General features: G+C 40.8%; 4 protein-coding genes and 1 long non-coding RNA gene across 9 annotated transcripts in view; 3 read left to right on the top strand and 2 right to left on the bottom strand.

Annotated features, from left to right (window-relative positions):
- The window catches only part of ZDHHC6 (zinc finger DHHC-type palmitoyltransferase 6), a 10,569-nt gene extending 10,545 nt beyond the window's left edge, over positions 1 to 24 (top strand). The window contains exon 10 of the mRNA XM_036386014.2: positions 1 to 24. This exon is cut by the window's left edge and continues 506 nt beyond it. The gene's annotated coding sequence lies outside the window, so the exon portion shown is untranslated.
- Positions 25 to 2,323: 2,299 nt separating this feature from the next.
- ACSL5 (acyl-CoA synthetase long chain family member 5) lies at positions 2,324 to 18,358 on the bottom strand. 3 transcript variants are annotated; one of them, XM_036385705.1, is made up of 21 exons: positions 18,348 to 18,358; positions 13,006 to 13,165; positions 12,354 to 12,462; positions 11,637 to 11,701; positions 11,456 to 11,557; positions 11,044 to 11,143; positions 9,725 to 9,903; positions 9,052 to 9,084; positions 8,804 to 8,855; positions 8,189 to 8,262; positions 7,669 to 7,746; positions 7,321 to 7,455; positions 6,713 to 6,847; positions 6,545 to 6,640; positions 5,955 to 6,027; positions 5,101 to 5,189; positions 4,904 to 5,020; positions 4,319 to 4,462; positions 3,296 to 3,401; positions 2,857 to 2,924; positions 2,324 to 2,464 (listed from the first exon to the last, which is right to left on the bottom strand). In XM_036385705.1, the coding sequence occupies exons 2-21, from the start codon at positions 13,159 to 13,161 to the stop codon at positions 2,324 to 2,326; spliced, it is 2,052 nt and encodes a 683-aa protein (XP_036241598.1). In that variant the 5' UTR covers positions 13,162 to 13,165; positions 18,348 to 18,358. The 3 variants fall into 3 exon arrangements, with proteins under 3 accessions (XP_036241598.1, XP_036241599.1, XP_036241597.1); XM_036385706.1 differs by lacking the exon at positions 2,857 to 2,924 and having other exon boundaries at positions 3,300 to 3,401; XM_036385704.1 differs by lacking the exon at positions 18,348 to 18,358 and having other exon boundaries at positions 2,857 to 2,928; positions 3,300 to 3,401; positions 13,006 to 13,161.
- A 20,983-nt stretch (positions 18,359 to 39,341) lies between these two features.
- Positions 39,342 to 47,270, bottom strand: TECTB (tectorin beta). The gene is made up of 10 exons (XM_036385908.2): positions 47,195 to 47,270; positions 45,369 to 45,559; positions 44,827 to 44,969; positions 44,674 to 44,746; positions 43,258 to 43,361; positions 43,095 to 43,178; positions 42,734 to 42,896; positions 40,919 to 40,988; positions 40,015 to 40,047; positions 39,342 to 39,526 (listed from the first exon to the last, which is right to left on the bottom strand). Exons 1-10 carry the CDS (start codon positions 47,268 to 47,270, stop codon positions 39,474 to 39,476), a joined length of 990 nt encoding a protein of 329 aa, XP_036241801.1. The 3' UTR covers positions 39,342 to 39,473.
- A 4,979-nt stretch (positions 47,271 to 52,249) lies between these two features.
- Positions 52,250 to 67,626, top strand: LOC118688388 (uncharacterized). Its single transcript, XR_004980464.1, has 3 exons — positions 52,250 to 52,326; positions 63,180 to 63,263; positions 67,375 to 67,626. It is a non-coding gene; the product is annotated as an uncharacterized LOC118688388 (long non-coding RNA).
- Positions 67,627 to 79,278: 11,652 nt separating this feature from the next.
- On the top strand, positions 79,279 to 109,185 carry GPAM (glycerol-3-phosphate acyltransferase, mitochondrial). 3 transcript variants are annotated; one of them, XM_036385607.2, is made up of 22 exons: positions 79,279 to 79,299; positions 79,525 to 79,685; positions 81,135 to 81,242; positions 83,220 to 83,342; positions 86,287 to 86,360; positions 89,240 to 89,353; positions 90,603 to 90,752; positions 91,315 to 91,411; positions 92,437 to 92,573; positions 93,839 to 93,938; positions 94,696 to 94,908; positions 95,288 to 95,401; positions 97,339 to 97,424; positions 98,311 to 98,426; positions 99,205 to 99,275; positions 100,380 to 100,644; positions 101,144 to 101,286; positions 102,629 to 102,706; positions 103,468 to 103,608; positions 104,330 to 104,519; positions 104,629 to 104,687; positions 105,878 to 109,185. In XM_036385607.2, the coding sequence occupies exons 3-22, from the start codon at positions 81,198 to 81,200 to the stop codon at positions 105,992 to 105,994; spliced, it is 2,433 nt and encodes an 810-aa protein (XP_036241500.1). In that variant the 5' UTR covers positions 79,279 to 79,299; positions 79,525 to 79,685; positions 81,135 to 81,197; the 3' UTR covers positions 105,995 to 109,185. The 3 variants fall into 3 exon arrangements, with proteins under 3 accessions (XP_036241500.1, XP_036241498.1, XP_036241499.1); XM_036385605.2 differs by having other exon boundaries at positions 81,135 to 81,265; XM_036385606.2 differs by having other exon boundaries at positions 79,280 to 79,299; positions 81,135 to 81,265; positions 103,471 to 103,608.
- Positions 109,186 to 143,148: the final 33,963 nt, after the last annotated feature.

Here is a 143,148-nt window from a genome sequence, read left to right as displayed (position 1 = left end):
AAATAAATGATACATTCATATTCACTTGTGGGTTCAATTGTTCTTAGACCTAGAAGAACTTAGTCCATAGGCATGGGAGTGTATACTGACTGGGAAGTAAACATTTAACCTTGTAAGTTGGCTTTTCAAAGTTAAAAAGGCTTCAGGTGTTGCAATAGGAATATTTTGTGCTTTTAATGGCAAAAATTACATCCACCACTGTCTGTTCCCTCTGAAATCTGAGCCAGTACCCAAGAGATCTTGATCCATTTTAGAGTAAAAGGAAGCAGTATCCAAGAACAAAAATTTTTGTGAATTTTGCTACTAATGGTTAACAGCCTTCTCAAAGTATTTTCATTTAGCATCTAGTATGGATTATTAGAAGAAAGACCTTAAATTGGAGTAACTTATACCAGCTCAAGGCTTTTTAAATGTCTCCAAAATACAGCAGGTGCTTTTGTTCTCTCATAGGGTAGAGTTACATGTCAGCCAGGTTGAAAGGTTTTGAAAATCAGTTCATGTGGCCAAAGTGGCACACAAGAGACCAGTATAAGACTAGTTTACACTTGAATTGCCATATATGTTTTATTGTTGAGGCAGTGCCATTCGCCTGTCCAGGCATATCTGTTCAGGGAACCATCACTTCATTGTATCAATAGGAGTACTTCCCTGGCACTGCAGCAGGTGGCATCACAGGATTCAGCCTCAATTTCCACAGATCTCAGTTGCACTGGATTTACTCTCGCCAAATAACTTGCTCATTTTTGTGTCCACAACCAGTTGTGGGATACATTTCTTCTTCCCCGTTTCTTTTTTTCTATTTTCCTCCCCAGTCTCCCCTGGGGAGAAAGATTAGGCCACCTCTGATTTCATGTCACATTACTTTAAGGAAAGGATAAGAAAGATAAGCAGCATCGTTACATGCAGTTTCAAAGATGCCTTTATAGCCTCACATTTCTGATAAGCACAGTAAGTGACACAATGGTTACCCTAAGATGTCAAGGTCTTTGGGCCCAGACTAGAAACAGAATTAGGTCAGTTGTTTTTACTAGTCAAAGCTAGAGCTGCCTAACAGCAAGTGGGGATCTTTTGATAAATCTTACTTTCATTTTGGGATAGCTGAGCAAGAGCATTAAAGAGGGAGAGGAAAAGCCACTAGCTGTCTGAACAAGACAAGGAAGACAATTTTTGTCTGCAGTCGAATTGGCCTAGGAAAGCTACAGATACACCTTCCCCATGTTGCATCCTTGTTAGCACTGCCTTATGAACTAGAGCTGACTACTGCAGGGACAGGGAGGAGCTCTCAGCAGAGACAGCACAGACTGATGGAAGACGTAAGACAGTTTTCATCTTGCTTAAATCATTTTCTGAAGCAGCAGCTTAACACAAGAAAATCTCACATCTTATTTCATGTGGTAAATTCATTCTTTCACCTCAGCCTAAGCTGAAGACAAAGGAAAGAAAGTTGGTAGAGGAGCAACTAGACTACAGGAGCAAACCTGGACTACACTACATTATTGCCTCATGTCTGGAGCTGTGGCTGACCAGTGACAGCATAGGGAACAAGTTCACGTTCTGCAGCAGTTGTGTTTTAGCTGCAGCCATACAGAGCCAGGCAGCTGACAATGTGGTTGCAGCAGAGCCACAAGTAGTTCACACAGGCTTTAATTTGATTGTGCAGTCTCAATTTATTGCATCCTATAACCTTAGGATTGACAGCTAAAGGTTTACACTTATTAGGCTCAAATTCATAAGTGTATAGGCTTTAACACTGCCATTTCATTTGAAAATGTGCAAAAACTAATCCAGTGCCTCCTAAACAATGAACATTTGCTGTAGACAAATGTATTTTGCAAATGATTACTCATTTTCATTATTAACAACTTGTACCATGTGGTCCAGGACTAGGAACAGGAAATTCACTTCTGTATTTGCTAAACAGATGTTAGCATGAATTCATACTGTGTTCAGTCTGATTGCAGATCAGTCCACAATGGGTCACAGTGGAGTTTGTAGTTTCAGCAGGAAAACCAGATTTGCTTTTGACAATGAGAGGTGCAAACAGCTGTCTTTTAAAGGCTGAGGTTCTTGCATGTTACTGCATTTCAGGCACAGTCCAAGAAAGATGAAAGTTCTGGCTTAGCCTAGACAGTTGATGCTCAGTCCCACAGGATGTTAACACTGCTAGTTGTCAGTTATACTACAGCCATCTTCATCCACAAGTCATTTTTCAAACTTAAATTTATTTAAGTTCCTGTTCCCCTCCACTCAAGCCTGTCTTCACCATAGGCCATGTAGTGTCACTGATTGAACTACTCCGTGCAGTTTGAGTTAAACTGGTTATTTACTCCTGAGTAGATGAATAGAGGGCCTCAATCTCCTTCTGGAAGAATTTAACAACGTCTCCTCGCTTTGCCTTCAGTGTTGGCGTCAAGAGTCCATTTTCTACAGAAAACAACTCTGTGTGGATGTACAGGTCTTTAACCTATTAAAAGAAAACCATTTAGTGCATGACACATTAGAAGACAAATAACAGTTCTTCCCAGCTTCCTTGGGCAGGAATTCAGTCCCAGGAGATCCAGTAACTGAACTGGTTTTTTGGCTGACACAGCAAGAGAGTGGAATTCCAGAACAGCCCCTACAGCCTGTTGTGAGCCTCCACTCCATCTCTTGGCAATTACTACAGTTGCTTTTCACAGCTCCTGGTCTCCTGGTATAGGGACAGGCAGCCAATGTTTCACTGACTGCATCAATCAGGTGTGTGGGGCAGCTGCCTCAGGGCCCCTCCTGGAACAGGCAGTAGCAGGAATGGAGACTTCCCAGCCACTGTGTTAGCAATACAGGTGCTAGTGACAAGCAGGATTTGAAAATACTCACTTGTTCAAAGGATTTAAGGCCAGCCTCTCTCCCCAGTTGGATCATATCATCTAAAATAGCTCTCTTCACTGCCTAGAAGAAACACAGCAGAAGCAGAGTGGGCAAAGCTGTCATTCTGTAATTGCAGCTCAAAACCATAACCATTTGCCCAGTCAGGGACAACTGAGGATGGCAAGAATACATATTTCAACATTAAAGATTTCTCATATTAAGGCCACTACAGAGTCATGTCTCTCTTCTCACTGGAAAAGGAGCAGTGATAGCCCTTGAAACAAGAGACACACTCAGTTCCAGTTTTTGCTGTAAGGGTACTTTCATGACTCACCCAGCATTAAACCAGTTCAAATTACTGAAAAGGGGTGGATAGAACAAATTCAGAGCAATGTAGGATTGGACTTAGAATTAAATGCTGTCTCTAACCCACTAAACACAATGCCACTCACAGGGTTTTTGCAGAGCTCTTCAAAGGAACCTTTGACTCCCAGTTTTGCTGCAAATTCTGGAAGCATCTCAGCATCAGGAACCACTATACCTATTAGAAAAGACTGAAAACAAGTGGAAATAGTCAGGCTGAGACCAAGCTAAGGAATACTAAATGTCTTTGTGAGCTTGATTGTGGGCAGTATTTCTATGACAAGTCAAATTTACAGTTCCATTCATTTTCAGAGTTTCAAAGGTAGCTATGAAGATTTCCAAGTCACTGAGAGTTGTGACAGCAGTAATTGAAGTACTGACACCGTTTGTTATGTGTGCTGAATGGTCCAGCAATTACTTTTAGCTGTTTACAGACTGAAGACTGGCCTCTGCTAGCATAGGTAACACCTCTGGCAAAGGAATGGAGAAACACTTCTGCTGTTCAGAAAGTCTGAGAGAAGTGGGGTTGTTCAGCCTGAAGAAGAGAAGGCTCCAGGAAGACTTATTTGTGGCCTTTCAAAACTAAAAGGGAGCTTGCAAGAAGTATGAGGACAAATTTTTAGTAGGGCTTGTGGCAATAAAACAAGAGGTAATGGTTTAAAACTATAAGATAGTAAATTTATATTAAATACAAGGAATTTCTTTTAAGTGTGAGGGTAGTGAAACAATGGCAGAGGTTGCCCAGAGAGGTGGCAAATGCCCCTTCCCTAGAAACATTCAAGGTCAGGCTGAATGGGGTTCTGAACAATCTAATCTAGTTGAAGGTGTCCCTGCTTATTGCAGGGGGGACTGTTCTGTGAATCTAAACTGCACAGAAGTGACCTGACATACAAATCCCACACAAGTATGTAATTAGCCTTTACCCAGCTTGCAGCAATGCCAGTTTTCACTCGGCAAGTCTGTAGGTCTGAGAACATCTTCCTATAAACTCAGCTCTCTTAGGAACAGATTTTGTTCAAAGACTCTTGTACATGCATACATTTGTGCCCTGATCATCCAGAACTTGTAGTGGAAGGAAATCTTGCAGGATACTCCTAACATCACTTACCCTCAGACTTTCCCCATGCACAAAGACCTGGGCTACAGGAGCACTTCTGATATAGACATTTTCTATCTTCTCTGGAGCAATGTATTCTCCTTGTGCAAGTTTAAATATATTCTTCTTCCTATCAATGATCTTCAGCGTTCCATTCTAGAAGTTAAAAGTGGAGGTCATTAGTTCCAAGTCACTGTCTTATATAAGAGAAGATAAATAGGCTTTGTTTAGTTGTATGAAAGGCACATCTTGAACTAGTCTAGAAACCACATACTGGTCTTTGCTTTCTACAGAGAGAAGGGTTTGTGTAATTTCTCCAGTTAGCTCAGGGCATGATTAGACATCTCCTTTATTCTCCTCTGACAGAAACCAAGACACCTTGTTATATCACTTCTACAGTGAAGAATAGTCGTAACTATGGGCCTAGGAGGTGTTATTTGATACCCTGTAACCTAATTGGTCTCTGGAGCTTTGACTGGAGTTACCTAGTGAATCTACTGTGTAGGACTTTTGTCCTAGAATTCCATCTTTAGAGAATACTGTGAAGTAACAGGAATTAACATGCCAAGAGATGGTTTGTGTTAAGCAACTACTCACTGGCAACCACTTCCCTATGTCTCCAGTGTGGAGCCAGCCATCTTTATCAATTGCTTCTGCTGTCTTCTCAGGATCTTTCAGATAACCCTTGAACACATTTGGTCCTTTAATGCAGACCTATAGCGAGTAGAGAACAGTGTTAGTCACCAAGTCTTATGTTTCAGTATTTCTTGACATGCACAGGAGATGGTGCCTACCTCGCCTTCATTGTTAGAGGAGAAGTAGCTCATTTCTTCCACATCATCTAGTTTTATGATATTACAAGCCAGAGGAGCTCCAACATGGCCTAAGAGAAAAAAAAACCAAAAACAAAACAACAAAAAAGGCTGCAGTGATAGTAGATACTTACTGGGTTTGTTCACTGCTTTAACATGAACCAGTATTATTTAAAGGAGTATGGCATCAAATGTTCAAGCAAGTTGTTGCAATGCCATTTTCAGACAGTTAATGTAGGACAAATAGCAGCTAAGTCTAGATGCTTAGAGCACTACTGGTGTCATCTACCTCACCAGCCACGAAGCACTGAACCGCTCGTGCCTCCTCAGGACCCCCTCTCATAGATCCTGGTATTCATTTGCATTTCATCCTCATTATGCTCTGCAGTTACTGTGTTCACAAAGATGGTGACTTGAGTCTGAATTTAGAATATCCAGTATTGCTAAAAAAAAAGCTAAATCTTCAAGGTCCTTCAGGAAAGTAGTCAAGTATCATGTCTAATATTTTTGAGTAAAACATATCATTTAGGAGACAAAGCTGGTTTCTTAAGGCCATTTGGGACGTCTCTATCCAGTTTGCTCAGCTCTCTCTATTCCTTTCCTATATTCTGGGACAAAGTCTAGACTGACCTATGACACTTTACACCGGGGTTCCTCATCTGGTTGAGTCAAGAATTTTAGTACCTATTAAACAGACAGGTGACTGCTGCTACCAAGAATCACTTTGAGTACCTATGATTTAATTTTCATTAAACTAAAAGCATTACAGCACTTAGGCTTGAGTGCCCCTTTATGTGGACAGCTCTGGGAGACTTCACAAGTCTCAGCTCCCATACCTGTTGTCCAGTCTCCAGGCATTGAGAAAGTGGATCCAGCTGAGCATTCAGTCTGGCCATAAGCTTCAAAGATCTGTGTGAGAAAGGATGAGTATTCCTTGAACATCAAGTCCTTGGTGTGAAAGGCCTCAGTTTCGACTGTGCCCATGCTCAAGTTTTCTTAGGAAGGAAGCCAAAACAACCTTTGCCTTTAAGATATCTTGATCTTATTGGTGTAACCAGATGTTAAGGTTCACCTATTCAAACTTTGCTTTGGTCACTACATTTTCTGTTCTCAAATGTGCTACATTGGGAGCTCATTAACTGTCAGAATAAGCCACAAAACTCAGAGGCAGCTGCCTGACTATGAGTGCTGCATGTTCCTATTTCTGCTGCTCCATTCTTCTTCTCAAAGCCTACAGCTTAGTTTTTTTGGTAGTGTAGTTTAAAGTGGGCCCTGCAGAATTTTTTTTCCTGTTACAGTTAACTCAGATGAAGCAGTCTGTAAATGCCTGAGACTTGACAGCATTGAGCTGGACCCCAGCTATATCACTGGTCACTCATTTGTGCATAGTCAAACAAGGCTTACTTTTAAAGAAAACTCAGCTTACCTGACAGCCTAATGCTGCTCTAAGAAATGTCAGGACAGAGGGAGATATAGGGGCTGCACCTGTCACCATGATACGCACTCTTCCACCCATGGTTTCCTACAAGTAAAAAGAAGTCATCAGCTCCTCCAATATTACCTTGCTAGCTCCCTTACACTTGGAATAACTTACCTGAATTTTTTTGAAGATTAGCTTGTCCCAAATGCTGTCATTTCGAATGATGCCCTGTTTTATTTCAGCTGTCTTCATAAACACAGCAAATTTTAACAGGAAATTCTTTACTGGGGTGTTTGCACCACTCTGGATCTGCAAGGAAAAGTAGTAGTGACTCTTGGGTTTAACTCACATCTGTACATCTCAGTCTTGCCTTATTAAGAGGCACCAAATCTTACTTCAGTGTTCTAGGGCCTGTCTTCACCACTGCAGTATCTAGGAGGTGACTCAAAAGGCAATACTAATTCATGTTACTGCTGAAACACTACAGCCATAGCTTTGAGGAACAGGGATCCTGTTAGCTGTGCACTTGATTCATTTGCATTACAAAAGTAAACAAAGTTTTTGTCTCTTAACAGCAACAAACATAGCCCGGTCATGACTGGATATGCTGTTCTTATACTCCCAGAACGCTTTCCATCTCCTCAGAAAGGATTCTAACACATTCTTTTTGCTAGGGGGTAATTAGCTAGTGGTGATGTTATGACTTATTCAATACTATTTTGTATTTGTATGCTTGTTTGGATATATGAACACAAAGAACACAGCTAAAATTGCTCACATACCTTGTCATAGACTCTGTTGAGCAGTCTTGGTACAACTGGAAATAGCGTTGGCTTCAAGGTTTTCATGTCATCTGTTAGCAGCTTGATATCTCCTTGGAAGAAGCCTACTTTTGCTCCACAGCTGTATACCACAGTCTAAAAATTGACCAGACTAACCTTAGTCAAGCAGAATTCCTAGCCTCACTAGCTATAATTATTAGTCTATGAAAAGCAGCATGATTTCCAGTGCCCATTTATTACAAAATAGGGAAAGTTATTGTGTGAATAGGTTTTGAGGACATACACATTGCTAATGTCTTTTGCCATAATTTGGTTCATAAAAGCTCAGATACATATATCTGTACATACCTGCACAACTCTCTCAAACATGTGAGCCAGAGGAAGATAGGAAATGGCAACATCTGAACTTGTACACTCAATTGTGTTCTAGAGGGAAAGGAAGTAGAAGTAGGTTAGCATTTTCTATGCCTACCTGAGTTACTTTTACGTAGAAAGTAAATAAAATTGGGATCAGTATGAGTACTTTGAGACAGACACTTTCAATGACTGAAGCAACTCAGGCTCATCCATCACCTCTTTAAGATTTGCAGCTGTCACTCAGCCACACTAAATCAAAATTAGTTTAATGTTTAGGCAAATCTTGAAATAGATGGTTTAGTACTCTTGGTATTTAGGACTGACTCATTCTAGAATAACTTCTATGTACAAGTTCTTGTTCAATTCAGACCAAGTTTCTTGCAGTAGTATTGTCTCATTGAAAAAGGGGCACTTAGGAAAGCATCAGTTTCTGGGAGTGAATGGTTTACAGAAAATGCCCACAATAAAGCTGGTTTCATGACTGAGGGACATATCCTGGAAAGCAGCTTACCTCTGTGCATCTAAGGAAGGCAGCAGCATTTGAAACAACATTCTGATGTGTCAGCATGGCTCCTTTAGGGTTACCTTTGGAGAGATCAAGCGAGGTGAGCTGTGGCTCTGACTGCTTCTGCTGGCAGTTCCCATGTCTAGTTCGGCTCAGTTTGAACTATCTCAGTACTAGGCTCAGTCCCAGCAATTATTCTTACGAGAGATCACAAATATGCCTCATCTTGAGTGCTTTCAGCTATGGATGTTACATAAAGAAGATGGATAGTGAAACAGCAGAGCAATTGGGAGTAGCATAGAGAATGCTGAAACAAGATTTTTGCTTTAGCCCCTGAGGACCAAAATACACAGTTGAACAACCAATCTCTTGAACATTAAGGCTGCATTTTTCATAGGGTAAGATAGCATGAATTTGGCTTTTCTTGCCCCCAGTTTTAAGAAGCTTTATCACAGTGCACTTCACTTGTAATAACAATATCCCAAGTAAAACTGCAAGAGCAGTTTGACATTGCTCTAATTTACTGGTTTACTTCCATGTTCATAGGATTTCTTTACTTTTGTGCAGGGAAGCTGCATGGGGAGGCTCTTTCAGTGGGGAAGCCTCACTATAAATTCTTACCTGTGGTTCCACTTGTAAAACACACAACAGAAAGATCTTCGGGCCTAGGAGGCTAGAGAGAAAAAGCCACATAAAGTCAGCATGAGGATTATGATGGTTATCTGTAACTACATACAATTCTTAACTGTCATGAATCAGGAATTCTGGGTCACAAAAAAATCTGCCAGCCTCCTCTACTAGCAGCATAGCCAGAGTTCTTTCCAGAGACTAGTTTCACAAGTCTTTAGCTGTTTCATAAAGATACTTACAACTGGTTCTCTGATGTTGTTTTTTCCCAGCTCCTGTTTTAGAAAAAAAACCACAGCTTAAGAGATGTGCACAATAGGTGAATAGGTAATTGCATTTCAAATGCAACACTTGTTTTACTACTTTGCCTCTTGATACTCGATCTTACTCAAACAGAAACCTCTTCCTGAATCCAATACACAGAACTCCGAAAAACTGTCTGCTGCAAGTGTGGAAAGGACACATTTGAATGTGTGGAAAGTGATCAGAACTACTTTAGGAATGTGGAAGTCCTGAGTGGAGAGGTTTCCTTTTATTTGACGTAGGCCACATCTCTTTACATGAATGCAAGCTTAAGCCTAGTATTGGGATGTCTAAGCAGCCAGTAATTTGCACTTACAGTTCCAATTAGATTCAACTGCCAGCTTAGAAGCCAAATAAATCCTGTTACAACAGGATCACAAATTAAGCTAAGCAAGTCTTGGCTGTTCACAGCACATGGGCACAACTTTAGTCAACTGTTTCAACTCTGCAACTCTGTTTAACTAAAGATATCAAGTTTCAAAATGACTGCTCATTAAGATGTCAGGTACAGGCATGACAACTGGGTAATGCTTACATTAAAGTGTCATTGCTGCCACAGAAGATCAAGATGTTTAAGCTGGCAAAGTATTACAGAAGCCTTTATCCACCTACCTCAACCTCCTGCAGTGACAGAATTTCAATTCCCACTTTAGCTCCTCTGTCCTTGAGCTCTTTATCAAAGAGATCCATGAGAACAATAATCTTCAGACATGGGGTCTTTTTGTCCTCACAGTTCTTAAGCAAGATCTCTGCCTTTGCAGGCGTGTCACAGATCACCACGCTTATGTCAGCTACAGAAAAGAAATTATCAGAAGTCTGTTTAGAAGACATGAGGCCAGTGACAGCTCAGCAGCACATACTTTAAGAACATATCATTGGTTTGGTGCCATTTGCATTTGTTTATATGGATTCAGTGGCTGGCCTACAGTGCTGAGAAGGTTCCTCCTACCATACTCAACTGATTGGGCAAACCTGATGTTCTGGCAGTATAAAGTGAGGGCAAATGCTGAAGAGCTGAAAAGAAATATCATTGCTCATAGTCAAGATGGGCATTGAAACTTTTGGTATTGCCATGATATTGTTTAGGTTTAGCCATCTTCCTTAAATCAAAAGAAATTTAAGCCAAATTGAAAGAGGTAGCTAAAAATAATGAGTTAATACTTCAGCTTCCCTGTAGATGCAGTTACAAAAGCCTTTTCCTTTAAGTCAGCAAAGGACCTGGATTTGCTTGAGCCTGCCAGTTCCCAGTTAGATTGGTAAATTACAGCTGTGTAATCAATCCCAAAACAACACCTGTTTCCAAGATTCACCACCATAACTGTTGAAGTGGTTTTGCTTGGCAAATCCTATTTTTGGGATGGATACCAGATCACTGTAACAACAGTGGATATTTATTCCCCCCATATCTCTCCTAAGACTGGGGGAAGAAAGTCTGAAGATTTATTTAACTTCCTTGCCTGTTTATTCCATGTTCGCCTGCTGGGTGTTGTTTCAGTAGATTTAACAGATTTAGGCAAATCTTTACCCTTTCCTCCTCCACTCTTTTCATCCTACAGACATATACAGACAGACATATAAATCTAGTCTTAATTTACATGCAAGTCTGGCTGCATTCTCTGTTTGTTTGGCAGTGTGGGAGTTCAAGATTGCAAAATCTCAAATAGCAAATAGTTGAGCACTGATTGCAGAATGATCCACAGGACCTAGCAGATCCTTCAGTGGTCTTGCAATCAAGACACTAGGAGACATAGAAAGCCCCCTGGATTCTTGTTGGCATTGAACCATGTGCCCTGCAAAGCATCTTCACTAAGTGTCTATAAGAGCAGTAAGGTTAAAGCTACTCTGATTTTTGCAAATTCCCTTGAACGTAGCCCTCCCAAAACAAAGTTTCCTAGAAAAATCCTTATGAAAGAGTGGAAGTCAATATTTACCTTTGTTAACAATATATACAATGGCCTCTGGTCCCAGAGTGTCGTAGAGTGGAACAGCAACCATTGAGTAGGTGTAGCAGGCATATTCTGAAATGATCCACTGAAAAGAGAAAACAGCACAACTAAGGAAAACTAGGAGCCTTCAAGACAGGATTGCCTACAGACTTCATACAGCTTGACAAGCCCATGCACTTGGTACTGGGGGGTATGGAAGGAGCACACCCATGAGAATAAGAGTTGTGAGAGGTCATTGCATTACATGCTTGGAATGGCATGTGCTCAGTCAGTAAAAAGGGAATTGGAAAGGAAAAGTGATTGTTCCTGATGTGGCCTGAAGCTATTTAAATACAGACTCTCCTCTCGGCCCAAGGTGTCAAAATAGTGCAGGAAAGAATACACAATTTTTGCTTACCTCTGGCCTATTCTGAGCAAAAATGCCAATATACTGGCTTGATGATGGTTGGCATCCTTTTTGCAGAAGTCCTGATCCCAGGTATTTAGTTCTGTCTGAAACCTGCAAGATAGTTTTTCCCCCACTTTAGTGTTACAAGGCAGAATCCCAAATTAATTCATCTGTCATGTACAATACTCACCTGTTTATATGTCAGCCACTGATAAGGTTGCTTGGGTTTCCTGTAGCCTAGACAGTCACCATTTCCTAATGAAAGAGTTCAGAAAAGCAATTTCAAAGCTCAGTACTGAAGTTGCATAACACTAAACACTTGAAGTGGGAAATGTTTTCTGTCAGGCATTCAGGGAACTGCATGGAGAGCAGGTCAGTGTCCATAGTTAAGCACTTTGCCCAAACCAAGGCTGTAAGACTGTTAGCTTTATCCTTACAAGCAATACTTCTAAGATCTGGTGATATTTGTTCGATTGCACAACCCATGTGAGGTTGAAATAGCTCGCAAACCATCACACATTTCCATGCATAGGACTTGTGAAGTGACATGCACAAATTCATATCTGTTGTAAACAGGCAGTAATTTCACAGGAAAACTCACATCATAAGACAAAGGAGAGGTGTTTCCCCCCCAGTTCCTCTGATGCTTCGTATCTGCTGACTCTTGACTGAACTCTACCATCTTCAGCTTCTGGTATTTGTTCCTGCCCAGTCTCCCAAATAAGACTAGTACTAAATTGGGACAGGGAGAAATATGGTCACTTGTCTCTCTCTCCACCCCACAGAAGGTTAGAAGAGCTGTTGCTAGCCTGCATTATTACCACAGCCAAGACACAAGGAAAAGGATCTTGGAAAAATTTTGTTTATTTGTCATAGACAAGTACTAACTACCAGATGCAAAGCTTACCAGAAATACTCACTCCTCTCTGGAAAACTTCATACAGGGTTTTAGCATCTTCAAAGTAATAAGAAAGCAGGTTATTATCTGTCAAGAGTGCAGCTCTTCTGGCTCCTCCCTAGGAACAGAGCATGGTTATGAAACAGTGCAGACCAGATAAAATATCATTTGTTCCTCAGCCATTCTCTCATCAATCCCATTTAAAGCATTTCAATAGCATTGTATTGTTAGGGAAATCTTTTCCCTTCCTGATTTTGATCTACTCAGTCACATGCAGAGAGATTTTCTAGATGGCCCACCTTTATGTTGAGTTACAGGTTATTGAGAGGCCTTGACTGAGTGCTACCACTTCCCTTGTTACATGAAGTCTAGCACCAGTTTCAAAGCTGATGCAGTGCATTCAAAATACAAAAGGAAAGTCAGTGACAGCCAAAGCCATCTGGTAAAAATTCCACCTAACCCTGGTTGGAACAAGCTGCTGTTTCTCATCTCAGCATCTTAAGATCTCCCATCTCCCCACTGTGCTTTTGAGTTGTACACCTGGGAGAGAAGGCTGTGCACATCGGACAGGAGAGCTTCCACTGACACCCAGAGTCAGAATGGATCAGTATTCAGATGAAGCTCCAAAACAGACCATGCCCACAAGCAGAGAAAGCATTACCTCAATTCCTATCGACTGCTTGTTCAAGTCAACAGGAGGTAAAAGGGGTTTTGGCCTGCTTATCACCCACAGGAAGATGACAGCTCCAAATGCAATGAGACTGATCAATGCTGGTGTTGGGAGCGGTGAGAACAACACTTGAAGTATCCAGATCATTGTACTGGATCAGTGGAGCCAGAGCTGAACCTGAAACAAATAGGAGGTTTAGTAGACTTGAGTTAGAAGCTTTAATTACCTATGAGCCATGGTTACTTAAGTAGCTTGTTAAATAATACTGCAAATCATTTCAGCAGTTTGCCCCTGGAGAGTCCTGGTACAATAGTGAAGCACATTTATGCAATGCTTTAGGCCTCTTAAGAGATCTTAAGTCACCTGTCCCCATAAATCTTAATCTATGCTGCATCCACCTCCACAGAAAGCCAAAGCCTGATGAAGTCAGACAAGGAACAAATTCTTTCCATCCTTAAGTAAAAAAATCTGCCTGAAGAAAACCAGTATATAATTTCCCAAATATATCTCCCCATGTATAACTAAAAAATGCCTATGGTTCAGTGATGTGAATTGTGGAAGTAAGAAAATTCCTCAATATTGTTAGTGTTCAATAGGAAATGGTTTTGCTGAAATAGGAAGATAAATTATATGTTGGGTACATCTACATATATGTCTGCAGGACAAACAGTATATTCACTGTCAGCTGCTTTTCCTGGTCATGCCAGACAAATATTTCAGAGAGTGACAGTGTGGTCAGCCAAAAAAAAACCAGCACAAATCAAAACTGTGAAAGCCACTTTCCACTAGGAAGTGGTCACCTGGAAGTCAATGTGTGCAATGGAAGTCTAACTGGGAAATACAGAAACAATTCTGCTGCTTGCATTCCCCGGGGTATCTTCCATCAAGGACAGGGAAGCAAAATCTGAGAATGCAGACTTTCTTACAAGACACAGAGACCTGAGCTTTTTTCCTTAGAAACAAGCATTTTATCTCCAAAATGTTCTGACGTGTTTTAAGATTGAATTGCCAAAAGGAAGGACTGCTTTCTGTCTGAATCAGCTTAGATCTCAGCAAATGTATTTGCTAGTGTCTAAATATCTATGCAGGACACACCACCGCACACTTTGCAAGATGAACAACACTCTCAAACGCCTTCATACAGAATCAAAGGAACCCCATCAGTAGATAATATGTCATCTATCAACTAAATCCCTGTACAAGAAGAATACCAGGAGTCCTGATGCAATGAGTTCCAGTTACCTTTTAACTATAATTCTAATGAAGTTGAAGGTATTTTACAAACCAAGAGTAAGTTCAGACAGGACCTGAAGTCAGAATTTGAGTGTCTGAGCCCAGACTGCTCATTTAGATTACCCATATCTATTTTACAGTTTTGTAGTTTCCAGTGGCAGGGTTAATCAGCAATCCTGGTGTGTTCTCTGGTAAAAAAGGCATGCTCTGCCTGCTCTGCATCTGAATAAGAAAGGGTATCTCAGAGGCTTTTCAGCTAGTCCAAGCTGCCAGATGCACATCACCTACATATCTGAGAAATACCAACTCCCTAGTCCTCTTTCCTACTCTAAACCTTAGTTGCCACATGCCCTTCAAACTCCTGACCTTGGCTTCAGAGTCCAAAAAGATTGTGCTACAGCCTGAAAGGCAGGAACTGCCCTTGGGACTCTCTACTGATAGGCAATTCCAGTCACTGGGCATATTGATCCTGTGGGAGCACAAACCTGTTTGTACACAGCATATCACTCATCTCCCTTTGGACCTTTATCAATTGAGCCTGGATTTAAAAAAAAAAAAAAAAAAAAAAAAAAAAAGCAGAACCTAAATCCAGGTCTGCTGATCAAATTTACATTCAGGACAAAGCTACTTAGCAGTTTAGGTTTAGCACTGCTTGGTTTGGAAAACTGAAGATTATTAATTAAGTGAATTTGGTAATCAGCTGTTCTTGACACTATATATATCTGGACCATTAATGGAGCAGTTAGCAAGCAGCTTTCTGCAGTGATTAAACTGCATATGGTTTGTGGTTTATATTTCTTCTTTCACTACCATGAGCAAGACACTTTTTTACAGCATGAGCACTGAGCAGCTAGGTAGAGGCATTTCCATTCTCCATCATGAAAGGTGGAATATACAAACTCTATTCCTTTAGCTCAGAGCCCACTACTAAATCCAAGTGACAGAGCAAATCACATTTGCACCATTTGTATGTTGGAAGCTTTCTAGACTGACAAAGGAGTTCACATTCACTGCATTTCACAGGCTCTTCCCTGGTCATTTTTCAATCAGCAGTGAGAGAACAGAGCTATATGCAGGTAACCAGAGACACCACAGGCCTGTACAGCTGCACCAGTTTTATTGGCTGAAGTGTGCTCTCTGCTTATTTTAACAGTACTTTTAAGATGATTTCACAGAAACCACGAATGATAGGTTGTTTTTAAAGTATCATGCTAGAGGTAAGAAACAAAACTATCTTATTTATGGCACCAAGTCCTCTTCTTTAACTTATTGATATGGCTTACCATTAACACTGTCTGACTAGGTCAGACAGATCAGAGCAGTTGTCACAAATAGCTACTGTCTGTTACATGGACTTATTGGACAGAAAATTTACTGAAGACATTTGTCTGACCTTTTTGTGACAAGGATCAGAGAACCCAGTAACCCCAAATGCTCCATGCAGCAGTAGACAAGTCACTGAAAATTTTTCCATCAGGGTATTTCCCTGTTCTCACTGACTAACATGCAAAGTACTTTGTACCAGGACATGTAAGAGGACTGAACATCAAACCCTGAAGGATATGATTTTTTTGCTTGCAGCAAAGAACTCAAAGTCCAGAGAGAACACCTAATCAAGAAATGATCATTTAATACAGCAAAACTTTTGCCTTCAGTTTCTGCCTTTCTGAAAAAGGCTTTCACAAGCCTTTTGCATAAAGAGTAAAGGAAAGATCAGGCAGTAGTTTAATCCCATTGCAGCCTACCCAGCATACCTGTAGGGAGTCAAGGATGATTTTCAATTATATTTGAATGAATTTTTCATTTAAAGAAAGACCTGTTGACAAGTTTCTTTAAAGTCTGGGAAGTATTATATGCTCATTAGCTTCTAGGGTTTGGTGGGTGTTTGCAGTAACTTTGAGTCTTCATTAGCCCTCTTACAGCCTTGACTGAAACTACATATGCAGGACTTTGCATATATACCCTTTAAAGATAGAGAGCTTAGTGTTGCATATAAAAAAGTACAGATGCACAAAAACACAGATCTAGGTAATACAAAAAATGTTTTTCATATCTGAAAAACTATTTTCAACACTCTTACTTTACTAATAGAATAGTGACCGTGTTTTCTTTTACTTTCCAACAATGTTTCCACAAAAGGGCTTTAGTTTCTTCAGTCAAAGCACATAGGGTGTGTTACTTAAGCTGTGGCAAGAGATTGTCAGCAAATTTGTCTCAATTCCCAGAATTAGGACAGTTGTTTCCTATGCCTAGAGCTTTTACTGTAACTATTTGTCAATCCAAGTAGCTGCTAATTTATCACCTCTGGCATCATCCAAATGCCATTTAGTCCTGCTGCCATCAAAACAGAAAAGCCAGAGAGAGAACAGGAATCTGTACTTGATAGACCTTCCTGTCCATAGTGAGAGAACAGCTGCAGCCTAAATCTGTGCTATGGAACAGCTACAACCAGAGTTCATCCCACAAATCCAAGTGCCCCTGCATACATAATACCTGATCTACATCAATTTAGTGAAAACTCAGTGCAGAACAAGAAAAAAAAACAAAGCATTTTGGACAGACACCCACTTCCACTGCAGGGTAAGTCTGAGCACCAGTTGCCTTTCTAAACTTCGGAGGGGTCAGAGGTGGAGTGTCTGACACTCCTGAGTTCTGAGGGCTCAACTCCCAGGGACACAAAATGCACAGGATGTCTCAAGCCACCTGTTAAGCTTCTTGTGCAATTAGATGCTGGACAGTTGAAAGTGTACTTAGGTTGTCTGCCCTGATCAATGGTCAATGGGATAAGATTGACCCACTAAAGCCCCAGAGTCAAAGGCTTCATTTTTATCAGAAGAGATTACAGGGATACCATTTACAGCCTTGAGTTCAGGAGTACACATTCTCATTTCTACTGTACCTCCCCCTTTACAGCTATTCCTTCATTACCTAAAAGGAATTAAAGTTATTCTCTATCTTCTCCATGTGAGATTCTCTCCACTGGAAAGTGGCTGATCTTTGTACTTTTGATTACATAAATATGAAGAAAAATCAGTGTCATCTCCATTGCAAGAGTTCATTATGGACAACAATGCAACCTCTGATACTTGCACAATTTTGGAAGCAACAGTCTGCACTGCCTGGGAGAATGTCTTCTGCAGTTATGTACTTTGCATCAAGTTTGCCTAAGCTTTTGGCATGATCATGACATCTTTTTTCTCATCATTAGTAAGGCAACACTGACTGTTTACAAGCAGGAAAAGTGGAGTACAGCCACCTACACTAATTAGTTACTTAACCATCAGTAACTCACTCTTTCCACCTGCTTACACAGTGCAGCTCTTGCCTGGTGTCGTCCTGCAGACGTGAGCTGCTTTGCCAGTTCTTACTCCTTGGAAACTTTGTATTGCATACTCCTCCTTGATGCAGCTGAAGTCTTGTGTTCCACAGGGTTTAGGAACATCAAGCTTTGAGCATCCAGAGGGAAGTTAAAGCACAGAAGCTCAGCAGTGATTGCTGAGCAGTGCCATGCAAAATACAAAGCAAAATGCTCAGTAACCTGCATTAAGCCCAGGATATGCTTCAGTGAGGCTTTGCTTTTAGAGTACCTCTTCAAAGAGTCAGAGACAAACAGTTCAAGCACCTTTTGATCTTAGCTGAGAAACACCATGCTGGAGGGTGGGAAAGGACAAGGCCTTAGTAACTTTCAGGAAGCAGAGTGCTGTGGTTTCTGAGCCTTGCTGATGAAACCAATTGAATTCAAGCTTTCAGTATGTTTAAATAGAAAGACCATTTTTTTTTTTTTACATAAGGAATTTTACTGTCCTGGATATTACTGTCTCTCCATCAGGAGGGCAACAACATCATGACACTACTTAGTACTAAAAGTTTTTTTCTCAGATAAATTGAAAAGCCAATGTTTCATATAGTCCTTATATCAGATTTTCTCTTTGAAACTACCTACTCAGAAACATGCACGACTGGCCCTTTGAAGCTTTTAAGAATTTAAAATACAGTCAGTATAGCAGGTTCTGTTACTGTTTATCCTATTGGATAATACAGGTTCACTCTTGCAAAAATGCAAGAAGTGCCTCAAAAAAAGTGCATTCATGCATCAAAACTATATTAATAGGAAGTTTTCTCTAGTGATAGGGCATGGTTTTAAGAGCAAGGACTTAAGCTTGACTTGAAAATTCACATAGAACTCCTAAGAAAATTAGAATATTATCACTAGGCACCTTAGCCACACAGAGAAAAGGTAGCACTTAAAGTTTCTAGATATTAATGTCCTTACTTCATATTATCACAGCACTTCAATTATGAAGAGCAAAGAACAAACACATATCTGAACTGAACTCAGCCCAAGGTCCACATTTAACTGATAGCACACTACCAGAGATTTCTTAGGAGGCTCCTGAAAAACTCATTATCTTGAACCCTGCATCTAATCACTGCACTTGCACATTGGATTTACTAAAGCCCATGTGAGTAACAACAAGCAAACTCATGAGCAATAAAACAAATACAGTAAAACTTCATTACTTACACAGAAAATCTGGCAGAGCATGTATAGAGATGAGAACTAGTGAGTAAAGGCACCTACCATTTTGAATATAGGGTAGGAAATCAACCTCTTCTTAAGTAAAAGGGAGCCTTAGTAGCACAGTACAAAACCAACACCACTTAGGTAACACTCATGTCCAAAACTACAGCCAGTTTCTTGTCCCCAGTTTAAATAAATCAGCAACTAGAAAAGCACATTAGTAATCAATTTGGACACTTTTGGGAGGGGAGCTTTAAGGGAGGAACTTGCATGGGGAAATGAGTGATTAAAAAAAATAAACCAAAAATAAAAACCCCCAACAATTCACCCACACAAGAGGAAGTAATTAAGCTTTTTTGTTCGTTAATGTAAACAGCTTGAAGTAGATCTAAATGAAAAGTAAACCAAAACATTTTGAAATTATATTTATAGTTTATTCTTTCTAAGCTGTTTTATTATTTATTTATTTAAGTTTATTTCTTTCTTTGCTATTATCTTTCCTATGTATAAAGCTTGTAGTCTCAACAATAGAAAATTTCTCTCTATAGCTGCATATATGTTATGGTGAGCAAAACTTTGTAGCCTGTAATACCAACAAAATGGTTTGACTACAGCATCTCTCATATACTGCTGCAATGGACTTGCTGGTGGGCTGGATTTCTGCTGATGGTTTTGTTTTATTTGGTTTTGATGTTAGTTTTCTAGTTGCTGTTGTTGGGTTTTTTCTTTTCTTTTTGTTTTTTTCCCCCAAAAAGCTACCTAGTTCTTTCTGTTCTGTTATAGACGTACATAGCTGCAATTATTTGTAACAGGTAACAGTGAATCATGTTTCAAGCTTCAGTTTTGTTTTCTGCTGTGACATGGACTTTTTAAAATGCTTTCACAGTTTTATTTCTTTGTTTATAAGTTTATAGCTGTTGCAGTTTCCCTTTTCCTCTTCAATCCTTGTCTAATATAACTGGAATTTTGCAGTAGGTTTGGAGGAATGGGAACACAGTAACTTCACCTCTCTTCTTAATTGCCTTAATCTCAGATTTTAGAATTGTTTTCTCCACGTAGAAGTTTCTCATTTGACAGTTTTCCTATGCTGCATGATTTCAGAATAATCTGCTTAGCTAGACAAACTGTAAAGCTGAGATGGAATTAACACAGCCTGTACTTGCATCCAAAATACAACCTGTACTGGACCTTGGCTTGCTAAAACACATAGCCCCTACTAATTGCAATTATATTTTTATTGCTGCTGTAATCTTTATACTATTAAAGTAGAACTAGCTTACATGTAGTTGTAGCATTATTTAGCCATGTAGGTATCTTTTAGGGAAACTGAGGGTTGATTCACTGTTTTTCCTGCAAGCTGAGCATAAAAAAGAAATAGCTTTTTCTTCATGAAACTTCTCTGCCTTTGGCTTTTCCTTCCCAGACTTCTTCCTGTGGCATTTCAGAGAAGCTATGAGCTTCAGCTTTATTAGTGCCTGTCGGGGGCATTTGTGAGGCTTATAGAGAGGAGACAAGGCCAGGCTCCCAGCCCAGCCAGGTCCATTAGCACCCATTCTGTGTGCCTCTCTTAGCATTTCCCCCCTTCAGAAATCTGGCCTCGGGCTGTTATTTTTCCAGGAGCAAGAGAACAAGCAGTGAGTTTGCCCTGTCACTGGTCAGCTGTTGGATAGCAGTCTGTGTATCTCAGGTGCATTCACTTTGCTGCAGGGTGGGAGAGCATGCCCACAGCACGGTCCTGCCTGGCCTGCCAGGAGCCCAGGATGTGACCCAGAGCTCTATAAAGCTACACTCTATTGCCTGGGCTCACTGGGTGTCACAGCTCCAACACAAATTGGATTAAAGGGTGCACATAGGAAAGCTTCTCCTGAATGATCATTTCTGTTCAATGCTCATAAATTAGAATACAGATGACACTCTTCCCCAGTTACACATAACAAGTGACATGCAAATATTGAGGCTTTTAATTTTTCATAAATGATTTGAATAAACTCCAGATTTTTGAAAGGCACGGATCTTTTTTTGCAAGTACTTTTCTGTCAAAATCAAAGCAGAGTTATGAATCTCAGCCTTTGCTTCCCTTTGTGCATGTATATAAAATTTACACCTACAACACCCATCATACCCATTAGTGACTTAAGATGAGCAGTAGGTAGCTCATGCATATGGGGAGTTCATGTTGTTTCCTTTCTGTTGTCACTGTCAAAAAAGTTTTGCAAAGAGGATGAATCAGGTGAGCTTTTGTAACAAACCTTAAGGTCATAGCACAACATGAGCTTTTGTTATCCAAAGATGCCAAAATAATCTTTCTATATATAGGAAATAGCAGAGAATGTAAATAAGTGAAAGGAAAGCATAAACTCCACTTAGTTAGCATTTATTTTGCTGTCCCTTCAAAACTTAGATTTAAATTTGTGAGTCTGTGGGAGGTGTGAGCTCACTTCATTTGAATGATTTTAAATTCCAGTTTGTTTTCATAATGCTGTAAACACAATAATTCTTTATTGCTCTGTTCTGCTTTTCAAGGGCCGTGTCCAGCTTTGTAAAGCAGAATAACTGCACTGGAACATAAATTATCTTCTCAGAGTACAAGTGAGTTCCTCAGGAAAGGAGGTAGGGATAGGAGATGGGCTTAGGACTTGCAAGAGCAGCATGATTTTTTCCAGTTCTCTTGCTGGTTTCAGGTTGATCTTTGTCTCCACCACCCTCTCTGTACACAAGCAAGAGCTTGGAGAAGGCTCCATCTCTATAGCTAGAACAAGCAGGTGCCATTGCCTAGTACCAAGGCAATGGCAACAGTCTGGTGTGCCATACCCTATGATATGGGCTTTTAAACCATTACAAAAGGCATTATAGCCACATCTTCTATCTTCCTAGTTAGGGATTAAGCTAGATTCTGTTGTATAAAATGTTGCCAATAAGCTTGTGCATGTAAATGACCTAGCATATTGCAGCCTTTTACTGCTTGTGATGCTGTGAAAACAAATATTCTTATATTTTTGGAACCTGGTTTAAACATTAGTGTGAGTGGGAGCCTGGCACTGCTACTTTGTACACTTTATCTTTAAACAGGCATAACTAACAAATTGATAAGAAAATGGCTTCAACCTGGACTGTAGACAGGTTTCTACTTGCAGCTAGCCTATAGCAACAGGGAGTGTTCAGGTGGCTGCTCTCATTCAAGCTGTGATTTCCCTGTATGCCCCCCCTGAGCCCAGACTTGCTTCTTTAATAACATCCAGCTGTTGCCTTTAACAGCACACAGGGTGATAAGAAGGGTGCATTGGATCCAGGTATTGCAACAAATTGGGGTTATTATCCCACTTGCAGTATTTCTCTGCAGGAACAGGAAGCCCAATACTTGGGAAACACAGGCTCTGACTAGGAGGGATTTTCTTACCTTCCTTCAGTGCTGGAGGAGGGTGGAGGGGCTGGTACAGCTTGCTTCCTTTGCTGCTTTACAACTCCCAAGGGGTGTTCTAGGGTTGGTTCTTCCCCAGCTCCAGTGGTGCTTCCCCAGCTCCCGTGGCAGGACTAAGCCCCGAATCATCAGAGTGTGGCTTTAATAAACAGGCGACACTGCACCCAGGTAACCTTTGAACCTGCCTTGCAACAGGTCCAAAGGTAAAAAAAAAATTATTCCTGATCAAATATAAAGAGCAATTTTGGCTGGTTAAAAATGTTAAACATACAAGTCTTGCACAAGAGCATTAGAAGAGAGCAGTGCATTGTGAAAACTAACCCCAGCCCTGTGAAAGCTGCAGCCCTGGTTTTTCATAGAGCTCTCATTTACTCCAGGTGTGCAGGGGCACTGAATAAGTCTTGCTTCACTGAGAAAAGGAGCCTCTTAGATTGCACTTTGAGCAAGCAAACATATTCCAGTATTTTTCACCAGATGCTTTGTGTAGAGTCCTGTCCTTAACATGTCCAGCCTTTGAGGCACGGGTTTCCCTTGCAGCTCCAGGGGTCTGTGAAGTAGGGACTCCTTTAGGGTCAGGGCTCCCAGCCCCTTTGGGAGGTACAGGGTGCTGGTAATCTCACCATTGTGCACCTTCCCTTTTGACACTGTGCAAAGGTTAGTGCACTTGCTCAACTGCCAAGTAGACCAAGCCTGTTTTGTGAGAGATTTTTCGTGTTGATTTAAACAACTGTGGTTTTGGTTTGGGTTTTTTTGCCTACCTCTATATCTGAAATGGGAATAAGAGAGCACCTGTGCTTAATGCTGCGTGAGAAAGACAAGTGCTTGTTGTGAGGTGAGGTATGAAAGCTGGGCTAGCAGCTGGAGCTTCCTAGCTTTGCTTCCAAAGGCTGTGGATATGATCTGTGGAAGACATTTTCTGCGCATGATCCAAGAGATAGGGCTAAATAGCAAAGTCCTTTCAGCACTCACTTATTAGAGAGCATCCAAAGGAGGGTAACAAAGATGGTGAAGGGCCTTGAGGGGAAGCCATATGAGGAGCTGCCGAGGGCTCTTGGTTTGTTCAGCCTGGAGGAGACAGGAGAACAGCTTCCTCGTGACTGGGAGAGGACAGGCAGGCAGTTCTTCTGTTTGGTGACCAGTGACAGGACCCAAGGGAATGGAGGCTGTGTCAGGAGAGGTTTAGTTTAGATGTTAGAAAAAGATTCTTCACCCAGGTGGTGTTTGGGCACTGGAACAGGCTCCCCAGGGAAGTGGTCACAGCACCAGTCCTCACAGAGCTCAAAGAGTATTTGGACAATGCTCTTAGGCACATGGGGTGATCCTTGGGAATGGTTCTGTTCAGGGTAAGGAGTTGGACTCGATGATCCTCGTGGATCCCTTCTAACTCAGAATATTCTGTGATTCTGTGACTGGTCAAGATAATAAGGCTTTTGTTGATCTGGGTCTGGTTTGTCTGAAGAATAAACTAATACTAACACTTCTCACTTAAGACCTTAGGTATTCTTAATTGGTGTAAGGGAACCTGGCTGTATCAGTGGGTATGAATAAAAGTGAAAGTACCTGTGCCAACACAGCATCCTAGACCTTGTGGTTCAAATTTCCTCTTAGGTTTTAGAAAATGCCAGTTTAAGGAGGATGAAAGAAAATTTATAGGGAGGTTTTCCATACTTGGTGCAAGGAGGTGACACCAATGTTGAAGTCTCTTGGCTTGTGTCTATGGTGCATCTTGCATGTGGGAAACAATGCAGTTGATTCAAGGTTTTTACAAGGTATGCAACAGATACTAATAATTAGTAGTTGGGCAGGTCCCTGTTCAGCCTAAGTGGATATTGCATCATCATCTCAAAAGATCTGGAGTGACTGACACCATCTGTGGTTTTGGCTCCTAGATGTGTTTTATAAACCAGTAGGGGTGGGGAGGAAGGCGAGGAAGCGTAGCAGAGTCACTTGACAAGGAAACAAAGCCAATTACCTGAGCCATCTGTGTGTATAAAGCTGTAACTGCTTTTCCTTCTCCACCCTTTCTCTCTGGTACATAAAGTACATGGCACTTTAGCTCATTTGAACAGCAAATTTGTCCAAGTTGTGGTGTTTTGTCACCTTTCACCTATACAGTTTATTCCTAATGAATTAAAACTATTGATTAGTTCACTGTTAAAAACTGTGATCTGAGCCACTTGGAACAGTGAGTGGGTCGTCCTTGAGTCTGGCAGGGGAGGCTCTTGGTCAGATGTCCTGCTGAACTGCTAATAGTGGGTAACCTTTTGTCAGCTTGTTTTGAAAGTAGGTGTGAGAAAACACACTCATAAGTCCTGGAAAACAATGGGCTATGTTCTGTACTGCAGGCTTGTCTCTGCACATCATCTGTGTTCCTTGTGGTTTCCAAATGAGTGATGCTGTAGTTTGTGATCTTAGTGACCAAAGCACACAACCAATGACATAAAATAACCTAAATCAGCTGTGCAAACATCACCTATGTCCCAGTTCTGAAAATGAGGAGCTGAAGGCAGACCCACAAACACTGGGTGTTTTTTTCATAAGATTGGAAAAAAAATTCTAGTAATGAAAATAATAATTTTCCCCCTCAAGACTTAATTATTAAGAAAATGGATAACAAGTGCCATGATGACTTCTCTGTAGAATAGCAGGGGTTCCATGAGTTTTAACAGGCTAGTCATTTTTGAAGTCTGAGCAGTTACGGCTCAATATTTATTCAAACTATTACTTTTTGACAGAAGTGTCTGCATGCATGGGGTTTTCAAGATGGTGACAATTTGATTTTTCCTTTGCTATTTGTTATAGGTGACAGAAAGCTCAATAGTTTCCCTTCTTTGTTTAAATCCACTTTCTGTGCTGATCTACAGTATCACTGGTTCAGATTAACACATCTTTCAAATGTAATCATTTGCCCCTTGTGCAATTCACTTGACTCTTGAATAATGAAGAAAGAGACCAAAAGGGAGCAAAAGAAATTAAAAAGAGTGTGTCTTCCAGCCTTTTTCGAGCTCCATTACTGAATGCAGGATTCAGAGGTGTATTTTAGATACCTACCAATGAGCATACAAATGTAGGATATCCCTGAATGCTGCTTAAAAGTTATTCGTACTGTGGTTGTGCAACCAGTCTGAGCCATGAAAGAGTGGAGCTAAAGGTCATTACTACACAAGCTGGAGTTTAATCACTTCTAGGTACCATATAAAAAGCCCTTTTTTTATTGGCCTTGTGAAATCTACTCAAATGCAATAGGTTGTTGAATTATAAACACAAAATAAACTCTAACCCTTCAGCCTAAATAGTTGCCCTTACATAGTAAAATTTGGGGCCAGGATATTATAAATAATTTTTTACTGTGTTAAAACATTTGTGTGAAAGGCATAGCTGTGTCATTGAACTGTTTTAACAATTAAGGAGGCTGCACGTGTATTTGCAGTTGCTCCCTAGTGCCCAAGAACAGCTGCACACTACTTTTGTTGCAGGATGTGGCTGCTGCATAAAATTGAAGAATCTGAGTGAATTTGCTGCTTCCATGTTACCATTGACAATCTTGCATTCACCTCTCTTCATGCAAAGTTGAGTGGTGTGTGTGCCTATGTCTATGGTTTTAAAAACAGACCAAACAGAATGCTGAGATAACTGTAGGTGTTAAATACATACCAGTATGAACTGGTACTCTCTACCTTGCATGGGAAAAAAGCATCTGATTTCTATCTTGACCTACTGACTCTAAGCGTAACAACTGACATAATTCTACTGATTTGACTGGAAACTTTTTAATATGTTATAGAGTGTATTTACATTGGTATATTTGGGATAAGAATTTGTCCTCAAAAGATTAATTTTTCTGAGCTCTGATACAAAAGAAATATTTGGCATTGATCTCTTCTCTTTAATCTGATAAGATGCATAGATGATCCAAAAACTGAAGCTACTGATTCATTTGCTCAGTAGTTTTCAAAGTCCAGTTCTCTTGTTCCACTTACACATTTACTTGAACATTTTGCTGTACTGCCAGGATAAAATGTGGACAGCATAAGCAGACATGAAAGTTTATGAACAGAGACTTTGACTATTGACCATTCAAACTGGAAGTAGGAAGATGGAGCAAATCTCTCCCAGTGACTTTAGACTTTGGATTTTCATACTAATAAAAGGAAAAAGATGATGTTCAAAGTGAGCAATATTTGACGTGTAATATTTCGATGAGGAAAGTTTAAAGACCACTTGGATTGCTTCTAAGTGTTATCAGTGCCGTAATTTCATTAGGTGGCTAAATTCTTGTTGAAACAACTAAATTCCAATTTTTGTTTTCAAGATAACAATCTTTTGATGTTGCAGTGGTAAATAAAATGGTTTGCTAAGATGTCTGTTACAAGTCCTCTATGTGTTGTGTCTTGGACCTCATCTGTCCACCTGTGCTTAACAGAAAGGATAAGCCTTGGAGTTTAGCACTTTTTCTGATATTCTGAGGAGCCTTGAGCTCCATCTCTAATTTAGAAACTGTCTAATACAGGGACTCTTTTTTTCCTTTCAGGCTGAGACAATGCCATTGATGTTGGTTACCAATAATTATAAACCAATAGAGGTTCAGCCTTTAAAAATGGCAGATCTTCAACTTACAGACTGTTATAGAAACAATGCAGAATGCCTGTAATTTCTGAAATCTTTTCCTTTGATCTGTGCTTCAGCTCAAGCCTTGACTGAGTCAGTTTTGCCCCAGCTAAAGACCAGGTTAAATATAAGAAGTTCAAGACATTGTGAGATTAGGTGTTCCAATGCTTTCATGATTTTATTCTCTGGTTTTCATTAGATACATAGATTTAAAGGACCAATAAATTATGCTGTTGGATTGGTACTGCCATGATCTTTAATTTCCATATGTATCTCTTTAGAAATCTGTGTAAACAGACCACTGGAGCTAAATTTTAGAAGTTTTTTGAGATCACTGTCATGCAAGATCACAAAGAGAAGCATTGCTTTGAACTGAGAATTTAGATTTTAATTAAGCCTCTCTTGTTGAAGTTGCTTAGGTAATGATTAAAGCACTTGTATTTTGGCACCTAAACATAGGTTCAGAAATGGAGAGACTGTGTTTGAGGTAGTTTCAATAGCCCATGTGGGTTTTCAGGGTTGTACAGATAAAGAATTTTCAAATTCAATTTTGTTCCACGTGAAGCTACTAACTTTGAAAAAGCTAATTGCTTGACTAAAAACCCATGGTTGTATATTGCACTTCAGGGGAATACATTGAGGAAAAAAAGTAGTGCTATTCAAATTCAGGCAATCAGTACTTCCTGTGGCTAAACTGTAACCCCTGGGTCATGTTTAGTAAGGGTTTGGAGCAAGGTGAGTACATGACTTTGCATACCTGATTCAGTACAGTGTGATTCAGAATCAGTGTGTGATATATGGGGTTGTAAATGCTCCGATACCCTTCAAAGGCATTTCCTCTGCAGTCACTGCAATAGATTTGCAAAAGAGATGGATCTGATGCTTTTAATTGAGCTACAGCAGATATGATTGTCAAAAGGTACTGTAGGAAGTCATGACAAATCACTAATCAGATGTGTCATGGTGAGCACTTAAGTACAGACACTTCTGTTGAATTTCTATTGTGTTCAGTGTGACTTCTTATGTGTTTTAAAACTAGCATGTTTCCCAGATTTGGACGGAAAGGATCTGCAATAAATATGTAACAAGAACAGGGATTTCTCTTGGATTAGGATGGCAGCAGAAGTGTTTGCTTTTCTGTCCAGGAAGAGAATTTCTACCTGTGCTGTATAATAGAGAATGTTACTTCTGGTTTAAATAGAGAGAGATGAACACCACTACCACTGAGGCAATCTTGCACTTCACTGTGGTATTTGCCTCATCCTCAATTACTCTTTTACTGTATCAAATATACCCAGTTGTTTTCCTTCCAGCTGAAGTGTGATAAACAATATATGATAACCTGTAAAATCTGAGCTGCCCTGGGTTGCAATATATATTGAGTCCAAACTCAGGATGCCATTGAAACAATTAAACCAAAATGCTCTGATTAATTATTATTTAATTAATATCTGGTGACACATAAAGAAGTCAGAGCCAGCAGAATATAAAATGAAATAAGAGGAAAGTATAGAGTCTGAGGTATGGCTGTACTGCCGCTTGCTGACAGCACATCTCACTGTGCCCTTCAGTGCCACTCCTGCCTGTCAGTGCTGCAATAGCTCTTGCTCTGGTGAACCTTGCCAATGCTTTGGTTAATGTGCCAGACACCTCTGAGCTTGTTTGGGCATTTCAGGCACCTTGGAATGCTTCCTACCCACGTGGCAGTGAGAAGCTGGGCTCAGCTCTCCAGATTGCTGTCAGCAGCCAGTCGTCCTTAGGTAACTTTAGCCCAGCTTTTGTTTAGGCTGATTGTGTTTGCAATGCCAGGGAGTCTTCTGATGCCTTCACCTGTCAGGTTCAGCAGGAGAACGTTTCATCCCTTTTCGACCAGGTTGCTCAAAGCCTGAAGTGGAGTTTCTGTTTCTGTGGTTTTCTTGCTTCACACTCCAAGTCCTGGGATTCTGGGGCTCGGGTATTTGAGAACAGCTTGGACCAATGTCTCTCCAGTTTCAGTGGGAAATGGGAGAATGCTGGCATGGGAGAAGGCTTTGTCTAATTTTTGACTCAGACTTGTACCTGTCTTTTTTGGTAAAACCCAGTTTGACTGCTACTTTCCCACAGATGCTGTGTTCTGTTTCCAGGCTTTTCTGGAGGAGTGCTTTGGAGGAAGACTATTGCTCTGAGGAGCCAGGAGGATTTTGTCAGGGGCTCTGTACCCTCTGGCATTGTTTCCTCTGTGTCTCAGCTCAAAGGTTACTGCAGTGCATGCACCTCACTTTCTCCCTTGGTATAAAGTTCTGAAATTCTTGTGATGACCCCGTGCACCTGCCAGTAGTTGCTAAAATGACATGAGACTTTGGACAACAAGCTGGGAAATAGGGCATGGGGAGGAAATTGAAAATTGCTGCCTCTCTGTAAGTCTTTTGTGTAAGTTAACATAGTGTTAACACGGTTTTCCTGTGGCTTCTCATCTGCTTGTGGTGAGAATTTCCTTTGATACAGATTGCTTTGTGCCTGTGCCAGATCTGGAAGCATAATTCCTTCTGCTGGGAAGCTGGTACTTGCTGTTAGGAAATGGGATGGAAGGGGGCTTGTTTGGTAATTATAACAAATGACAGAAGGGTAAGCATATAACAGCAAACCCAGGCAAGTAGTGCTCTTCAGCTGTACTGAACTTGAGTCAGCCTTTTTTGCAGTCAGCTCTATCATTTTCTCTGATGAGAAGCTGATTTCTGTTCAGGCTGTTTCCCACAAAATACTTTCTAGAAGACCTCAGACATATTTAGGAAGGAGTTTTATTTGGTCTTCAGCGGTTTCAGAAAGCTGAACCCTATTTTGCTGTGAGGATCTTTCAAACTGTAAAAAGCAAGAGAACAGTTTTAGCTGAACAGAATTGCATTTTTTTTTTTCTGAAATGCTGAAGCACAATGTCTTCACTTAATTTCCAGCTGAGTTCGGGTGTTTTGCAATATGATTGGCTGCAGTTGATACCAGCCTTGAGAAATACTCTAACTAGTCAGAAGCAGACTGCATTTTCATCCCCAGTCTTGTACATCCTGGGGTGGTACTTCAGGCACTGGCTCAGGCTGCCTTGAGTACCTTTTAAGCCTGAGGCAGCACTGCCAGGATTAATCTCTGTACCATGGGATGTTTCTGTACTTGAGGCTGCTTGGAGCTCCTGAGTGTTTCCTCTTCTTTGGCACACAGCCTGCTCATTTCTCAGCCTTTCAAACACAACACCCACCATGGTATAGTTTGCCCCAAAACTGTGCTTTGAGCTTCTCTGGCAGTCTGCCCATAGCTTTAGATGAATTTGCTATGACTGCAGTCACAGCATTTTGACTCACTCTGTAGCAATCCAAAGAAGGCTCTTCCTGGTAGAGGTATGCAATGCAAATGCTGGAAAATATTCCTGCAATACCATATCTCTGTTTATAACTGGTAACCTCCAACTTCAAACCTTCCTTGAGGAAATGATGGCATTTAAGCTGGGCTCATGTCCTATAGCACATATGGAAATCTGTCTCTGTTAGCAGGAGCATGCAATAAATGCTGTAAATACTATAAATGTCAAATCATCATCACTAGTGAGAAATGGATCATTAATTATATGAGCTTTAGGCAGCTGATTCTGAACAGCAGAGGAACACTTGAAGAGTGTTAAACTGTTCAGTCACTTTGTAAATACTAAAAACTGCTAGAATATAGTAAGCAGTATCTGCTCCATGTGCTGTGCATACACTCCACAACAGAGACTTCTTCTGTGCTAACACCCTCTGTTGTCCTCTTCTGGCTGCTGACATCCCCATCTTACTCATGTTTCAGTCCATGGTGTGGAGTGCAGATCATTGCAAGACTTCCTCCTGAGGTGCTGTCACGTGCCACACTTCATTTCATACACCCACATATTGTTGTAAAACCTTTGGTGTAACTAATATAATTAATTATTCCATATTAGAGTAATACATCCCGAACCCATCTTGTTGACCAAATGTAAGGAAAGGGTCCCATATTCCCACAGAGCAGGAGCTTCTATAGGAGGTGCTTGACTTCAGCCTCCCAACACAGCTGGAGGACAACCCAAGGCTCTGGAGATTCTGATGAGTGCTGGAAATGATGAGTCTTTCTTTCCTTTTCTTTCCTTCTCTTCTATTCCATTCAAAAGTGGTGCACTCTGGTGGTTTTCATTTTTTAATTAAGTTTTTGCAAGAAGACACATTAGGAAACACTTCTGTAACACCCAGATGGATTTCATCTCATTTGCATTCTCATCTCCAAATTTTGCAATCTGTGTTTGTTTAAAAAAAAAAAATTAATAAAAAAAAAGGAAAAAAACCACCCCAAAACTAAGGAGGTATATCCAGGCAGTAGAATTGATGGCTTCACTTAGCTCTGTGTAGTCACTAGGGTACTTAATATTCTGTAGTACTACTTCATCATTTGAAAAAAAAGCATCCATGCTGTTGCTGGGATCCTTCTTTTTATCTTCTGGGCTGAAGTGCTATTTGCTTTCTTCCAGTCTTGCAGTAATTCCATATGCTTTTCAAAAATTCATACCAGTATACATTGATTCATTATCTCACATATTTCCATGTATCAAATAGTTGTCATAGAATGTAAGAATGTAGAATTTTTATTTCTCCTATCTCCATCCCCTTTCTTTTTCTCATTTCCACTCCAAAAGTGCAAATGCAGCAAGCAAGTGGTCACACAGTAGCTGTTAGTCAAGACTGGTAAATGGAACTAGATACTCTAAAGAGGATACTCCTCACAAATAAAACCATAAAAATCCCCTAGCATCTTTTAATGAGCTTACTATGAAAGATCAAAACATGCATTATGACACACGAGAGAGCAGAAGAGATCAACAATATCATTGAAGTCTTAACTCTGAGGCAACAGGGAGTTGTTAACTTCAGCTAAGCACCTTTGCCCAAGAAATGGATAAAGCAAGCAAATTTTTTTACATTTTTTTTTCTTTAGGTTATTTTTGCCTTAAGTCACTTACCTCTTTCAGTAGAATATCAGTTGTTGTTTCTTTAATCTCCTTAGCACTGTTGTTAGCTTCCTGCTTTTTGCTATTCGATCTGCTTACTCAACCATCTTTTATACTGTGACAGCTACACCCTCACGTAATAACAACTTGTTTTTATGCACTGCATTCACCTCAGTGATTTACCCAGCCTACTCAAAACCTTACAAACCTGAAAACACTGTTTTAATGGGATGCTGTCTACCCTCTAGTTGTCTTATCTGTTAGTGGTATTTTTTCTGTGATTTTAAGATTACTTCCGTGTGGCTTCAAGGATCCATAGCAAATGGTATAGATTTACAATAGATCAATATGGTAAAGAATTTCAGTCTGAAATTGATTTTTCCCATTCAATTGAAATTATTCACAAAAGGACTTTCTCAATGAATCTACTTTGACAGGAGAATTTCCATACGCTTGTCGGACATCGAAACTTTTCTAATGGAAGTTCAGTGTCCAGACTTAACAGAGCTTAAAATTGAAGTAAATTACCTTTTCATCCAGAGCCCCTGTGATTGTTGTTCCTAGTCACCTTAAGACAAGGCATTTAAGTGACTGCCAGTTACATGGACTTTTATCAGAGTTGGGGGGAAGTCCCTCTTGGTAACTCCCCAGTTTGCATGGCCAGAAGCTCGAGCAGTTGCCTATTGGTGCAGAGATTGTTATTTTCTAAAAAAGTCTCTCAGAGAGGTCTTGCTGTTTGACACTCTTTCAATGAGGCCCAGCTAGAGGTTGTCCAAGAGCAGCTAATGCAGCTGTTCCTGCTCACATCTGCCTCGCTGGGCTCCTCTCAGGTGGCAGGGAGGGATTAGCAGTTCTCTGTGCTGCCGCAGGGCTGGCGCAAAGAGCACGATGAGCTTCTGTGGAAGAGTGGTTAGCTTTCATCTTACAACATTTTTGTTTGCTCTGTTACTTTTTTTTCATTCCTTACTGACCTTTTTCCAAGTCAAATGAATTTTAATTTTTTTTTTTTTTAATCAGAGGCTTGAGAGCAAAACTTGTCATCCCTGGATATAAATCTTGATACAGATATACATCATAGGGAAAAAAAATTATTTTTGCTGATTGCCTAATATTTACTTAGGTAACACATGATCCTGTGTAGTTAATTCTGTCTGCTGATTTGGATCACTGTCATCTGTTGCATCCTTTACCTCTCCTGCAAGCTCCTCAGTTTCAGTATTCCCTTTCAGTATGAATGTCAGGCCAAAAAACATAGAAATTTTTTGTTTGATCTAGGTATTCTGGTATTGTAAAGATCAGCCATGTTTTGGAAGAGGAATTTAGACAAATATATGTTAGTTAAATAATTGGGAAAAACACATACCTGTAGCTTTTTCTGGAGCTTAACAAGTGCTGTGTGAAAATCCTTCTGAAGCTATCATGGTAAGGAATGCATTACATAGTACTATAAAATATGCAAACACCTGAAATCTGTGGGAGGCCAATAAATCCAAACTGACATACAAGAAGAAAATAAGTCGGTAGCAATTGGAATTATTGAAGATGATTAAACAATTCAGAGTTTCTCTACAGAACAGCTTTTTCCTTTTTATTTTCTGGCACAAAATAAAAGGCGATCTTCTTGTTACTATCTTTAGAGCACTTTTTTTGGTCTTCTGACTGAAACATCCCAGTGTGTTGGCATGGTCAGACAGTAAGGCTGGACAATGTCTTTCTCTGACACTTCTGTCAAAATTGTGTCCCCTCTGCAATGAGTAGGACAAGTACTTTATAAACATTCTCTGACAGGACCTCTGCTGCATTAGCTGGAACCTCACCTGAGGTGCATATTTGGGTTTTAACAGTAAATAAATGCTTCCTAGTTAGTTATGGCTAACATACAAGTGTGAACACTTGGTCAAAAGCAGTCTGGTTTTAAGGTTTTATGTGGTTCCCAAAGACAATAGTGTTTCCAAATCTCTGTGGACTCTGTCCTTACTGTTAGTTGTTTAGAGGATGATTATGTTTCTTAGCAGAAAGCCTGTGAAACTTTGCAAAGAGGAAATGTTCCTCTTGTGCAGCCTCTTGTGCAGTAGGGATCCCAGCAGTGGGATCCCACTGCTGATCCCAGTGGGATCAGCAACACTGAGGAAATATCTGTTATGTCTCTGAAATTCCTGAGTGCTGTGATTCCTTTGGAGACAGGCCATGTATCCAGACAGAAGCTGAAGCTGCATTGTTGGCCTTCACACAAGCCAAGAGCCCAGGTCTGGCTGGCTGGGAGGGGGTGAGGGTCCAGGTACAGTGGAGAGTAAGGACTGCCACCCTCTGAGGCACAGTGGCACACCTAGCTCAAGTGTGGGGGAAAAAATGTTGATGTAAGCTTCCTCCCAGGTTATTAACCTTTGAGTTTTATTTTATGTTAGCTCTGGATAGTTGTGATTTGTTACTGTGTGTCACCAGGTACATAATAAATTGAGTATCAGAAGCCTTGAATTTATTGTATTGATTTTCTGTATATATGGATTTTCTCTTTCCAATATAGATAAAATAAATGCAAAATTTGCACGTTTTCTCAATTCACAACTTATTCTCAGAAGTATCAGATCTATCTACCTATTTTTCCTTGATTAATATTCTATTAGTCCAGTAACAGTCCCCTCTACTGGAATGAGTGCCAACTTGATATGTCCCTCTGCCATGACCTGCTCATGACATCCTTTACATGTCAGATTTTCTGTTTGTAAAGGGAAGATTAAATCTTCCAGATGAATCAGTTACTGGTCTTAGAGTACTTTGAAGTATTCACTATAAGGTGCTAGCACAGAAGTGTTGGGCATGGAGACAGTAAGAAGTGCTCAGAATGTTCTTATCAGCACTGATTAATCACCATGTAATTTTATAGTGCTGGGCAAACATTTTACAGTGATAAGATGTCTGTTTTAGCATTAGACCTTTGCTTTAGCATTAGGCCTCAGCTTTAGTGTTCTCCAAGCTGTAGGATCTACGTACCCCACTTCCTATCATGCCTTACTGCATCATTTGCACTCTGCAGAATGTGCTTATGGAAAAGCAGAATGAAATTTAAACCTTCAAGATCTTCTCAAAACACATTTCAGGGCCATGTTACTGACAAGTCTGTGCTACCTATTGTATATTGTCTTTTTATGATAAAGTTAATTTAATATACATCCTGATTTTGTCTGAGGTGTGTTGATGTGCTTGCTCTCAGAAGAAAAATGCTGATGTTATTTTTCTGTTAGGAGCAGGTGAGTGCAAGCAGAAGAGCAACAGGGTAGGATCCCCTCCAGTGGATGCTTTGTATCACAGTGTGTAAAATCTCAGAGAAAGGTGGTCTGTGGGAGGAGGGTATTAATGTGATGAGATCACATGCAGAGAAAATTTAGCAGGGGAGGAGGCACAGGCTGCCAGAAAGCAATCTGGGAAGGCTGGAGACTGGTTGCACTCCAGAGCAGCAGTTTGCATTGCAGGTGGGCTTCATACCATGGAATCTCACAATATTTCTCTTAGAACCTTATACATAACAGGTTTAATATGCCTATTAAGTTCTAATACCTATTAGAACCAGAGCATATCTAAGATAATTTTTAAAGAGGTATGTTCTAGGTTTTCCCTGTAACAACAAAGTTAAAAAAATATATTGGAAAGTAGGGCTGGTCTCTGCTTCTCAGTGCAATGTGGCTTCAGATAGAGCTCAGGACACCTTTCTTAGCCTTGTGTGCCTGACTGCAAGGCTGCAAGAATTACTATTTATTTCTCAGAAGCCACTGAACTTGACCTTTGAAGGGCTGCAGTGATATGCTACATGAAAGGGCCATGGGGTCCAATCCATCAATAGCTATTTTTTTCCTCTGCACCTGTGAGCTGCCCTTTGGATGGGAATAACTTGAAAAGACTTGATCTTCAGAGAGGTGAGAGGTTCACTCCTAATACAGACCATGTACATCTCTGATGTGTTTTGTAGGTAGTGAGTCATGATACTGTTCTGAGGTAGGGTTTTTCCTTGTCCCTGACTTGGGCATTTAAACAAAATCTCATGGGTTTAGAGAATAAAGAGATAAAGTTGGTATTTAAATAAGGATTAAGACTGGGGAGTTTCTATACATGGCATCTGGATCTGGGGCATTGCCTGTGTTTATATTGTGTAATGTATTGCCAATTCTGGCAGCACATGCACTGTTAACCTCGGTGTGTGTATCTCAGAGCTGAGATCCCCCTACAGAAAGGATTTTCAAGGAGGGATGTGCTTCCCCCTAGCAGGGGCTGCACAAGGTGGGCATGTCAGGTCAGACCCAGCCTGGCATCTGTGCAGCAGGATCGTGTGCATGTCCCCCAGCAAACACCTACTGAGGTTTAATTCTAAAGTTTGCATTTGAAATTGTGAGATCCCAGCACAGGACATGAGGCATTAATGACTGACCATAATTAATTCTGACTTGACAGTCTTGGTACTTGCTCCTTCTTCACTATTGAACATGGGGCGGCAGGACAGGAATCACAGTGCCAACAGCACTGCTTGTTTGGGAATACTAAGGATAGATTGTCCACAATAGAAGGTACTAGCTTGCATTGTGGCATTCTTGCTCATTTTGTGTAAGATTTGACTCATTCTTTCATTGGCAGTTTTTGTTGGATCTCTTCTGAATTGTTATTTGCATCTGCAGTGACTGTCAAATAAAGGCCACCCAGGTTAATGCTGTTTACCATTTGCAAGTGAGAAGTGAACCTCTATTTAATGAAGAAAATATTGTGTAAAGTGTGTCACTGTACTGGCAACATTGTGCTGCAACCTGTGTTGTTATCATCATGACGCCTGTGTGTGTTCATTTCTCTCCTACTTCTTGTCATGACCTCTGTGACCTTGTGCTTCAGCATTGCAGTGCCAAACTGTGGGAAGGAAAGCATGCAGAAATTCATGTCTCATTAGAGTTCATCCAAATGGAAGGAAGAACTGGGACAAAGCCCAACTGGAATCTTTGTGGAGACAAATGTTGGGTTCTAAACAGATTATCTGCATCCTCCCTAAATAATCTTCCTGTCCCTATGTTTCCATGGGGAGACTTGTGTTTGGCTTTCAGATGCAGAGATCAAGGCAAGCATCTTCATGCCCTGACTAGAAAAGATTGGATTTTACTCCATCTGAAATGATGAAGTCAATCAAACTTCATCTTGTGCTAAAATCTTTAGCAATCATTGCATTTTCTGATACATTTTCTGATGACCCATATGCAGCATTGGGAAAAAAGAAGGTGGATATCTTTTTATGCAAACTATTTAGGATGGACAACATTTGCTTTCTTATGGAGCAGTACTTCTTGAGCTGAAACCTGTTCATGTGTTGCTGTCTTCTCCAACAGATAGACCTTTCCACAGTCCTGGCAGCTCTTTTTCAGTTGTGTTGTGATAGTTTTTGGCAACAAGCCATTTCTAGACTGTTGGGAGACAGTGATACGGAGCAGAGCAGGCAGGAGGGCTGCCCGAGCTCTGCTCAGTGCAGGAGCATGGACAGATGTGTGTGCCACACGGACAGGAGATGTGTGTGCCACACAGAAGATGTGTGTGCCACAGGGACAGGAGATGTGTGTGCCACACAGATGTGCGTGCCGTGGGGACAGGAGATGTGTGAGCCACACGGAGAGGAGATGTGTGTGCCATGGGGACAGGAGATGTGTGTGCCACACGAACAGATGTGTGTGCCACGGGGATAGGAGATGTGTGTGCCACGGGCACAGGAGATGCGTGTGCCACAGGGACAGATGTATGTTCCACATGGACAGATGTGTGCGCCACAGGCTCCATCCCACGGCCAGCAGGAGCGGCATGGGAATCAACAGGCACATCCACAGCTCCTGCAATCCTGCACGGTTGGTTCCAAAGCCACACTTCTTGCATAACCAGAAAGGAATGAACCAACCTGCCAAGTCTTTCGGCACAAAACAGCCGCGACAGGAGTGCAGTGACTATTGTAAAAGCGAGGCACAAGAAACAAGCTTCGGAGAAGGACAAGAATTTGAAGAGGCAAACGCCGCTCGGAGGTGCTGAAACGCGGGGTGTCAGTGGGAGGAGAGCAGAGGAAGGAAAGGGAGGGAATGCAGCAAACGCGGCCCAGAGCCTGAGTGGCGATTATCCCGGTCAGAACGTCCTGCGGAGCAACGGGCAGAGAGGAGGAGAGCAGAGGAGAGGGAGGAAAGCAGAGGGAGGAGAGGGAGGAGAGGGAGGGAATGCGGCAAACGCGGCCCAGAGCCTGAGGGACGGCGATCCCGGATCAGAACGTCCTGCGGAGGAGCCGCGGGCCCGGCGGAGCTCGGCGCTGTCCCCGCAGCGCCCTCTGCTGTGCCCGGCGGGGAACGGCGCCCGCTCCCCGCGCCCTCCGCGCCCGGCAGCACCCACGGACCGAGCCTGCCCCGGGAGCAGCGAAAGGAGCCCCTGGAAATGCACTGAAATGTGCTTATTTTATCGCTGGGGTGTAATGGATGCGTGTTCTAGCTTTGCATTATCTTCATTACAATGAGCTTTTACCGAAAATGAGCTTTACCAGGGAGCTGAAAATGAGCTTTATAAGGGAGCTGAAAATCCTTCAGAGAGTTATTCAGGAGGCTCCCTCTCTACAAACAACAGTAAAAAAATCTGTAATGCGCTTTTGCTTCAGTGTATGCAAGCACAGGTACACCCACCGTGTTTGTTAATTGGAAGTGTAACAACTGTAGTCATTCTTCCCTCTTTCACATTTAGGATCCTGGAAGTTTCATGGAAAAGTTCTAAGGATGTTTCTGACACTTTCAAGGGTTTTTTTTCCAATATTGTTCAAGTAACTAATGGAAGTAAGGAACATACTGTTATGCTTTTTGGGGAATTGCTTCGTGTCTTGACATTTCCTGCTATTTATAAATCATGATTTCCCTTTCCACTGTTTTTGTCTTGTTGTGTTGCTCAGGTACAGACCTAACACCTGGACGCTGCTGTGTCTGCCACTGGCTATGCCTTCAAGGAAGTGCAAAGCTCATTATATTGTTTTCCAGTCTCAGATGTGCTCAATAGGCACCCACACTATGTAACCATCCAGCACTGAGCCTGTCCAGTCAGCAAGACATCCTACTCCTACAGTGTGCTCTACTTAATCCAACCAATCAATACTGACAACACTGAGAATCAGGAAAGAAATGTCAGGTAATTAACTCTGAGCACCTTCTAATTACTGCTACAAGAAAAGCGCCCTTTCCTCCCATCCTTGACATGTTAGGCTGTTTTTTGTTTTGTTGCAAGACTTCACAGAACAAACTGGGACTTTGGATGACCAGGCCTGGAGGGGAGTTTGGTACCACACTGAGACTGGCAGGGAAGGGGGACCCTGAAGGTAAATTTGGCACTGAAAAATGCTGAGTTTGCACAACTCTGTATTCTGTTCAGAAACAAGTCCTACTGCCATCACAGCTTTTTGCAAGGAGGCACTGGCAGAATACATAACCCAAGGGTTTTCACTAGTTCAAAATGCCAGCAGAGACTTGGGAGAAGCAAATCTGCTTTGGGATTTTCCAGAATTTGAGGCACAAAGCTCATAGAATGTTTTATTTATCTGGTAAAATGGTGCACAAGGATTTTTAGTGGCTTTCCTTTTTCCTCTGCAACATAAACATCTTTAGTAAAGAAGTCCAGGTCCAAACAGGATCGAGGAAAGTTACGAAGTACAGCTGGGCTGCATTTTATAATAAAATAGCAGAAAATCCAATCACAAAAAGTAGGTGGAAGATGACATCTGCAAGAGAAACACAGGCCATATGTGAGTACTTCCTGTCAGCTCCCTTTCACCTTCTCTTCCCACCCCATTCAATAAAACTGCATGCCCTAATGTGACTCTGTCAACATATCTAGTGTTAACAAATAGACTTTGAAAGGTGTGTTTCAAAGCCTTTCCAATCAGAAATGCTTTCAGACACCCCTGTTAACCCAGTAAAACATGATTGTTCCTTTTTGGGAAGAGGGTGTGACAATTAGAGAAAGAAGATTGTTCTGTATTGGAAGTAATTGCTGTGATTTTATTGAATGGTGTGAGGGATGTACCAAAAGAAGGAAAACAAAGTATATTACACTAGGAAATAAAAACTGATTTTGAAATGTTCATTCTTCTGTCAAATTTACTGATATTTCAGGTTTTTTTCTTTCAGCTATGGATTTTATGTTGACAAAGACACTCAAAATGCATATTTGGGATTGATACTTTCATTGTCATACTTTGCTGTTTACCTGAGAGTGTGTAAAATCTGGATAAACCTTTGCCTGTATAAAAGAGGAAGAAAAAGATTACATCAGGATGATGATTAAAATAGGAAAAGTGCACAGGTGTGCTTTGTAAAAGTACAGGAAACATTTGTCACATTTTGAAATTCTGAATATTTCTTCCTCTTGGATTTACTGTTTGAAGTTATAAAAGGATCCTCAGTTCTTTTACCTTCTAACATTGATAGGGGTTTACTGGTGCAACATAATGGCTTGTAATAATTCCACTGTGTCTGTATTTGTAATTTTAAATTGGCTTTCAGATTGGTGCAGATACAGTTGATAAACTAGTATAAAGGGCTCTAGTAAAAACATTGTTTGTTCCAAGGACTTGTTTCAAAAGATGAACCAGCTCAGAGAGAAATCCCTGGTGCCTGCAGGAGGTAGCAGTTGGAGGGAACGTTGCTCTGCTGTGAGGAAGGCCGATGGCAGTGCCATCAGCGTTTCAGGAGGGATAGGCACAAACCATCCCTGCAACATATGAAAGTGTTGTGGATATGCTAAAGTACGGACCCACAGCGTAAAGAAAAGCTTTCCTGCTGCTTCTGACCTCTCTCCCACTCCTGTGCAACCTGTCAGAGCATGTCTGAACTGCTGCTGAGGTCACAGGCAGGTGAGCAGAGCTTTCACTGCCAGCTCTGTGTGTCAGTGGTTTGGCCATTTATCATAAATGCCAAAGGGGTGCCCTGACTCACTTGGCAAGCGAAGAGAATGTCACTGAGCTCTTCTGCCAGAGTTGGAGGGGACCAAGACTCCTGCTGCCCCAGGGGAAAGGGGTCTGGCAGAGGGCTGTGGCTCCCTCTGCTTGCTCCTATCTGCCAGCTTCATTGCTTCCCAAAGGGAGAAGCACCCCAGGAGCCCAGGCACTTACTGCGCACGGTGATCTCTGCCACCAGAACACCTCCGGTTTGTTCTGCGCGCTGCTTGCGCTTGTCGCATGTCTCAAGAGAGCAGAGAGAAACCCATGTATACCAAAACAATTAAGAATTATTTAAAAAACCCCACAGGCACAATTCTTATGTTTCCAACCAAGGAAATTGCTGCATATTTTCTAGGGATTTTTTTTTCTGCATGTAATTATTGGGGATTTTAGTGCAGGAGAGATTTAAAGAGAGCCTTACCGTTCATTTTTTTGAAGATTTTGGCAGGCTGCCTTTCCCACCCTGCCTTAAACAAAACTCCTGTCAAGAAGAGGGAAATTGAGCTCCATCTGTTTAACCCCTGACCTCTGTGAAGGCTTCTGGGTTGTTTATTGCTGATGATAATTGTTGCCCATTGGGTAGAAACAGGAAGCACCAAATCCTTTCCAAATTGATCAGCTCATGTCCAGCACTAATGATGCCTGTCACAGCTGACAAGGTCTGTATTGGAGGCAGTGCTCTGCAGACTAAAGGTCCTTGTGCATCTCCTGACCTTTGCAGATCCCCAGCTGGGGGCATTTTTGTTACAAACTCAGCATGCAGTAATTCTGGTTATGAGTTGCTTGTAAGCACAGGCCACCGGCTTGGTTCAACCTTAATTGCAGGAGACCCCCAGCTGCATTTTTGAGTGGGAACTGGACTCGAGGGATGTTGCCTGATTGAGCAATTATCCTGCACTGGAGGGTGAGGTGGGAATTCCACACAGTGCCTGAAAGGATGATGTAGGTGTTTGACAGTACTGCCAGAGGGGCACATATGAAGTAATGGGTTTGTGGGTTTTTTTAACTCTGAACTGTGGCTGGATAAAAAGTTTAAGAAATCTTAAAAATCTACAAAATTGTAGACTTTTTTCTGTTGCTTTTGAATCTTATAATTTCTAACAATGTGCTTTTGTCAGACATGCAAATTTTTCACAAGTCAGTTCCTCCTGCTTAGCACTGAGGCTGTATATTGCAAAATGCTGCCTTAATTTGCTCCTGGACTGAGAAAGGGGTTAGAATGAAAAATTGGGCTCACCAGGAGGAGTAATGTTTTCTCTTCTCCAGCAAGAAACATTTGTTGTTGAAATGACAGCATGTTGGCCAAGGAGTATTTTGTGCTTTCATTTTAGGTTAAATAAAATTCTATTTCATTGCATGAGAGAAAGAATGGCAAAGCTCTGACTTGGTCAAGGGTGGAGAGAGAAGTCTTTAAAGAAAGACATTTTATGGGCACCTGCCCTTGCTAAATTATGTGCCTGTATAGCACCCTCACCATACTCCCATCTAAGGACACAAGAATCCACTCTTCTACCTCAGTTCCTGCTCCAGAGACAATTTATGTATTTTATGCAGAGTAGGATGTCTGCAAGAGCAATAACTTACTGCAGCATGGCAGGGAGGAATTTCCTCGGGAAGGGGGACTGGGTGCTTTGGGACTCCCATTGCCCCCAGGGTGCTGTTAGCACCAAGATACTTGGTAAAATGGAAAAAGCTCAACTTTCTCCTTTTTTCTAGGCTTGTGTTTAACTGTAGCTGTTTGTCAGACAGGACTGCAGTCTGGGATATCAACAGGAGCTGAGTTTTTAATGGCTACCTTATTTCTCAATACATTTAAACAAGTTTCCCAATGTTGCCTGTGACATGACAGGGGTCGGGCTGCACAGCTGGGCTCACCCAGTGCCTGCCGCCATCTGCTGAGAGCCCTGGCGCTGCCTCTGTGCCTGCATACCCTCGGGGAGGGCTGGCCATCCTCTGTCTGAAGGTGGCACCGTGTGTTTCTCTTACCACGGGGCAGGAGAACTTCTCGCTGTCGCAGACGTGCGTCTCGCAGTGCAGCCAGACCTTGGACAGCTTGGGGATGTTGCGGAAGCGGAAGGCGTTGAACTGGAACGTGGCCCGGTTCGTTTTCCCGTTCTCGTGCACTAGGATGGAGTAGTCCGTGGCACACCTGTGTTGTGTGTGGAGAAGCAGTGTCAGAGCCCCCGTGGCCTCAGTGAGACATCTCCTGAGGTGACATCTGATGAAAGCATTTGCCCTGCTGTGGGCCAGCTTTTCCTTTGCTCCCTTATACCCCACAACCAGCTTCGCAGTCATCCTCAGGGCTGGGCTGAGTAGAGGGGCTCCCCAAGGTCCCACCAGCACCTACCCCTTAGTGATCAAAGGCCAGTGGATCTGGTAGAAATACTCTGAGGAGGGAGTTGCCCAGCAGTTGTTGAGAACAACTTTAAACCTGGGGAGATACAAACCCCAGATTAGCAAGGAATGTCCCAGTTGCCAATTTATTACTCATTCCCCCTTCCTTTGCCTACCTGTCACTTAAGCCCTTGGCTTCCACTCCAGCAAATATGTCAGAACCAATTTCTGATGTTTCAACCACAAAGGGGGCTTCCTTTATACTTGAGAACTTGGCATTCTTTGAAAGACAAAGACAAAGGCATCATACATTACTTGTAACATGCAAAGCAAGGCATGATTCAACTTCAGACACCACTGCAGAGATGGGCCCCAGAAAATCTGGGTTCTTATAACCTGCAACCTCCAAACTCTACACTGCTAGTAGGACTATTGCAAACCCAAGATGATGTTTAAAAATATTTTTATTAATATTTGGTGTATAATGATGATCAGTGAGAAAACTTGATGCTGTTGGGGTTGTAGCATGTATTGCATGTATTCCCACAGAGCATGGGTGGGAAGCAAGCTTGCTGCTGCTGCTTCTGGTGGTGGGGGAAGCTGGTGGGAGTGAGAGTGAAGGTGAGTGTATAGAATGGGAATGGAGTTGGGACATGGCCACGTGTTGGAGAAAAGGAAGGAAGACAAGCAGAAATCACAAGAAAAAAGCCAGTCTGCTGAACATGGAGCAGTGTGGTGCTCAGGTGAAAAGTTTTTGTTACAAATACAGTGAAATGCCTACTTTAAATCCCAGTGCTTCTTGTTGGGTAAGATGGTAACAAAGCTAGCACCAGAATTGTAAAAAGAATATCTTACTAAAAAAGAATATCTATCTAACTTACCTAGTGGTAAATACTCCTTTTACCTGGCCTATAATTTTAACACAGTATGTTCCTAGTTGTGCTTTTTCTAGTTGTGCTAAAATAGAGAGGCTGTTCTGGAGCTTTTGACTGTGCTTTTGTGGAGAAAAGATTCCAGGATTAGGAGCTGGCTGTTCCAGCAGTGCAGTGGAGCTACAGAGAGGAGAGGGATGCTTCAAAAGACCTGCCTGATATCAAGGGACAATATTTTGGCAACAAAAGTCCAGCATGACCTAAAGATCTGTGGGGTATATGAAATATCTGTCAGGTGAGAGGATCAGGGAGAAAGCTGCAAGAGAAATGCAGGGAGCTTTGCTGTGTCTATAGAGGCCATGCAAGGCCAGGAGTATGTGCAGATTCATGCTGATCTTGCAGTGGGACTACTCACAAGTTTTGATTTTTCTTATAAAACCTGTCAGCAGGTTAGAAATGTACCTCTCAGCAGAAAAATCTGTCTGATTGTGAGGGATTAAAAGAACAGTTGGCATGAGTCTGCTCTGTTCACTTTAAGTATATCCCTGTTAATCAGCAGAAACAAGAACCCCTGCCAATCTCACTGCAATTATCTGTTCCAGGCTAGTAATGTGCTCCATGACACATAAAAGTCAGGAGCAGCAGCCCTGTTTTTTCCAGCCCTTTGGCTGAAGCCTTTGTAAGGTAAAGGTGAAGGTGTGAGTGGCAAAGAGCGCTTACAGAGTAGAAGTTGAGGGACAGCTGGCTTTCAAATGAGCCGGAGCTCCCGTTCTTCACATGGACAGTGGCCACCCTGGGGACAGGACAAAATTCTGCATGAGTGAGGCATGGTGATGAGGACAGGGTGAGACACACTCCCAGGAGAGGATATACCTTTGGTCGAAGGCAGCCTGGTTCACCAGGTAGTTGGCATTGTATGTGCAGGTGAATGAGTAATTCACAGGCTGGCTCTTCACAATCACTGAGGAGTCATTGGAGACGATGGAGTTATAGAAGTGATACACGGGATTCTTGAACTGTGGATGGTGAGACAGAGAAATGTGGGCAGTACTGAGTCCTTGAGGAATCAGGAATAAACTTTGAAACATGAAGACTCTGGCATCAAAACAGGCTCCCCAAGGAAACATGGTTTGGTAGCTCTTTATATGCTCTGCTGCCTATTCATATGCCTTACTAAACATAAGTTCTGTGTAACACAGGTGCAGGTGAACAGCAGACTAATATCCCTAAGCCAGTGAGCATTTTGCCTGGAACTGAAAAGCACAGCCTGTGTGATTCTTCCTTCTGCTTCACTCTGCAGTTTGCCTCCTTCTTCCATTGGTACCTAAAGCTTACTTCAAGCTGAAGAGGATAGAACTCTCTCAAGTGAGTGCAGCCATTTCCTGAGTCAGAAATGCTGACCTTCATAGTCTTACCTCTGATTGGGTGCCACAGTATGATTTGTTTTTAGGTGACAGGTCTGGGATTGTGAATTGGTAATATCCTGAATCGTGGATCCCATTGTAGCAAATGCCTCCAAGTGCCAGCTGATTAACCTCCCATCCATAAGGACACTCTGGAATTCTGGTAATGATGGTTTTAGGATAGCAGTACACCAGAATTACATCTGGAAGGAAAATGATACACCTGGAGTTATTCAGGAGTAACTTCCTTTCAAAGAGGTAGGTCCACCCACTTACTTTCCATTGGGCTTAACCTTCTGTGAACAGGGGTGTGTGCTGGAAGGTCTCCTAATGAGAGCAGCTTTTGCTACACAAAACAGACCTTTAGGTTGTTAAATTCTGTCCTCTTGGAGGAGTTTAGCCTTTGCCTTCTAATCAATGCAGAACTTAGTGAAAATTTTTTATCTTTCTGGAATAGCTGATTGAAAAGCAGAGACACTGCCGAGGAACGTGAAGTAAAAAAGGACTGCACTGAAAATGTCTCATTAACTTATGCTGCAAAGCTGGCTTCTGTAACACCACTGACTCTGTAAAAATAATATCAGTGAGGTTGTTTGGTAGGTTTTGTAGATCTGCACTGTTTTGTACTGGTGTATAAATCTTGGCCACAATAGACATTCTGCCTTTTCTTTTCTTGGACTGGCACTAGAAATCCAGCGCAAACTGAATTTTTCCAATTGTCAAGTCAAAAGCCAAGATCTAAAACTGAACCTAGGCCTGCTAACAACAATAGGAAATGACGCAAACTCCCAGCCCTGTTAACAGCAGTGCTGTGTATTTCCAGACATGGTGATTGCTAATACACACATGAATGCTGAACATCATAACAGACAGACAGACTGATACCTTCGTGACAGCAGAATTGGATATTTTTCACAGGCACAGCTAATTTGAACATCCAATGGAAATTTTAAGGGCAAATATTGACTAACCATTAGTGACCTGAATACTGAGGAAGACTTCCAATTACTAGAGTGAGAAAAAAAGGTACCCTCCCTGGAATTATTCAGTTACTTCTTTTAAAGCCCTTGCCACTCTCATTTTTTCTGCTAAAAGCTTCATTTTGCAGCCTTTCCATGTCTGCTAGGGAATAATCTGGGAAAGTCAAGTAGAGACATTAACGATTTGCTTTTTCTGATTAACAAACCTTCAGCACATGCAAGCTGATTCTGCTTGTGTTAATGCTCAGATTTAAAACTGGCAGCTTAGAGCTATGAAAATTCCTGTAGTTCAGAGAAAGCGCTTGTGCAAATAAAGGTACTGAAATAAATGGCTAGAGGGCCAAATACTTTAGATATACCATGAAATGGCTGACAGCAACCTGACAGCAGTCATGTACTAAGAAGCAAACACTAAATTGTGGCATATTCCAACACATTTCTAGAGCACATTTTGTAATTGTAGTGAAATCTATTTTACAGGTCTGGCAATCTGACTGTAGTCTGTGGGACTACAGCCCAGTTTGGGCAGCAAAGATCTGCTACATCTAGCCTGTACTGTTACAGAAAATTTCTAATTGTTTTTGTTCCCTTTACTACTTTATGCTTTTGTGATTAACTTTCTTGCACTATGGTAATTGCACAGAATTAGCTACATGCCTAATTCTTGGTGGGGTTAGGACTTGTATGGAACATTCTTTACTGTGCTAGCTCAAGGCAGGTCATTAAAAGAAATTTAAGGATTAGCTCTACAGAATCCACAGTTTAACTTTCTGAAGGAAAACCTTTTGATTTTGAATGAAAAAACTCTGTGGCATCTTAATTAGAGGAGAAGATCTTAGGAGACTTAAGTTATTTTACCTGCTTTATTTGGAGTGCAAGGCCCTGCAAGACCTCGAGCCAAGATGACCAGCAGATAAATAGCAAGAGTCACCATTTCTTGCAATGATCTAAGGACACAGGAAATAAAAGCTGAAAATGTCTTTAAAAGTGGAAATAAAAACAATTAATTGTCTGCAGTCCTGAGCTTGTAGTAGCTACTGTTAAAATGTAATTTTTGCAGAGAGAAAAAATAACATTACTGATATCCTGTCAGCCAATCTAATTGCAAATATAGGGTAAATCTTTCAAAGACCATTGCTATAACTGGGTCACTATTGTGACAATTTCACTATTTCAGTTTAGTGGTGGCTTTTAATTCTTCTAGTTTGATTTCTTGCAAATAGTCTAAACCTAAAGTGTTAATATAACCAAATGAAACTGAAACAGTGGGATTTGAAAAAAAAGAGGAAATAGAAATTACAAGAAGAAATATGACACAAGAACATATATAATGTGCTTAAAATTTAGTGCTGAAAGTATTCTCTGTGGTGATTGGTATTCTGATGCATATAAATTTAAGATAGCTCAGTTTTGGTGATTAATGCATTTTCTCCTTTGCTGCTAAATGTTGAGTTTCGAGGAAAACATCCATAGAAGTTATTTGCATTTACATTTCAGGCCTCCAACCTGAAAGCTGTTTCCCACAGGGGATAAACATATACAGCCTGTGGGACTGGGACTGCAGATCTCATAATTTCCCTTTGAAGACACTCTTCATTATCAGCCCTCATACACACATCACTAAGCAGTCTAAGTCAGAAGTAAGAAATATCATTTACAGGAAAAAAAAAAATCATTCCATTTCAGTAATTCTAACAAAACCAATCAATTTCAACATTTTCACTCAGCCTCTATTTAAAAAATATATAAATATATATGAGTTTATAAAAGGGTCTTAAAGTGCATAGCAGTGACAATTCCTTCTAATTATCATCCCATGCATTCTACAAGAAATTAAGGGTTATACCTATGAGACAGGAAGGAGCCAATTATTTCAGATTTTCATTCCAGTCTTATTCCAAAAGCAGCGCTGTCAGCTCTTTCCAAGATGTCCTCTTTCAAATGAACCCAGGTGGTGTTATCTTCGCTTTATATAAGCAATCTTGTAAAAGGAGCCCATCTCTGGTTAAATCTCAACCTGCCAGTATTGTCCAGTGTGAGAGGAAAAAAAGAGTTATAGAAAAGCAGTTCTCTTCCCCTAGATGAGTCTGCATTGCTGCTATTTGATTTTTACAAATCTTTTTACAGTGGTTTTTTACTGATCTTGCAAACAAGTGAACAGAAACCTGCTGAAGGTACAAAATTTTTTGGTTTGTGAGTTTATTAGGAAGATGTAAAATTTCTGGAGAGGTGAAGGTACAGCTGCCTTCTAGAATTCAGTGAAAACATATTTATAGGAATTACCTGCTTGTCTTACATGGCTTATTGAGAATGTCAAGCTTTTGTGCCATACAAATGAACAAAAGTGGTGACAACAGATCATATATTTACCTTTGGAGTTGTTTTTTTTTACTTTTTTTTTTTCCTAAAAGCTCACAGGCAGGTAATCTGAGTTTAGGCAGGCTCTTCTATAAACCTTAGCATTATGCTACATAATACTAAATGCACATAAGACTGTGTAATATATATTGAATATTAAACTGTAGATTGTATAAAATTTACTATTGCACAGAAAACTGAAACAAATTTACTCTTTGTATGACCACCAGTCATGAAGTTGCCTGTGAAAGTCTTGTCTAGCTGGTGGGATTTTCTGGTGCCCCATTACATCCTGTTTGTGTCAGCTTATAGTGAAAGGCCCAGAAATAGTGGGTGCACTACTGCTATTTTATACAGAATATGGGCTTTAAACAGTCTTGCCATGGGAACTGGCCCAGGCTCAGCTTTGGGCACTGTGTCCCAAGCCCTACCCAGTCCCATGTGCTGTTGAACCACCTCCAATACCTGTCTTGAGTCACTAAACACCTGTGGGGCTCCTCACAGATGGTCTGGTAGCTCCTCTTGTGCAGAACCTTGTTCTGCCCCATCCATGGCAGGACTTTGGTGTGGATCTGCCTTCTCTCATGCAGTGTTTGGCAAACAGGGTGGCACAGTAATAAAGCTGTACCAGTTGTCAATAGTCTGGAGTTTTTGAGGGAGATAGTGGAATGGAAGAGCATGGTGGCCCTGACCTAAACCTGAAATGCTCAACAAGGAGTTTTTAGCTGGCCTGTGAGTGAGGACAGAATTCACTACAAGAAGTCTCAAGCCAGAAGACCTGAGCAAAGCAAGGCCATGGGTGCACCTGCATTGTGAGGGCTGCTCGGCGATGGTCGTGTGCAGGTGAATCTGCAGTGACATGAAGAATTAAGTGATCAGGGTGACTTCTTCTGGCAAACTGATCCAAAGCCCTAAACAAAGGTTGAAAAGCTGATCCAAAGCCCTAAAATGTTGAAAAGCCGTGTTGGTGCTTAATTTCAAATATCAAGTCTGAACTAAGATTGAAGCTTTGTAAAGAGTTGCTCTTACTGCTCTTGTGAGCCTGCAAGCCACCACATTCTGATTTAAATGAGATTACTTAAAGATGGACACACGGATAAAATCCTCTGGGCAGGGTTTGTTGTTATTTTAATTGAATTAAAGAACAATCCACTGAACAAGAAGCAAAGCTCATCAATCATTTCTAATTATTGATCTCTCTAACTAGAGATTATCCTCATCAGAAATCCTAAAGCAAGGAAGATTTAACTCTAGGTGTCTATTTTCTAGCCTCACCCCAATCCTGCAGGGATTCAGGCCTAATTATGATTTCCTAAGGCTAAATCTAAATATACACTGTGTCAACATGCACTATTTTTTGTCTTTCTGTCTGTGAGGGTGTTTTTGGTCTGGAAGAAGAAACCAGGGTTTCTGGTAAGACTTTATGATCAACCCTGTTGACAAGAATATTTAGCCCAGAAACAAGGGGACACTTGCAGAAGAGGGCTTGTGACTTGGGCATGAGAAAGGACTCATGGCTGTGTACAAGCTAATTCTTCAAACTCAAAGAATCAGATTCAGTCCTGAGGTTGGACTTGGCCTATCAGGCCTGCACACACAGGGCTGATTTGGAGCATAAGATATTTGGCTAACCTTGATTAGGCATAGTGTAAATGCCTTGCTAAAAATTATGTAAGTGGTCCACCTCACCATAAAATTAACAAAGCATTTAAAACACAGATTAGCTTTTTACTGATAATTTTTAGCAAATACACTAATTAAATTATCATTGGTATAACAGTACAGGTTTCAGTGGAATTACTCCAAAATGGATCTAATCCCATAATTTGTATGAGAAAATAAATATCTCACTATCTTCTCACAGAAAACTTATCTCCATGTACATAATACTCCTTTTGGGCAAAAGGTAGAAAACAGAATGAAAACCATGAAACAAATTTGGCAGTGGTGCCAGCTGGTGTATAGTAGTTTGCATTTGCATGAGAAACAAGCACAGAATGTACCTAAGCCAACCAGCATTTGATACCTGCACTGATCAGAGGTGAAGGCTCGGGGAAGGGTTATGTTTCTCTCAGTAAATGCTCACACTGAAAAAGGAAAGCCATTAACTTGCAAAGCAGACCATTGAGGATTGTTGCAGTTCCCTGAGTCTTTCCAAAACCATTGAATAATCTCAGCAACCTAAGTATTTGTACAGATTTCAACCAAGAGCAAATGAAGGCCTTATTGTGGATTCCACCTACAAGGGCAGCTTGTGTCTCCAGCCTTGTTCCTCACATTGTCATGGAAAGCTGTGTGAGTATCAACTGTCTGACTCTTACATGAAGCAAATCAGGTTCTGCTGTTTGAACCTGCAAGGGATATAGCAACATCCAGTTTTCATTGGTTTTGGACAAAACAATAAACCTGAAGAGTCCCTCAGCTATATGGAAGGACTTACGGGATAATGAGGATCAATGGACACAGGCAGCTGATTCCAGGGGAAGGCAGATCAGCTGACACTCATCTAGAGGCTGCAATGTATAAATGATGGTGTTTCCACACACCAAAACCTGGCATACTCAGTTTTGTCTAAGATAAGAGGTGTATTTATCCCACAGGCATAGCAGACATCCATGCTGGGTCTGGAAGCATAGCAGCTGCATTTATATTTGGCCTGATCTGAGTGGATCCTCTTGGAAGTGCAGCACTGTATTAGTACAATCAAATTTTTCTGAAGCCTGATTGAGCTGTGCTGTGTAGACTTATTCCCTCAAGTCATAAATACCTTAGGGATTTAGGATTGTTTTGCCTTTTACAGTGTAAATACCTTTCCAGTAGTTTATTACTCATGGCACATGGCTGGTCACTCACTTCAGCACATGACTGAGTCACCATCCCTGGAGGTACATGCAGATGTGGCACTAAAGGACATGCTTAGTGGTGGTCTTGGCAGTTAGCACAGTTGGACCTCAAGAGCTTTTTCCAACCTAAATGATTCTACAGTTCTATTCTATGAATGTTTTAGCCTTGTGAGCAGATTATAGTGCAATGCATGAACGTACAGAGAGCCTGGGACACACAGATCTCCTGCACCCCAAGTCTCCAAGTGGCTGATATTGTTCAGTAAATGGCACAAGACCTATCAGAAGAAGGGGAAATCAGAGGAAACTGTCCTCATGGAAGAGTCACATAAAAACCAGAGATGGATGTTCAGGCCACTGGAAGAGAAGAAGTCTTCTGCTCTTGACTTACTCATGTGTTAGCTGTCTGTCTGTGTAACTATGCAACACTGAATCATAATTTTTCAGCAATCACCTGCAGCCATGAGCTTGGTGAGACAGTGCTGCTGCTGGTACACGCACTCCTGGGGTGTGAGAGAGGACAGTCTCTCAGCTGAAGAAGCCTTGATAATTCTGCTGTTCAAAACAGATATTTACAACAGCAAATCTTGCTGAACACAAAATCGTGGCTGAAGTCAATAATCATATTTCATGCTCATTTGAATGCCTGATTCTATTGCTGTTTAGCTTTGCCAGCATATTTAATGTTCTTTGGATGCTTCTCCAGCAAATTCCTGCCTGTTTTGCAGTTTGCTGCTGTTGGAACAGAACATCAGTTTGCAGCTGAGTTTCCTTGAAGCCTTTGTGTGGGTAAGTGCTTTATTTGTTCTAATTTTTAGGAGATGTCTTGGAGTAGCTAGTTATGAAGGATAAGACTTTGGAGGTTGGTTTAATAAAGACATGGTGCTTGATTTAATGAATGTATGAGACATGTAAAACAGGTCATGCGAGCCCAGAACTGATGACTAACACCAGTCATGTGAGACCTCAGTCCTTGGACTGCCTCTAGTTGGAGATGCCTAAACTTGCTATGTACTTAATTAATTTGTCTAAATGAGGCATGTGTTGCATTAGCAACTGCTGTAAGGTGGCCAAGATATCTGCACAGATATCTGTAAGGTGCCCAAGATATCCCGTGACACAGGACCTCTGGGACACTCGGGCACTTTTGGAGCAGGAACTGGAAGCCAAGGATAGTCAGGACATCTTAAATGACACTGGATGTCTGTGTGTGGGCAGCTGAGTGGAGACCAGCCAGACACACTGCTCTGGTTGGCTTGGCATTCATTTTTGCTCCCCTTGGGAGCCTGAGCAGCCCTGCAAAGTCAGCAGCACACATGCCTGAGCCTGCTCCAGCACCCTCCAATTACTCACTGAGTGCCCAAGGACAGCTTCAAGGCAGAAGCTGGAGCACTTCTGGGGAAAGATAGCTTTGATCTCAACAAGCAAGAACTGGGTCTCCTGTAATCCTGGGCGAGGGCTCTGACCACCAGTCTGCTCCAGCTGTTCTTTGAAGAGGGTGTGGCTGTGGCTGCTGGGCTCCACTGTGTCCAGAGCTGCTCTCCCATCTGGGATCTGTCAGAGCAGAACTGCAGGGGATTTTCTGCTGAGAACACAGGGATTAAGTATTTTGTAATGGCTGGTTACTGCTGTGGAAGAGCATTCTGTAATCACCTGAATGTGGCCTGAATGGCTTCTGAGGTACCTAAGTGCTTTTTTGGATCTCAATCATGCCATCCTGTATAACATCTTGTAAACCTTTTAGTTCTTGTTATCTCAACAACAGGTCTTGATCTCTTGGCTGTGTGGGTGAGGATCTCACCTCAGTGTGGGGGAGGATTTTAAGAGGAAGGTGACAAAAAAGGAAGAATGGACTCTTTGTGTCATTCATTTGTTTAATCTTCTCAGTTTGGCAGCTGGCTCTGACACAGTGACCATTCTCTTCTTGGTCCAGTAATGCTCTGTTTTCTGGGCATTATCCCACTGGTGCTGGGAAGGTTGCTGAAATATGCTGTTTCTCAGTTTGGGGTGGACTATGTCACCACAACTTTTAAAAGAGTCTGCAGCAGATGTCTGATCTTCTGCCTCATTCCTGGCCATGTGTGTTGGCCATAAATAATGCTGCTCACCCAGCCTGCATGCTTTGCTACTGAAAACCTGACAAAAACAGGACTGCAGTGCAGTGAAACATAAAAAGTATACTAAAAGCAAATTTATCCTCTGGGGTCCCTCAGTGGCAATTCCACTGATTGCTCAGAAACTGATCCTAAATGTATGCTGCTCATTTTAAAAATATGGAAAAGGAAGAAAAAAGCAAAACAAAGACAAATGAAGGGGTAAACTGATAAAGAAATTTCAGAAGCAGGAGGAATGCTGAATTACAGTAAAGGACTTGATTGCCATGTAGCTTGGAAGGGCCTCATATTCCCAAGCCCGGCAACCTTTCCTCAGACTTGCAATCTGTATTGCCCTGGGAGCCTGGAGTGCTCCTGCTCCCTCTTTAACCCCTCTACCCTTACCTCAGCTACAGAGCCCTTCTCCAGCTTCCTTAGTTCTCCATGGTCTGATCCAGCTGAACTATAAACCTGCTTTGTGGGATCCAGATAGGAATGCACACATGAAGGACTGGTAAAAATCATGTTCTTGAAACGCTCTCCATAAATTCATACCCTTTGAAGAGTTAAGATCCATTTGTTTTCCCTATGAAATAAGCTTTCAGTATCTGTAGAGCTGCAGTCTCAAATCCAACATAAACCTTTGCACTTCTATCAGTGGCAGCTGCTGATTAAAATCACAGTTTTGGTTTCCCAAGCTACATAATCCTGCTAGTTCAATCTTAGACCTACTTTTCTCAGCACACTGTATCCATTATACCAGTGTTGTCCTCATTTTTGAAAGTTTGTGATTTTTGGCAGTCTGATAGCATCATCCTTGGAGACAGTCTCTTTTGCTGTGAAAGGGATCTGTTTGTTGTAAAGAGTTATGTGGCTCTGAGAGCTACATGTATCAAACTTAGCTGCATTAATTAGCTGGTGCTGTGCTTGTAAACTGATCATAATAATGCTTATCACAATCTTAGTACCATTATCTCTGTTTTGCAGATAATGGAACTGAGCCACAGAATGGCAAAGCTCAGTGTAGGGCTCTTGAGCTGTCCATCCTGCTCTTACTTTTCCTTTGCCACTGAAATAAGCAGCTTGGAGCAGGGAGTGTCCAGGCAAACTCTGGATGGGTTTGTCTGTGAATGAGAAAAGCTTTCTGGGAAGCTGGAATGATTGTTTGGAGTGCCAGGTCATGTCTTCTGGAACAGAGGACTCACATGTCAGAGGCTCTTTTGCCACCTAAAGTAGTAAACTCCCCCTTGCTTGTCAATTCACCATTTCCACTGGCCTTTATGGCTTTTTGACAATGATTTGGTGCCTTGATTACCAGTTGAGTGTCTCAGTGGGTTTGCCATAAACAAAGATTCTCACTTAGTCAAGACACATTCTTTAGCATTCAGCCACCAAAAAGGTCACTTTCTGAGACTTCCCACAGATAACAGATCAATTTTCAGATCAGTTAAAGGGTATTGTTTTCTTCAAATTGCACCAACACACTATTGATGACATCCACTGAGATGGTTCTTTCCGTTCACCATGTTTCATACTAGCAGAGAAATGTAACAGCTTCATGCAGTGGAATGGAGAAGAGCAATTGATCTAAAGTTTCAGGCACTCAGTTGGGTTTTCATTTCTTTCATTATGACTCAACCAATACCAAATAAAATCCAGATATTACTTTTTAAATTGGCTGGATCATTAATTTTAATTACTATTAAAATTTTATATTATTATTGATTTCAATTATTTCTTGTAGAATTCACTTAAACACCAAATGCAAGAGGTGGCTGTGGTCCATGTACATTTCTTCAGAGATTTTCATGGGCTCCCTCTGATAGTCAGGTTTGAGAAAGCTGACACCTTTGTGTTTTCTTCTGCTGAGCTGTAGCTGGTGTTGTATTGATCACTCAAAATCAATTCAACCATCCTGGGCAAAAGTACTATTTGCTAGCTTTTAAAATGACAGTTTCTCCTTTATGATGTAGCTTCCAGTGATGTAATTGGAGGAAATACTCAGTCTGCAGCAAACCATCCTTTCGAGCTAAGCTGGCTGAACAGAGCATTGTGGTCATAAAAATGTTTGCAATTATGATACCAATGGCATTCATGTAGTATTTCCTACAAGCTATTCCAGAAAGTATGACACTGTAGTTCCCTTTTATGAAAATCCCTCAGGAATACAATAATGTGATTACCTTCCAAGAGATTCATAGAGTTGTTCTCCTCCATAACCCATCACAGCTTCAAGTACTCAATCCTCCAGGACAGACTGTGCTCAAGACTCCAGATTGATTATGCTGTTAATGACACAGGAAGCTCTGCTGTTGTTTTTTAATTCTAAGATTAGCTAAAATTAGAAGTTGACCTTATGTTCCTGAATTAATTTAAAAACAAAAATTCAAGTTGCTGATTCTGATGATTTCTTTTCTTTAAAGCCACAGCTCCTTGAGCTGTGAGTCAGTTCTGAAGTGATTTTGAAATGAAAGGTGTCTGGCCCAACTGATACATAGGAGCAATAAACCCTGAGCAGTCTCCAAGGTAATGCCCTTACATGTATACTGGGCATCTACAGATATGTAAGATTTTGAAAGATCAAGAAGATGTCAAATCCTTGTTTTAAATGCTTGAAAACAGCTGGATAAATTCAGTAAATAGACCTCGAACTGCTGACTGCTTGGATATACCAAAAGCACATGAAGTTGAGGAGTTACTCTTTGCACCTCTGGATGGTCTTGATATCTTACAAAAAAAAAAAAAAAAGAGAGAATAAGAAGAGCAGGGAATACTGAATCTTTTACAGCAGTAGGCTGGTAAGATACATTATTGATGCTTCAGAAAGTGTGTAAGGCTTAAAGTGCTGAGCTTGAAATACTAGGAAAGAATCTGTTTTCACAGCTTTTTTCTTAATATCAGTTTTGTTTTTTTTCTCAGTGGGCTCCAAAACAAAATGTACCTAAATACACCAATAGTCAGTTCTGAAAATGTAAGCTGATTTGAGAGTATTTGGATACATCTTCCTGGAAGTCCTTTGGGAAAAAAGGATGTAGTTGGAATACCCACTCTCTACATCTAATTCTGGAGGTGGGTATGGTATTATTTGGGCGTAGGTGAAATCAGTGGATATGAATGTAGAGAAGATATGGCAACAACAGTGTTTTCTGTGTTTGCAATACCATTCATTTCAGGCTCACTGAGACCTTCACAAAGATTTTAGTCCAGACACCAACTGGCCAGGAGATGGTGTTAGTGATGTACTATAAACAGACACATGAGGCAGAGAAAGGCAAAGTGACTCATGAAATCTGGTGAAGACATCTCTGAGTGATGCCCATCTTTTGGACCCTTCCTTGGCCTGTTCTGATTATTTTCATTGTCCATAATAATTACTATTTAGTGTTGCTATTTCAATATGGCAAGCAAGTAAAATATGAGAGCAAACATAATTTTCTTGTATCTTTGTCAATACATTTGTTAACTAATAATGTAGATAATTTATTAACAGATAAGTAAAAATAGAACTGATCAAAGCCTACATCACTCAGGAATAGCAGATGTGAATGAAATAAGTTCAGTCATCCAGACCTTTTTAACCTCTCTTGCAAGCCTTAATCTTGTGGCTAGTAACAAGTAGTTTGGAAAGATGTTCCTCTCTAGGACAACAAATGCTCTATATTTCTTTCCTTCTGCACCTCCTGTCAGGACCCAACTCAGCTGAGATCCCCAGCCTTTCAGTCAGCTTTGTGAATTCCTGTACCAGTTCATTTCTCCACTTCCCAGTCTTCATTTTCCTCATGTGATTGCAACCCTTATGCTCTGTCCTATATGCCACTAAACCCACAATGTCTGAAGGTGTTACTATGTAATGTCACCTTCTGGTATTCTCACCTTCCCACCTCTTTCCATGTTTCCTGTCCCACCACCTCTCTGTGCACTATCCCTTCCACTGAGCTCAGCAAACACTGCTGCTCCATCAATCTCCTCCATTTCATGACTTTGCCCATGCTACTTAAATTTGCTTGTGTGTGAAATATTGGTTGTAAATCTTTCCTTCCAAGAGTCCTTTGCTTTGTGCAGGGTTTCCATGGTGGTTTCCTGCTGGCTTTTTACCTCTGCTCCTTTCACCAGCAGTATGATATTGGCCAGAAATGGCTCTGCAGGCAGGAGCTGGTGTTGGGCAGACAATGGTGGTCAGCTAGCACGATTCCTTGGCAGCAGGCTGCTGCTGTGATCTCAGGTTATACATCCCTGGGTTTGCACTTTTTAAAGCTATTTTAATCATGACTATCAAAAGAGAAGGAAATAAAGTCTCTTGTGCTTCCTGCTTTGCTGCACACTCACAGCCAGCCTGGACCCTTTAGTCTCAATCTAACCAGGTTCTCCTGAAGTGAAGTGAGGAGGCCATGTACAGCCTGGCTCCAGGAGCTCAAAGCATGAAGAGGGAAACTGTACCTTGATATTTCATTTCTCTGCCTTCCTCAGGAGGTTTCTGAAGCTCACTGTGCAAAGGGAACCTACCGCTGCCTTCCCTGAGGTGTGGACTGCCCTTTCCTCTCAATTTGCACACAGGAGGGGCAGTTCCTCTGGTTCTCTTATCTCTTATTTGCCTGTCCATGCCAAAGTTGGGGGCATCCTGACTAGTGGGCAATGTAGCTCAAGTGAAGGGACAAGCCCTGGTATTTGTATCTAAATGCTGTATATAGCTATCTTATCTACAATGGTTATTATCTTTTAGCTGCAACATGCTGGACAGAGTGTCCTGGATGGCTTGGGAAAAGAGCCATTGGGATTAAAGGTCACTGAGCTCAATCATGCTGATGATTTATTTAAGTGCTTGACAATTGTGAGTTTTCTGCTTGGCAAGTATGCTTTTTTATTATTATTATTTTAAATTATGTGATATTGTGATATTCTCTGCAAGACTTCCTGTTTATGAGCAAATATCTTAGGTCTAGGGAGCTTGGTACCTAAATACCTTTTAAAAATTGATCTAAGAGATTTAGATGACTAACTCATATACTTAAAAAAAGTTAGTTAGGAATCTAAATCTAGTTCTTTTCAGGATTGCAAAACTGATGGACTTTTCTCCACTATTATTAGCACTGGAAAAATGTTTTCCTCTATATTTGCCAAATAGATCTATTGAATTTTGAGTTTCATGCACTAAAGCCTTTTAAAAATTAACTCCTATCTTTCACCAAGTACCTTTTCCAATGACACTACTTTGTCTGCAGTGACTTTACAACGAGGCTGTTGAGCTCACCATGTATTCTTCAGATTGATCTTTATCCTGCAAGTACAGGAGCCTCCAGCACTACTAAGGGCAGCTTAGAGTTATTGCCCTGACAATTCTGGCAGAGAGGGCCATTTGGAAAAGCAGTGTTCAATCTGAAAAGGGTTTGTTGCCCTTAAGTTATTTAAAAATGAAAACTGGTGAGGAGATAATGCTCTATCCCATCAGGGAAGTATATCTTTAGGATATATCTATATTTCTATAGAATTCATTATTTCCATTTTTAAACCAAATTCTATAGAGAATGAATGTGGAAATATTGCAGTGCTCTTCAGGATTGAAAGTCTGGTATTTGATCAGTTGTGCTTATGAATCTGAAAGCACTTTTTGTTTGGGAAATTTTTCTGTGTCACAGAATTCTCTGAAGCAGAAGCCTTTTCTCCCAAGAGTAATTTAGACTGAAATTTTTACTTAGGAAAAACACACTTATTTGGTGTGTTTCTTTTTAAAGATTGGTCTTTAGGAATTGAAAATGCCTGAGTGTGTGCATAAAATTGTATTTAAATACAAAGGACTGGTTAATACAAAGCGAATACAAAATTGGAAATTTGTGTATGAGAATGTAAAGAAGCAGAAAATAGGCAAATGTGTTCAGGGTACACACATATATGGAATCCTAAGGAAAACAGCAGTAGAATTCAGGAAATATTTAATCAGTGGTTTGACCATACCTTTGGCTCAAGCTTGGTAAATATGTGACTACTCAAGGTAAGGATGCCAGAGCAAGAACATTTTTAACAGGTCACTGACTGTTATTTTAAATGGACTCATAGCTTCATGGCTCCCTTAGATATAATGTTAAGAAATTCCTTGTGTGGAATGACATCCTGTTCTGTTGAAATATTTTATTATGTTTACCAGGCTGACAAATCTTTTGATTGCAATTTAATTTAATACAATTTAATTGCTACTAGTAGGATACCCTTCAGGAGCTTACTATCCTCACTCTTGCTGGAATTCCTGTTGCTGTAGTGATGATGTTTTCCAAACATTGTTTTGGAAAAAGAAATCTAGGGTTATCATTAATATATAATTATGATAATGAATTACGATAGCTTCAGTTTGCCTTCCTGTAACACTGTGTGCATAGCTACAATAAGATAAGAGCCTTTAGGTAACATTTACATTAATTATATTAATTAGAGAGTTGTTAGGGTAGTATTACTACTTTATAGCCCTTGTACTGACTATTTTGATAGCCCATGTGCAAGGGCATTGCTTCCTCTAATTTTGGTGAATAAGGACTATCACAGTTACCTGGGAAGAGGACTGTGAGTGCACCTGTGGCTGTGCAGCAGAGCACCCCATGTCCAGTCATCCAAAACGACCAGTTTCAGGGCATGACAGCCTTTACTTTCTTCTGCAGACATGATTAATGTGAAATATATTTCTGAGGAACTGGAAGAAATTCAAGAAATAAAAAATAATTTGCATGTGTTGGCCAGAGACATTAAACTGCATAAGACCCCAAGTAAGACTGTGTTTGTGATTTGCAATTTTAATTTTTCTCATTTTTCTTTTTTTCCTGTTTATCTTTTAGTGCTCATACTTATTGAACTTGAGAGTGTTAACTGCATCCATTTAGACAGAAATTAAAATGAAAAGTTCTCTTATTTTTCTATTATATTGGTAAGCTCTTTTTGTCACTGTGATGGAGGGTACACATCTACATGCAGAATACATTATAATTTTGGAAGATGGAATAAATCCATTTTTTATTAATTTCCCTCTTATTGATAGTATTGAAAGGACTTCAGGATTAGCACCAACAATACAGTTGATTGAATGGCCTTGGTGGGACTTCAATCACAGTTAAAACAGATTCTGTTGCATGAAAGGCTAAGGAAAGGAAATTACAGAGCCTGGTTTAGTGAAGGATTTAAGAATGATACACGTATGCATGAAGAACTAGGGTGCCAAAGCAAGCTGGAGAATTCTGGAGTGGTCTGGTAAGCTCCAAGACAGAACTGAATTCAACAGTTTTGTGCAGATCTTGATAGCTCGAAAAATGCCATTTTTAAAATCATACAAAAGAAGTGTGGCTTCCTTTAATCATTATAGAAGACTCTGAGAGGCAGAGGTAAAGGAGAAAGGGGCAGGCTGATCAGTCCAGGCATTAATTAGGGCCAAGGTCTCTTTTGGAAGTTAATGAGTTTCTAAATAGCTAACGAGCAGCTGATAGGGATCGGAAGAATACTTAGCCTCTGCATCCTGCTTTTATTTCTGCCCTAAAATGAGAGATACCTCTAGGAGATACAGACAGTGTTTTGTGGTCAAAAGTCTTCTATATCTGCTTCTCAGGTGAAAATCCTTTTCTTACACAATGCAAGGGAAAATCTAAATAAATTTTTAGTCTCTGAGATTCAGAATGATTTACTAGAGTATTTCTTGAGCCTTACTGCAGTGCTCAGGATAGGACTTGAGTGATTTTAACTGTTCTGGTCTCTCTGACCCTGCCTTTGTCTATGCTTCTGAAAGTGTCTGACATAACTGCTCTTGTTTGCCCTTCTCCCTCATCCTTGTAAGCCAGATGGTTTTTGCCATCTTCCTGACCCTGCCGGGTAGACATTGCACTGACACAGCTTTTGCACAGCATTCATTTGATTTTGAAAAACGTTGAAAGGCAAAAGAAATGCAACCAGATAAGTGAATGAGAAAAAAAGAAATAAGATGGGAAGCCAACTGAGCACAAAGCAGGGGGGGATCTGCTCTTAGGGCAGACCAGAGAGGGGGTTCAGGCACTTCTTCAGTGTGTGCATGGCTGTGCAGGCACATTGTCCTGAGCAGAGCCAGAGGTGCAGTCTGGTGTGTGTGTGTGTGGAGCTGTGAGTGTGATACACCCTTAGCTAAGCACCCACCTGGGATACAGGAATCCAGCATGTAGAGACAGTGGGGATTTACTCACTCCAGTTCCCAGCTCAGAAGGGTCTGGCCTTTCTGAACCACTTGCACAGCAGATCTGACTTCAGCAATTTTCCGCCCCACCCCACAAGATTCTCTGCTACTCATGTCTTAATAGGTATTTAATAACATGAGTTAAATAGAATATTCTTTTATCTGCTCTAAGATTCCCTTTTATTTTCACCACCTTACCACTGCATCAGGAAAGACCAGTGCATTTCTTTGCAGTTTGAAATACTTGTCATTCTTGTGGTGGCTCTTTTCTGAGTCACAGCTTTTCTAACCAATATAGAAGTAACATTAATATAGCAACAAGTAATTAAAAAAAACTGGAATCTATTTGGCTCACACTACAATTGAGTATGATTCCATAGCTGTAATTAACTAGGCAGTGTCTGGAAGTGTGTTGCATCCACCACCTGCCTCTCCTGTGCTAAATTTCTACTCCCTGTGTTGCTCTTACAAACAGCAATGAAAAGCAAGGCTCAGAGCAGAAACATTTCTTGATTGAATGCCATGGAGGCCAGGAATCCTCCTGTGATGTGTTGGAATGTCTTATGCTGTTCTTGAAACAACCCACAGTGGTAGCTTAAGTCCTAGGATCTTAACACTGAGGGCATTCAGCCTTTCCAAAACAAATTGCCTGCTATCTACTTTTTGGTAAAAATTAATTCTCTCCACGTGTAAAACAGGTAGCTGCTAATTCACCTAAAGGTTATAGTCTGCTTTTATGTGATGACAGTTTTTCTTAGATGTAATGGCCTAAAGATATGGTTTTACTTATGCCATGCTCATCCTTCTCTGGTAACTGCTTTTGGTTAATAATCTTTGGCTCAGGACTCTGGTTAGTAGACAATAGACATCACAGCCAACCCCTGTATAAACTGGTTATCTGAACAGGATGTAGATGTCTGTATGGGCAGAATATGAACTTCTATATAATTCCCTTTAAACTGGCATATGAAAGGGAATTGCCAATGAGTCATGTGCTGTTTGCAGATTAGAGCTTTCCAGAACCTGGTGCCAAGGAAACTGACTTATTCTCTGTTATTACTTTGCTATTCATTACGTTGTGCAATACATCAATTGCAAGCATAAATACATTGTGTAGTCCATGGATGGGAATAAATCTTGGTATGTTAAAGTACGTACATGCCAGGTGCTAGCCCTGCACAGGGAATCACATACAGTGTGCAGTTTCCTTGGATTTTTCATGTTCTATTCGTAGTACTTTGAGGTTTTGTTTTGTTTTGTTTTCATTTGGCTGCTTCATTTTTGATCCTAACTTTGAAGAAATGACTTGAACAAAATATTTCGGGCTTTTTTCGGAAACTCACAGTGCTCACTGAGGGTGTCTCATGTATTTTCAGCCTCTGGGTATCTTTGACAGCTCCAGAAACTTTTGAGAGGACGTAATTTCCCCTTGACTTTCCCACCAAGGTTCTTCAGCTAAGGTATGTTTGTTTGTATTGGTTTTTGTATTGGTTAAGTTTTGTAAGGTATGGAATACAGAAAGACTCTGTCATATTACATAGAACATATTACATATTTCTGTTTTTTACATCTCCTTGTGTTCAGCCTGCAAGAAATTGGGGAACTTTGGGGTAGTACAAAGCCCCTTTCCAGATCTGTGTGTCCAGTTCAGGAAGGACTGGTGCTTTTCCTTGGATCTCTCCTGATTTCTGCAATGGTTTCTGTAAAGCAGCTTTCTGATCCAACTGGAGACTGCTCCAAATCCACTCCCACTGCTGGTTCCATTGGTGGTGGTGGGATCAGTCATTTAGCAGCAGATTCTGCCAGCTGTGCCCTTGCACTGATGGTGAACTTTGGCTTCATGTTAATTTAGGACAGTGAAAGACATCATTCCATGCAACACTTTTTTCCCTACAACCTCTAGAGGCCCTGGGCACAGGCCAGCTGTGTGACCACAGACACGGAATATCACCCTGTGCCTTTGGCTGCCCTTCAGCCTCTGCCTTATATTTTTAGCTTTCAGTCCTCTTACCAGGAGAATTGTCTCTTCTTACAATATTTGTATCACACTGGGTGGATTAGCAGTTCTGCTCACTCCTTCTCTGGTCTCTAGTAAAAAGCAAATATTAAAAAATGACTCCTTAATTTTGATTAAGGAAGAATTGTACTTCCTAACACTGCATGACAAAACATCCTTGTTTAAAGGACTTTGTTTGAACTGGCATCTAAACTTGGATGTCTCTGTCACACAGCAGGCACTTCAGATCACTAATCTCCTGCAGTACAAGCTGGTATTTATTCCTGTCCACTCTCAGATCCTTTTACTTGGCAAAGCAAAGCATACCATGCACCCCACAAATTGTGCTGGTGAACATATTTAATTGTACATCAGCAGGTTACCTATAATTAACTCCATCACAGTGAGAGCCTTGGATATCCTCATTGGGAGGACTAATGTCTTCTCCAAGGACAGAAGCAACCCTGCAGGGAAGATGGAGCTGCAAGGTTCTGCTGGCAGAGATTTGAGCTGGTTAAAGCCTTTGATGATCAATCTGAAGTTGTTTATATTTCAACGTCCAGGCTTTGACTTCCTTGAGCTGTAGCACTGGGTAACTACAAATATCTCAGGGTTTCCTAACAGTCCTGTGCATCTAGATAAACTCTTCCTTGATTTGCTCTAATACCAGACTATCAAGGTGGTCAGCTGGGATGAGGCTTGGCATGCCTAGCAGTCAATGGTTTGTCTATGTTTGGAATAGCCAACTTAAATTTTATATTCAGTGCAGAGAAACTGGGTCCTTCAAAGCCTGTTATGAGTGAGGCATCTGCTCTGGGATCAGAAAGCCTGTGCACTAGAAATGAATGTTTCTTCCTAGTGTGAGAGACAGATATAAACATCTAGGCTTACCTGGGTGAAGCCAGGTAATGTGTTGGTCCTTCAGTCCAGTTCAACTTTCCTTAGCCTCTCAGTAATCCCTCACTATTAGCAGGACTCAGCAGGACTTAGGACAATTTTTCTAGGCACAAACAAAGCAGATGAAAGAGCAAGGTGTAGCAAATAATTTGCATCATTGAGACCTGCAAGTCCACTCCAGTTTTGTGCTAATAATGCTTTAAAAAAAAAACCTCCAAATTATCACCCCTTCTGTACCAGAGCACCACCTGCTACCTTGCAGACCTTGTTGGTCTCACAGATGCCCGGGGAGGCAGAATCACGGCTCCTCTCAGGCTAGAGCTGGGGCTACAATTGTGGTCACAAGGTATGCAATACTGCCCCAGATGGTTAACTCCTCTGAATTAAGAACCCTTAATGGTTTTCTGTGTTGCTATTTCAGACTTTCCCACTTGATTAGCACCATGTCTGTTTTCACTCATCTGAGTATCTACTAGATATATCAGCAACTGGATTTTCCTAGGTAATATATAATAATCTAATTTCTTATAGGGATAAATTTAAGAAGACTAAATAATGAATCTTCTGATTTGGAGTGAGCTGTGTCTATCCGCCTATTTTGTCTTTTATTGCCATTGCATTTTCAATCTTATTCTTTCCAAAATTAATATTGGAAAGAATAAGAGTTGAAATGGAAATTTTGAAGGTGTGTTATGAACACTAAGGCATGCTGATGTAAAAATGTGAGAACTCCTCATAGCTTTCATTCTGCCTTGTTTCCCCTCCATGGAAAGTGCTGAAGTATGGCACAGCAGCAGCAGCCACCAGCTCATCCCACTTGCTGTGGAGAGGTGTCTGCTGCAGTACATTGCTGTCACACTGGTGCTGAATGGCTGTAGGTTTTTGTTACCCTCTCTGCTGGATAGCTAAAATGTGTGTATCTGTGTGAGCCTGCAATTAGGACAGCTGAAACCACACATGCATAATAAGCTGGAAGTGGATTTCCAGCCTTGCACCATGGCTCCTGTGAGTAATGCATATGTCACAGGCCTCTTCAGCATCACTGAAATTCCTCTCCTGAGAAGGAACCATTCAGCTCAATTGTTTGAGGGTCAGGACTTTAATTTGTATTAATATAATCTATTAACGCTTTTCTGCCTCAAACTTCCCTGCATGTCCAAATTTATTGGAAATATTGCTCTGTGTGTGTGCAATGGTGTTCATTGCACGCACACAGAGCAATATTTCCAGTAAGTTTGGACATGCAGGGAAGGTGTCATGTAAACAGAAAAGTTTGTCTGTGATCACAAACTCATCCACAGATTTCAAAGAGAGAAAACTGAAAAGCTTTTCTATTCAGAAATATCACTGCAGAGACCTTGGGAGATGCATTTAGGTGCATGCACTCCTATCTCAGACAAAATCTCTCAAGGTGCATTATACCAGGGCAGATGTTGCAGAACATATGACAAAGATCCTGGCATGGAGAGGAGAATGAAGGCAGGATGCTGCCTTTGGACTGCATCTCTCCTGAAACACAATGGTATTGTTGATATCAAGCTATCACTATTAAACTGTGATCTCATCCTCTTTCTCCATAAGTGTTGCGTTATTTCTGAACTGACATCTTCATTTTTCAGCAAGTGATTGGGACAAAATTGCTCTTATTTTTAGATTTAAATGAGAGATGATTAACAACAAAAATTCCCCATAAAGATTAACTTTATGCAATAATTCTATCCACTTTTCATGCAAAAATATCCAACCAGATCTAGGGCAAGACAGTACTAAAACCTGTTAAAAACACTTTTGATTTGGTTGTATCCTACATCTGACTATACCATATTAAGGCTAATCCATTAAATTAGTCTTAAAGCTTATATTGGTTACAGCTGAAATAGCCAAGATATTTCAGCATGAAGATACGAAAGGTGGAAGCTTTCCAAAGTCACCCAAACGGGTGCATTGTGTGAAACTCTCCAGTGTTGTTGAAATCAGTTCCAGTCCAACCCCTCTGATTTTCATTAACCTTGAATTGTCACCAGTAAAAGTTAAAATGTATTAAATACATGCTGAAAACATCCTTCAGTGCATTGCTGCAATGGTGCTGCTGCAGAATTTGTCTTTGGCACATTTGGTGCTCTGGAACTTCATGACTATTGTTCTTGTATGCTTTTTCCTTGGCACCTTTATTGGTTGCAGGTTTTCTGTCATGAGGATTTTTCTAGGTAGCTACAACATACCACTGTGGCTCTAGAAACAAGAATAAAAAAATATAATTTGTCTTAGTGAAATTATTTAAAAAGCATTATCATGAAGTCTGAAGCAAATTAATGCTGCCTAAGCTTATTGAGCATGAACTTGAATTGGCATCAGAGAATAGTTGAGGTTGGAAGGGACCCATAGAGGTCATCTAGTCCAGCTTCCAAAAGATGGGCAATATAGTAAGCCACTGTGTTAGAAAGATGGTACTGGATGAAAAATGCTTGGATGGGACTGTAAAATGAGGTATTTTAATGGAAAACATGTCAACATACGGGGCACATTACTTTTCATTGACAGGTGTTATCCAAACCTGTTATTAATTAAGCAATCCAGCCTTGCTTGTTTCTTGCTGTAGGGCTGCAGGGCTGCAGAGGTGATGACATAGGTGTGTGTTAATCAAGTGTCAGTGGATCACATACTTCTCTCTCTTGCAGGACTTAACACTCATCAGTCTAAGACTATCTCAAAATAATAGCTAATTATCCTACCCAACATCCTACCAGGTTGGTAAGTATTCTGCCATTTTACAGATAAAGATAAGTATAAAAATACCAAAAATTTCTGACTGGGAATCATAAAAAATTGTGTAAAGAGCATTTTTCCTCCACTTGTGGTAAAGCACCTGTATAGAATTTATGGACTACTGTGTTACTCAGCCCAGCAGCATTGGGTACCTCTACAGGAGAAGCTACCAGGTGACAGCAGTCATCAAACTCAACTTACATCACACAGAGTAGATGGTACCATGCCAGTGTCCCATGCAGAAATGTCACTGCTGGCTTCAGTAAATTAACAAGATCACATTCATATATTTATAGTTTGGGAATGACTTCTTCATGTATGTAAGTAGGGATGTTTTGCTTCCAAATCAGTTTCAGGTACAATGTTGCCTTAAAACATGACCTGATAATCAAACTGTGAAAACCTAGACGCATGAGTAGCTTAACAACATCTTCATCTAATTAGAATTTTATGACCACATGGACTTAAAATACAGTCTTACTCAGCACTCTGTGATTAAAATTATTGACTGGAATGGACATTTAGAAGCCTTGTTATGAAATACATTTATCATGACAATCATAGTGGAAGAGCACTTGTTGTGCACTGAAAGAAGTTGCTGCAAGTCATTTCAGCCATTGGTTCATGTCCAGTAACACTTCCAAGATGGGACCTCTTGACTATTTTAGCATGAATGCTTGAGAAACAATTGGATGCTTTGGGAATGAGGTTAGGTGATGATTTATATAGGAATGGTCAATAAACACCTTCTACCCACCAAGAGCATGTGAAGCTTGTGCAATGATCTTCTTCAAGCTTCTGACCCAGGATAACCCATGTTATCTGTCCATCCCATTTGAGTGTTGTAAGAACAGCTGTATGACCTTATATATTCTGGTATCACAGTAATGGGAGCTGTAACTGCCTCAGCAAGACAGATAAAATAGCAGAGGACAGAGATCATCCCTGGCACCTCTCCTGGGTACCTCCTCTCTATGGATGAATCATTCTTTATCCAGGCAGATTTTATATATGTCCTTTCTCATGACCACATACATATGTGGCTGGATTGGCAGGCCATGGTAATGCACTGGTTATTTTGCTATATTTTTGGCATAAAAGAAAATACAGTCAGAAAATACATATAGTGCTCAGGATACTTGCAGAAAATAAATTTTCTCAGGTGTCATAGAATGGAGAAATATGCAAAGTGGAGCAGCCCAGTTTTTTTCTGAATCACTGCCTGTTTTACAGTTATCTTTTTATGTGTTCTTTCTTCACTATTTTTTAATTGAACACGAGAAATCCCTGATTAAAAATAACTCTGTGGAATGACATTTGTATGTACCTGTCAGTTAAAACAATACAATTAGGATGTTGTAGATGACAGACAGTTCTGGAATAACCAGTACAAAGAACACTTAAAAAATTAAGACATGAAGGTCAGAAGATGATACATAAAAGCTTCATCACACTTCCCAGGTTTTTTCTGTCCTAATAGATCCTGTAGTTTGTAAGTAGAGGTTTAACTGAGCATATAGAGATAAAATGGCAGTTTGCCAATAGTAGGCAAGGAAAGAAGCCATCCTATATGGCAGCACATGGGTTTCCAAACTGTAGGTGGTAGAAACCACTTTGGAAACCTATTTCATTAAAGAAAGAATGATGTTCCTGTCAAACACAATTACAGTGTTCTCAAGCATGGCTGAATTGGATGTACCTTGTAGCAATACTTCAGGAAAACACCTTGATCAAGAAAAGAATGCTTTGGTGATTAATTCCATTGACATTACTGTTGCCTAAAGGGCTCTGACAAATGCAATGCTATTTTAATTAGGGAATTAATACAAATATATTCTGATAAATTGAATTGTTGGCATGAAAACAAACTGGTTTTATTTATTTATTTCTAAACTGGGAATTTAAATGAGAGAAAAATATGTTATCAGTATTTAGGCTATTTTCCTTTTTTTACTCCCAGAAAACAAAATTAAACCCCAACTTGGATAATCTTGTGAAAGATGTACTTATTAAAGCCACAATATGACATCACTCTCCATGAAGTCTCTTTTCATTCTGGGGCTCTCCTTCCCCTATGTTTATGCTCTCCTTCAATAACAGGAAACAATGCTACTCCTCACAAGCAATGGGATGTGACTGTCTGAGCACAGCTCAGACACTGCTGTCTAATGGCTCTGCTACTCTACACAGCTCCAGCCCCTCCCTCAGTTACTCCTCACATCCTCCCACTGCCACTGCAGTTGTTCCAGAGTGATGGTTGATGAGGACTTCTCTTTCAGGTGGATAATTTCCCCTCTCCAGATCACTGCACACCTCCCTGATGAGAGGGATATATTTTGCCACCAGCATGTTTTAACCAAAAAATCCCAAAGGTGTGTTTTCTTGAGAGGTGGGAATAAAATGCAAAAACTGAACAAGGAAGGCTCAGGTCTTCCTTGATAACAGATACCAAGATAACAGATACAACTTCTTGAGTTTAGAATAGAGGTGTGGACAGCCATAACTGCCTGACTTTAGGCATACCTTCTTAAGGTAACATACCTTGTTAAGGTAACTAAGTTAACCACTGAGATTAAAGTATTGCCTGAATTAACAGTTTTAATTAAAGGACACTAATAGCCTTTGTGCACTAAAAAATGGAGTATGTTCTACCCCTGTCCTAAATTTGAGAGAGCTGCTGTGCCCTGGCATCATGAAGACACACTCAGACATCAAACTCTAAGTGTCTGAACAGTGAGTGAAAAATGGGATGACAGGAGGAGAAAGGCCCAAGTAACCTCAGTGCACAGAAGTAACTTGTTTGCTGATGAACTGTTTGTTTTAGACCAAAAGTTTATTATTGCAGTCAGTAAAGATATGAGTTGAACTGCACACACATTTTCTGGCAGCGTTGGTCAAAGTTTGTATTAACAGGTTTTGAAGGATAAAAACTTCACAATGAAAATCCACTTTGTGGCAGACTATTAGGCCCACCAGCAACAGAACTACAGAGCATCCCAGGAAATGGATTTAACACAAACCCCTGTTTTCTGCAGGTAGAATTTACTTTCTGGCACTGCTTTGATGATTACTCAAGATCCTGTGTGTGCCATGGATTTTCATCTGCTGGTGGTGTTTGCATTAAGTTGTGTAACTGCTCCTTAATGCCTGTTACGTAAGGATGCATAGATTGCAGCTCCCTCAGGTGTCCTGCACAAGCCACAGCTGATAGTGTGAGCCTGCTTTCAAAGGTTACTCTCGGCTGAATTAATTTCACATTAATTAAGTGCTCCCTGCTTAAGTTACGTTAATACAGAAGTGGGGAGTATAAGCTCAAGTAGGGCTCAGAAAGGGCCTGTGGTTGTCCTGTAATAGTGTATAAATTTTGTGATATTTGTACCATACACCACTGTGATGCAGCTTTCCTGGTCAAGGGGGGAGATTTGCTATTGGCTTTTGCCATGCTATGATTTTACCCCAAGGATCTCAGGCTATATGAGATGAAATTAAAATAACATGTAGGTAGAGAAGATGTCAGACGACATACAACATTCATACAACATCCAAAAGAGGGTTTGGTGGGGTTTTTTTTATATACTAAGTTTACTGTTTTAGCCCTTTTTCTTGTATTTAATTTTAATTAGGCTAAGTCAGGATCTGTACTGAGGAAAAAGAGTAAAGATATCTTGGACACTGCTCTAAATACAGAATGAAGTGTAAAATGGAAGAAAATGAAGAGAATGCAGATGAGAAAAGAAGTCTCAGTTTAGCAAAAATGAAAGTTTAAATCTGAAGGATTGTAGACACAGTTGGCATTTAAAATATTTTAGCTATAATATTACCTCCTTTCCTTCTCTATCCTTAATTTAACACCTTTCTAAATGATTCATTTGAAATCCCATAGCAAACACAAGTTACATTTAAGGCATTTCTTCACTGGAGGGTTCCACCAGGATGTATTTTCTAGTGTGGTCCTCTGAAAATGCACTCCTTATGCAGCCTCTTAAAACTCTGAACATTAAATGACTACAGGGATATCACATATATCTATGGTCAGGAAACATCTACATAGGGTCCCCAGAGGAATAGAAAAATCAGAAAAGCAAAGACACACAAAGAAGTGGATCATACTACTGACCATAAAGTTGCAAAATGGCAGACTCTTTAACTGTGCATTGTTCTGCTTCCAGATATTCTAAGTACAGACATGGATGACTTTTTCTCCACATCGACCTTTTTACAAGATTTAAAAATGCCTAGATTAGAAAATAAATATTATTTCAAAATATATTGGCTCTTATTTTGAGGGCTGATCAGAAGCAGATAAGGTATCTATGCCAGTCCTTGAAGTATTAGTTAAAATATAGTAACCAAGTTATTTTTAGTAGCAGGTATTGCTTGGGTAAACAAGCTATGAAATTTTGCTTCATGTTTCATCATACTGGGTAGGATTGCTGATGGTACTTCCTGGTCCATACATACTAATGATCTACCAGAAAAGCTGAAACTGAATGAGGAATGGTCAAAAATGTCAGATGATGCCACAGTGTAAGTTGGACTTGGGGCTGATATTTGCAGCATACCTCTTTTGGAAGACTGTTCCAGAAATAACTTGCTAAGTGCACAGGAGCCTTCTCCAGTTTCCGATCTGGCTGGTGCTTCCCAAGTGTTTTTTATGCATTAACTTAATTAGCACATTCTAAGCACGTGTCATGTAATATGTAATATATACTAAACACTAACTATTCACAAACATGTATCTGAGCCATGTCAGAGATGAAAATGCACAGGAAGTTCTTTTGTGAAAAAAGCTGGTGGGGAAACACAACTGAGCTTGATTCGAGAAGCTCAGTTTAATCTCAGAGACACTGCAGTAGCTCAGGATGAGAAGAACACTTTTTGCAAGGAAGAGCCATAGGCAAATGCATGCCCAATATATTTTGACCACTAAAGCAGATTTCTGAATGCACATTCAAAGTGCACTGGTCTGCTCATTACTTTTTGTATTTCATATATGACATTTATCACTTATTATTAGCATTATGATATTTACAAACTGAAAGAGGGGAAACTTTGGTTAGATATTAGGAAAATGTTCTTCACTGGGAGGGTGGTGAGATACTGGAACAGGATGCTAAGGGAGGTTGTGGATGCCCCAATCCTGGAAGAGTTCAAGGCCAGGTGGATAAGGCCTTGAGCAATTTGGTCTACTGGGACAGGTCCCAGCCCATGGTAGGTGGGCTTGGGACTAGACAACCTTTAAGGTTCCTTCCTAACCCTTAAGAGTCTATGATTCTATTATACCAGTATAGTCAATCCATAACATTAATTAAAAAGTTCAGTCACAAAATGCAGAGGTGGTTATCTGCAGTTTGCTAATGTTTTTCCTCAGAAGAAGTAAGACACTGTGGCTTCAGGGGGCTCCTCTTCTTGCTTTTCAGCCTGAGTTCTATTGCCTGTTAACAGCAATTCTAGTTTACCTGAACTACTGCGACACTTTCAGTAAATTATGCTGGTAAACAGGTGCTCAAATTTGCTCAATTTTTTTATGCTGGATGAAATGTTTTTTCTTTGTAACTTTGTGTCTCTGAAAGACAGCACTTTTAAAGCTAAAATCTGATATAATCTTCGCTTGTACCTCAGGTTAAGTTGATGACATTAAGTTGATTACAAAGGCACCAGTCACTTCTCTCCCTCAAAAGACCTGGCTCAAAACATCTCTGTCCTACAGCCTGGGGTACTTTGCTTCTGGAAATATTTAGTCTCTTTGTAGGTAAAAGTAGAATAAACCAGAACCCTCCAGAAACCACTCTTGCTTTATTCATCCTGTGGAAATAATGAAAGGGGAAAGTGTAGCAAGAACAAAGTCAGCATGTATGACACTCTATTATCCTAAATCTGAAAGAGCTGTGGGGTGACTTAGCCCACAAGCAGCTTTATGCATCCAGCCTGTCCTGTTGTGACCCATGCAAGTTTCTTGAAGCAATGGCTGGTCATGTGTGAAATACCAAGTTAGTAATATGTTCTGTTGTTTTATAAAGGGGAAAGACAGGACCTGCAAAAACATCATCTAGAAAGAGATTATAACCTTTTCAAGGCCTCTGCCACTTCAGGTGAATATCCTGCAATAACTAGGCAATTTAAGATTTTAGGGTATACAAATAAAAAGATTTCTGTTCTCATGAAGGAATAAGGTACTTAGGAAAGTATTAGGTTATGCTTCAAACAGTGAAAAAATAACCTGTGTAAGATTTTATCATGATATGAGTTGAATATCTGTAATTTAGTAACTGAAAAAGTATACTTTTGCTGGGTCAGTTGGTATAGTTTTGGTCAAATGATCACCCACAGTTTTTGAAATCCATCATTGTAATACAAGTTCAATGGTTGGCTGGATCTTAGGACTTAAGGACATTTTTCTGCAGTTCCCAGATGCAAGAGACACATAAGTGGGAGTGGGAAAAATGCCTTTGTTTGGAAAACACACTGTGGGAAAATTGCTCAACATGATTTGAGTGTCAGAATTGGAATGTAACAACTGGTGTAGCCAGATTAGTCCAGAGAGAAGGCCAAAAGCAAAAAACTGCTTTTTGTCAGGGTTCTCAGTTAATTTTGTCGTGCCGAGACAACATTTATAGTTGACTTTTTGTTGATTGTGTTCATAGACAAAATTTCAGTTACATAAAATTAGTTATGTATATCTATGGTAAACTGCAGACTGGAGACCTTCTATTTTTTAGTGAAACTGGCTTACACAAAGGAAATATATCTAGACATCTATAGGGATTTTTAGTTCCTTTGTGCTTTTTGCAAAGCCAAAATCAGCAAATCTGTTTTGTTAGCTTAGATAAACTGGGGAGCAGGGAGTGTTGCCCTTTGTAGGTGTCTCTCTGTTCATCTATATGAGATAATCACATAAGGGATTTGGAGTGTAAAGCCTGCAGTGGAATATAAGGCAGACTGCATCAGGACCATTGCATCAGAGCAGAAATGATGCCCAGACACTTTCATAACTCTCCCAGGTTGTTTCAGAAGATGTCCCCAAAATTCTGTGGAAATTTCCCAACGATCAGATCTTGTGTCTTTCACTGCAAAGGCATTAAGACTCTTCCAGTGTCCCCCCAGCAGTGCCTTGATTAAGGTCCCTAATACCTGAAAATGAGGGGAGGGGTGGGGTATCAGGTGATTCAACACCTGGGTCACACAATCTGTTGCAAAGCCTCTTGTGCACTGTTGTTGAAAGAGCTGTCCGTGATCCCAGCTTCCAGTATCTACAGTACTTTACAAGATGTGACAAGTCCTTCAAAAGCCAACAGCTGCACAATAGAGCAAACTGGAGCAGTGAAAAGTGCCTCCTTTTCAGCTACTGATGAAACACTTGCCTAGAACCTCATACTAATTAGGGGTTGTGTTATTCTAGAAAAATTCACTGTTCTGTGACTCAAGGATAAGTCACAACAAATTTGATAAGATCACGATTTTGTGATTTTTCTATAAGATGCCATTTTTTTCAAAATGGCCCATACTGCCCTTAGCTCTCAGATTTCTCCATTTTCTATTATATTCTTTGCTTTCTTTTTTAGAAGGGTAGAAAGCAGTTCTGGATTCCTGGAGAGGGAACTAGATGAGAAGAAAGTCTTTGCTTTTTGCAGAGAAATTGACAACAAGTACAAGTTTATTTGGCTTGGCAATAAAGTTATTAGTGAAACTTGAAGTACCTGCAAATGCAATTTATCCTTTAAACACCAGATTGCCCCACACATACCAGTTTGTAATGATTTACAAATGGATAATAATTTGGAATATCCAACAGAATTTAGGGCCTATATGCCATAAATTAGTTGCTTCATCTGTTGTTTTTTACATAAAATCAGGTCTTGGATAGAATGTCAGCTTTGCAAATACCCTCAAGAAACAGAAGTGGAAAAGTGCAACCACCCTTGTAATACATCCCCCTTGCTCTCAGCAGGCAGGGGGAAGCCTGCATTGTTATGGCAGATAATTGCTCAAGGCACGAGTATGGGAGAATCTTGTTCCAAATTCTGCCATTCCTCATTGCTAGAGTTAAAATGCTGGCAAATCCCTTTGGATAGTTAGGATTTTCTGATTTGTACAAAATGCAAGTATGTGTGTAATTTCTTGATAGAAAAATGGTGCTAAGTTTGGAAGTGTAAAAGTTAGTTATACTGGGTTTAACCCAGTTAGTTATACTGGATCTTGCTGTTAGAACAAAGCCTTTTTTGTACTAATGTGAGTAACAAGGAGTTCAAGGGAAAAGCTAGGACCAGCTTGGGCTAAAATGCCCTTATCTTTTCAAAATTACAGAAACACAATATATTTCATAGGAGAGTGTCACTGTACTCCTAATGAATTTTGTATTTGTTCTCAAGATAAGGGGGATGAAATAGAAAAGAAAAAATCATTTGTCTTGAAAGGAGATATTAAGTATACTCAAAGCATTTTTACATACAATCTTATCAGCCCATTTTGTGGCCACTTGCCACTCTCAGATGCTCTTAATATATTGTATACCAAAGGCAATAGTGCTGACACTGAGTTCTGCCACTGCCAAACTGCATATTCATTATTGTTCATAGTCATGTGAGGTCAAGTTCGGTCACTGCAAACAAAGAACCTTTGTCTGGATCTTTACTCCCTCCTCACACAGTTTTTGGTTTCCTAACTTTTGTAATGCTCCCCAAGTTGAAAGTTTCTTTTTCAAGAGGATGCTGTGTACTCTTTTGTAAACATGTCTCCATTACTAAAAGTGACATCATGGGAATCGCTGGAAATGAGCTCAGAGAACAGAGCCAGGGCAGAGCTGATGTAAAAAGAAGTCCCCTTGTCCCTGCTCCCTCCTCCTCTGCACAGAATTGTCCAGCAAACAGGTACTTTGTTGAACTCTGCTGGAAGCTTCATGAGGAATTTAAACATAGGGAGGACTAATCATTATTTTAGAAAAAAAGAGTCCTGCCAGCTCTTTTTCCTCTGCAGGCTGCTATGCGTGAATGTGGTCAGCAGCTTATTCACACAAAGCCAGGGTTCTGCTCATTGGCCATCATATGCAAATCACCTCCCTGGACTCATTGGCACGGCAAACACTTCAGTTTAAGGACTTTAAAAAGATGGATTGCAAAACTCAGGCATGCTCCCGCTCCTACTGAGATCAGTGGCAAGCCTCCCATTGGCTTCAATGGAAGCAGGAGAGAATCTCCCTTTTCTGGAAGTGAAAACCTAGCGGTATTTGGGCTTTTTGGAGCACATGCAGCTCTGAAAGTCTGTTCCTTCGGGGCATTCCAAAATTTTTCCCATTTGCTTGATTCCATGGCAACACAACATCACCATCAAGCTTTCAATACTGAAATGAGATTTTACTACTAAGCCTGAGGATTTATACAAGTGTAAAAAGATCTTGCTAAGCTGCAATTCCCATTAGACTAATTCAGGATCCTTTTCAAATGAGTGACGAAATTATCTCTGGATTTATTTTACAATCAGCCAAAAAATTTTTAAGGTTTGAAAAATGGGAAAATTACTCTACAATCATATAAGAAACATTTTTCATTATTACACAGAATCACTGTTTAAGTAAAACACTATATCTATTTACTATCCTTTTCAAAACAGTCTAAAGAATAGCCTAAGCAGTTTTCTCATAAATTATACTAAAATCAGACTCTAGAGACTGCACAAAACTACAACAAAGCCATTGAAGCTTTTCTTCTGATTTTTTGTGTTACATATATCACAGAAATAACTGTTTTGCAACCAGAAAAAATATACCAGTGTAAAAGTGTAGAATGAAAAACCAAGCCAAAACCTCCTGTTAGGTTTTAAATGTACTATAGTTCATCTTTTATAGAGGGAAGCAAAGCAGACAAGCTGGCTTTACACTCAGTGGTTGAGAGTTTGCTGTGAGTTACACCACAGCACACTGAAAACAAGTCCCCTCTTTGAGCCCCTATTTTTATGAGTGGAAGGAGAAAAAAAATCAATGTGATTCCACACCTAGAGAAGGTTGTGGGTAAGCAGTATTGAGGGTCTTTCATAAAGTACCTACTAAAAAGCTCACAAACAACACCACAAATGCAGTGAAACAAATTATTCAACATCAGTAAGAATTTTAAGGGCCTTATGTTTCCTGCATTTTCTTAGACTTGATATATAATTTCCATCTCTCTTATATTCAGCTTTCATGTAATCCAGCTCTTGAATCATCTCCTCCAATGTGATTTCTATGATTCAAGCTCTGACTCCCCTCCCTGCACAGACTCACGCTGGAAGCAATGACCAAGATGTGGGCTGCAGCATTTTATTGGGACATGCTTCTGTGATCTGCTCCTTATACAAAGAGAGTTACAAAAGCACAGGATGTAACACTGGATTTCACTTTTCTGATTGGAATTCAGAGCTTCCCCTTTCGATGCTTCCAACACCCCTGGGTCAAACCCTGAGTGTTTGACGGGATGTGGCCCTGCTGCCGATCACCAGATCAAAGACACAAATACTGGACTGCTTATTGCCAGAAACACAAACTTTATATGAGTTGTACATTTCATGTTTGTACATTTCACAGTTGTACATTTCTAGCTCATATCTTCTTGTATTTTTTAATTTGAAGAGTAGGTGTCTTTTATTCCAACAGCCACGTTGCAACAAAATAAAGTATTTTTCCTTGCTAAAGGAGGAAAATTCAGACTCAAAATCCCTTCTGACCCACAAACTGCAGAGTGCTCTTCGTAAACTACCAGCTCTAATACTCCAGTGGTATTCCCCGGAGGCACTCAGTTGTGGGAACTAGGGCACTTCTCCTATGCATGCAGCAGTTAGGGTTCTATCTACGCATTTTCCTTAATGTATGAAAGGCAGTTGTAATTCTTACAATTCTCATTTGTAATAATTTCAAAACAACATCTAGAAGGAAGACCTCAAGGGGAAAACTAACACTTTTTGCTACTTAAATCTCTAAGCAGAGTATTTGCATTCGTATAAACAGTATCTTTTATTTTGTCACTTTATTCCTGTATTGCACTGCTGTGATTTGGACATTCAAAGAAGAAATATAGGCACGAGCCTTTCTGCTGGGCTGTAACTCAAGCCACAGAGAAACTGTCTTTAAATAGCCCAGGAATGCCAAAGCCAAACAATACTCTCGCCCTTGTCTGGTTACATGCAGCAATCTCAATCAACATTTACTTTTGCGCTCAGTAAAAGGCAAACTGGCACTGCTGCAAGGCCGGGCGGGCAGATCGATACCTGTCCTGAAATTTCTGCGATTGCTCGCAGCGGCAACTCTGAGTCGCTGCAAACCCATTTAAAGACTTCACATCACTTTTCTAGCGTATTCTTGTTCAGCAGCTCAGATTTGAGAGCTAAACAGCCGTGAGTCGCTGCTCTCTCTGGGCTGGGGGAGGTGGGCGGTGGAAGCGGCTGTTGAATAATACAGCGGCTGCACCAGGGCAGGGCTGGGCACGGCCGCGGGGCGAGGGCTGTGAGGGCGGGAGGGCAGCGCCGGGGGCCGGGGCCCGGGGCCGGGCAGGGCCGCGCTGCGGACCGGGCGCTCAGGAAGTCGCGTCAGGCGCGGCGCCGCCGCGGGCCCGGCGGGAGAGCTGGGGCAGCAGCGGAGCCCGCGGTGAGTGCGGGCCCGGGGCCGGCGGTGCGGTGCGGTGCGGAGCGGAGCAGAGTGGAGCAGACCGGGCAGCATGCACGGGCCAGGCGGCAGGCGCGGGCGGCGCGGGCCGGGCCGCGCGGGCGGTGCTGCCCCCGGCGGCGGGGCGGGGCAGCGCAGCGGCTGCCGCGTGGCGGGAGGGGCGGTGCGGCCGGAGCAGCGCGGGGCAGCCGGCGGAGCGGCAGCGGCGGTGCGGAGGGTGCGGGCCGGCTGAGGGGCGGCGGGCGCGGGGCCAGGTGGGCGAGGGGAGCCTCGGCCGTCCCCGCGGGGTTCCGGGGGCCGGTGGCGGCGGCTCCCCGCGGCCGGCGCTCGCCCCTCGCGGCGGCCGTGGAGGCGCGGGGCGGCCCCTTGGCAGCAGCGGTGCCCGGGGCCCTGCGCACCCCCACCGCGCTCAGCGCCGCGGTTTTATTTATAGCAGGTCTGGTGAGCGGCGGGGCTGGAGCCCGGAGCGCTGCCGAGGGAGCCCTGGTGAGCCCAGAGCGCTGCTGGAGCCCGCGGGGATGGCGGTGGCCGGCAGGTGAACAGCGCCAGCGCCGCAGCGGGCAGCGGGCGCTCGGGGGGCGGGTTGGCTCACAGGTACGTATGCGGCTCCTGCTGCTGCTGCTGCTGCTGCTGCTGCTGCTGCTGCTGCTGCTGCTGCTGCTGCTGCTGCTCAAACGGGCTTTTAATTGCGTATTTTTTAAAGTTCATCTTTTGTGTATACCGGTGCAGCCAAGGTCACCTTGAGCACGAGTGGGACGCATTTCTGTTCCACTATTAGAGGTCTTCAGGCTTTTTTTTTTTTTTTTGGTATTTATTGGGAGGGTTATATAGTAACTTGCCTGAGGACTAATTTAAATAAAAGGCGGATTGGATGTAACAGCCAGCAAAGATAAAGGGATGAGTTCGGTACTTGGGCTGTGCAAGGATACGCATGGTCTGCATGGTTATACCGGTTCGGACTCCAGGTTGTAGTGGGAGCTCTCTGCGTGCACGTATTACGGGATGGGTTTGTGGCAACTTGGGGAGGGCACTAGGAAAAGCAAAAAGGTTGGACTAAAGTTTTAGGTCTTGCTCTTGCAGGTGTTAGCTTAGCATTCTGGGTGGGAACAATCTCTTTCCTGATGGCCCACAGCTTGGCCACGATAGAAGTTTCCTTGCAGTGACAGATGGAAGAGGAGGTTTTGCCTCTTTAAAGTGCTGGGATTCTTATTTCAGTGGCTCTCAATAACAAAGCAGTTTAATTTGTAGTCTTTTGCAAATACACTGTACAACAGTAAGTTGTTTTAGTATGTTTGCTGTTCCTTTTTTTTTTGGCCAAGGGAGAATTATTTACCGTGCTCATACTATGAGCTACAAAACTTCCATTTCAAAATAATTAATCAAGTTGAGATTTCCTTACTTCTCTTTTATCCCACAAGACTGAAATGTCACTTATCAGCAGCATGTTCACATTTAGATGTGTGCTTTTTTATTGAGCACTCCTTCTTCCCAAGGAATTTGCAAACTGGTTTGACTGCAGCTAGACCAGACACATAAAATATACTGTGGGATAGGATTAGGTGAGAACATTAATGACAGTTTTTGTAGATCATAGGCGTCCTTGAGAAGCAAATTATGAAAGAGCAAGGTCAGAGTGCAAGAGAATAGTAAACTTATGAAAGTGTCTGACATGCGTATCCTTATGCCTGCGGGGTTTAAACCATGCAGTAAAGAACAGTGGAAAATTACAAGGGGACTATAGTGACCTGTTATGGGAAGAAGGGCAGGGAGAGAAAGTGTGCAGGAAGCTGGTTGGTGTGCTGTGTTTTTGGAAGTCAAATGTGCTGGGGTTTTAGCATATTAAAATCATGCCAATTTCTAGCTGCAAGGAAGTGTCTTTGGAACTGAACTTTTACTGAAGGGTGAAAAAATACCAGTTGCCTAATTTATTGCTAGATGCCTGGCACTGAAATTAGGTGTGTGTTTCTGTGCATGCATATAAATATATGAATATACAGATAAAAAGGATATCCTTATATATATGCACATGTTATTATTTTGCAGTTTGTGATCTTCAGTTCAATTCCTGTGTCATGGATGAAACTGCTTTGTCCCTTGGAACAATAGATGTTTCCTATTTATCCACCTCAGCAGACTGCAGCATCAGTAGATGTAAGCATTCCACTGAAGAGTGGGTAAGTAAAAATTGGGGATGTTACTGGCCCTATTTATCTTACTATTTCTTCAACTTGAATGTGGACTTTTTATTTTTATGAAGAATGAAGATAAGGAATTATGTCTCTCATGCATGATAAAGTTTGGTTTTGATTTAACTTGAAACATGAGGAGGAACCAACAGTTCAATTTTGTGCCAAAGAATAATGTTGCTAGAAAAGTAAAATCCTGTCAAACTCTATTGGTAGTCTTACAGTCGTCTGGTGTAACGTTGCTAATCATTTTATATAGCAGTAAACGTAGAGAATCCCATTCTGGAGTAGCCAAAGTCAAACAGAAAGTCAACTAGGAAGCTTGTTGCTCTTCTGGGTAGTGTAATTTAAAGTGTGCAGGTGAAATGGAGCTTGATGCTGAAGTTGCACAGTCATATAGGCATTGAAGCTGGAGCAAGAGTGCAGTCCAGGAGGAAGAAAAAATTGGTGGATATAAATAAGGAGCCTATTAAAAGTCTGTGTCCTCCATTGAGTGAGTCTTGGGATTTGGAGGGGACAAAGGAGAGAGCAGAGTGGTCTGGGTGGAGCCAAGAGCCACATGGGGACTGTACTGGTGGTAGATGATTTAGCAGCATAGGTCAGGAGGAATTAGACATGGATCTGGAGAGGAGGAGCTTGAACTTGATACAGAAGAAGAATTGGAAACATGGTCAGAGTTGAGGGAAAGGGCAGATGTCTTGGCAGCTGGGATTTCTATCTAGCTAGATCTAAGTTCCATGGAACAGCAAGCTGCAGTAACCAGGAGGTCTGTGAGAAAGTGGAATAAGGGCAAGCAAGTCAGAAGAGATAGAAAAGAGGTTTTGTAAGAAAATGCTGGAGAGGTATGTCAGGGGTTGGAGGCAAGCAGAAGGAAGATGACATTGTTAGAAAGTTGGTTTGTTTTGGAGTTAGCATTAAAGGAGGTGGTAGAGGAGGGATTATGGCAGGCTTAGCATCTTGATATTTGTTTATTTCAGATGGAAGAGTTAGCCTTGGAATATTTGCCAGTTTGTGCTGCTTGCCAAATATGATACATGCACAATTTAGTTTTTAAGCATCTTCAGCATAGCTTTTGACTTTCTGGGAGTTTCTCACTGGGCTGAGTATGTGATGATCTGCATTTGTGTCTTCAGTCTTGGTTCTACCCTATTGCTCTGCCACTTAAAAGTTCTGTTTTAAACAACATTTTGGTTTTGGTTTGGTTTGTTTCTGTAACTTCTCTTTTAATACTGGAAGTAACTTTCTTCTCAATAAAATCTGTGGTTTAAAAATGGCAACCCAGTTCTCATTCTCAAGCAAGCAATAATTCAGTAGACTTTAATGGAAATAATCAGGGTCTTTGGAAATATAGTTAACTACAATTTTTGCATTATGTCCTAACATAGAGAATGAGTTCTGTGAATGCAGTCGCTCTGGATTTTTTTTGTTCTGTAATCTTCAGATAGACAGTGTAACTTTAGAGAAGGCACAGGAGTTCCTTTTTCATATCACTCTGCTTGAAACTGCTGCAAGTGCCTACAGAGTCTATGGAGTTGATATTTTTGGTACATTGAGTCTTCTTGCAGATTTACAGAGTGATATTCAGTTGAACTTTAAAATGCATTGTTCATATTGCAAGCACCTTTACATTATTGAGAATGTAGTGTACTGTTAATTTCTTTCAGTTTTCTCAGCTGGCAGTTTCTTTGGTGTTTCTTAATTACAGTTATCATTCCTTTGAAAATTTTGTGTATCAGCTCAGGCAGCAGTGCTTACATAAGTACAACACTGAGATTTTGCTTTTATTTTTTAAAATTGTAGAGAAATGTTGGAAAAAATTCTACTTTACATAATTGAGGGGTAATTTTTTGTGTGTGTCTGGCAGCTCCTCTTCCTCAAATCTCTCCCATACACAGCAGAGCACATATTTCTGCACATTTACACAGTGGTCTTTGTTCTGCAGGGAGAGTGTAACTCTCGTCCCACTCTGTTCCGATCTGCCACTTTAAGATGGAAGGAGGCTCTGCTGAGCAGGAAAAGGCCGTTTGTGGGACGATGTTGCTATGTATGCACTCCCCAGAGCCGGGTAAGAAGATTATGGGATGGATTATGTTTGACAATAATGCATAGTTGCAGCGTAATGAAGTTGCAGTAGTTTCCTTACTTTCAGAATTAAGGTCACAATGTTTTTTACTTCATGAAGTGCTATAGTTTTTTACTGTTGTTTTCACTCCTTTCACTGTGGTTATATTTAATTTGTCATGGAATTAAAGCATGGCACACACCTGGTTTGCTGCTTAGTCTCCCACCTCCCAGTGCAGACTTACTCCTTGCACAAAACTCTCCAGCTCCTCAGAATTACTACTAGGAAATGGGATAGCAAAATTATCTGGTGTGTTAGATTAATAATGGGAATTTGGAGCATAGAAAAAGTGTGAAAGTTTGCTTTTAGGACACTTTAATTCTCTATCCACTGAGTAAATACAGTTTCCAACTTGCTTCGTCCTGTACTTGAGAGAACAAGTAAATTTTCTGCACCTGGCTGAATTTCTGCACCTGCCTCTCTGCCCAGCCTGGAAACAAGGACTGCCAGTTGTGATAGTGGGGATATTTGTCTGCTGGGAACAGTGTCAGGATGGTGGCTCTAGAGAGGTTGTGCAAGCTGATTTAAAATGTGAACTTTATTGAACGGCATTGGGCAGGCTTTCTGTAAGCTCAAGATGCAAAATGCTGATAAATGGCACAATACAGTCTGCAACCAGTTCATCATGTAATTTGGCTATGTGTACACCCTGAGCTTTAGATTGCACTCAGTTACACCTTCATTGGCTGGGCTAGAGGGAAAATTTGCTTCCCTCTTTGACCAAAGAGAAGTTATTTCACTCTGTTCCTCTGCCAGAACAGAAAATTGCAGCAATGACATACAAATGTGATAAAGAAATCCAAATGTATTGTGAAGGCTGTGTATGATATGGGCAACAAGACAAACAATTAGATAAACTGAGACTACTTCAAACTGACAAGTCAAGTGTTTTGACTTACAAAAAGGTGTGTGTGAATCCTCAGCTTAGGGCTTTATGCATTTAGTAATTAGCCTGTTAGTAATTAGGCTGTTCCTCTCAAACTGGGAATTATGCATTAAAAATAACAATCTCGTTCTGTATTTTGTCCATTTAATAAGAGACTAATTAACTATTCTGAGATCCCACTTAAGAATGGAGCATGACCTATTAAGCCCTTTGTCGCTTTCTGCTGTAAGGGAAAAAATACTGTCCCTGCACAGACAGTAACAAAGATAATGATCTCATTAGATTCTAAATACTTTTTTTGGAGCTGCCTTTTTCATTATTTTTCTTAAGAAAATAAATAAATGAGGCAAATTTCTTTTAAGTGTGCTGACCATACTAACAACTTGCCAATGCTAAGAGTGGAAAGTCTTGCTTCTCCCTCTCATTTTCCTTCCTGCTCTCCTGAGGGCTGATCAAGTTCACTAACCAAGCAGAAAACTACCTGCTTTATTCATTTAGTCTGTCTAGCTTAGTTTTTTGACTTGTCTGCATGAAGTTGGGATGTTAAAGGGTGTAATGAATGCTAGAGGTGTTCCAAGAGGTGAGGCATAGAGATCAGCAGGAAAGGCCAGGATGTGGTGGTGGGAGCTGGGCTTGTTCTTTGTGCCAGCAGGGAGATCCTGTATTGGCTCAGTTGGTTTCACAGAACCACATGCTCTGCCTGACACAGGACTGGAGAGGAGTTTAATAAGGAAAAGCTAAAGTGTAACAGTACTGCTGGAGGATGAGTTCTGTAGTGAGGTTTAACCTGACACTTGGAGCACTGCTATATACAGGTATAGACTGGCATTCAGTGGTACTGTACTTTGTTGCTGATTGTTTGGGAGACCAAGAACAAGTCATCTTCTCTTTGCCAGAACACATCATCAGCTTATCACATCCACAAAAAGTCACCAGTGTATAGTCAAAGACATTAGCATAACATGGAAGTTTCCTCTTAAGGCCTCAGAGCAACAATTGGTTGATAGTACAGCATGGTTGTACTTTAGCAGGGAGCAGAAGACTGCTCTCACTGTAGCACATAATTTCTACCTGATTTGCAAATGACGTAGGACAGTCATATATTTTAATTTTGTGGTAAATGGTGTGTCCTAAACAAAATACAAATGACTCTTACCTGACTCCCATTGCAGAATTGGTGATGAGGTTGTTTTGCAGCTCTGCTGTTGCTGGTGACCATCTTTCTCTTTGCTGTCCTTTTTTTTGTCTTCTTTGGCATGTACAGTTCCAGTAGTTTTAGCTGTAGTTCACTGCTGGCAAGGTACCAGTGTTATAATTCTATATCATTTAGGTAGAAAGAAATCAACCTTTTGGTCAAAGTATTCACTTGGACTATGGAAGAGTAGAATTTAGGTCTACCTGCTAAGGAATATTGGTTGTGGAAGTGCTCCTAAACTCACCCCACTTAATACCTTGGCATGTGGAGTCTGTAACAAGGCTGGACTGAGTTTGTTGTTCAGGCAGAGCAGGAAATGTGGAGATTTGCCACCTAACCATGGATGGATATCCTGACCCTTGGGCTGTTGTGACATGATGCTTGTTCTGCTGGCAAACTGGATTCTACAGACTGAGCATCAAATGCTGGTGGTTACAGTAATGCCCAGTGTGGCTTAATAAAGTTCTGTCTCAAAGATGAGTTCTGTATTATGATAAGTCCTGGTTTATATCACATCAGAATCTGCTGAAATATTGTGGCTTGAAGAGTCTAACAGTACAACCACACAGTAAAGCCTAGAGAATGCTTTGAAAGTATTGGACTTGAGAATAGTGATTAGAATTCCATTTTCATTTTAGGAGTTTGTGTACTGTATAGGCAGGTTCAACACTTCTCTGGTTTTGGCTTTGCTTATAGTACAAATGAAGAACATTGCATTATCTTAAATGTTATGATGAATGTAACAGACAAAGCTATTTTTATGTAATGAAATAGTCCATCAATCTTTTTTTTTCTTGGTTTTACAGGATAACTTCTTCAATTCTAGTATTCCTTCTTTGGGTCTACGTAATGTCATATATATCAATGAAACACATACCAGGTATTGTAGCAAGTGTTTCTTTTGCTTTTAAAATTCAATGTGCTCTGATTTTATGACAGAGAAATCTTTACTATGATCTGGACTGAATTGGTATATATTGTGGTCCTAAAATGCAGAGATTTGGTGCTGACTTCAGTATTGTGCTTGTTAAATCTGGCTGTGTGTATTTGGGAACTGGGCAAAGTCCGTTGGGGTTATAGACAAGAAGTGTAGGGGTCAAACCTGTTTCACAAAAAACCCGAAATTTTTTTAAAAAAAAGGTTCTTTCTTCTTTCATACACATGGCAGCAGCATCTGTGGCATAATATTGAGGGCACCCAATTTATTCCCTTATGCAGAATGACTTCAGGCTGCCCTTTAATTTACTGAGCAGATCTGGCTCACAAGTTAGGTGTTGACTATTACCTCTTATGGCAATTAACCTGATTATGTCTTATGAATCTGTCTCTTCTCTGTCTCAGTGGCAGAGTGCAGGTTCTGAAAAGTGTGGTATAAATGAAAAAAAATCTAAAAAATGAAGATGGGTCTTTGCGCTGTTGGAATCGTATCTTGTGTTCTGGGATGAAGATACTGGAATTGCACAAAAATATTCTGTTCTTTGGAAAGTTAATAATGCTTGCTAAGTTTTTCTTACAGTAATCATTAGCATAAGTAGGTCCTGCAGTGTTTGTTGTAGAGTCAGAGCAAACAAAGAGAGGCCAGCAGCCTGAAAGAAATGAGCCAAAGTGTCTGAGGGAAAGAAAGGCAGCATTGTGTGTGCTTGAGAGGGAGAAAGCTAATGTTAGAAGCTGTTCTTTATTAAATTTGTATTAATTATGGGTTTTTTAAGAGTTGAACTTGTAGTTTGGAGTACAGAAAAAGAACAGAAATACTGTTTAACTTTTTAAAAATCAGTTTTGAAAGTCTAATGCTTGAATGGTTTTGAATGGTCAAAGTTACTTGAATTGAAAATATTAGGAGAAAAAAATATGGGTTAATGAATTATTCTGAAATAAACACATCTCGCTCAGAATAGTGAGAAATATAGTGTCATTATAGTGTGAAAATGGGCAATTTTAATGAAGTTCTGATGTCTGATGGGCTACATAGTCACAGGTCCCTGGCTCTAGAAAGCAAGAGGGGTTCTCTTTAACTGCCAGCATGCTGTAATGTACTGACAGCCTTTATCTGAGGTACAACTGCCAGTTTTAAATGTCTCTTGACTGGTCCATTCTGTGTCATTTTTGTCTTCTCTTACTGATACATGATCAGAAACCAGATTTTTCCAATTAAACCATATTATGTCTAAGCTGTAAAATGAACGTAGAAGCTTTCATACCTTGACAGATCCCTGCAATAGCTGTGTGCTGTTCTGATATGTTCATAGTTACCAAAGAATATAGTCAGAAAGCATGTCCTTTGCTTTCTAGAAAAATCAGTAAGGCTCTCAAACTTTAAAGAGAAGGGGGATAAAGGAAAAAAGCAATTAAAACAGGGTCACCAGTCTTCTCTGACAGCACAAATAGCTGGTCTGAAAATTTATGTGATCATTCCATGCCGCTGTGTGCCCATGGCTCGTGCATGTGCACCCATCTTAATTACAGTTCACTCTAGGGCTTTGGCCTTTTGCAGTGTAAAAGTTCTGTCTCATCTTTCCTTGCTGTTTTTAACACATGTATAAATTTACTGAAGTGTGGTAGGGAGGTTTAACAGCCAAGATCAGTAACTCGAGTGATGACAGCGGGTGAGACGTTGGCGGGGCTCCAGCATGGAAACCACCATGAGCTTTGTCACTCATGGTTCAGTTTGGGACACTCACTGGAGCAGCAGCCAGGCATTGCACCAGCAGACCCTGGTGCAGGTCAGCAGACAGGACAGGACTTTTGCATAATACTTATTGCTCTGGGCTTAAAAATTGCCAGAATTTAATTTTTCATCCAACTATTAATTCTGCCCCATCACATCATCTCTGCTGTTTGGGGGTCCCAGGTGTTTGGTTTGTGTAAGTGGTGGCTTGTCCTGGTAAATGAGGGAGTGAGGAGAGGAATAGTGATGAATATCCACTGTGGGGGAAGGGGTGTAAGCCATTCCTGTGTCACAGGCATCTTCTGTGATGCTGGATATTCCAAATAACATTTTCTCAGGTGGTTTCTGCTTGTATGACTGAGAGAGTAGAGGACAGGGTTAATTAAAAAACAAGGGACTGTCTTCATAAGTTACCTTAAACACTTGAATTTGTAGTGAGATTTACTGATTATTTTGTGGTTATACTCTTGCTAAAACTTTACTAGGAGAAGTAATGGAGAAGACACATAGGACTGGGTGTTTGAGGACACTGTAAAGGAAGAAAAGCTAACTAAAAAAGTGGGTTTAGTTTTGATGGCTAACACAAGCACATTTTCAAAAGTGTTTGTGAGAGTTTACCCTGTGCTTACGTGAGCAGCTTTCCCAAGAGGACTTGGTGTTCCTTGAAGAAGTTGACAAACCTCTCAGCTGGGCATTTACTTTCCTGGGTGAAAAGGGGCACCAAATTGGAAATCAACACTATCGCTTCTTTTGGCCTCGCTGAGCTGGCGAGTTGGTTCTGGGGACAGACAAAATGTATATACTGCTTTGGTTGCTGTACTCCTGTGATTCTCTGGGTGTTTTAAGGCCAGTGTCACCCTGAGTTGAAGGGGTGCAGATGTTGGCTCAGATGTTTTGTGCTATGCATGAGTTGTTTCATCTATAACATGAAGATATTGGCACTTTACTGGAAGATACAGAAGCTTTTAGACAGCCATTTATAAATTTTACTTACTTTTGCTTCTTAATTGCATTTTTAGTTGTTTTTAATGCTATTGTTTTTGGAAGCAAAATATTTTGAGGATCACACTGAGATACCCTTCATATTTTTGTAGGTACAGAGGGTGGCTTGCGAGACGCTTTTGCTACGTCCTTTTTGTGCAAGAGAGAGATGTTCATAAGGGTATGTTTGCCAAGAATCTGACAGAAAATGTGCTGAATAGCAGCAGGTAAGATAACACAAAATAAATTATTTTAAAAATTTTTACTACATTAAAATATGCCTTAATTTAGAAACTGCAAGTCAGTTTCTAAAATCAGACTATTTAAAATGCTAGTAGATGCAGTATCTTTAGCACAGCCTTTCAGGAATGTAGCTTGCAATTTCTGTTAGAATAGTAAAAGAGAGGAGGGGGGTTTAAGGATTACAGGTCTCTAAATGAATGGTGTGTAGTGGGGGAACAGCAGACAGTACACAGAAAAATAAATTGATACATGAGAGCTCTTCAAACTTCTGTTTATCTAATTCATATGTAAGTCATTACCACTGAAGTCATACTGCAGTCATCAGAAATTGTCAGTATTTCAGATTATAGGAAAGCAGCATTTTGGAGTACTCTGAGTGTACACCTGGAGAGTACAGCAAAAAATGGAAAAAGGCTGTAGAATGGAGTACCGAGCCCTTATTTTGTGGGGCTTGTTTTCTGTTTCATATGCCTCACTTTAAATGGCATCTTGAGCCCCTGATCAGCTGTTCAGGTGTCAGTTTTCTTTGGACACAAAGAAATTCAACCACTTGCTTGCTCCTTGAGGCTACTTTTGTCAGAGGGCACACACTGCCTACATTAACATTCCTAATTCTCCTGAATTTTTAAAGCTTGAGTCACATCTGAAGATGATAGTGTTGCTTTTGAAAAGTAAAGCAGACTGTGTTGTGCTACAGTCAGGGTGTGTTAAAGCCACTTACTGTCTCTTGGGTATGTTTTAAAGGGGGAAAATAGCCTGTATAAAATTTTGTTAGACTGGGTAAAACTGAGAATTCAAGGGCAAAAATAATCTAGAAGTTCAAAATAGCAACTGCATAAATCTGTCTAATGAGGTATGTGAAATTGCTGTGGCATGAAAAAGAAAGCATTAACAAAAATGAGACTGCACCTGTTCCCCCCGAATTTTTAACTTTATTAACCATTTCAGAAAATTGGCAGTCAATATTTTAATATTAGTACCTGTGAATTGTGTATGTACTGTTTCATGTAGTCACCTTTGAGCCCATTCAGTCATCACCTGCCTCTTAAATTAGAGCTTATAAAACTGAATCAAGTTTAATGCATTTGGAGTACACAATAGTTTAGTGTGGATGCTTTTTATGTTTGCAAGTTACTCCTGTAATAATATGTAGCTCATTCCTAGCTGTTGTTGTCTGTGTTTTGGACTCTTCTGTTGTGGGGCTGTCTCATAATCTTTACTTTTTAATATTAGAGTCCAGAAGGCCATTGTAGATGAAGCTTCTGAGCCAAGTACTCCAGGCACTTTTGTTCAGACAGATCCTAAAGCTATCAACAAAGTGAAGAAAAAAGCTAGGAAAATTCTCCAGGAGATGGTAGCAAATGTGTCACCTGCTTTAATCAGGTAAGAAAAATGTCTCATCACTATTGTCAGTGAGTGGAAGAATGGACAAGCTCTTTCTGCATAATGCCAACAAAAATAGTAGTTATTCTTCATTTTTAGATGCAGCAGAAGTCCTCTGCCTTTATGAAGAATATATTTTATTATAAGATTAAATAAAACTTTTCCTTCTCTCACAAACCTAGTTTTGGTGCTAATGCTTGGATCAGTATTGGCAGCATTTGTTATTTCAGGCTCACATGGGCAAGAACAGCTATCTGCAGCATCACAGACCAAAAGATAATTTTTCCATTAGCCTATTCAATGTTATAATTTGTAGATATAAGTATCTCAGGGAGAGTCTTATTTTAGATAAAATCTTCTTCTGTGGTATCTACATTTACTACTAGGGATGATTTTGTCTCTGTCATGTTCCTAGTTCACAGCCTTCACTGAGGTTGATACAAGATTTTTGTCATAACTGCAGGAGGCTGAAATGTGGCTACTAACCATAGGCAAAACCTCGTTTAACAATTGGATTTTATAGTAATTTTTAGTTTTTTGAGTTGTGTTTGTTTTTCCTTAGGTTGACTGGCTGGGTGTTACTGAAGTTGTTTAACAGCTTCTTCTGGAATATCCAGATCCACAGAGGTCAAATTGAAATGGTCAAAGCAGCAACAGAGGTAAGGGAGGGTGGTAAAATGCAGTAAGGTGGATTTCTGAAGTAGTTTCTAATAGTATTTGCAGCACTTCTCTTTTTGTGAGAGTTCCACTAAGTCTGTATGAAATGCAATTGTAGGTAGAACTGTATTGTACCTGAAATACAATAAGAACACTGTGAAATAATGTTCATAATTCAATACATGCTCCTAGAGTTGTGTAACCTAAAATACTATGTAAACTCTGAGTTCACCTTTGATTCAGGATCAAATTTTAACTATTAGGCTGAATCATTATCTCAGATGACCTTGCATCCAACATAATTTCTGCTTTTTGAGCTGAGGCAGCCAGTAATAAATTAGTAGATCTAGTCAGGATTTTTCACTTTCACTTTGATTTGGAATAAAAACCTTTAAGAAACAACATTTCCCATTTCTTACTAGAAATCTGTTTCCAGTTTTTCAGTATTTATTGAAATTGGTCAAACAACCTCCTGAATGCTACCATTTCTTTACACTCAAATGAATTAACTTGTCTTGAAGGATTTACCTTAGCTATATTGATTAGATAAATGAAACAAATAAAAAAGTTCCTGTTCTTTTCTGGGTTTTTTTGAATATTGTGTTTGGGAAACTCACTATTCATAAATCCTTGCTAATATCTAATAGAAATACCAGTACTTTGGTGTCAGTGAGGATTTTCCACATCACTTTAATTGTTTGATTAGTGTCTCAGGGCTGTGAGTCTGAACAAACTGGGAGTATTTGTTTCCATTATATTAACAATGATTAATCTGTTAATGTAATGGATACAATTGAAAACTACAGTCCATGAAAACTAATACTAAAGACAAGTTGACTAAAATGTTCTCATTGTCTGAGCTGAAGGAAAACCAGAAGCATACAAACTCAATTATGGTAACTGGAAAATAACATCAGTTTAGATGAGATGATGCTAGCAATCTCAACAGTGGATTTAAGAAAAGGAGTAATATTCCATGTTTCTTACCAACTGACTTGTATCTTATTTCCTTCTCTCCCCACCATAGATGAATTTGCCTCTTATCTTTTTGCCTGTTCACAAATCCCACATCGACTATCTGCTGCTTACATTCATTCTTTTCTGCCATAACATCAAAGCACCCTACATAGCTGCAGGGAACAATCTCAACATCCCCATCTTCAGGTAATAACCTCTCCTTGTTTGAAATAAGACTGGGGTGGTGGGATCTGATCTACTGCACAAAATATCTTAAGTGTAAAATTATCTGAACGTTATTGGGCCGTCATGTAGAACTACTTTGGTTCCTACGACATGTTCAGAGAGGGAGCATCACAACATCCTTCTGAGAAACTCTGTTACAACCTTAGTAGGGTAAGGAGAAAGGATATTCCTTTTTTGGAGTCTCAGAGTGGTTAGATGAGTAAGGAAAGATGATATGGGAGAAAGAGTTGTGAATGGACAGCTCTTCATGCAGTTTAGTGAGCTGGCTAACGAGCAGCAACAGTACTGAGTGAATAATACTTAGTGGAAAAGTATTTCCCTTGAGCCTGTGTTTAAATTATATTTCTGGTGGCTGAAGAACCTGAGCTATTTTAGATAATGTTTTGCCACTTAGACAGAATTTGGGTGTATTTGGTATCTAAAGAACGACTGGATATTATAGGAAATGATGAGGAAAGAAGGGGAATGCCTTGTCTTCAAGGGTGTTTTACACCCTGTAGGTGCTGGTCTGTAAAAATCCCAGTGAAAAAGGCATTCATATAAATTAGCAATTGAAATGCTAGTTCTTAGTGCCAACAGAAGAAAGAAAGTTTAGCACAGATAATCTTAACATTACTTTAGGCACTGGGCACCCTGAGTTCTGCAGCATTCAGCAGACCCATGATCCACACATAGCATCCTGTCTGCAGAAAAGTATATTCCTGTTTGGTCTTTTGAGCCAACAAAGGATTTTGTTTCAAGAAAACAGCCCTATTCATCATTGCTTCTGTCAAGCAGAAGGGATATCCTCATGAGAACTTCTTGCTGCACTGTGGGATAAATGCAGGTGGTGTAATTGCTGGTACCAAGTGGGAGCTGCCTGCAGATTGCTCTGTTAAAATCAGCTGGGTGAGCTGATTCTGCAGTTGAGGGGAGTGTGCGTCACACCATGGGCATGCAGGCTGTGCAGCACAGCATGGACTGGGGCCAGCTCAGGTGAACTCTTACATGGGTCACCAGCATCTCAGTGTGCAAGAATCTCCTGGTCAGTGACCTGTCAAGGCAGTGAAGTGGAGCAAGACAGGGCAAATAAGCCAGTCCCATCATGTGCAAGTAGTGTAATACAGTTTAGTCTTTAAGAATTTCAGTTATTTGAATCCCTGTTGTGTGCAAGAAATTATTTGTTGGAGATGTAGTAGTTTCCTGCAAGCTGAAATCAATGAGTATAATCCTTCTTTGGTGTGTAGCACATTGATCCGCAAGCTGGGAGGATTTTTCATTCGTCGGAAGTTGGATCAGAACCCTGACGGTCGTAAGGATTTCCTGTACAGAGCTTTGCTCTATGTGGTGTGTATTTCTTGTCTTTCTTTCTGTAGGCAGCGTTTCACTTGGGTGGCAAGTGGGAAAAGTGAGTTCCATCACTTTGGAAATGTATTTATTGCTTTAAATTTGTCTTAAGTTTTATGCTGTAAAAGGGGATTCATTTTTGTATGAAGGTTTGAATTTATAGAATTAAGAAGACTGCATGCTCAGCTCTTTTGAGGATGAGCAGATATCCACCTTGCATAATCCTTATTAAAGAATGTGGAATTAATGCTCTCTGAGTTAACTTATGCTTGTTTCACTGATGTCTTTTGTTGTGAAGCATCTCTACACTGATTCAGTTAACACAATGGAAGTCTGTTCATGATGGGCTGATGTAATCCTTTGTGCCATTCAGTGTAGTAGCTGTATTTGCATCTTGGAAGATGGGATGTGCTGGGGAACCAGAAGGAAAGATGAATGTGAATCAACTGCATCAACCATTGCTAGAGATGCTTTTTGAATAAATGTCATTATACTGCTTGTATATTCATGCAAATTCAGTTGCACATAGGTCTGGGCTTGTGTCAGGCATAAATTACTGGGGTTTTTTCCCACAAGTACTCATGCCAAGTCATGATCTTCCATTGCTTTTAAAAGGAAATGGTTGCCAACAATATACCTGAAATATCATTATATGTTATTATATATATATATATATATATATATATATATATATATATATATATATATATGTATGCCAGTATCATTAGATACTTATTTTTTTCTCTTTTCTTTTCAGCACATAGAAGAACTGTTGAGACAGCAGCAGTTTCTAGAAATATTCTTGGAAGGCACACGGTCTCGAAGTGGAAAGACATCTGGAGCTAGAGCAGGTCTCCTGTCAGTGGTGGTGGATGCTCTCTTCTCAAATGCTACTCCTGATGTCCTAATTATACCTGTGGGAATCTCCTATGATCGCATAATTGAAGGTCACTATAACAGTGAGCAGCTGGTAAGAGCAATCAAACAACTTGCTTTGCCTAGGGGATTTTCTGCTTGTGTGCAGGAAAACGTATTACATAGTTAAAGGTTGTGCTAGTCCTCTGTTCATGGACTCAGGGTTTGAGTTGAGCCATGAGTCACAAAATGTCTCTGACAGGGAGTGCTGAGGTACAGGTGACAATCTTCTAAATGCAAATTCATGACATGACAAGTAATATGTTCAAGGGGATATCCACAGAGAAAAATAGTTCTCTAGATGTACTTGAAGTTACAAGGTGTGTCAAAAGCTTTGGGCTTGCTTTGTCTGCTGTTGCATGCATTTTAATTTTAAACATAACCTTTTAATTGCAAAGTGGAAGAAAAGCAAAACAACCACCTATGTTTTCTAGGGCAAGCCTAAGAAGAATGAAAGTCTTTGGAGTATAGCTAGAGGAGTCTTCAGAATGCTGCGGAAGAATTATGGGTGTGTCAGAGTAGATTTTGCACAACCATTTTCCTTAAGAGTAAGTTTGATATCTTAAAGTTCTTTTTGAAGGTTCGACATTTTTGGTTTTTCAATAGTGGGACACATTTATTTTGATTTTCTCATTGTGGGTTATCATCACTAGCATTATCTGCTGCAGTCCATTCTGGCAGGACAAAAGTATCTCTGTTTTTGATGAGTGTTTGAGTCTTTGGACACATCTGTATTAAGCTGAAATAGTCTCAGAGTTGATATATTAGTTTTGAAACAGTCTAAGTATTCTTACTGCTGGGGTTATTTGTTTGTTTAACAAGTGATCTGTAAAATGATCCTAATACTGTCTAGTAATTCTTTACATTTGGAGTTGAACAACATTTGGAGTTGAAGGAAGTCAGTGAAGGAAGCTGAATACTGTTTTCCAGTTAATTTAATGACATCTGCACTGGTTGAGGAAGGGCATTTATCTCGCTGGATTTTTAAAATTGCTAAGAAAATTAGTAGCTATAAAAGTGTCATGGGTAATATATCATGAAAATCTGTATATTCTTGAAAGTCATCATTCATTATTAGTTCACAACTATTACCTAGTTTCTCAGGGAGTGGGATAGTGTGGCAGTATCTGCCTTTACTCTAAATTTTCTCAGATCTCTTTGCAGAATCTGCTGGTACTAATCTCTATTTCACTAATCTGTATTCTGCCACAGTATACCTTATTTTTAGTGTGACTTTAATAAGATTAAGCACTGCAACAACAACTTACTAGAACATTATTCAAATTAATTAGGTGTTCTTCTTTCTGCCCTATTTCTCTCAGAAAAAGCAGTAGGGTTGGAGAGCTTTGGAGGGTTCAGTTACCACAGCATGAAATTATTGTGACCGGCTGCACTGCATTATAATTAGTGTAGTAGGGAAAGATACTAATTCACTTCCAAAGGAGAAGGCTTGGGCTATTCTTGGTAGGGAGTTAACAACTCTTCTTGGATCAGTGTAAGGAAAAGAGGGCTATCTGCCCTCTTAATCTAGTGAAAGCTAATCACTCTGTACCTTCCCAGCAGCCTCTGTCAGGTCTCATTTGTACCTGTGTTCCTTATTGTGCCTTAGAATGGTGATAAATGACAAAAATCCTTAAAGTGTGCCTTAGCTCATATTTGGAGAAGTGTAACTGTAGTTGTGTCACTGCAGGTTTTTCTAAAGCACACGAGCTTTGGGGGTTAATTTTGGGCATCTGCAGTTCTATGAGCACAGGCTTGGAAGCAGAAGAGTGTGTGAAAGAGGCTGTGGAACTCTTTTAAGCAGCTTTCCTGGGAAGGAGCTGTTTTCCTGACCAGCAGGTTAAGTGGCTCTTTAGTTTCCCATTCTTTACAGAAACTGAGGGAACACAGTGTCCTGAAAACAGAAGAATGTAAATTTTAACCTATAAGGAGAGGAGTTTGGCTTTTGAGAAATTTGGGATTCAGGAATTCCAAGCATGCAGTACCCTGCCTGCTTCCTGGGGGCTTTAGTTTGTGTCTTGCAACCAGAGTTTGGTACAGCAGTGTTTCCCTCTCTCCTGGTGTTTGAGGGAGGCAGGAGTAAGCAATAATTACAGTCTCCATGCTGGTTCTGAATGGGTGCTAGCTTTTGTTCTCATTCACGTTAATGAGGCAGTTCTCATTAATTTAATCGTGGAACTCATCTCAAAGGAGTTGTTCACAGCAGGGTGCTGACAGAGGTTATGTATTGTTTCATTGCAAGTTTTTCTATGAAGTACAGATTCCTTGCTGTGGGAAGTCTACTTTTTGCATAAAATAAAGTAAAAAGTGAATAAGCTGTTGAAAACTTTTAATATCTCTGACCTTATTACTGCTTTTTTAGTGTGAGCTATTTTTAATCAGTTGCATTTTTGAATAATTGCCTTTTTCCTGTAATAGCAGTATCAGTTGCATGCAAGAATAAGGTGGAAAAAGTACAAAAAATAATGAGCCTTTTTTTTAACAGGAATATGTAAACAGCCAAAGCCAAAAACCTGTGCCTGCTCCTTTTTCTTTGGAACAAGCTTTGTTACCAGCTATACTTCCATCAAGGTAGAGATTTTTTGGGGTATTGTTGAAAGGGAGGACAGGTTGGGATTCGTTTGTTTGTTTATCTTTTTTATTGTATTACATTCCAAACAGTGCTTGAATTCCCCATGGATAATCTAATTGTTTATAGAAAAGTGCAAAACTTAGGCAATTCTAACTGCAATTTATTCAATTTATTATAAGAGTTACATTCTTCCTGATGAGCTCTGTTCCAATAAATTTATAAATTTTATGGAATAATTTAGGGGGGAAAGTGCCATGCTTAGGGAAAAGTAAAGGATTTGTTTTTAAACCTCACAAATATTGCACAAGGTTTTTGGAATAATTCCAAAGCAAATAGGACCTGTGAGTGAGTACTCCTTGTTTTCAAGGAGACGACTGTCAGAACTGCAAAACTGCTTAAGGATTAGTTCTACATTTGTTACATAGATAGACATTTTAGCTGGTTTTTTTAGGAGTTACACAAACCTATGTGGTCCTGGTGGGGGCAAAGTCAGTTCTGTACCTTTAGAAAGTTGTAAGTCCATACAAAAGACCATTTCTAGTTTGTAGAGAAGCTGGACTCTGTCTTTCAGGTAAATTTGTTTTTTCTACTGTTGTCCATATTCGTTGAAGAAAAAAGAGCAATTGGTGTTACAGCAAAGTCATGAGTAGCCATAGAAAATCTTGCAATTTTTCTTCTGGTAGTCTTATCATGGATTGTTCTGCAATGCAAAGAAATAATCAGGAAAAGTTGGTAGCACTTTTTGCTGATAATATTTTCTGCCCCTACCAGACTGTAGTGGTATTTTGTGCTGTAGTTAATGTTAAGTGTACATTGAAAAAATCAGTTTATATTGTTTTGATCAGAATCCAAATGTCATCATGTTTATTTTTGTTCTGCATTCAGACCTAATGATACTGTGGATGAAGGTGCAGAAGCCTCACTGCCCAACTCCAGGGATATCACCAGTGAACCCTTCAGAAGAGAGCTGATATCCAACTTGGCTGAGCACATTCTGTTCAGTAAGTGTTGAAGAGTATCACTACCACAGAATCATAGGGTGATGAGGATAGGAAGGAACCTTAAAGATCATCTCATTTCAACCCCCCTGCCATGGCCAGTGACACCTTCCACTGGAGCTGTCAGCTGCCTGTTTGGTTTTGCTAAAACATGAATTTTCTGTGTAGTAATGTTACACTTCCTAATTGTCTCCATCCAGGTGATCATTTCATGACTTACATCATCTTGACAATTCTCCATCCTTTGTCTCCCTCCTTTCTCTTCAAAGTTTAATAAACTCCTTTTTTGATCAAGTAGAAGATTTTTATTCTGTTTGTTGGACTAGTACACTAAACTTTCTGTACTTTGAAGTGCTTGATTATCATATTGATGCACTCATTGCTTGTCTCTTCATGTAAGGAGCTATTGGAGTGTCTTAATGGCATTATTTGAGATCATACATGAGCTCATCTAGCTGCATGGACCAGTGTTGCCAGGTTTTATAGGTTATGTGATGGATGCTTCAGTCAGCAGGCATGTGGCTTGTGGTACTAGAGATACACACGAAGCAGTACTTACCTTAGTAAATATTTAAGCTTTATTTGGCCTTCTTAGTCCAAGTTACTTTGATTACTTTAATACTGTTTCTAGACACACATAATACACTTTGTATTTTATTCAGTGGGTACAGTTCTGTGCCCACATCCATGTAACTATCTTTTAAATAGTGGGTACTCTTTCATTTGTAATGGTATTTGGAATGTCTCAGATGCTCAGCAAGTTTATCTTGTTCACCTCTAGCTGCTGACAAGTCCTGTGCTGTGATGTCTACCCACATTGTTGCCTGTTTGTTGCTGTACAGACACAGGCAGGTAAGGCTTCTGTGTTGCTTAAATAGCCAAACATTGTTTTGGCCTTGTTAAATTATTAAAAAAAAAGTATGGATTTTACTATTGCATGATACTGATTAAAAAAAGAAAGAGGCATTTAAATTAAAGTGGATTTCAGGTACTCTGAGTGCTGATATTTTAGTTAACAGTGGGTGCTTGAACACAAGCCATTACTGATGGGATGATAATAAATGCTCATGTGGCAATATATCTTAGTAATTCAAAATGTTATGTTTTTATTAAACATTACATGGGTTTCATTTATTGTGTTAGGGTTGTTTTTTAGATCTCAAAACACATTCACTACTGAATGCTCTAGAAACTGTTCCATTAATTTCCAAATTGATTTTACTGTTTCTCAGTATTAAAATAATCTATCACAATGGCAGGATGATACTAATGTTTACCTGAAGTCTTGTGCATGAAAATTTGAAGAATTTTTTTTTCCTCCTACAAGTTTGTTTTGTATTTTTTCTAAAAGTCCTTCAAGTCTGAACATTTTATTGCTTGTATATTGAGAACAAATGGAAAAATATTGGTCACTTGTATAATCCTGCTTGTGGAGGAAGTGTTACCAATCTCATCAGTCCAGTCTTCCCAATTTCCTAAAACAGTGGAATCAAATAAGCATTTTACAATGTGATCTGACTCCATCTTGAGAGAAAACGAGAAAAGGAGTTGCCTGAGGAAAGTCTTTTCCTCATGTTCCACACCAGTTGTTCCATTCTGTTAAGTGCAATATTCCCAGCTAATTGATCATTCACTTTATAGCATAGGTAATGGAAACATGATACTTCTGACGTGGTCTTGAGGTATCTTGAGGTATTCATGTCTCTGCAGGCTGTGAATTAAACCAAGAAGCAAAGAAAAACCTTGCATTCCCAACTAGTTCCATGGCTGTGTAATTCAAAACATGTGGAACTACTTCATCAAAACCTCAGTGAAAATCAGTTTTTCTGATATGACTGTTGTGCTTTGGATTATTGGTTAGTGTATTGTGTTTCATATATACCTGATTATGTGGTTTACTGATAGATTCCTGTGCAGAAAAATTGTTTAACTCTGTTGATTCTGTGTTTATTGTAGGGAACTGATCTTTCCAGACTGGTAGAAGATTTCTTCTCTATGAAGGAGGAGGTCCTAGCCCGTGACTTTGACTTGGGATTTTCAGGGAACTCAGATGATGTTGTCATGCATGCCATCCACTTGTTGGGGAACTGTGTAAATATCACAAACACGAGCAGAAACAATGAGTTCTTCGTCACTCCCAGCATCACAATACCTGCTGTCTTTGAGCTCAACTTCTACAGCAATGGAATACTTCATGTATTCATTAAAGAGGCTGTTATTGGTATGTTTTGGGGTTTATCAGGGAAAGACTTCTGTGTAACCCTTGAAGTCAGAGTATCTGCACAGAAATCCCCATCAGTTTCTCGTGTTATTTCCTTTAATACAAATTTTCACTTCCTGTTTCAACTCACGTTTACCTTAACAATTTTAAAGCAAACTTGTATTTTGTTTGAGGAACGTTCCCATTCTTTTTTCCCCTCATCCTTTATCTTTCTTGGAAGTATTTTTGTATTGGTCACTGCCATAGGCAAGGCACTATCAGAGTTCTGAGCCAACATGGCAAAAGCTGTGTTTTGGTGAGCAGTATTTTAATGAGATTTTGTTTTGATCTGACATTACTGAACAAAACATAGTGGTTAAGTCTGTCTTTATTCCTGAATGGCATGTGTAATATTTGACTGCTTTTAGCCCCAGAAGTGAATGAAACAGAAGTTTGATGTTTCCTTTGCCATAAAGCTCTTTGGAAAATTAAACTTTGCCTGTGTTTGTTTCTGCTCCAGCCTGCAGTCTTCATGCGATTCAGAGCAGGAGGTACAGAAATGGTACCAGTGGTGCTTCTCCCAGTTTAATCAGTCAAGAGCACCTGGTCAGAAAAGCTGCCAGCTTGTGCTACTTGCTTTCCAATGAATTCTCTGTGTCTTTGGTAAGTAATTGCATTAATTGTCCAGTTTCTGTTCTGCTTGCTACTTTAAAATTACAGGGTGCTTTCTACAAGTGTCACAGCTCTGGTCTGTTCACTGTCAGTGCAGTGTGATGGTGATGGGTATCAGTGGCTGTCACACTCTGAGTGCCACCTGCTGCTCCTGCCAGTGCTGAAGTGGGTGATGCTGGGCTGGGCCTGGGACATTTCTGCTGTGCTTTAGGCCTTTCCTGAGCAAGGCAGCATTAAGAAGCCCACCTCGAGTTGTGGGAAGCTGAGAGAGCAGCTTCTCTAACATATTCTGTATCATTCCTGTCATTAGCTCATCACAGCTGTATTTGCTTTCTGCCCAAAATATTAATTTATTTATTTTCTTACCTAAAGAAACGAAAGTCTTTGTGAGTACCCAGCTCCTGTGAGTTTGCACAGGTGACTGAAATTGTGTTGGGAAGTAAGGCTCCATATTCTAAAGATATCCCTTATTTGCATAGGAGTGCAGTTCTCATGTTGTGCCACACCTGGTACTTAGTGGAAATTTTAAACATGGCCTGACTTCAGTTTTTGTTGTTACAAAACACTGATGAGAGTTGATATTATCTCACTTTTCAGACACTGCATACTTCCAATTTTAAGTGCTAGATGTTATTTTCTCTTATGTGTAGAAGTTGCTTAAAATTCTAGAGATTCTTCAATTAGCTCTTACATTTGTACTCATATTTGACTTGTGCACTTTTTACAGAAGCATAAGCCAAATTTAGTATTTTTGTCTGGGTAGTAATGTTAGCTCATATACTGGAGTTCTTTAGTAATATTATCCTTCTGCTTTCAGAGTTAATAATTGATTATTATTTTTTTAACTAAGAAAATATTTCCTAAATTATTATGAATAATGTAAAAGAAGTTGGATTTTTTTTATTCCATTTCAAAACACGTAAGAGAATTTCTTGGAAGTGTCGTTTCCTTTAAATTCCAAATAGATCACTGTTATGAGTTTCAATAATTTTAATTTTATGATGATTTTATTCCAGAACTGTTAACAAACTAAAATTTGGTTAGAGGCTATTAAAAAGGGAGAATATTTAATGTGTCTTTCTACCAGTGGTAATGCATTTTGGAAAAATCTTGGACATGTTTTAAATATCCTATTTCACTACAATTTTTTTTAATGCCTGCCAGGATAAACACAAGAGTGGTGCAGTGGGATTATGCTGATAAAAGTTTAACAGATTGCATAAAAGAAATAATTCTGCTATATCTAAAATATTCATACTGAACAGGGAATGATGTTGCTGTAATGGGTGTAATGAATGTGCCTTTTTCACTGCATTCCTTTTATGTTGTGCAGCCTTGCCAGGTGATCTATCAAGTTTGCCACGAGTCTGTGGAAAGGCTGATCCAGTATGGCATTCTCCTGGTGGCTGAGGTAAAGTGGCAGAGATGTTGTAGGATGGTGTGCTGTACTATGGGTGGTTTATGCTCCTTAGTTGTGAGACTTGTTCTAAGTATATGTTGTTACTGAAAGCTAAGTGCCCAAGACTGAGGCTGCTTCACTCCTCTGTTCCTAAGTGTCAGACAGTTGGGTACAGTCAGCCTGTGATGCTTCATGGCTCTGTGTGTAATTTCATTTTACCAGTAAGGCTACTAAGGAAGACACCTATTTTTGTACTGTCTTGAAACTTGGGATTTATTTTATTATTGGAGCCCTTTCAAATGTAGCATAGCTACATGGATTTTTTTACTTTCCACTCTACAGGAGTCAGGAGTCCAGACCTTTTGTCATTCTTTAATTCCTTTGCATTGATCTCAGAATTACTGTAAAACTCCTCAGCTTGCAGTTTCAGGGTTGTAGGGGAGTCTCTGTATGGTGCAGTTTGCCAGAGGTGCACAGTGCAAAGAAAACCTTAGGAGTGGAGGCAGCTGATTCAGCGTGTCTTTGCTTCATAAACTTTTTGTGCACAGTAAACAAACCTTGACACCCAGGAGGAAGCAAGAAAAAAACCCAGTCTTTTTCACCAAGTGTCTCTTCTCTCTCCTTTTCTCAATGCTGCCTATAATTGAGTCTCACCTGCATCCATTAAATGGTGGTTAATAAATGCATTAAGTCAGATGAGATTATAAAAGAAACCTATTGCTTGCCTGGATTTGGAGTTTTACCTATTTACCACCTTGTTTTTGAAATTTAAGCAGGATGATCAGGAGGATGTTAGCCCCAGTCTTACAGAACAGCAGTGGAATAAAAAACTCCCTGAGCCATTATCTTGGAGAAGTGATGAGGAAGATGAAGACAGTGATTTTGGAGAGGAGCAGAGAGATTGCTACCTGAAGGTAATATTTTCCTTGTAATGTTGAACACTCTTGTGAGAGTTATAAATTACTTTGGTTATTCAGGACAGGTACTGATAACTTTTTTTGGTGGGTGGCTTTTTGTTGGTTTGCAATGTTAGTATTTTTGTACAGTCCATTTGTCTCCTTCACATGAGGAAAATAGCTAAAGAAACATAAACAGTCTTTACAGGGAGGTGGAGGAGCAAAGGGTTAGAGTCCTGAAAACTGAAAAAGACTCAAGTACCTTGGGTTTATTCCTTACATGCAGCCTAAAAGAGGCACATCCAGCTGGTATTTATATTCAGCCTGTGTTTCACTTCATAGATTGCTTATGTTGATTTTAGATATATTACTAGTTTTCTCAGAGCTGACACAAACACTTTAGGATATCTTGTTAACACATGGAAACTTCTGTCTGTCTCTGTGAATGTAGGGCAGCCCTTCTGCTGGCTGCAGAACAGCATGATATCTTTAATTTTATCTTGGGAAAATAGTAATACTCTGGAGGAGGAAAAAATAGCCTTGGTCTGTAATGTTCAGTGCTTGTTTTGTCCCTCGTGATAAGCCTCTTTTTTCTGCTATGCTCCCATTTTGTGCTGTGCTCCCACACTTGTTTTTGTACAGGTTTTTGTGCTTTTGGTGTTTCAACATGTTATGCCTTGCAGGTCATTTCTGGTTTCCACTGGTCTGTGTCACTGAACCTTTTGTTGCCTTTCCTTAGGTGAGCCAGTCTCAGGAGCACCAGCAGTACATCACTTTCCTGCAGAGGTTACTGGGACCATTACTGGAGGCATACAGCTCTGCTGTCATCTTTGTGCACAATTTTAGTGGTCCTGTTTTAGAGTCTGAATATATTCAGAAGCTACACAGGCACTTAATAAGCAGGACAGAGAGGAATGTTGCTGTGTATGGTATGTTAAACTGGTTTTCGAACTGGCTTTGATGCATTCTGTTCTTTCTACCACAAGGTAGCCCAAATTGAATTTCAGTTTGTTTATCTCTGGGTTTTCTCTCTTGCAGCTGAGAGTGCTACCTACAGTCATGTGAAAAATGCAGTGAAAGTCTTCAAGGAAATTGGAGTAAGTGTTTGCTGCTCAGAGCTGGGGACTGTTAAGTTTCATTTCAATAATGAGCACAATTTGGACATTTCATGGAATCTGTTTAGTGTAATTTTAAAATCAGTGATTATATCTGTGGAAATGTATTTGGGTTTGGAGCATTTTGGTTTCCTTTAGGCTGAGGGCTGTAACAGAGACCACAAGCTGCAGAGCAGGGCATTTCTTGCCTCTGGGAAGGCAAGAATCCTCTGTCTGGATGGATAGGTGACTAGACATTTTTATTCACAGCAAATGAAGTTCCTCTGTTCTACTGTGTCCCTATTGAACAATATTGAAAGGCTGAGAGCATGTTCTGTGCTCAGTAACAGCTAAATTTAATTTTGAAGTCTACTTAAATCTTTAAAAAAGCATTAGTTATTGAGTTTTGGCTTAGCAGTGATTGATGCTTCAGAAGAACCATCCTTATACACCTTCAGTGTTCACCAGGAGGACACAGGTCTTCTTTAAGATAAATATTTAGTTTTGTACTTTACCACTAGTATTTCAAATCATCACCCATGTAGATTTTGCAAGTGAAATGTTTTTCTTTCATCAGACTGGCATTTATGTGGCATTCAGATTCCTGAATGCCACATAAGATACAGCATTATAATTTGGAAACTATTGACATGTAGGCAAAATGTTGCTGGGTATGGGTTTTGAAGTTTTTGCCTTTAAATTCCAATGTATTGAATAATCCAACAATAGCTGGCCAAGTAAAACTATCTTTCTGTAGACTGAATAGCTGTGAGGAAAGCACATACTGAATCCATCATTTTCCAGCAGCAGGATAAACCAGAATGAAAAGTGGAATTAGATAATGTTTGTTGAGCACCTTTTATAGCATAGCATCTGAATTGTTTTTACAGTGCTTCCACTTTCAATCAGATGCCTTTGATTGGTTCTTTTTTCCCTCACTGTTAAGATTTGGCTGTTTATCACGCACTGTACTTATTTCTCAATTTCTTTTCTTCCATAACCCCTGAAGGGCTTCAACCTTGAGTGAATTCTAATAATACCTCAAGGCATTGCCATCTAAGCCTTCAAGAAATGAAAAGAAAGAAGTCTTGTAAATGAGGGAAATCTTAGTATAGGCCATAACATTTTAATCTCAGAAGAAGGAAGATTCCTTTAACATGGTGATGCTTACATGTGTTCATGCTGTGCTTCAGGTTTTCAAGCAGACTCAGCAGAGGAAAGACACCATTTTGGAACTTGGCACTACGTTCCTACCTCAGAGCAACAGGCAGAAACTGCTGGAATTTGTCATGAGCTTCATGGTGTTATAGACCGCACACAGCACCTTTGTCCAGGGACACGAGGACAGGTTTTGAGACTGTGGCAAAGCCTGGGGACATTTGCTAATCCTTCAAACTGTAAGGTGCCACTGTCTGGGTAAGGCCTTCTCTGACTTGAACTACTGGAAGACAAGTGCCTTCTTACGTGTGCATTTATGGGTTTCTTACAGTCCCAGTCATGTTGTAATACAGCGATACTCAGATGACACTTTCGATACAAGCAATTTAACTTGTTGCAAAAAATGAGATAAATTATTAGACTTAGATGTAAAAAAAAAAAATTATCAGTGTTACATTTTAAATAAACTTTTAAAGACTGTAACAGATGCACAAATACACATATTGGTGTTCTGTAGCTAACCCTGAGATCTTGAGTTTAGTGGCAACACAGCTTATGGCTTAACCAAGTAACTTTCATTCCAATTCAGTTTTATTGTTTTAATAAATGGCTCAAAAATTTTGCTTAGGCAAGCTATATACTTCATGGATAAAGCCATAGTTTTTCATAAGTGTTAACATAAATGCCAACATTCTAATGAAAATTAGAGGTACAGACATCTGAGAATAATGATCATGTAGCAGTTGATTGTGAGAAATGTCAGCAGGCACACCTTGCACTATTAAAACTGTGTAGTGCAGTGGTAAATTGCACTAATCACTGCTGTCAGGAAGAATGTGAGTAGTGTTCTTGCTTTTATTATGGCATCTGTCATTCAGCCAGATAAGTCAGGAGACAGTTGCCTGAATGTGAATATCTTGTAAAATCTTAGATTATTATTTAATTGAAAAAAAACCTAATAAGTTCAGGGTTTATTTTTTGTTTTGTTTTGTTTTGGATTTTTTAATTAATAGGATGTCAGATTTTTTTAATTGGAGTAAAGTCTTGATTTGGTGAAATAAGTTTTAATTTTGACCCTAAAAATTTCAGCAATAATTTTGTCATTTCTTTGGAAACAAGTGTTCATATTATATTCTGTTGTTGAGCAGACCTAAATTGATATGAAGTAGTACCTCTAGAAACACAGAAATATAAACAATGTACTTTAGACTGTGATCTAACTGACTTAAAAATGAAATTATTTCACAGGCAAAACTGAATGATTAATAAATTCTGTCCTATGAAACAGGACTCTGGTGTTGCAATTTGATGCATTTTCATGGAGGAATTGCACTGTAGATTTCATCTTCTCTTCATGGGAGGGCAGATTAGATTGCAACCTGTAGTCCTGTATTTTAGTACCGCTGATTTGGCTGAAGCAATAACTTGGTGGTATGTGAAGATGGTTTGCTTGTGAAATGTGTTTTCCCTCCTTTATGCCTTCTAGATGAGGGAAATTAAACATTTCCTTTGCTGCATTGCTTTGCTTGATTCTCACATCCTGACCTTGTGAGCAGAAAATCCCCCAAACTTCATCATGTAATCTCTGTTGCTTAACATAAACATGGAAAATCATACTTGAATCCCAGCACTTGCACTGTTATGCCAGCACAAAACTGATGCACACAATTAGAGTTGTGGCCAAGGAGCTTGCATTTGTACTGCACATTTGTCAACAAGAATATTTCTGTAAATTTTTTTATTAAATGCTATTAATATTTGAAAGCTGCAGTTTATAGTTTATTAGCATTATACTGTTAGCACTGTGAGATGCATGTGTTTTGTCACTAAACCAGGTGCTCTACAACACTTAAAGAATTTCTGAACCAAAGCTACATTAATATGGATAAACACTGACCCTTGAGTCGCTTGTGTTCTTATGTCCTTCTGCTGTCTCAGCAGGACTGACTACATCACTCATAATTTGTTTTGTGAAGGCTACCAGCTGTTTAGAAAACAGTTTCATCTCATACTCACTGATGTGCACTGTTCATCCACCTGATGAATTCTCCATACAATGTTTGTTGCTGATGGCTTCCATTTAATATCAAAAAAAGTCTAGGTGCTTCTGAATAACGAGCTCTCATAGTTTACTGCACTTCAGCAGATCTGGGGTGTACTAACAGCAATGTTTGTACATAAATTTTTTTTTAAAAATGAAGCAATATGAAGCAAACAAAACTTGAGTCATTTTATTAAGAATGTTTTGCCAACAGAGGTATTGGTTACCATAAAACCCAGGAGTACTGTGGTCACTGGAGTGTTCTGGCTAGGTGTTGCAACTACAATAATTTATAGCTTAAATTAAAAAAAATTAAATAAATCTGGTTAACATAAATCAATGAGTTGGTAATAATGCATGTGAATACACTTTAATGGATACTTATATATGCAGGGGGAGGGCCACCTCTAAAACTGTTTTGGTTTTGTATGAAAAAAAAAAACAAACCTGCATGTGATAGATTGGTACTATGAATCATATGCCACTGGAAGCCCTTGCATTCTGCAGCAAGTGTGTATGATGTATACATGTATATATGCTAGTATGTATGTTCTGAAACACAACATCTATGCTTTTCCCTAAAATTAAAGCACAGAATGTAAAATTATCAGGCTGTAACAGTCAAAGAGACTGTACCAACACTTGCACTGTATTTACACCTTCAGTGTCTTCTGATTTTATTAACTTTTCATGTTTGCTTTGCTGTTAAAATTCCAGGTCAAGTTGATTCAGTAAAGTTAACCAGTAAAAGAGAAAAGACTGGCCCTGAATTACCATAACTGTATTTTAAGACTTTATAAAGACTTACATGATCTCGTAATTCTTATGAGCATAATACTCAGGTGTGCAAACCTTTTTGGGCCAGTGTCTTTTCATGCTATGAGAAATTTAACCTCTCCACGCCCATCCTGTAGATGTCCCATTTTTAGAGAGATGGAAATGTGGGATGGCACTCCCCGTGTTCCATGAGTTCACTGCCTGTAGCCTGGGCAGGGCATTGGCTCTGTGCTCTGGGCAGCACAGGGCTGCACTCACCACCTCTGATCAGGAAGCATAGACACACACTTGCATTCAGCTGCCTGCCTGCTCCTCAGAGAAGTGCCCCAAGCACCACGTGGAAGAAGGTTGAGCTGGGAGGTGATGTAAGATACTGTTGTTTTTGTGTTTCTGTGCTGAGAGCCGGGAACTGCTGACTGGAGAATGTTACTGTGTTTTACCTGTTATGTGTAATGCGTGTTTGTTGTAGAAGCACAGAGGTGTACTGGAGTCATTTTAATAAATTAAAACTGTTTGCTAATGTGACATTTAACAAGCTCTTCTAGTGTTCTTTTGATTTATTTTTTTTGTTGTTGTGGGTTTTTTAAAATAACTCACTGAGATAATTCATTCAACAACTTTATTACACTGCAGGTAGTTTCTGAAATTAAACCATTAAAATCCCTCATTGTAGATGTATCTCTACCAGTGTATGAGCTGGTGCAGAGACACTTAAAAAGCAGGTTGAAGTGACATCCCAACTCCTGAGCCACTGTTTTGTTGCAAAGTGGAGGTGCCATTTTGCCTCTCTGTTCCCCCATCCCCACAAGGTTATTGCACATGGAGTTCTTTTGCAGTTCCTTTCTCCCCATGGGGGTGTTTGTGTGTCATTCAGCAGCCTGGGATGGCTCTGATGCTGCAGACTTCCCTTCTTATGGTGATTTCAAGCTGACCTGGAGTGTAATAAACACCTGTCAGCAATTGTGACAGCATCTGGCAAATGTGAATTAATTGGAATGGGGCTTTAATAGAATAAAACCTGCATAGATGATCATTACCTAAATTGAGAGGGAGGGATGCTGCTTCACTCTTCATGAAAAAAAAGTTCTAATCAGCTGATTCTGTAAGAGGCCTCTAGCAATGTTCACATGCAAGCTAGGCTCAATTAATTGACAACTCTAGGCTGAAGCAGGAAACTTAGAATTCAATTATTGTCAGTATCTTGAATTAAACCCAATTCTTGTTAGTGATGACCTTATATGTTATTTCTGTAAATGTCTTCCTATTTCTCAGTCTTTTGAAATCCCAAATGTCAGATAAAACACTTATCTCTAGTTTTTGTTTAATTCAGTTTTTATATAATAAAAGCTTGTCAGGCTTATTTAGAAGGATCATTGCTTTCAGCTCTCTGCTTTGTTTCTTATGGTACATCATGTTTTGAGTAGCCCTGTGTTTTGAAGGTAAGATCCACATTGATCTGAGCTGCTGCTTGAAAGATTTTCTTTTCAGTTTTTATTTATAGATGTTCCTTGTGTTTTGCACTGCTGGGCAAGAATTATTGTCCTTATTTATTCTCCTGTAAGTCAGCCAACCTGTTAATGTAATTATCCAGAAGGTATTAGCATAGTTGATGCTATCTTTAGAATAAGGGACTTTCTGTCTTTTCTAAAGAAACATGTAGAAAATGTTCATCACTGTGTGTTGTGCCAGAGTTCAAGCCTGAGAGACCATAAACCCCAAAAGATTTTCAGCTTTCATCTGTCATAAAGCATTGGCAGTAAGAGAAACAAAAGCTATTTAATTAATTGCCAAGTAACTATGAGTTATATAAATCTATGTAGGCATGTAATTATGCAGTGCAAAATTACAGTAAAAGACACATAGCATAATTGCTGTGAGTAATTTGCATGAAAAGGTTGTTCTCCAGCACAGTAATTATGTTGGTTGTTAAGCTGATAGTATTTGCAATGCCTTGGTCTCAAATGTTTTCCAGAGTGACAGTCCCAGAGATGTGAGGATACCCAGATACGGAGATCAGATGATGTAAATTAGGCTCAAATATTCACTGAACCCATGCATGGTCTTAGACACATCACTCTGATGCTGTTTTCTCTTTTCATTAGGAAGTAATTTGAGGTACACGTATGAAGTAGATTTTTTTCCTCTCCTTGAAGCACAAGTCACAGCCAGAATGAAAGAATTTTGGAGTTGAAGGATTACTATTAGGAGTGGACACGATTTTAGATCTGTTCTTGTCTGTTCAGTATCTTCATTAATGACCTTGGGAATGGAAGAGAATTTGCTCTTTACATTTGTAGGCAGTAAGATCTGGGAGAGCCAGGTAGTCCAGTGGAGAACATCATGATCCCAGGGGTAATGATATGTTTTAAGAAAAGATCTGAAGGCAAAAAGAAGAAAGCCATTCCAGCCAGGGAAGTACAGTGCATTACATCTGAGAGAGGACCAGCTGATGTACAGGCACAGGAGAGGAAATAAACCAGCTGTGTAGCAATTCTTTGGAGAAAACTCCAATTTACTGGCAGACCACAAGCAGAAAGTGCCTTGGAAGGGTCCTGCTGCCATGGAAAGGGCAGGTGTCATGTAATGATACCCTTACTCCTGCACATGAATGACAAACACAAGGCAAAACTTGGCAGGCCACAAGGTCTCAGCTGGGATACCATATTCTGTTTGAGGAGTTCTGCTTGAAGGATGCTACAGGCAAGATGGAAGGGGAAATAAAGGTTTTCCCTTTCAGGCCCCTATACAGAGAAAAAAGAATCTGGATTACACCCTGGCTATTGGATAAAAGTAGTGAATTTAGTCTTCAGTTGCACTGAAAAGAACCAGGGTAGATAATTTAAAAATTTTTTTACTGTGAGCAAAGAGAAGTGCTGAGACAAATGCCTTCCTGGTCTGGGCATCTTTCCTGGGCAAAGTAGAAATGGGTTTGTACAAAAGCAGTTTGGTCTGGCTGCTTTGGCTGGTGATCTGGCTGATTCTTCGTGTTTTTGATCAGGAGCAGCTGTAGTATGAATTAGACTTCTTGTCCCTGTAATCATTGTAATCATAAAATATATGAGGGTTTTATTAAGGTTGTTCTGTAAAAATGTTTTCTTAATGTTTCTGCTGGTCAGAAAACAGATGGAGTGCCAGCAGGGAGCAGGCAAGGACTGGGGAAGAAATCAGACATGGCATTGTCTTAGTGTGTTGTGGGAGCCTTTTCATAGAGAAAGGTGTAGGAGTCTCCTGCCTCAGCCAGTAGTAAAATCCCTGGTGAATGGAAAAGGGGTGAGGAATCCTGCCCCTGGCATTTTCATCTTCCAGAGTGTTCCTGGCAGATAACAATAATAAATTACAAATTAACCCTGTAATCTGTTAACAGTTTACAGTTTAACTCTGGCACTGCTTTGGAAACACTGAAAGCCAAGTGATATTTCCTGAGCTTTGGGCTTACTGCTGGCTTGACTATTGCATTATCTCAGGAGTTCAGGCTCTAGTGATTGTATCTACACAAAGAAAACAACATTTATAAATGCCACAGAATTGACAGTGGCACTCTTTTAATGCATTTTCTCTGGAAGAGTTTCCAGGATGCCCCCAAAAGTACTTAAGCAGCCTCTGTCAGAGAGCTCTGTGCTCTGTAGCTGGTACCTGGGATGGTTTGTTGGCTGCTCACTGTGGCGTGCCTGTAAAACCACTGTCACACCTTTGATTTGGTGTCCCTCTTCAGATGAGGCTGAGGAAGGGCTGAGGTTTTGTTCCCAGTTAAACATTTTGCATATCTGTGGATGATTTCAGGAGCTCACCTTACAGCTCTGTTAATGTGCAGGTTTTTTTAGATTTAGCTGAAGCCTAATTTTAACCACGGTGTTCAGCTTTTTTAAAATCAGACTTCCTCTTGTCTCTGCAGGATGGAGAAGGCCAATTAAGCTACTACCTGTCAGAAGGCAGTAAAAGCCTTTTTCTGTGTTTATATTTCCTCTTCATTAAACTAAATTACCATAGTTCACCACCTTTGCCTGCAAATCTCTCACTTTGTCTTGCTGATTGGCTGGCCATTTATAACCTCCAGTTTCCTTAGTGTATCCTTGAAAAAATGTTTAATAATCCCTCAAAATAAATCATTGTGTGTAATAAAATGAATGTTCCCTTTCCTAGGAGATGAGGAAGTTTAAACATGTTTTGTGTTTACAGTTTTGTTGTTTTTAGATACAATGTGAGTTAATTCTGGTACTGGACTTTAAAACTCCTGCTTTCTTTCCTCAAAACTGCAGATTCTGTCCCTTTTACCCCAAAATGTTTCTTCTTGTCAAAGAGTTTAGGAAAACTGGTTTAGATATTAGGAGAATTCCATCTCTTTACCAGCTGTAATCATTAACCCAAGTTGTAGTTTACAGAAGTCTGAAGCAAAGGAGCATGAAAATATTAGAAGCTGGTATTTCTGGGTATACTCCTGAGAGCTGGAACAGCAAACCAGGGCAAGAGGTTGTGTGTGTGTGTCTTTGTCTTTTAGGTGGTTTATATGAAGTTATACCTTTGTCAATGAAGATGGCAGTAAAAATGAAAAATGTTGGAAACAGTGACACATGTAGTTAATTTTCTGAACTAAGTAAATTAAGAACAAATTGGTTATTAATAATTCAAAGGAAAATGCTAGATAAGAAATTGGAGCAGCTTTTCTATCACTTTCAACTAAAAGATTAGTCTGAGCACAGCAGTCCAGAGCTCCCTTATCTCTTATTAAAGCCCCAATTCTTCATCTATTAAAGAATCAGATCTAAATGATGCAGCAGGCCTGAGATGTTGCTGCTGCAGTTGCCTGGTGTGTTGAGCTGGGCTGCAGATTCAGTTAGGCTTAAGGTAGGTTTGTGCAGGAAATTTTGGGTTTGCAGGACCTCCTGGAGGTAACTGTGACACCTTTCTCTCCTGGTCCAACTAGCTCAGGGTGATTTTCTTCTTCAATACAGCCTCTCTCTTTCTTCAGTTCTCCCGGTTGCTCCTGTGTGTCTGCAGCAATGTCCTCTGTCCTTCCTGGTACACTGATTTCTTTCTCCCAGCTCATTCTCACACAAGGGGTTAACCCAGAGTCTGGCTGCTCACTGCTGTGTAAACAACTTAAGAGGGTTCTCTTTAAATTGCCTAAAAAACACTCTTTCCCCACTGTTTGCCTGCTTTAACATTCAGGGTGTACTTTTACAAACTGTGTCTCAGATCTAGCACAGCTACCATAAAATTAAATAAAACCAGGCTTTCCAAAGGAGATGTGTGGTTACCACTTATGTCCACGAGTAGAAAAAATCCCTGATGGCTGTAAAACAGGATTAAGGACTTTGCATTTTAAACGTTTTTTCTTTAGAGAAGTATTGTCATTTTGCTCGTAGCAAAACACGAACGAGCCCAGCTCCATCCCCGGAGTGTCCAGCAGATGGTGGTGGAGCTTCACCTACAGCTGCAGTTCCCTCGGCGGGACCGGGCACCACATTCCCAAACCTCAGTGCCCAGGCTGTCCCTTAGAAACAAAACATCATTTCCTTGGCAGCCAGCTGCAGTATTTGCTGGGCACGGGAAGCACTTCATTTGGAGCTGGTTTTATCTGTGGTTGTGGTTGATTTTTATAGTCTCAGGAGTCAGGCTGTGTTTGACACCTGGCACAAACACCACCTTGAAAGACCATGTGGAGTTTACTTGTCTTCAAGTGAAAGTGTGCATTAGGAGAGAAGCTCTTCACCCATCTTCCTGCACTCTCTGGTGCAGACAGGCATTTTAAAGGAATGAAACTATCACTCCAAGACCAGACCTGACATGGCTCAGGTTTGGAACTGCAGGACCAGAGTTCTGTGTTGAAGATCTATATCAGAACCCCTCCCCTTGCACTGTGTAAACCAATGCTCCTTACAGCTCTGAGAGGCAGAGAACTGGATCTTCTGCAAGGTGGAAAGGAGAGGGCAGGGCTGCCAGCTCAGCTTATCCCCCTTTAGATATAAACCTTCCTCTGATGCTGCAGGACAGCTCCAAGACTTTGTCTGAGTATGGGTACAAGGTGTTATCACAGTATCACAGCATCTTCATAATTATCCTGCAAAGCAGTACAAGCACTAATTTAATTTTAAAGTATTCTGCAGGCTTTTCCTTGTGCAGATAACCTTCTTGATCTCAAGCATCCCAGAAAGAAGTCATTAAAACACCAGTGAGCATGCTAATTCATCAGTACACAGAGGTTTTTTACTTAAAAAACCTCCTGATGGCCCCTCTAGTGCAAAGCAGATTTGAACCTGCCCTCAATAAAAATGGAGGAGTCCAGTGAGTTTAAGAAATCCTTTAGGTAAGGGGGACAGTGCTGCCCAGCTCACAGATGTGGGGCTGGACAGGGAGATGGCTGAGACCCTGCTGAGCATCTTTGTCCCAGTGTCCAGGTGGCTTTGTGCACCTCAGAGATGTCACTCATGCATATCTTGGCAAGACTGTTTGGGTTTGTTGATCCCAGCAAATCCTGATATTTCCCTTCCCTCTCCCTCCTTAGTTCTCCCCAGTGCTGTGTCCCCTGTCCCTGGCAGCTGGCTTGAGGCTTTGCTGGGAGCACAGCTGAATGAAATTCTGCACCTTCACCCCCTCCATCCCTTTTCTTATGGATTATTTTTCCGGCACATCAAAGTCCCGGCTCAGCTCCCTCTGACCTCTGGTCACTGTCAGCGTTTCTGGATCAGAAACACGGAGCTGGCACCAGGGGGGGCAAGTGAAGGCAAGATGGACCCACATGAGTCCCACACTTCAATCAGAGTGCGCTGCCAAGGCACTGTGGTTTGGGAGCTTGGTCCACTGATCCCTTGCCTTGATACAGAGCAGGGACAAGATCATTCAAACGCCTGCAGGAAGCAGCTGTAGGCACTATACGTCAAGAAATAAACCAACTTCCAGCTTTCCATCTCAGAAGCAGCTCATGCCACCCCTCATCTCCTCACGAGGGGTGGGAGCAGCACTTGGATCACACAATAGCAGGGGGCTGTGGGGACAGGCAGCCACACCCCAAGGAGCCCTGAGGAGCTCAGGAAGCCTTTCCTGAGGGCCTGGAGGATGTCAGCACTGCCTATGGGGGCAGAAAGCCCCAGGTTACTTGCTGAATTATGCCACATTGAATCATCCCACATTAGACAAATCCACGGGCTTGATGATTTCCCTTTTCCATCACAGCTGAGTGGAGATGCAAACACACACAAAACACATTCTCTGTAATTTTCCTCTGCATGGTGGATGTGACCTGAAAAATAAACACATGTTTCCCTGTGGGCTGTGATGTTTCTCTGACTGGTGCTTGTGTTTGCCAGCTGTAGCACATCCCTTCCAGTCTGGTGCCTTTGCTGAGACCCCCACTGCATCTCTTTGCTAGTGCCCTGCAGCAGGGTGGGACTGTTTCCACTCTGCTCCAGCCTCAGTTAAACAGTGTTTTATTTCTCTGCTGGCACCAGGAGCTGTTTGCAAGTGAGGCCGAGGTAGAAGCCTGACATCACTGAGAGGCCTCAAGAGCCTCAGTCTGGTCTGGTCTGGCTGTGGCTGTGCTTGGCAATTTTAAGGAATGAGGTTCTTCAGACAGCTGAGATGTCTGTCTTCTTTTTCAGACAATTTCCAGCCAACTTGCAGAAGCCTGGGTGCTTGCAGGTGTTCTAAGGAGCTCTCCTGCCACCACAGTGCAGTTCAGCCCTCTCTGGATGCAGCAGGCAGAGGCTGAGCTGCCCACCCTGAGCATCTCCTCAGTGCCCTTGGATCAGCTCCTGCCTGAGTCACCCTGTGCCTGTGGCATGATGGCAAAGGGCTGGGGGAAGATGTCTTGGTGGGGTGGTTAGAGGAGACAGAACATGGATTCACAGGAAACATTTCATTGGTTTTGCTGTTTGTGCCTTGCCATCCTTTACAAGTATAAATAGGTTATCCACTTTTTAAAACTGCCTGTGTTACTGGCTTCTGGGCATTGCCTGTTTCCACACAACCCATAGGGGACACAATTGCTGCTGGAAAATGAAGGGGAAAAACGAGTCTTTAATTTGACCTGCAACATCAGAGAATTTGAAAAATTGTGAGTGTTTTTATAGAGCTTTTATATCATCACCCTTTTCAACTGAGCATCCTGAATGCTTTATAAATATTAATTAAGTCTCATGTGGCTCCTCTGAATTACGTAAAGACAGAATTGCCTCATCCATCAGAAGAGAGGATTCAGAAACTGCTTAACAATTTGAGACACCATTAAATGACACCAGTTCAGTGAATAAGAACCTAACACCCACTTGAAACTTCTGGGTAGGAGAAAATGTGAGGCAACTAGACTGTATCCTTCCACTCTTGCAAAAGGTAGTGTTGGAGCATGAAGGGCTCTTCTCTTCTCTTCTCTTCTCTCTTCTCTTCTCTTCTCTTCTCTTCTCTTCTCTTCTCTTCTCTTCTCTTCTCTTCTCTTCTCTTCTCTTCTCTTCTCTTCTCTTCTCTTCTCTTCTCTTCTCTTCTCTTCTCTTCTCTTCTCTTCTCTTCTCTTCTCTTCTCTTCTCTTCTTCCTCCCCTGTCCCTCCCCTTGCTTTGTGGAAAACCTTGTCTCCCTGGGTAAACTTCATCTAAGGGCAAGGCTTCAGAAAAGAAGGAGCCCAAAGGGAAAATGCTCATAAAATCTTCATCCCTCCTCTCTCTCCTGGATGTTACTGATGGCTGGCAGCAGGAGCTGCTGGAAGAGAGGGCTGCTCCAGGAGGGTGGAAGTGCTGGGGTAGCACAGGAGTGAAGGGAACTCCATGGAGCAGCGTAGAGATGGGAGCAGGATGGTGAGGCCAGGCTTGATGTGTGAACCTCTTAGAGAGCAGAACAGAGGGGTTTAAAGGACTGCCAGTCCTGATATCAGTGTGCTCCTTTGGGAAGGAATTTCAAGATTATTCCTCAGAATCACAGAGGCTCATCCAAAGAGGTGAGCTAAGAGCAAACTGCAGGCCAATTACATTCCATGTGTTAGATAAATCACTTACCGCAGCCAGCTGAAAAACTTGGGCTTGAACTCTGGGTAATTAAAACACTTAACTCATAGTACAGACTGGCATTTAATGAATTCAGAGAGGCATCAGATTTTTACTCAAATTTCTTATATCCTACTGTAATTATTCTTGTTTTCTTTCTCAAATGCTTGAGAAAGGTATTGGATTGTTTCCTTAGCTGGACATCTCCAGCCGTGTCTCCCAAAGCTACTCTGGATAAATGGTTTCTAAGAAGACAACAGACCAGGATAAAAGTGAAGAACAGAGTAAAAAAATATTGCATTGGAAAATCCTGGGATGTTTTTTTTTTTTTTGTAGTATACCAGATACAGCAAGGCAATCTTGAAATGTTCTAAAAGTTCAGTGAGTACAGAGGCAATGGACACAAGCTGCAACAAGGGAAATTCCTATGGGACACCAGGGACAACACATCCCCATTGAGGGCAATGAAATGCTGCAGTAAGGCCACAGAGAGGCTGGTGAATCTCTGCCTGTGGAGGGCTCAAACACCAGACTGGACAAGGTCTGAGCAGCCTGAGCTGCCCTCTGCTGAGGCAGGTGGGGGATGCTGAACCACCTGACTCCACTGGTCCCTCTCACCCCAAATGATTCCATTATTTCACCCCTCTTGGGAATTGGAACAGACCTGTGGAATCTCTGTTTTAGATCTCCAGGCCATCCTTAGACAAATTAGGAGACACAGGCAGTCTTTGAGACTTAATTTTGTGTTGCTGTGAGAATTATGATCACTGTAAGGTCGTGATTGCTCTGCATTTTTAAAAATGTAAAAGTGAAATCAGTTGTCTTATTGTATTTCATTTTTTCATCACATATGAATTCACTCCTGCTGAGTTTTAATCTACTGTGAATTTTCTGGCTTTGTTTCCTGCAGAACTTCTTTTGAAGAGCACTTGCAAAGAATTGCATGGACTTTGAATGGAAATGAGAAGTAATTCATGGGATAGATCTGTTAATCCTGAAAGCCTCCGTGCTGCTTCTTCATACACATCAGGAAAATATGCAAAGTTACAGCAATCAGTTACAGCATGGCTGCAATGAATCTGGTATTAGTCAGGCAAGGCACAACATATGAAGACTGATGCTGAGGAAGGTGGTGAAAGTGATTTTTTTTTTATTTAAATGGTCTCAGTTCAATCAATTCTCTGTCTTCTCAGCATGATAACCCCATCATGATTGTCTCTGTGAAACAAGAGGATTGACAGCACTTTAATGTGTAATTTCATTTTACAGCAGTTGTTTTCCTACACATAATATTTGTGAAGGAAAAGTAACAAAACCTAAGTAAATGAAAATAAAGTTAATTATAAGGTAGATTTCTCTGTCTTCTCCTCTATAGAATCTGTATGTCTTTTCTGGTTTTTTGCTTCTAAAAAAAAAAACCTACTTTTTAAAGAAATGCTGCATAAGTAACATCTAATAAACACCAATCTCTTGCCTTTCCAGTCAGGAAAAAAAGGAGTATGTCAGTACATTGCAAAGAAACAAATGGTAACAAAAGAGTGCTGGGAGCAGCTCAGTCAGGTTATAACTTTGCCCTCATCCAAAGGAGTTTGTGAAGAGCACTATAAATTTCCAGTGACATGAAGGAGGATTTCAGCAGTGACTTACCATTTGTCTTTGTTCCAATTAATGGTTTGGCTCCCAGGTAAAATAACAGAAAGCACAGACATTCTCAGAAATTCTTTCATTTCTTTCCCCTCTCTGTTTTTCATATTTTGTGAATCATGCATAGTAAACAATGTGTCAACACTGCCATTAAAAACCTCTGGTTCTGGTTTTATACATGTGAACTGTAAAAAAATTTGCTTCAGGCTCCAAATTTGCAGGGTCTTGTACATGAGATCCTGTAAAACATTTTATGAATTCATAAAAATGTGTTAGATTCTGCTCCAGCTCCTGGATTCAGTGTCTTGAATCTCTACCACAAAACTTGAATAATGTGTTTTCAATACACTTTTATTAGTGAATTTCTTAGAGAGCCAATTATAAAATTGTGATCAGAGTTTCCTTATAGCTTTGTTTCTTCTTATCACAAATTAAAAAGCAAGTTTGCTTTTTCTGCTGTGTTAGAAATTGATTCTTGACTCAGGCAATCACCACACCATTTTTCTCTCAGAAAGGTTATCACAAACTTGCACAACTCTCACATTTCCCTCACTTCAGCCTCTCCACTTTGCTAGTTTTAAATAGTTCTGGAAGGATTTTGCATGGCATGGGCAGCCTGGTAGCAATCTTTAAACAGTGTTACTGTACCTACAAAATCTCGCTGGGGAGGATTTTAATTCAGCAGAGTGTCTCTCCAAAGTGGTTGAGGGAATTAGGTTTCCAGAAGGGAAGAACCCAGGATTTTGATTTGCTCAGCAGAGCTGAAATAAAGTGAATTATCTGTGATATTGTAGAGTTAATAACCACAACCCTTAACATGACTCTTTAGTTTCTGTGGAGTGTCAAAATGCAGGATTTGTCCTGCTGTGAGAAAACCGTGTCTGTGTCACCCTGCCCCTGACAGCAGCTTGGGGTGTGGGCTAAGACATAAGTCAAAAAACCCTCCCAGTTAAATAACTTGGCTTAAAAATTAACTTCCAGATCTCCAAGTTCATGCCTGAGAGCCCAGGCTGAAATGCAGGGCAGCTTTCATTGTGTGATCTCCTTTTTCCCTCAGTGGTGCAGCATCAACGAGTCTCAAAGGCTCCTCGGTGTTTGCATGAATTGCTCCTGCACAAGCACAGGCATTTCCTCTGAGCAGCTTGCAAAGGGTTTCCAATTCACATTAACTGGATTATCTCTTTCCTTTCATGAGGATATGTGCAGGAGAGCTCTGTTCCTATATCCCACTTGATATTTTACAGCTGTATCTCCCCCTCTTCTCTTAAAACTGCTGTTCCTGCTCTGCAGCTGATCATTTGGATTAGATGTTGGGGTGTCCATCAGCATATGAGAAAGAAATATTGAGTCTGGAATAGGCCTTTTGGGGGTCTATATGAATGTGACATTTATTGTTTCTGATACCGAATTATGTTGTAAAGTTTATTTTTTCTGATGGTCAATTCTGCTCACAGGCTGCCTTTTAGCTGGGGGGGGCACTGCATCACACTCTGTGTCAGGGTAATTTTTCCTGCTGTGGGATAATTTTTAAGCAAATGTCAGTATTATCCCTCACTTCTACAACAGAGAAGGATGGTAGTAGTGGTATGGAGTGAGACTCAGCCAACCAAAGAAAACACAGCAGGAATCAGCTCCTGCTCCCTGGTGAGATCTGGGCAGTGTGGATGTGCCCTGCCTGTGGTGTCTGTGTGTGTGCAGGAGCAGAGAGTCCCTCCTAACCCCTCCTTGGCAGGGTGTGCTCTGACCCTGTGAACTCAGGCTCTGTTACACTTTTGATTTCATAAAGCTGCTGCCTGACTTGGGGAAGAAATTAGAACTTTCAAAATTAGGACTTTTTGTTCAAAAATAAAAGCTAAAATTCAGAACCAGGTTGCTGTTTCTTCCTTTTATTTCCCTCTGCCCTGGCAGGCTCCTCCTTCCCAAGGGCAGCCTGTCAGTGTGGGTTGCAGGGTCCCATCTCTGCAGGTGCCAGGCCACAGCTCTGTGAGTGCATCCCTCCTGCTGATCTCAACACTGCCCTAAAAGCCTAGAAGAGATTTTTCTCCCCATCACTCAGGAATTGGGCTCTTGGGTTACTTCATGGCCTTACCACTGAACTGACATGGTCAATGACTGTAATTTCTCATGTAGAGAACTCTGAAAACCACCCAGGACATTGAAGGTACTTTGAACTCTTTTTCCTGAAGAAGAGCTTGTGTGGCAGAAAGATGGAGTTTTCTTGTTACTTTGTTCTGTAGTAGATCTCCGTTTAGATGCTTTAAGAAAGGAGTTTTACTTTTTTTTCTTTCAGTACTGCCCATGTATGAAACTGTCTGAAAGCAGCAAGGGAAATGACCCTGGAAGAAAAGACATGGGAGCAGATTTCTTGTCACCTGGATAAGGAAGGTGACAGGAGGAGGTTACTGCCCTTTCAATACCTCTCTGCTAAGGTTAACAAATGCTTCAAACCACATCCCAAGTTTGGTCTCCTGTAGAATATTAAAAGCCACTAAACTGAATCCTGTGGAAGCTATGTTCTTTAGCAAGCTCCTGTGACTGCTGGCGCCACAAATGTGCTCCATCCCTGCAGGCAGAGGGAAGATTACCCTGGAGAGGGACCACAGCGTTGGAGGGGAGGCACAGCACTCCTGAACAGAGCTTTGCACTTCAGACTTTGTGCAGAGCTGTAGTGCAGGAGCCCTCCAGTGAGTCTCTGTAGTGTGCCAAACTGGACAGCAATTCAGAAAGAGCTGCTTTGTGTAGCAGTCATCTCTCTGCATCTGCAGTGGGACAGACAAAAGTATCACAGTCTGACTAAATTCTTGTGAAATCTCCTATGACTGACCCAGCAAATGATGCTTAGCTGGCTAAACCTCGTCTTTAGAGAAAACTGAAATAAAATCTGAGGCTTGAATGTTTGCGTTCCTTGAATCATCAGGATAAACATCTGAAGGTTGTGGTAGTGCCTTGGGTCCATCAGTAATAAAATATGTGTGTGAGCTTGCGCTGTCATTTGTTTCATTTCCAGTAGCACTTTACCTGGTAGAAGCAAGCAGAGAGACTGAATGGCCAGGAGTGATAAACTGCTGTGTCAGAGAGTCAGTAAACCTTAGCCACAGAGTCCTTCTGCTTGTCACAAGCAAGTGATTTAAAACTTTTATATGTTAGCTTCTGCCAGCACATTATGCACAGATCGTCTTTCTTCACTCCACCTTGCAGCTGTCACCTCCAACAGAGAGCTCAGAAATGATAAAAAAATCACCTCTGCAAACAGGACTAAGAAACCACAAAGAAAACTCATTAACTCATTGCTTGTTGTAATCAGTTCAGCAAGAGCTGCAAATGAGTGCTTTCCCCGTGGCATCTCTTACCAAAAGCTTTCCTTTAAAGGAAAGCTTAGACATGAAAATGAGGGTAAAATGCTTGATGGTCCCTAAGGTTTTAGAGCATTCAGTTCCTTCTACAATTAATGGAATTTGGGCCTGTAAATGCCTTATGTGGCTTTGAACATCCTGCTTGACTGGTATTGGAACTGCCAGAGCTCATCACGAGCTCCCAGGGGCGAGCACTGGCAGGGCCTCCTGGGAGCAGAGAATTCCAGCAGCCAGGAAGAAGGAGGATGGGCTCCTCCATGTGGGTATGAAATGCTTTGCTTTCATAGCTGCAAAGCCACAGTGGTTACAGATCTTCAGTGGGCACCTTCAAGTCTTCGATTTCATGTCTTCATATGTGCCAGAAGTCTTCAATTAATTAATTAGGCAATTATCTTTTAATAGCTCTTTTCTGCTGCACTGGGCTACACATGTCCCTTTGGCTGGCTGCTATGTGACTGTATTCAGGGATCAAACATTCTATTTCTAACTTTAGCAGTGCTCAGAGTTCTCCTTCAGCCCAAGACCACCTGGTCTGCATTGCTGGCTGTGTCTACACTGAGCAAAAAGTGGAATTTGTGGTAATGACTGTGACCTGCAAGGTCTGGCCCCAGCTGGGGGCATCAGTGGGCACCACTGCCATGGCAAGCTGTGGGGCAATTATTGGGGTCACATTGCAGGTAAGCTTTGGAATGAGAACTCACATTGAGGGTGTTTAGGTACCTGTTGGCAACTCTCCTGTAGCTCTTGTGAGATCTACCTGTATGCCCCAGCAATGGTCAATACAAATGCTCCAGCTGGTTCCGTGTGAAGTGGGAATGTTGCACCTTTGGTGTGACTCCTGCTTGGAAGATGTGACTGAACAGATTGTGTCTTGTCTGGTTCCCACTGCTGGAGGCTGCTGCCACAAGAAAGGTGATGCTCAGAATCACTCCTTGCACAATGCAAACTGCAGAATAAATCCCAGGAAAATTTGGCAAAAATCACGGACTTTAATCTCCGAGCTGAAGTGTGTTTGTTTTAGTAGCTGGTTTGGGAGGCACACTTTGCACTCCTTCTTAAAAAAAGGCTTGTTTTAAAATTGTGAAAGATTGTATTTCTGCAGATTTCATATTGATCTTCTGTCATTTGAGGTTTTTAAAATAGAATTGTTTATTTTTGCTAGTTCTAAAATATAAAGATTTTCTACTTCCAGAAAATCCAGGAGCAGAAAAATTCAATAGTCCTAGGATGGATCATGCCCCCACTGGCAGTCTCAAAATAGGACATATAAAAAAGTGAGTTGTTTGCATGAAATTTATCTACTTATACCAGAGAGAATTTTCATTGGTGCAGCTCTCTTTTAGGAAATCTTACAATATTAATCCCACAGTGATAGCCAGAAATTTTCTCCATCCAAACAATGATGAACAATTAGAAAAAAAAACAAAAAACGCAAACAGACTGTGATGAACTGTACAAAATCAAATCATCCCTGTGGCTGGCAACTTTGTGTTCTGCAGTAGAACAGGACAATTAGAACTGAATAATAATATTTCCCCTTTCATTTGTGTACCTCATGTTAGGTTTGAAAAATGTTCTATAGGATTGTCATGTCCTTGCAAAATGTTGATAAATATATTTTTTCCCAGGTGATGGGAAATGAAGGTGAATGGCAGATGGCACCCCATGGGACTGGCCAATGAAGTCAGGGATTTGAGAGATGGTAGAGAGGCCTGAGGATGCCTGGAAAGTCAGAGGCAAAGAATGAAATCCAGCTTATAACCCCTGGCTCATACAGGTCTGCCAGCTCTCAGGAAATATTTGTAAATCTTAGAGAAGTTTTTGGCTAAGAACCCTGATGCAGGAAAGGGAAAAAGAAAATCAGCATAGTTTGGATTGACTTTCCAGTTCTGAGAGAAAACTTTAAAGGTGTCAGGGATCTAATTGTGCCTTAATTGCCTGTGTAATGGGACACAGTTACTTTGGAATATGCATTTCAGTGAGCCAGGGGTTGTAAGAAGCCATGTAAATTATGCAAACTGTATAAAATAGGGTTGAATAAAGCATTTCTGTGGGTCCAACTCTCTTATATTTTACGATTTAAGATCAAGAAATTAATGTACAGTGATTTAAACAGCTCAAAATACTGCACAAGAGATAATTCATCCAAAAGGACTTACAGGCAATAATTCAGTCAGCTGGTGAACTGAGTGCTAATGATGAGCAAGGAAGACTTCCAGCATTTGAGAACTGTTAGCTGGATCACCTAATCTGCTACTGAAGATAATTGCCTAGCAATATCTTTGAAAAAAACAAACTGAAAAAAAGTTTAATCCCAGCAAGTGTTCATGTAGTTGAAGGAGAGCCCAGAAAGCTGCTGAGATCATAAAATGGAAGTTTATTTTTTGTTGGCTTTTATACTGGAGTTAACATTTGCAAATGTAATCCTTCAAGTGCAGGATGGGTCACACTGGCAGCCCTGGAGGGTGCTCATGGCCCTGTGTGTCCCAGCCCTGCCCCTGGTCCAGGAGACCCACACCAGCTCAGGCAGGGCTGTGGCTGTGACCCTGGCTCCTGCCTGGACTGGACCTGCTCTGTGAGGAGCCCTTGTCCCAGGTTAATCCTTTGGAAACATCTCATTGCTTTGTCTCCAGTCCAGTCATTCTGAAATGCCCTTTGCTGCCATCTCCCAGATGCAGAAGCCATCCACTAAACAGTTTCTCCAGTGTTTTCTTGGATGGTTGACTGCTTCTGCCCATTCTTCACTTTTTGGGCTAAAATGCTGTGGAGCAAATGCTCCTGAGTTCTGTGCGAGGAAAGGCAGCAACCAACACTCAGACCACAAACCTGTGGGTTTGTTATGGAATGGGAAACAGTGAATCAGCTGAGAATCAGGATTAAAGAAAGAGATATGCTCCAGGTTTCCAAACTCTGGGGAAATAAATCAGTTGCTGAACACTTCTTAGCCAAAGAAGAACCCACCGAGCTACATCCTGCAGCCCTCAGGAGAAATTGTGACACCCCAGAGCAGGGAACTGCCCTGACCAAGTAATTTGTGTTCTCCTGTTTTTCTTTTGAGGTGAAATGTGGGTGCTTTGATGAAGCCACTTCTGGATGGGATCTTACCAAATGTTTGGTAGTGTTTGAAAAAGTAAAACAGTATCTTTTTCCAGCTGGGCTCTGGGAATTATGATTTGGGCCAGTGGAGCCCTCTTCAATTACAGTGACTGGAAAGTCAAGCACATGCTTCTTTACTGGAGACACCTATAGTACCTGGGAAGAATAAAGTATCTTAGGGAAAGAAAAGGAAATAATCAAATAAGCATTTTACCCATGAACCAGAAGAGCAGCAAGCAGGTTAAAAAGTGACAGTTCCACACAAAAAAACCCCAAAAAACAAAAAACCAAAAAGCAAAAATAAGTAAGCTGTAAGCTGGACAAAAGACTAAGAGGAAGGGAAATTTGTTTGGATTTGCTTGTTTTTCACACTAAAACTCAATTTAATTTTTAGTGAAAGATTGCATATCAAAAATACAGCTTTTCTTCTATGGCAGATTTAATGCCCAAGCATGTTTAACAATGCATCTCCTTGCCCAGCTGCTTCCATGGATTTCCTGGGAAGTTGGAGAGCTTCACTTTGGTCCAATCCCAAATGATAACATCTGTATTAGCAGGGTGGAGAAATATATTTTTTTTCTGTTTGCCTGCAGCTGTTGGAAGCATCTCTGAGCTTCCTCTTATTCTCTAAGGAGAAAAGTACAGGTGCAGGAGATTTAGACTCTGCAGCTTTGTGACCACAGGCTATTTATTATCATTGCAAAGCAAAGAAAGATACTGTTTACTTTTTATTTAATTACAGTATATTCCCACAATACTTTTATGGGAGTTCACACTAAATCTCTGTGGTAATTTTCTCTGCCTCTTTGGGCTCAAGACCTTATGAAGATTTTGGTGATTTGTTTCAAAATCCATTCTCTTGTGGACTTGTAGGGGTTTTGTGATGACAATTGCTGCACTAATTCTTACTTGCTGCACAATGTGCTAATTAGTTTTGAAAACAATTTTGCACTTACTGGGAAAATATAAAAGCAATTGTTTTAGTTGCCAGTAGAAAACAGTGTGGACAGGAATGGTGACTGAAGATCTGTCCATGATACTTAGAGGAACATGTGCGTGATGTATTTCTGTTATGTGGTCAAAACAGTGCACCCTGTTTTAATTCAACAGCAGTAGCAACAAAACAAAAATAAAAGCCAAATTCCTTGGGTGATGCATTGTGTGTCATGACTTTCCTAACTGATAGCACTGGTGTTGGTATTGCTACAATACTAACAAGTTTATATTTATTATGAATTCTGTTTCATGGTTCTGCTCATTTGTCAGATAATATCCAGAACACAAACTGCTATTCAGTGGAAAGCAGCAATAAAATTACTGTACAGCTTCCTCCTGCCTTTTCATTAACCAAAGAAAAGGCTCTGGGTGGAACAGAGGTAATTCTGGCTAAGGAACAAAGATGAAACATTTAACTACCCCATTAGATAACCTCAACCAAAAGACACATGAAGCTGAGTGAAAGAAGGGGGGAAACTTCTCTGTAAGCACAGGGAAAACTTAAAGTGGAAGTTAGCTGAAAAAGAGAATTGTGTGGGCTGAGTCTAGAGGAGCAAAACTGGTAACTATAGTTTGGGGGGAGTGGGGACTTTAGGATTCTATTGCTATGGTGAGATGTTCTGTGCTTAATACTTGGAGATCAGTCCTAACCAAAACCAAGTTCAGTCTGATATGAAAATGCTTGAGCTGCTCTTTACTGTACAAATAAACTTGTAAGGAAGAAAGAAAACATCTTGGTAGGAGATGAGAGAAAAAGACCCCCTGCCACTTTCACAGGTGGAGAACCTGAGCCTTACTCTGAGATCCCACAGGGAGCAGATGGGGCATTCAGGGAGGTTGCAGGGTGCCAGAAAAACTGAATCACATTCAAAGGGTTTCAAGGAGAGTTAAAGAGAGCTCAGAAATCCTCCTGGTTTATTCTGGACTAAGGTCCAGGAAAGTCTGTGGAAATGCTTGTGTTTTCTCTAGTGGATTGAGAAGGACACCCAAAATATTTCTTCTTACAAAACCTGTTCATGGCACATGAAAAGAAAGCATGCAATTAACTGTGAATAGCCAGCTGTTGGAAGTGAACCTGGAGAATAATGATTTACAGGAGTGAATCACAGCCTACCCACTGCTTGTCTCCTGTCTTTTATGCCTAGGCCTTAATGTCAAAAATGTCATCAGACCACCTAAACTGAGCTCTGTCATCCAGCTCTTCTTACTGAGCTTGTAAATTCCATCTGATCAGCCAGTTTTGTCACATTGCTCTGATTTAGCTGCTAACTTCATCAAAAGAACAACTTTCCCGCAGAGAAAAACCATACAAAGATTTCTCATGCCAGTTTTTGAGTAATCAGCTGCTCTGGGAACTTCTTTCCCTTCAGTAAAAGTAAATTAATCCTATACCTCTTAGGAGGGGCACATCCATTCCTAACTCATGCATCTGAAGCGCTGCAGATATTAACAACAGCTGACCTGGTCCTTTTCTACTCAGATCACCTTCTAATGCATTTTTCCCTCAGTTCTGTAAAAAGACTCATGTTTTACCAATGTTACATGATTTGTATGGTTCATTGCTCACACCTGCAATATGAGACCTTCTCCATTTGCTCCAAGTGAAGCTGAGTTGCTGGCTTAATTAACCAGCTCTTTGAAGAAGATAAAACCTGAAGAAAGAGGCTAAGTTGGGAGTGGTTGTGTTTTCCTCTATAGCTCTTTGTGGGAAGAAGGTGCCCTTTTCATAAGGAATTGTTAAAGGCATTTTTAGGGTCCTGCTGGGCTAAAATAAGAGAAATCTGAAAGTTGGCTGAAGTGGTCATGTGTCTGAAGATGAGGTATGTAATTGTATTGTAGTTGTGACTATTCTTAGTGTCTGCTGATTTCTGAAAATGTTGGAGCTGTTTGGTTGAATGGCATCTATGTATATATATAAAAGTACTGTACTATATATATAAAAGCCTTGATTAGCTGATAGTGGTGAACTACAGCTAAGTCATGGTTAGTCCTGAGGAAAATTAGGCACAAGCTTTTGCTGTGGGATCCCTTCCAAGGGCTGGTTTGGGAGCTCTTTATTCTGTGTCAAAATAGTAACCAGAAGAACTCCAGATATAGGTGTAGGCTTCTACCCTCCTGAACAGAGGAGATCTAGTTCACTTCTTTCCTTAAAACAGTAATTTCTGTAGAGGGTGTGGTATTATTGCTTTAGATCACATTTAGTGGAGGCTAATCCTCTTGCAGGAGATGTTGATGCCTGTAACAGGGCTCTAGGCAAATGTGGCAGAGACTTGGAGCATTGCTTTTTGTTTGTTTCTTAATGTGGAAGAGATTCTGTTACTAAAATCTATTTGTCTCCAGGTGCTCTTCATGGTCTATTTAATGCAAGCATTTTCTTGTTACACTACTGCCTGCCTCTCTGCACAGATCCAAAATAATGATTAAAACCTGCAGTGACTCAAGGCTTTTCTCTGGGAAAAATCCCAACTAATTCTAGTAAGAATGTTTACAGTAAGATTCTCTGAAGTAGTTCTGAGTCTTTTAGTAAAGTGCAACTGTGGAGGAGATCATGTGCTTTACCCAAAACTGTGCAGGCTGTTATCCAGGATTAGATGCTTAGAATCCACCTCTTAGGAGGGTGCATCAGTGCTTCTGATGCACTTCTGAAAAGAAATGCTGGATTTTTAATAAAAGTAATGAATAAAATTGTTTATCTGCAAAGCACATCTCAGGAATGTCATAGGAACTCCTTGCTCTCCCACATCCTTTTCTTCCCTGTGCCTGGGCTTGTGACAGGAGCTGCAGAAGTTCTATCCAGAGGTGTAAGCCTTACTTTCACTATACCTTGGTGTAGCTGCTGGATTTGTACTTCATTTGGGATTGAAACCTTTGCTTGGAAGACAAAAGATGCTGGAAGATATAGGGTGAATTCTGACCTGGAGATTAACCCAGTTGCTTGTGTCAAATGCTATCACCTGAACTTGGCAGGCTGAAACTGATTCTGGTTTCAGAGTAAGGGCTGTAAAACAAATCAAGTTAAGCTTTATAGGACATGATAAGCAAAGAATGTATCAAACTTCTTTTCAAGAAGGTAGAATTCATTTAGTGAAGACTGCTTAATTAGTGATGGACTATTCAGTGATAGAAAGTCTGTGGTGTAATAGAGGTACAGATTTTGTATTTTGTGCTGTTAATTGTGTTCTGTCTTCTATGTTAAATGACACTTTGCTTTCTTGTCCAGGTGTTTCTGAATCAAGAATTCATAACTAACTTAACCATCTATTTTATTGGCATGCTGGTTATAGTGGCAGCCAGAGGTTTTTGTTTAACTGAACTATGAGGAGCCAAGAATTGTACTCAAGTTTTAGTTTAGGGAGATGTAATAGACATCTTTCATATCAGCTCAATTTGAATTTTCAGACAATTTACAGATGAAAGGTGATAGATTAAATAGTGGGTACAATACATGCATTTGCAGTCCTCTGTAACCTTCAGAGCAGACAGTGGGTTGCTGCAACACAGAGCCAAATCCTGATGCAGTGTTCTCTGCAGGTGGTGATAAATGGAGTGTATTACTCAGCAGGGAGTGGGTCTTCCTCAAAGAGTTGAAGGATGATGCAGTGAGAGTGGAGGGAAATAAGGCTTTTTTTGTGTGTGTATGCGGTAAGGCTGCTTTCAGTCTAGTACATAGCAAGTGGCCTCAAAAAATAAATCAAAAATCTCAGCCTTATGCCCAATTTCAGGAAAATGCTGTGCTAGACTAAGTAGGAAAAATGAGGTGTTGGAAGGGTGAAGTTGACTGAATGGAATAACTGTATGAGTAATATATTGTTTTGGTTTCTAACAAACACTGCTGTGTGACTAATGGTCTTTCACTGGATGAAGACCTTATTCAGCAACCCAGCTTTGAGAAGTTGAGCAAACAGGTAAATGCTCAGCAATACCTATAAACAAGTGTGCTGCATGAAGAAACAAATGAGTGTGGGGGTGGCTGTTGGACCTGCTCAGGAAGCTTGGTAGATATTCACATATGATCAAGAGGGGGCTTGCAGAGCTGCTGGGGGACATTTGCTCCCAGATCTCTGTGAAGGCTCTCACTGCAGCTCTCCCCCCTTGTCCCACTGCAGGGGGGATAGAATGTAAGAAAATAAAGGTAGTGCAGAAGGCAGTCTCACACCTGAGGAGCTGCTGCTGTACTGATCACCAAAGATTAGGAACAGGCCTGCCCTTACCAGGCCATGGCTGTGTCCAGTAAGAGGACGAGTGCTACAAAAGAGTGGGCTTAGCTGGGTGAGGAGAGAGATGGGGTTTGTTGGCTGTGCTGTGAAGATGAAGAGTTAGTGCTGTGAGGAGCTGCACATGAGAAATCACTGAGAAGTATGGAACTTTTGAAATAAGTTGACAACATCCCACACTGTGGGTCTGTACCTATTCTGGTTTATCTACGTGGCACCTAGGTAGCTGCTTCCATCCGATCATCTTCATGCTCTTTCACAAAGAGGGAGGAATGGAAGATTTTTTTTTCCTTTCCAGTGGAATACTCCCTATTTTACTTTTAAAATATAGATTAAAGCATTTTGAAATATTTTAATGATCCTTCTCTAAGGAGAGGAAGGCACCAACTGGCATACGAAAAACTTACTGGTAGTTTTTAGAGATTAGGTCTTCTCCCTGCTCAGCCAGGCCCTCAGCCACGAGGGCCTGGTTGAACAGGGAGAAGACCTAATTTGCAAAAGTATCTCCAAATGTAGTGTTGGCTCTTGGTTCAAATGAGTCTCTGTTCCAATGCATTTAGACAGCTCAAGCCCCAACATAATGGTGACTTACTGGTATCCACCCTGCATGTCCTTGTGACTGTTAGGCTCACATGAATGCCCCCAAAGTGGCTGTGGAATTCTGGGCACAAATTCTGCTCAGGCATGTCCATATATCCTTTGCTAAACTCCAGTGTTTCAAAACTGTCCTCAGTGCTCACCAAAAAAAAAAAAAATCTTAGGGTGCTATGTATTCCTGTAGGCATTCAGGCCATTCCAAAGACAAGTGAAGCCTTGCAAGTCTGACTGGGACAATACAAACACCCACATTGACTTTATGGCTTTGGTGCTAAGAAATGTCTGTTCCCTCTGTTCTTTGTGAATTCCAAGGTGCAGCATTGCTCTATAGGATTATTTTTATCTTGAACAGTCATTTTCATTGTGGAAGATGCCCATACTGAAAGGAAATGCGACAGTAGCCTGCAAGCTGTTGGAGCCCTTTGCAATAGAACTATTATGGATTTCTTTCCCTTTGTAAAAGGTGCTGTGTTAAGGATGGATCATGTACCCTGTCTCACAAAGCCCATGATGTGACTCATGAGAGTTCTGCTCTGACCTGCTGGGCTGAAGAAAAATGAAAATAAATCATTGTGCTCTGTGATGTTTTTTTATTTTATTTCAAATCAGCCTGCCCTATTAATTTTCTTTCCTTTTTTTTTTTTTTTTGAATCTGTGCTATTCTGTTTCTCATCTGAAAGTACTCTTATGCAACATCAAGCTTCAGATTTATGGTTCAGATTTGTGTGTCTTTGGGACCCTTAAGATTTCTTGCAGTTGATTGTGTTTTGAGGAGATGCAAAATCTGCTTGAATACAAGTGTGCTTCAGGGGGTTTGATTAGAGCTGAGGCAGAGTGTGGTGCTGGCAGTGACGTTCGTGATCTGCCTGCACTGATGGGGTGTTTGATATAGATTCTGTTGTAGCCCTCTGCTGGAGACTCTGTCCTCCCTTTTGTTGTTTTCATGCCCTAAAAATGTGTTTGCCCTGACTTTGAGAGCAGCTTTAGCTTGTTCATTTTTTAGTCTCTTTCATCTGATTCACGAGTGATCCACTGTTATTGAGCTACTCTGAAGGCAGGGCCCTGGGGCATGTGGTTTTTAATGTATGACAAAACCTTACTGTGTGTTTAGGGCAGTTATGGACTTTAAAGGAATTAAAGAACTTCAGGCTGGTGTGGTGCCTCTGTGGGAAGGAGTAAGATCAAGACTCAGTGAAGTACATTTTGGAAGGTGATCAGGAATATTCTGTCCTAATACCTGGCAGCATTGAGTGCATGAAATTTTGCTGTGAAGGTCAGGGATGATGTTTAAAGTACTTTGACTGCTCCTGACAACGCAGCTCTGTGTCTGAGGAGAGATGATCACCTCTGGAACAGTCTGGATGCGTCTGTTGCAGCACTGGGTCCTGCCCAGCTTGTCCCAGTAGGGTGTGCAGGCAGGGGGGACAGATCCCTTCCCAGGTACTTCCAGCACTTTTTGTGTTGGCTTGCTTCAAAGCTGAAGGGATTCAGTGTGGGGCATGTTCAGGCCTTGTGTGGGTGGGCTCCCCACACTTAATTGGCATTAAGACTCGTGGTCTGGGTGCTCAGTGCAAGGTTGCAAAAGGAACTTCTGAGTCTGGGCTGAGGGAATTCTGGTAGAATTTTCTCACACTGCCTTGGTTTAGATGAAATAGCTTGTTGGCCTTAATTACAGTAGGATGAAATTGTCAGCTATGTTTTGATCCTGGTTGTGTGGGTTGGTTACAGATGTTCAAGAACACAGTACCAGTATCTTGTTTGCAGTCTTGTTTCTGCTGCTCTCTAATTGGTCTCAGTCATATCACTGAATAGAGGTTTTTATTCCTTTTTGCCTCCTGAAGTGACTGGAAACACCTGCTCAAGTCTACTTAGCACTACAGGTAGAACTTGGGGAAAAAAAGCAAACTCTTTCATTTTTTTTCTAACCTTCAGTATGAGAAATTGGCTAACGGACTCTGTTCTGAAAAGCCTATTTGTCTTTCCTTATTTTAACCTGCCTCATGAGGAATTTAGGAACTTGTCTCTTGTGAGCTAAGCAATGTGACTCAACATTAAGCAACTTAGAAAACATTGTGTTTCAGCCTAGCCTACAGTGAGTAGACAACTGATGGCGCTTCTCAATTTTTAAGAAAGCAATTGTCATGAGAGGTAGCCCTCGCTACTTGGCCAGGGGATTGGTCTTTACTTGTTTTCATCAAAACACTCAGACTTTCTGAATAATGTCCTGAAGGGAAATGGTTCTTGGCAAAGGAGTTCTTAATTACATTCTATTTCAAATTTATTTTACATTCTGATCTTTAGCAAGCAAGTGTAATGGGTTACTTCTGAGAAACTGGCATTGTGGCCTGCCCCCTGGGGACTTCTGGGGCGGCACAGAGAATTACAGCTGTTATTAAACTTCTTGCAGTAATCACAAATTGAAAACACAAGAAGCCAGGAAAAGTGTCTTGCAATTATCTTTGAGTCACAAACTTGCAGCAGTGCCTAATTCACCTCTAAATTAGAAAGGAGATGTTCTAGTGCTGAGAAATATGCCTGCATATTTTAGTGACATGATGAATTGCTTAGATGCTTTCAATCTGCTGTCATTTAGTGTTGACATTATCTGCATTCAGTATTTTAATTAGTACAAACAAAAATTAGGTAACAATGGTAAAGTCTTCATCAAGAACGAATCAGTATCTGTTTATATACCTTACTAGAGTCACATGGGAAATAGTGTAGGGAATACTTAATAACCTCTGCAAGAGGATTAAAAAGCCCTTTGGTTCGTATATATGTACTAATAAGCCTGGTGGTGATACAAAATGTAAATAATGGATGTAGTACCTTGTCTTGAACAGCTCCTTTCTTGCTCTGCTGGTGGGAATACTTTTATGTGGCAGCTGGATAATGAGCATAAATGCTGTCCTCCCCTCTGAATGCTGCAGCTATGCCATGGAAAGCAGTTTGTTCTCCAAATGCAGCTATGGTTCTGGAGATCAGCATTGTTTTCTTGTAGAAGGTCACCTGGGGCCAGAGTGGGAGCTTGAATTTCCTGGCAGGGGTCACCTGGGCTGTTCCCAGCAAGTCCCTCTGCTTGGCAGGAGGGTGGTGCATCTCAGGCTCCTCTCTGGGAAGTGCCTTGTGGTAACAGAGACTCTGGGGAGGGGCAGAACTTTGCCTTTGGCTCCAGCTCCTTCTGGGCACCAACTCTTGCTTTGTCAGCAGCACAGCTCCTGTGGGGTGCTGGGCTCAGCCTGGAAGCTCCAGAGCTGGGAGTGAGCTCTGCCTGTGAGCTGTAAGATGCTGTTGGATGAGAAGGACAGCCCTGCTCCTGACAAATGCCCCTGAGGCTGAGCATACTGTCCCAACAAGGTGGACATGATGACATTTAGAATAACTCCAAAACCTGAACACCAGCAGCTCTGCTTTCACCAGAAGTGATGTGAAGCCATCCTGCCTCATGGGAGAGTTTCCTGCTTTTGTTTCTCTGGAAAAACCAGTTCCTGCTGGTCTTGGATTGTCACCATTTAATTTCTGCTCCATGTATGGTGTTGATGAAAGCTTCCCAAACAGAAAATGGCTTCTGACATTGAAAAGCCTACAACGCCCTTGTTTTCACTCTGAGACTGTGCTGCCACTCTGTGTGCTCTGTCCCTACATGAAACTAAGTTTTTGAGTAACCTTCCTCTGAATTTGGTCAACCCTGTAAATTGCTGGCACCAAAGGAAAATTCCTGTTGTTTGCAATAAACACAATGTTTATACTTATGTGGTGGTCAGGGACATTTTATTAAAAACTTACTTTGGAAATCACTGCTGAATTAGGCAAATTTGTGCATTTGCTGACAACTGTAGTGCAGAATCATTAATGCCTTTTGTGAGTTACTTCTTTAGGGTATGGGATTTACTTCTCAAGAAAAAAAATAGGAATAATAGTAATTACCAATTCCCTGGGCAACATCTAATTTCAAGCCTGAATTTCAGTGTATAAAACAATACCTGAATAGAAATAAATCTTTATATGTTCTCTGGGAGGACTCTGCCTATTAGAGCAATTTAAAATATAAGAAATAATAATTAATGCTTTCATCCTTTTAGAAAAACTCTGCATGCCCATTAACTAATTACTCTCCCTGCCTGCTGATATTAAACTTAATGCTGAAACATTGCATTCATATTCACAGCTACCATTTTGGTCTAGAAATAATTGTAATAATGCACACATAAAATTGTAAAGCACCTTCATTTTTCCACATAGTACTGAGATTTAGTTATTGAGTTACATGTAAAGAAGGCATTTGGGGTAAATAACTCTGAAAACCATGACTAAAGTATATAATAGTTATTCTACAAAACAAATATTTTCATGCCCTCAGTGTTTTAGGTCAGGCTGTGAGACTTGATGCTTTTATTTGCTCTCTCCACTTTGACTACTTTCCAGGCAAAATTTTAGACTATATTTTTCTGCTAGAATTTTCCTACTGATAGAGCCTAAGGTAAGCTCTGCTGATCCCAGAGCAGCCTGGGGTTCTTTTCTATGGCTCTCTGATATCTAAGAAGATATGAATTTTCCTCCTAAAGCTTTTCATAGCTCACTTGCTTGCATCCTCTTCCCTCTGGGTAGGTTTTGAAGTCATTCACACCTGAATGCTCCATAGCAAGTTTTTTACAACCCCAAGATGCACTCTTGAGTCTCCTACCCTTCTTGAGGCAAGAACCCCCTTCAGTTTGCAGGAATTCCTAGGGAGAGTTGCTTGGCTCATCCTTGTGGGTTTCTAATGTGGGCACTGGGCTGCTGAGTTTTCTTTGTCTGGAGAAAAACTTTGGGCTTCTTGGTGTGCTCTGGCTCTCCCTGTTGTTACCAAGCTGCTTCTGATCCCAGCCAGGCTGTGTTTCCTCTGGGCCTTGGATCTAAAGGGGCTGCTGAATGGAAGGGAGGGCAGGACTGGTGGTGTCTGCATTAAAATTCCACTCCATGGAGATCCCTCACTTTGAGCTGTCTGAGCAGTAGGGCTCTGCAGTAACCAGTGGAGAGAAAGGACAGTGGCTTTTTTGGCTTCATTGCTCCCTTTTTGCTTCACTTAAATCCCCCAAATGTGGAGCCCCTTAGCTTTTTAATATAAAATGCTGTGGGAAAGAAGTCTTCTTTCTGGAAGCTCATCTCTAGTGTCAGCTTCTAAGGTGGCATTTATTTTTGTCCATGTTACAGGACTTTTCAAGTGGAAAAACTAAAGTTAATTTCTCTGAGCTGCACTGGATCTGTCATGCCAGGCCCTGATCAATAATGGCATTTTGTGGGCCCCTCTAGCACTGCACCCTGACTCTGGCAAAGGGCTAAGTGAAGGCTTAGGGAAGAATGAATGAATTGCCTTGAGTGTCCCCCTCTCCTCTTTTGTCAGCCCAGAGAATTTCCTGAGCTAGGAATGATTTCTTTCTATATCAATCAGCAAAATCCTCTTGACATAACTTCTAGGGACACTTGGTATCTTCAGCACACTCTTCCCAAGAAGGAATATCTTGCACCCTAAAGCTGAACAGTCCTTAGCTTGTTAGGTCAAATTAATTTGTTTAATAAACACCAACTTTCTTTTTTAATCCTTATCCTGTCACAACAAAAAATATGAATTTGGAAGCTAGACAGAGCATCCAAGTCCTGAGGCCACTATTTCTGCAAAGGTAGTGACCTGCTAATGTGGCTACTGAGTAAAACTGTGGTAGAAGAGTATTTATTTTCATCATGGAATATCCTGGGAGTCTGTAGAGCACAGGTCACAGAGGCTGAGTTTCTTCCCAGGCTCTTTCCTATTTCCTGACATGAAAGTCCTATTTAACTGGAGCTGTCAGACACAGAAAGATAAGTAAGGTTGTGGCCAGGCCTTGGACCAGGTTTGGGAGAGCACGTCCCCATTCCCCAGGCAGGAGACATAGGGACTGACGTATGTTTGCACAGAGAGTACTGGAAAAACCAAAAGTGATACTGAAGCAAGGTGTTTTTTGATTAAGACATGTCAGTTTTGAAGGTAAAGAAACTGTCTGGGGAAAAATTGAGTTGGGTCTGGTGCAGCAGACTCTCTTAAAATAAGAACAAGTCTGTCTTGCTGTGTGAGCTGACACAAAGTTCTTGTGTCAAGGCAGTGCTGAGCAGTGCTAGAGCACTCCTGCAGTCATCTGAATCTTGCTCCTTGGGATGTGCCTGTTCCTGTGAGGGCCCTCTCAGCACAGAGGGGCCTGCATTTGGCTCTGCTGCTGCAGCAGCATTCTTGTTCCTGTGTCCTGCAGCCCAGTGGTTCCTACTCTGCTTTTATGTGCTTGTTTTCCAGCTTCCGAGGGCTCCATCTGCTCCCTTGTTTTGCTCCTCTTGTTCACCCAGGCTGCTCTCTGCTTCCCTAGGAGGCTGCTGGGCTCCTGTACGGCCCAGAAAGAGCCACAGGAGCATCCTGGGCCACTGAGCTGCCCCTCTATTCTTTTCCTCTTCTGTGCAACAGCAGCTCACTGCACAAATCTGCACAGTTCTTTAGTATCACCCACAAGGTAGGCAAGAACACTTCCCTCCTCCAGGAGGAATGAGCAGAACATTCTGAGTTAGTGCTGCAGAGCTCTTTAGGTCTGTTTTGGTCTCACTCAGCAGTGTGGCTCACTGTAGGAACAGACAGTTCTTTCCTAGAACTACTGGTGGGATTCTGAGGAAAGCTAAAAAGTTGAAGAAATGTAAAATCATGCTTTTAAGTTATTTCTGTTACTTGTTTTCCTATTTAATAGGAAAAAACATTTCTTCTTTTGTCCATGCTTAGTAAAATTGTTATTGGGGCAGAGGATTGTGAACCATGTCTGAATATTTGCTTTCTTCCTGAACTGGAGCACTTTTTGACACTTATAAAGTGTCTGGTTGTTATGGTGCTTTGGCTTTTCTTCTGAGTGGCAGAGCAGAACTGTCATCAGAAGCACTGGGTTGAGGACATGTGTAACCTGATGGAAATGATAAGTAACAGACCACATCAGGTGGAGCCTGATTGTCTAAGACCTTTTAAATCAAAGTAGAAAATATAAGTGGGGAGCTTTTTCCTTTCATCCTCTATCTTGGAGGCATAAATATTCAGGGATGGTTTTTTTTTCTCTTAAATACTACTTTTTTCTAGGCCCAGCACAGGGATTGATTTTCTAATCTGGTTTACTTCTGATTACTTGGAAGTGTTCTCATTCCAAGGAAGGTTTAAGTGATTCTTACACTTTGCTTACTACCTAGCACTGTTATAAAATGTTTTCTTGTGGGCTTTTGCACTGAGTTCCTATGGGTTCCAAGCAGGAAACTTATTGGTAAAAACAGGAGATGTGGCTGCATGCATTATGTTTGTAAGAGTGTCTTGATGTACATTTAGTACCTTAATAATGTGAAAATAAATATGAACTTCTTAAACATAGTTTCTATTTATAAATAAATATTGAAGCCTATTGGTTTCCATGTTGCTTTAGTTGTAATTTAGTGTAACTTTGGGCTGTTTCTGTACTATTTCCTGCTGTGTTTTGGAGTTTCCTCTAGACTGACCAAGATCCAAGCTGAGAACAGGTGTGTTCATTTTGATGAAGCTTCCATGATGAGGATTTCGAGATGCCCTTAGGTTGAGAAGATGCACCTGGGATTTGAACCAAGCTCTGGTGATCCCTTTGGCAATGCTTTGTCATCAGGAGAATTCCCTGTTTCTTAGTGACAGAATCAGTTGCATTTTTCCTATCAAACCCACGTTTTTCACTTAGCTGACCTGCCTCTGTGTTTTGTGTAGCTTGGTTTAGTCAGAGACCTTTTTCCTCCAGCTGAGAATGGACTAATCAGTTGTCAGCTGCTGCCATGCTTGTTTTCACTCAACTTGAAGCGAAGCACCTGCCTCTGGAGCTGATGGGATTTCCTGTGTGTGGAAATCTAGAGTACAGCATTTTAATGCGGGCCTTAGGCTTTGACTGGCAAGAAATAAATTGGGAAGGGAGATTGTGGTTTCTTCTGGAGTTGTGAGGATGGCCATGGGGACTGCTGAACTCTGCCACCTGGTAACACAGCAGGGGCTCTGCTGCAGGTGCTGCCTTATGACTCAGCTTGTTGGGTTTGCTCATTAGTTACAGTTTAAGTGAGATGCTTGGGATGCAGCACAGTGGGAATGGAGAGCAGGTGAAGCACTGCTCAAATTGATTTTGGAGACAACTGCAAGCATCTCTTCTTCCAGTCTCCTCTTTTTCCTTCCCTCCTATTTCTCACTCCCTTGAAAATAGAATTGTTTGTGGAGAGATGTTTGAGTTTGCAATGTGTGAGGAGGAAGTGCCTTAGCAGGGAGACTCAGTAAAAGCTGATGCAGAATCCATTTAAGTGGTATTATATCAGTTGCTCAAATAAAGGAAAAGACAGAAAAGTTAAGGAATAAGTGCATCAGTTTCTCTCTGATCTGGGTGGAGATTGCTGTTGTCCTGTGGGATAATGCATTGCCCTGTCCAAGAGAGATTTGTGAGGCTCAGTAGTTGTCACTTTTTCCCAACAAACTGTGGGAAGGAAAAGTCATTATCTGCCACTCAAACCCTGGACTGAGTTCTAGTCACAGCCATGCTCATGGGGGGACAACTCAGATTTATTATTATTACTATTATTATTTGTGTGTGTGTAAAATGTACCTCTCCTGAATTGCTATATCCATCATGAGCTGGAATAAGGCAGTATTATTAAAAAAATCTTTAGTTTGTAAGATGGAATAATTAAATCACCAAATTTGAAACACTGTCATTTCCCTTTGTGGGCAAATTAATCATGAAGCTTGAAATAAATATTTTAGAACAATTTTGTTAGTCAAACATTATCAAAACAAGTAATCTTAATGCTGCTTCATTTAAATATATTGTTTTCAAAGATTTCTTTCATCAAAAAACCCAAAACAGTTAATGAGAAACTCTGCTCTGCCTGTGTGAAGTTTGATGGGTTAGTGAGGGAGGCAGTCAGCCCCTGGGGATTTGATTCTATACAGAAATGGATAACTTGTGTTCTCTGCTATTATTTATGATTTAATTAGTAGGCAGAAAAGGCTTTTTCTCCCTCCAGATCCCCTCACCCTGCCCCAGTTTTTCACTGATTATGCAAGTCAGAATCTGAGAAAACAAGTTGTCTAGGTGATATGCAGTATAATGGATTTACAAACTTATTCAGGTCCATCAATAATGACTTTTCTGAGGCTTTAGAGTTCCTTCATAATAGGGTTGGAAAACATAATACTGTGCTTTCCCTGACTTCAGTAATAATTGTCCTGGCTGCTCTGTCTGCTAAAGTTAATTTCTTCCCTGGTGTTAGTGGCAGCAGGGAAGACAACAGGCAGAGACTGATGCCTTTAGAATGTGCTGCAGGCTGGGAGTGTCAGGAGCACCCAGGGATTGGGCTTTACTGGGAGAAAAATTGATTGGTCCTGGTGAATTTGATGTTGAGGAAACAACCAGAGAAACCTGAGTGTGTGCAGATGTTTGACCAGCATTGTGTGTTCCCCTGATTTAATCTAAAGCACTTGTAATGCTAGGTACAGATGCAGTCCATCATGGGCATTGTGCTTGGCCTTAAAATAGCAAGAATTGTGCACTTTGGTGTTGTGCTGAATGAAGGCCCGAGGTGAGTGGGCTGACAAATAGCTGCCCAAATCAGACTGCTGGGCACGGCCAGGGACAAACTGTACAGTAAAAAAGAGTGACTGAGGTAGCCTGGGCTGCACATGCACTGCTCCTCTTGCTGCACATGCACTGCTGCCTTGCTGAGGGATGTAGTTCTTCCCCTTAGAAAATGGGTAATTGCCAACTGGCATGAATCTCCTAAATAATCTTTGTAGGGTTTTGCCATGTTGTCCCATAGTTCTGGCTTCTCTAGACATTCTGAGGTGGAAAATGGCTTTGCAGACTGGAAGATGTACCAATTCTATCTGTACCAATTCCATTCCTCTTGGCTTAGCTGGGACTGCATCTCCAGGCCAGCAGGAGGATTCTTTTGCTTCCTGACCCTTTAAATTAAAGGGGAAGGGGGAAAATAACCAAGCAGTTTCCTGCTTGTAGAGAGGAGCCTGTGGTTACTTCTAGCCTGCTGTTTCTGTCTGCACATACAGCAGCAGAAATTGGCATAGAGGATAAAAATATCTGGAGTAGAAATTAGGAAAAACTGTACAAAACATAATTATCACCCTTATCCTGCAAACTCTCCTGAGCCTGTGAAATGGCCTCTGAGTTAGTCAGCACAGCTCACTTCCGTAGCTGTCCTACATGTTATTGTTCTTTAAATTTCAACCAAAATGTCAGAAAATTACTTCTTCCTGTGACTTCTGGAGCTCCTGCCTCTGATCATGTGAGCAGCTTGCTGAAGGCAAGTAATTAAGCAGCACTTCTGGGTGCCTAGTGAGAACCTCATGGAATATTGCAGTGATGACAGAGCCAAATGAAAATAATGTTCTAAAATAAGTGATTGATGTGCAAGACTGCAGTGAAATAACATCAGGAAGAAACAGATGATGGGATAACAAAACCCACAAGTAGTGGGTGGGAGAGTAAAAAGAGATGACTGGAAGGGTACAAAAGAACAGAAATTTCATAGTAGAATACAAGGAAAAAGATTACTGATGGTGATCAAGAAAAAAGAAAATTGATGGTGATACACAAGGTGAAGGGGGAAAAGAACAAGATGATTTGCAAATGCAGCAAAAGTAACATTAAGAATCTGCGATTCCTGGGAACTAAATGTGGCTTTTAGACATTAAGGATGCAAAAAGAAAGCAGAAGGAAGGAGAGTGAGAAAAGAGTGAGTTAAGTGCTATAAGATACTGCTATAAAATGATTTAATCCTTAGTTATACATATTTAAAAGTCCATGGGGTCGTAAAGACCAAGAAGTGTTTCTCTATGAAATTTAGATGTGCCTCAATTGACTTACTTTAGCAGGTTAAAGCTATTCACTCCTGTGGTATTAAGTAGAAGCTGGAGTTTGATCTTCATCAGGTTGAAACTGATGTGTCTTGTAGAAGAGATGAGCAGAACAGTGTCCTGATATCCCTGGGGTGGAGATATTCAGTCACACTTGCCTGGAAGTTCCTGGGACACTTCCAGCATGAAAAGAAGTGAGGATGCACCTTACAAGCAGATCAGGATGTGCTGATCTGGGATGAAGAGGGGTCACAGAAACTCAACTTGGGCACCAGATTGCTGCCTAGAACAGGATGCCATGGAGGGGTCCTCAAGAGCACAGAATAATCTGTCTGTAGAGAACTTGAGTCCTCTGCTGGAAGTGGTGAAAAACATGAACTTGTTAGAATACATGTGTTGACTTTTGACTCCTCTAAGGTTTATTTACAGTAGTGGGGACAGAACATTCTGCTACCTGTAATCTCAAATAGTTGAGTGGATCACTTTATTCTGACTAGTCTGTAGATTAAGAATTGATCTGAAAGCAACAGTTCAGCTTGTAACTGGACGACATATTTTGGCAGAAAAAAACCCAAATCTCTTTTGTCACAGCTGACAAGTACATTTTTCTGTAAAAACATAGGGAAACAAGGCAAATTTTTTTTTCCAGATCCCATCAATATCTCAGCTGGATTATACCAAAGCTTTGTAAAAGATGTGTGAAAACTCAAATCATGTA

The sequence above is a fragment of the Molothrus ater genome, chromosome 8 (genome assembly GCF_012460135.2).
Source record: "Molothrus ater isolate BHLD 08-10-18 breed brown headed cowbird chromosome 8, BPBGC_Mater_1.1, whole genome shotgun sequence".
Lineage (NCBI taxonomy): Eukaryota > Metazoa > Chordata > Aves > Passeriformes > Icteridae > Molothrus > Molothrus ater.
This window is presented reverse-complemented; position numbering and strand designations above follow the sequence as displayed.

Bases quoted from the DNA above. Each gene is read 5' to 3' on its own strand.
- ACSL5 (XM_036385705.1), bottom strand. From the start codon at position 13,161: ATGATCTGGATACTTCAAGTGTTGTTCTCACCGCTCCCAACACCAGCA. The intron at 6,641-6,712 runs GTAAGTTATTCC...TTTTACTTGTAG, and splicing joins TAATCTTCAAAAAAATTCAG to GAAACCATGGGTGGAAGAGT. The intron at 2,465-2,856 runs GTGAGTATTTTC...TTCTTTTAATAG, and splicing joins GCCTTAAATCCTTTGAACAA to GTTAAAGACCTGTACATCCA.
- TECTB (XM_036385908.2), bottom strand. From the start codon at position 47,270: ATGGTGACTCTTGCTATTTATCTGCTGGTCATCTTGGCTCGAGGTCTT. The intron at 40,989-42,733 runs GTAAGAGAAACA...TGCTCTCTTGAG, and splicing joins AGAAGTTCTCCTGCCCCGTG to ACATGCGACAAGCGCAAGCA. The intron at 39,527-40,014 runs GTAAACAGCAAA...TTTCTCTTGCAG, and splicing joins CAGATTTTACACACTCTCAG to ATGTCATCTTCCACCTACTT.
- GPAM (XM_036385605.2), top strand. From the start codon at position 81,164: ATGGATGAAACTGCTTTGTCCCTTGGAACAATAGATGTTTCCTATTTA. The intron at 83,343-86,286 runs GTAAGAAGATTA...TTGGTTTTACAG, and splicing joins TATGCACTCCCCAGAGCCGG to GATAACTTCTTCAATTCTAG. The intron at 98,427-99,204 runs GTAAGTGTTGAA...GTTCACCTCTAG, and splicing joins GGCTGAGCACATTCTGTTCA to CTGCTGACAAGTCCTGTGCT.